Genomic DNA, 144,179 nt, shown 5'->3' on the forward strand with positions numbered 1-144,179 from the left:
GTTAATAACATGAGATGCCCACCAATGACAGCAGCAGCCATGGAGTGGAACTGCCCTGAATCAAGGAGATGTACTGGGTGGTCTGGGGGAGGGGGTTAAGCCCCGTGTAACCAAACAAATCATAAGTGAACCAGATGTCTTACTGTGATTTTTTTTTTAGACTGTTGGATGTTGGTTTTTCTTTAATTTGATTATGAGTATGCCCTGATTATTCCCTCTTGGGATAAAGTATTTAACTTAATTTGATCTGAAAGAAGTCCACCATTATGGGACCTTGAATATTTTAGAGAGGCCTTGGGTATTTTAGGGAGACTATGGATACAGAACTCTGAAAGCCAAAAGGGCCTGGACATTTCTGAGGAAACTACACAATTGAATCAAAAGGTGTGGGGAGAGGGGGGAAGAAAGCAAGCTAGTACTGATCTGGAAATACTGATCTGGAAGCTTCATTCCTACTGGATAACTTTAAGGTACTAGAAGATTTCACACAGTGCTGACAGAGAAAAGCAAGTACTAGTCTTAAACAGCTATGAATATTTTCATCTACAATAGGACTAACCTGGCAAGATATGGCACTGGTACAACAGTGGCTGTGATGGTTGAAATGGGAAATGTCCCCTTATAGGTTCGAGTGTCTGAACATTTTTTTCAGTTGATGGCTCTGTTTGGGAAGGTTATGGAATTTTCTGGAGAAAGTACCTCATTGGTGTTGTGGTAAATATTAAAACGTGGAAAACTTTTATTTCACGTTAGTGCCAGCTCCTGTGGGGCCATAGGACACTGCAGGAATCTCTAACTTGGTGGCTCTATGCCACCTCTAAGAACTCGGGCGTGGTTCACTCCACCTCCCCTGCGTATTGTTTTCACTCATATTCCTCCACTACCTGGTAGAAACATGACTCTACAATCATTAATTTATCAAACAGGTTTATATGTTAAAGTCTTAATCCACAAACCCTCCACACAATAAGCTCACAACCAATGGACAAAGATATAAACTGCCCATCTATATGAGATAAATTAGACCCATATAAACCCTTAAAAATCATAATAACCTTAGCATATCTAGAGATGCGCTGAGAGAAACATACATCTGCTTCCATCTTCTTCCTCCGTCAGTCTCCGCCTATGCCTCCTCTTTCACTTTCCTAGACCTTTCTCCACCTACCTCTCTACTCTCCAATCATGTATCTCCTTAACGTAAACCTATACATGGAGGCATCATCTACACGTAATAGTGTGATAAGGGTGTACAGGTACCATTGGGGGGTGGAGTGGGTATACCCATGTGCTGTAGCATGGATGGGAGAACAATTTATTTCTTTCCTTCCATCATGTGAGTCCTGAATATTGAACTCATGTCATCAGGCTTGGCACCTTTACTTAATGACCCATTTTACAGGTCCCAGAGAAGCTTCCATTTGATAGATTATGGTTAAGACTGAAACCTACAACTGGTCAATTTGCAGAGAATAAGAGACTGTGGAGTTCCAAGCTCTAAGTGGGATCTCCATCACACCCCTTCCCCAGTGACCCAGGGATCACAATGGAAATGGGGAAGGAAAGACTGCAAAAGCCAGAGGTAGTTGATATGAACAGTAAAATAGGATTTACTAGACAGAAGACATGTGAACTCAGATTGGTTGTGACTGCATGCACAAGTCTCATAACAGATAAAGCAAGATAAAATTTCAGCCTGGATGGGGGTAGGAAGGGCCTCATAAAGTAGCACTGACATTTGAGGAACTATTGAAAATCTATGGCTGCCAGGGGACAGAGAGTTTCCTTCAAAATGTGAACATTCCTGAGAGGCTACACATGGCCCAGTGAATAAACCTACAACCATGCACATACAGGCAGTGCTAACTGGGATCAGTGGGTAAGAGTGTTGTGAAAAAAAGCTAGGGATATGTTTGGTAGAGGCACAGTATGGTGCAGGGGAAGGGGTGCCTCTGAGGACCCATGTTGAAGCATCCCTCCCCCTGAGAAACCTGCTGTACAACAGATACCGTATGGAACAGCTTATTTAGGGTATGGGGAGGTGCTGGGGACAGCAAGCCATGACATGCATGGGACCCTGAAAAGGAGACACATCCCCAAAGGGACCTGCCATCAGAAATAAGGAACTACCCACAGCAGGCGTGGATGGTGACATCTCAGAAGCCCTCGAGCAGCTCATTTGTACAAAAAAAAAAAAAAAAAAATGTTGTTCCCATTGCTCCTAACCTTAGCTCTAGACAACAGCTGTATAGATTTCATTTGTGTGTGAGTGCTTTTCAGTTGGCTTTGGTATGCTTAACTATTCTACTATATCCGGCTTTGCTATTTCTTTCTCCTTCTGCTCTGGTGAATTCTACAAAACTAGATGTTTCTAGATGCAATGATTCTTAAACAACCAAATGTTGAGGCACAGGGGCACAGCACAGCACAGTCCTAATAGAGCAGGTGCATGCTGTGTGTTCTCATTTTGGGGACAATGTAATAAGTACACAGTGGTGGTTTCAGATTAATGTTTAACTTACAAAGAACGTTTGAAGAAATTATGTTTAGAAATAAATTAAGAAAATGAAGTAGAGCCAATATTGGGACCCTATGTAAAATTATGAAATGATTTTTGCACAATATTTGAGACTGGTTCCGGGTCTCCTTTGGATATGTATGGATATACAAGTAAAGATTGGATTCCTGGAAGTAGAATGCATGAAATTTTATACTAGTAAAACTAAGTCAAAACACTGAGATTCTGAAGAGAGTCATTGCACGCAATGTGCAGAAGCAGAAGCTAGAGGAACTATGAGTTAGGGTTTACCTGGTTCTTTCTAACCACAGCCTGGAAGCTTTGCCCAGGTCATTTATCACTAGAGCGTCACAGGAAACTGCATGCAGCTGACCTTGGAGCTCTGAGCTCTGAAGTATAATAACTCAAAAGTTAAAGTTTAAATAATGGTGTTAGCAATTATTTTGGCCACGGGCCTGGGAATAGGGAAAGCCTGAAGCATTGGGGAACAATTGTAATTTTTAATTCTTTTTGAGATGTGATTATTCTTTTTTAACTTCACACATTTGGTAATGATTATAGTGTCTTTTTTCTACCTGCTTTTTGAAGTAACAATAAAAGACTGGGATGAGTGAAAGGCAAGGAGAGAGTGATTTGTGAGTGAAAGGAGAGCTCATATATGTGAGGTATGTGTAGAGGTGTGTGCATGAGGTGTATGTGTAGTGTATATGAGGTGTGTGTGAGGTGTGTGGAACTGTTTAGGAGGGATTAGGACATATGACCTTGTTGAGGAGGTGTGTCTAGTGGTGGGCTTTGAAGTGTCAAAACATTCTTATGATTAATCATGCCCCACCCCTCTCTCCCTGCCCCCTCTGGTTGTACATGAAGATGTGAGCTGTCAGCTGTTCCTTCAGTCTTCCACCATGAACACTAGCACTCTGAAACCACAATCCAGATTAAATGCTATGTTATAACTTGCCTTGGTTGTTCTATTTTATCATAGCAGTGGAAAAGTAAGATAGGCATGCATGCAGTCAATGTTTAATTACAGACAGGTTTTCATTAGATGCCAGGTTCTGAATCACCTTCTGGGAAAGATATACATAGATAGATAGATAGATAGATAGATAGATAGATAGATAGATAGATAGATAAATAGATAGACAGACAGATTGATAGATAGATCTTTAAGAGTACTTTGCAAGGGCCCCAGGGATGAGGCAGAGAAAAACATATGACACAGAGAAAAACTATCCTCGGATTTAATTATGATGAGATTCAAGTAATATCAATTCAAAATATGATTAAAGATCAGACTATGGCACAGGAAACAGACTACTTCAGTAATTATTTTGATCTGAAAGATACTGAGAACTTTTCTTTAATTTCCCTTAAATTCTGTAGTCATTGGAGTAAGAACATCCTCCCCAGCTTCAGACGTTTGAACATGCGGTACCCAGCTGGTGGCACTGTTGGGAACGGGATTTTAGAAGTACATCCTTGTCTGAGGAAGCATGTCTCTGGAGGCTTGTTTTGGGGGTCTAAAGACTGTACCACTTCCAGTTTGCTCTTTCTGCTTTGTGCTTATAGTTGAGATGGGAGATGTACGTGTCAGCTTTCTCCTCTGCTGCCATGCCAGCAATCTGCTGCCTGCTGCTGTCATGCCCTCCCCACTATTATGGATTCTAGTCCCTCTGGAACTAGCAAATTCTTTCTTCCATAAGTTGTCTTGGTCATGGTGTTTTATAACACAGCAACAGAAAAGCAGTTAAGACAAATTCCTTAAATTTTTAAAACATTTTTGTGTGGAAGAAATACTCTCTCTCTCTCTCTCTCTCTCTCTCTCTCTCTCTCTCTCTCTCTCTCACACACACACACACACACACACACACACACACACACACACACACACACACACAAACGAAAATTGTCATTAGTAAATGTATCAGAACAAGAGCCTTTCCAAACAGAACTTTTGAACTCAGCGTTTGATAATATGCACCCTATCACTGAGCTCACACCTTGAGCCCCTGGAAAGACTTTCATCTGCACAAGGCAACCTCTAGTCAGCACACATTTCCACTCCTGTTGATTTCACCTCACTCTAGAATTGTCAAATATAAAGTATACTTCTTTCAGTAACTTAGGTGGCATATTTTTGCCTCAATTTCTTGGCTACTTCTTTGAGATTTTTTATTTGTGAGCCAGGCTCTAGTTAATCAGCCATCGTATTCACAGCAATCCTCCTACCTTAGGATCCTACAGACAGGTATCAGAAGCATACTTGACGAGCTTGAGTCTCATATTTTATTTTATTTTTGTGGAACTGCTGTTTGCACAATTCATAAATTGTTTTACCCAAAATAATATGTCTTACAGCAATTTGCTTTTAGACCTGCTAATGAAAACCTAAAAAAGAAAAATAATTCTTTCTCTTTCACAGCTTTTTATTCTTGACTTCCTTCGGTTGTATATCTCGGGCAGAGACAGCCTGGTCAAGCAGCAGCCCAAACCTCACAGAACTGGAGTGACTCTCCTAAGAATCTCTCTTGCACCCCTTGTCACACTCCACCCACTCCGAGAGAAACAGAGTAAACTTATATCAATCCTTGACACACACTAAGCAAGTGAACAGCTGCAAGTCTGTCTGCTCACACTCCTATGAAAGTCCGCTAAAGTGGTAGGAAGGATGTGGCTGAAAAGACCAACAGCTGACAGACCTCCCAGAGACCGCTATATCTAGGTCGTCCAACCCAGACGCTACTGCGCAGGTCAGACGCAGCGCCGGGGAGGCTGCTGGGTGTCGTAGTTCATGGTAGCTATGGCTGGGCACAGTTTCTGAGTGGGTAGTGGGTGAATTCTCTTCCACTGGGGCAAGACATTGTTTCCTTGTGTGTTTCTGAGACGGTCTTACTATGTACTATAGAGTACTAGAATTCTGGGCTACATATGCACTACCTGCATTTAGTAACAAACTACATTTGTTTTCTTCCGGGTCTTTGCGGCGTTTCCGGAAGTCAGGGTCAGAGGAAGTTCCGCCCCTGCAATAGGGGCGGGATTCCGGACGCGGACCTCTGAGTTCCCGCCCCGTAGTCCCCGCCCCTCACCTCTTCTGGGCGGGGCCTCCTCGGTTTTCCCCGCACGGGGCGGGGCTCCGGGGCTGGTGGGCGGCTTGTGGCCGCGCCCCTGGGCTCGTACCCGCGGCTCCCGGGCTTTCGCGCCGAGAGCACGCGGGCCTGTCAATGGACCGCGCGGCCGTGGCGCGAGTGGGCGCGGTGGCGAGCGCCAGTGTGTGCGCGGTGGTGGCGGGCGTGGTGCTGGCCCAGTACATATTCACCTTGAAGAGAAAGACGGGCCGTAAGACCAAGATCATCGAAATGGTGAGTGCGGGATCCGCGGCTCGCACGCGAGCTGCCGAGGCGGCGTGGGCCAGCCTCGGCCCTGCGAGGGCAGGCTGCACGCGAGCTGATGCTTGACAGTGTTTGTTTCAAAGAGTGGAGAAAATAGATGCTCGGAGATAACTACCTCTTGCTGCAAAACCCGTTTCTCCAGAGCTAATCTGTGGTTGGCACCCGCCTCCAAGAGGTGCAACTAATCCGATTCAGTCTTCTGTCCAGGAGGCGTTTCTTTTTTTGTTTTCTGTTGTTACTGTGGGGTTTTGTTTTGTTTTTGCATCGTCGGGACGATCTTGGGTTACATTATGAAAACAGCGTTCGGTGTTTTTAAAAATGTCAGCGAGCCAGTCGGATATTGGAATAGCTCGATTATTTGAATGTTCTTCCTTGTTTTATGTTCCAAGTTTCAGTCCTCCAAAACTCTTCCGTAAATCCTAGAAAGGTGCTTATTGACGGCGTCCTTAAAATCGTTTGTCTCAAGGATACCATTTGAGGTTTATTTTAAAGTGATAAGTTGTCCCCAGAATGGATGTTTCATTTGGGGTTTTTGGGTGGATGTTACTGTTCGATCTGACTTGAGCATGGCTGGTGTCATTTATTTACTGGAGTGCAAGTGAACATCCGGAACTTACATGTAAAGTTGAAAGGCTGTTACTATCCTAAATATTTTAGCTTAATTCATTTATTCCTGGGTTATTAGAGCATATTTTCTCTATATATCTCTGATTGCAAACATTTTTGTGGCAGAAGTTTTGCCTCTCTCCCTGCCTAGAGAACTTACATGGCTTTATTTTGTTCCATACTCAAAATTTATAATTTTCCATCAGTGGGGGGAAAAAGATGGTTTCCCTGTCTTTCTGTACCTACTTTAATGGTGGACTGATTTTCTACAAAATCTTGGTTTGCTTTCATTGTAAAAGGGAATGAGGGACCACCAAGAATGCCAACTTTTTTGCTCGTAGTGTACAAATCAGTTCTTAATCAGTGCATTGTTTTAAATTATCTGTAATATGTGCCAGGTCCCCTAATAAGCTTTTCAACAGAAGACATAAAAGACTTAGTTTTGTTTTTTTTTTTTTTTTTTTACTTTTGTAATTGTAATTGATTGTTGATTTAGATGGGAGAAGTATTTGGATGACCTGAAATATAAATTCCAGCCCCCATTCTTTCTCTTTATAATGGCCATGTTTGGGGAGTCCTTTATGTCTCCACCCTTTTCCTTCATAGAATCTGTACAAACCCAGGGATACCCACTGAACATCACTGTTCTGATCAGAGATAATATATAACTACCTAACCAAGGTAGGCCAGGGTAAAAAAAACTGGTACCAGTTGTGGTCTTGGTGATGGTGTCCCTCTTGCCTCAGCCACCTCAGTGACTACATTCCTGAGTCACCCTGCCCACCAGGACATTTTTCATTGAAAGACATCAGGGGTTTGCTAGTGAGCTATGCATGCGATAGTGAAAATGTCCATTAATCTGGCAAAGCCAGAGAAAAACGATTCAAAAGGCATGCTAGAAGTATTTGGAGGCAAGCCATTTAGTGAAGTTGGCTGGTGCTTTACGATTTAATTATCCTTGTGTGTGCCCCCTGAGTCTGTGTTAACATCCACCTGTCTGTACACACACCCTCTATACTGGTATAGGCCCCAGGGCTTTCCACGTGCCAGACAAGCATGCCTACCTCATCAGTGCCCTCCTATCCCGTCCCCTCTTGAGACAGGGTCTTTCTGGAGTGAGAAAGCTGGAGTTTTGGTTTCCTTAGAAAGCACAGAAATACTATAAAAATATGTTTTCCTTGTAATCCCAAGGGTGGGATATGGAGCTGGTTCAGATTGTCCACAACAGCTGACTGTGATTTGTCTTGGGCTCTAGTAGGGGTGGGGTATTTTTCAGTGGCAACTTGTTTCTGCGATGGAGTGACATTTGGAATTCTGGGAACATTTCAGGGGGTATGTAAATCTGAGGACCCAGAGAGGCAGGGTGGGTTGTTGGTGGGTTGTTGGCTGCTGCTGGGTGCTGTTTGTTAAGTAGTTGTGCACGAAGAAGAAACAAGAAGAAGGAATTAGATATCCTGATGGTGAAGATCAAACTTGCCCCACAGAACTTGACGCCTCTAATTATCAGGATGCGGTCTTAGGATAACTTGCTCCCTTCAGACCCCTTACTCTATTCAGGGATTTCTTTCCTTTCCTCCCTATCCTTTTTTTCTCCCTTGTCTAGTGCTAGGGAGTAAGGACAGAAGAAAAAGGATGGAGAAGGGTGGAAAAAAGTAGCCAGGCACATCGACATCTTTCTGAATTCTTTATCCATGCCTGGAATTTGCAGTCCTGCCTCTGCTAGGATTGCAGGCATGCACCATGACCAGCTTCAGATTTCTCTTTATCACACGTACAGTCTCTTAAGATTGCTGGTTAATTTGTCATAATCAAACCCTCTCTCTAAGCATTTTGCTTTAGCACGATTTAGATTGACTGCAGTGTGAACAGTTCTCATATATCACGTACCAGTTTCCCTTGTTATTAACGTCTTGTGTGGCTCATTTGTATTGACACATTATTAAATGCACCGCCACCCTTTCAGATTTCCTAAACTAAATGTCCCAGGTGTCTCTCTTGGGTATCACAGAGCACTTGGTCATCCTGGTTTTCTTATCTTACCCCACTCTGGTCCAGAGATTAAACCCAGGGCCTCTTCACATGTGTCCTACGCCCACCCTCCTTATCTTGTCCTTTCACTGGGCACTTTCTCAGCTTCACTTGTTTGCGTTCGTTCACAGTTCGAAGTTGTGGTATTTTGCAAAACAGCCTTGGTTGGGTTTATCGGGAGCTTTTGTCATGATTGTCTGGGGTGGCGAGCTTCTCGAAGGATGACTGGAGACGTGTCACCTCCATCACACAGCCAGGGTGCACACTGTCATCCTGACCTCTGACTCGTAAGCTCTACTTGAGGAATATTTGCCAGCATTGCCCACGGTCAGTTATTTTCTGTCTCCACCTCCATCCTGTGACCTTTGGAAGGAAGCTGGTGCAAGAAGTTTGCCTTTACAGTACGGAGTTACAGTTCACATGCTTGTGGGTAAAGTGACTTCAAGAACTTGGGATTATTCTGCACTGGACCCTTGGCAGTCCTCCCTTGATTATCCATGAGAATGGGCACATAGATATTTACCTTATAATTGGAGCTCTATCTGTTGCTAACATTGTCTCCGTCTGACCACTGAGAGCTCTGTCGGCTGAGTCTGTGTCTTTGTCATATTGTCATTGAGTCAATAAATGTTTTCCTGCTGAAAATAAAATCCTGGAAACCACAGGAAATGCTGTGGCAAGAGTGAGCAGGGTGAGACTCAGTGTTTGGGTTGTTTAGTTTCAAGACAGGATCTTGCTTTATTGTTTATAGGAGACTCAGCCCCCCGGACTGAACTGACCCTCCAACCCTGTCTTCTCCTTCAGCTAGGACTTAGTGTGTGCGGTATTACCTGGCCCTTAGGACAGAGGTTTTACAGATTACAGCCCATATGCCACATCCCGGCGAAAGCCTCTTTTAGAACTCTACTATTAGTGATCTAAAACGGGTTTGAGGGTTTTTGGCTTTGTTTTTTTTTTTTTTTTAAAGATTTATTTATTATATATAAGCACACTGTAGCTGTCTTCAGACACACCAGAAGAGGGCATCAGATCTCATTACAGATGGTTGTGAGCCACCATGTGGTTGCGGGGATTTGAACTCAGAACCTCTGGAAGAGCAGTCAGTGCTCTTAACCGCTGAGCCATCTCTCCAGCCTGGGTTTGAGAATTTTTTTTGATGGTGGTGGGTTGGGTTGGGTTTTTTTTGGGGGGGGGGGAGGGCAGGGGGAGTGCTTGATTTTAAGAAATTAAATGAAAGGTCAGCAAGATATATTAATGAGTAGAGGTGCTTGGTGTGAGGCCTGCCAACCTGGATTTGATATCTAGAGCACATGGGTGGGGGGGGGGGGGTAGCACCAACTTACAGGTTATCTATGGTCTCCACATGCTGGGCCCTGGTACTCTCCTCCCAAAAACAAAATAAAATAATCAATGTAATTAAAATGTTCTAACAATACGATTTTGAGGCAGTTCACAATCATATCGGTTTCACTGGTCCTTAGATTTGTTGACTTACTGAAACAGGGTCTTTCTCCTTGTGTAGCTCAGGCTGGCCAGGAACTTGAGAGTCCTCCAGCCTCAGCCTCCAGAATTACAAGATTGCTCCGTCACACCCAGATTTCCGGATTCGCTGTGAATTTCTGCATGATCAGGGTTGTTTCCTGCAACAGTATTGAGTCACTGAGATAAGGTGATTTCCTGTTGCCCCACACACAAACAACTTGGCAAAGAGTTCAGGGGCCAACACATCACATATCTCTGTGAAAAAAAAAAAAAAAAAACATTTTCAAAGCAGTTATATAAAAATATTGAGATGCGTTAACATTACAAATGAACATATATAATAAGTTTTAAATTTTTTTTAATGCTGGGGATTGAACCTATTACATGCTGGGTAACCCTTTACAAATCCATTTGCATTTTTATCTGGAGGTTGAGTTCTCATGAGTTGCCAAGTCTGGCCTTGAACTTGCAATTCTCTTGCCTTGTCTCCAGATTAGCCAGGATTACCTTAGTGTACCGCTAAGCTTGTGACAGATTTTGGTGATATGAAATGGTGAGATGGTGCAGTGGTTAAGAACACCTGTTCTTACAGAGGACCTGGGTTTGGGTTTGGCTCAGCACCACCTATAACTTAAGAGTGTCCAGTGCCTTCCTCTGACCTCTTCAGGCAACAGGCTCACAATGTGCACAGACTAGGTGATCTTGTCACCCCAAGAAAATAAGTCTTTCTTTTAAATTCAGGTATCTTCCCAGAGCTGGGCCATGCGTCTCCAGTTCAGGGTGGCCATTCCTGTGACTAGCGCTGCTCATTATCAGCTGCTAACAGAGACTCTACCCCAGCAGCGGAGAAGACTGAGTATGGCTAGCCAAAGTGTCCTGCAACCACGTGCACATTTCCCTGGTCTGCTGCTTTAGCTTTAATGATTGTTCAGAGTTATCAAACTATATGTGCCTCTGTGGTTTTTAAGATTTAAAAAAAAAAGAAGGGAAGATTAGGAGCAAAGGGATATTCTAAGTGGGTATAGAGTATCTTTTCCCTCTTTAGGCATGACAACCAGAAACCCCTGTGGAGCCCAGTAGGAGTGGGAACCCTGGGTCCAACAGCTCACAACCAAGACCCTTACTCTTTAGTTTGTAAGTGCCGTGACCTTGTATAGGTTACCTGCCCTCACTAAACCTGAGCAGACTGTAACTTGGAAAGTTCCTCTCTTTAAGCCGGGGATTGTTTTCCATGTCAGAACGGTACTGTTACAGACTGAGTGGGTCCTTTGTGGCAGTTAAGATAGAAATCCAGTACAGACCGAATAAAGTTCTGTGAAGCAAAAGCAAGGTGAAGGTTAGAAAGAGTATTACAAACAGGCTGCAATGAGGGCAAAGAAGCTTCAAATGTAGGTATAGGGGTGTGTGTGTGTGTGTGTGTGTGTGTGAGAGAGAGAGAGAGAGAGAGAGAGAGAGAGAGAGAGAGAGACTGACTATAACCATCCTTCGGGAGAGTCCCTCTTCAGACCTTCACAGCCACCTGCACCATCTTCCTCCTGGCTCAGGCTGTGCCAGTGCTTGTGTGCCTGCCTCCCCTGCTGCCCTCCCTGTGCTAATTCTGTATCAAAGATGTAATAAGGCTCTGGACTGGTTCTAGGTCAGACTCATCATTTTTGAGGTTCTTGGATTGAACCTGTCAGCCAGTGCCTTCTGTTTTATGTTGTGATTGACAGCCAGTTAAAATTCAGAACAAGCAAGAGATTGAAATGTATCATTTCAAAGAAAAAGGCTTTACTGAGGCAGGCTACAGCTCCCTTCCGGCTGGAAGTTTGCTGGCAGTGAGGTGGCGGGGCTCTGGGCTCTCCCATTTTCTTATCATCTTGCCCAAATGTTTGTCCTTGACCAGCCTTCCCTTACCGTTTTTTCCCAGGAGAAAGGAAGCCCTCTCCTACTCTCTATACCCTTGTAGCCTTCCCTCAGTGTATCTTTTCTTTTTAATTTAGTGATAAAAGATATTAGTGTGTCATGTAGTAGAGGATGGCCTTGTCTGGCATCAGTGGGAGGAGAAGAAGCCCTTGGTCCTCCTGCCAAGGCTCAGTGTTTGAGTGTAGGGGAATGAGAGGCGGAAGAGGATGGTTGGGTGGGTGACGGGAGGAGAATCCGGGAAAAGGGATAACATCTGAAATGTAAATAAAATATAACTAATACAATCAGAAAAAAATTAAATATATTAGTGTGTTTTTCTAGACTACTGTTTCATTTTTAAGATGGCTTGGGGGAGTGTGTGAGAGAGTTAGTTACATGTTTACAGGTGCCATACAGGCCAGACATCAACCTTGGGAGTTTTCCTCTGTTGTGCTCCACTCACTTATTTTTTGAGGCAGGATCTCTCACTGAACCTAGGGCTGTGGTTTTAGGTGGACTGGCTGAACATTAAGTACCCCCAAAGCCCCTTCTCCTCCTCAGCACCCTCCCTATATCTGCCATGTGCCCCTACCATCTCCTGAGTGCTGGGATTAAAGGCATATATCACAACACCTGGGCAAAAGAAACCACTTCAATAAACATTTGGTATGTTGTCACTAGGATCTTGTGGTACTAATGCATGGTTGTCCTCTACAAACATGTAATCTAATTGAGAGCTTGTTCAGCATCTCTATCCTGTGGTATGCCACGGGTATTTTCTCTCCAGTTGCCAGTAATGAGTGGAAGAGAATGCAATTCTCTTTCTCTGTTCTTGGCTTACTAGCTATTGCTTTGGACTTTTAAGTGTATGACAGAGGAAAGGGGGCAACATTGAGGGCAGTTTTTAAAGCTAGACAATTCTTATTTGACAAATGAATTGCATTGTCTTGGCTTTCAAGTTCACTAGTTAGGATTTGTTCTTATGTACGGAGAATTGAGCCCAGAGCTCACACATGGGAAGCACATACTCCATCACTCAGCTCTGACCCAGCTTCATGCAGGATATTTAAAGATGGCTGTTCCTGGGGCTACTGACTCCGTCCCCAGATGAAAGTGCCTGTCACCAAGCCTGATGGGCTCAGGTCAATCCCTGAGACTCACACAGTAGAAAGAGAGGTCCAGCCTACGCCAGTTGTCTGTCACCTCCACCATTCATGCAGAACGGTTGGTTGGTTGGTTTTGGTTTTGGGGTTTTGGTGGGATTTTTGTTTGTTTGTTGAGGTACAGAAGATTGAACCCAAGGTCTCACACATGTCTAGGCAGGTGCTGTGCTCAGAGATAGATACAGATATATAGATAAATATATACTCTTCTTCCCTGTGTCCTCTGTGTAACTCATTTTCTTGGATGGCCACTTACTCTCAGCCTTTGAGGTTTTTTAAGTGTGTGGGGAAATTGTGGGAAGGGATGTAGGGGTGAGTGTGTGTCTGTTATTGTTGCTGTTCTAAGCACTGGGGATTCAATATGCTAGGAAAGCATTCTACTTGAGCAAGCACCCTTCAAACAAACCCTCACATCCTCTTTAGTCCACATTTAGGGAGTTAGCTTTGAATTTCTGTAATGAAAATGAAGGTGGTGTGACTTTCTGACAGATGCCTGCTTATTTTCCTATTCATATTGGAGAAGATAGGATCTCGCTGTAGAACTCAGGCTGCCTCTGAACTCAAGTATTTGAGCCTCAGCTTTCACAGTGGTAGAAATACAGGCACGTGCTGATCAATCAGCTCTGGAAATCATTTGTCAGTAAATCTCAAAACAAGTGTGAAATCACTTTAGAAGCTTGTTTTAAAATATACATCCCGAATTCTCAAAGTACATGGAGTGCCTAATGAGAAGTTGACTTCTTGACATGCATCATGAATGTGAAGAATTGATAAGCCCACTGTAGCCACTATAGTAATTCAAAAGGAAAAGAACAAGGGGGTACTATTTGGTAATAGGGTGCTTGCCTAGCATGCATGAGGCTGAGTTCCATCCCTAGTACTACACATTAAAACAGATTGAAGGGGATGGGAGAGATGACTTAGCAGTTGAGAGCACTGGGTGCTCTTCCACGGGACCCAGATTCTATCCCCAGTGCCGTCACCGCAGCTCACATTGTCTTTAACTCCAGTCCCTGCAAGCTCCAGACCCTCACACAGAGCACATACATAAATGCAGGTAAACACTCGTGTTTTTTTAATCTTAGAAGAAAACAGAGAGCAGTGAAGGCATACATACATGCTTTTTCTCAGCCTGATCCAAAATGGTTAAAGGGTTATGATCCCATCTGGTGTGCATAAGCCTCTTTTTTTTTTTTTCCATTTGCTTTATCCCAGTGATTAGTTATTTCATGCCTTGATTTGTTTTTCTTTTTACCTGTCTTGACGCATTTGAATTCTTCTCTGCACAGGAATGAGTATAAAATTTATCGCCCTGTTCCATGGATGAACAGGCAAATGCTTTACAACTAACTACAAAGCAAATTGATTATTTACAGAGACATGTCTGGCTTCTAGTTCCTTGTGCTGTCCTTACAGGCCATGATTTGCTTCTATCCTGAAAAATGAACTGAGATCTAATAGCTTAGCAAAAGTACGGATGGCGGATGGCGAGGAGGACCATGTGTTGTCCTAGAAACCAAGGTTTAGAGATTAACATTTTTAATTAGACTACATCTTCCCAGTAACTTGACACCTAATGAAGGTGAAGGAGGTCCAATTGTAACTAGACACAACAAAAGATATCACCCTTGCTTTCAGGGTCTTATTTTTCCAAGTTTCTTATAAGCATGATCCTAGAAAAGAAAGGCAGGAAACCCAGTAGTAAGACAAGAGCCAAGCTGGGCTACAGGAACTCTGGCAGTAGAACAAGGGCCATGAGGGACACCCAGGACTCCCAAGAATAAATAAAGGCTCAGTCAGGAGTAGGGGGATTTGGTAGTAGAAGGGCATGCACACACACACACACACACACAAAATCCATGTCAATTTATGTAGTAGTTTAAATGAGAATGTCCCCCATAGGCTCATATGTTTGAATGCTTGGTCCCAGAAGTGTTTGGGAAGGATTGGGAGGTGTGGCCTTCTTGGAGGAAGTGTTTCACTTGGAATGAGGCCCCTCACCATTCCCTGTTAGCTCAGCTCTTTCACTTGTGATTCAGATGAAAGCTCTTCGCTACAGCACCAGGAAGCCATGCCTGCCTGCCTGATTACTGCTGTCTTGTGTTCCTCAAAGTGATGGTCATGGACTCTAACCCTTGGGGACCATTAGCCCTAAATTAAATTCTTTCTTTTTCTAAGTTGACTTGGTCATGTTGTTTTGTCACACCAACAAAAAAGTAACTAAGACGGCTTACATATCAAGTACCAAGGTTTTACGCTGTGTGTCTTTGGTATGATTTCAGATTAGGTAGAGAGACTTACTGAGATTCATATATAACTAGGCTCTTACACGAAGGAAAATAGCTTCAGGATGAGTCAGCAGGAAATAGGAGTTGGGAAAATAGTACATGCTGTAGATTTAAGTAGGAGTGGAGGGAGGAGATTGAAGAGAGGTTAAGTGTTTTAACAATAGCTACCTACAATTTAGAACAGAGGCCAAAGGTGAAACAAAGTTTGAAGCTCAAGAACTATGAACTTGTTTCCTTTTTCTTCTTACCTTAAAAGGATTTACTTTGGCAATTGAAGTTGGTTTATGCATTACACTGTTCAAGTTTGAGGAAGAGGGAAGTATTGATAAATTTAAACCCAAAGTCATAGACTGTAAGAAGAACAAGCAGATCTAATTTGTGACAAACCATGTCTTCAAGGAAATCAGAGATGGCACAGGTGGCAGTATTTGAGGAGTAACAACCATTACTAGTCAAGTTTGAAGAAAATTTATTTTAGGATAAAAGATGTAAACATATTAAACTCTAGATATTAGCCTTATCTTGATAGCCAGCTTTCTTTTTGTGGAATTGTCTGAGAATTCAAGGCAAGTACTCCACCACTGAGCTACATCCCCAGCCTCTGAAATTATCTTGAATCCCCAAATTAGCAAACATTTCAGAAATTTTTATAGCAGGCTATATGACTTTGTTCTTCTAAATGACATGTGTCATGCTTCCTTTTGCATTATCTTCATGCCACAGTCAGCCACATTTGCAACCCTGCTGACTAATAAGTTTGATCATGCATCTGGTGAGTCTAGAATTACCTCATGAACAGTAGGGTTTTTTTGGTTTTGTTTTTTTCTTGTTTTTTTTTTTTGTGTGGTCATCTGTGTGACACATGAGACCAGTTCCAACCTAGTTCCTGACATTTTAAATTTGCTCAAAAACTCTTGACATCCTTTTACTTTCTCTGTTTGTATTCACAGCATAATCATTGACTGGGGTTTGTTTTTCCTTAACAGCAGTGTTTACCATCTGGCTAAGGTGCACAAAAGCTGCTTACATACATTATGGCAACCAGAGAACATGGAGCATTAGTTTTAAATGCAGTTCTCCCACTTGCTAGTGATTTAAGGAATGTAAATTATGTAGCCTTGTCTCATACACGCAGTCTGAACCAAAAATCTGCAAATAAGAAAGGACCAGGAATCTGACGTTTCTCTTTGGTTGGTTTTCCTTTGGTTGTTGGTTTTTGAAAGGAGTCTCATAACTGTAAACTAAGCTGGGTTCAGAAGCCATTCGTTATGGCACACACTTATAACACTATCAGCACTAAGTGGCTCAGCAGGGTCAGAGGTGCAAGCTCATCACTATCTCTATGAAACACTGTCTCTGAAAATAGGATAGAGTAGGGAGAGACAGAGAAGGGGGTGGGGGACGAACAGAGGTTCAACTTGTAGAGTTGTATAAAATCTTCACAAAGGGTGTTTGGCTTGGCCTTAGTTTTCATAGTAGTTGAAATGTTTCCCATAAAATTTTGTGCAAAATCCTTTTCTTGCTTTAAAAGTAACTTAAACTTAAAAGTCATTTAGAGATAATTAGGGTACACAAAAGAACTTTTAAATTTTGGTTGTGCTGGGAATTGAATTCAGGTCCTGGTATACGCTGAAGCAAGAGCAAGAACCACAGCAATAAAACTGAAACAGAAGGAAGGGTCACAGATGACGTGGGCAACTGGAAGCTGGGCTGTGGTTCATTAGCCATTTAGCCATCTGTGATGCTTCTCAGAAAGGTGACTACTGTCCTTTCGAAGGTGGCCTGGTCCATTATGTTGAAGTTTGTGGATGTGGGCCAGCAACATATTTAAACCAGAATCAAGAAAGTAAGGCGGCTGTTTACTTTTCTGTGTCTCCTAGCTCCTAACTACACATCACGCCTCGCTCGGACTGACAGCGTCAGCATTTTCATCATCATGTGTTTAAATGCAGTGTAGATACCTTAACTGAGAGATTGTTTTGCTCACATATCAGCCATGGTCTGGCAGGTGGCACTTGGGAGGCCAAGGCAGATGGGGCTTTGTGAGTTCTAGGCCACCCAGGGTTACTTACTGAGACTCTGTCTCTAAAGTAAATAAATTTTTTAATAAGCAAACTAAAGTCATTAAATACAAAAAAAACCAAACACCCTGTAAAGGCTGGTTGTCAGCTAAACTATATCTGGAATGAACTGCAATCCAGAATTGGAGGGCTCACCTGTGATCCAGATCTTGAGGCTGGAAGATACAAGTTTCTGACCTGGATCCTGGCACGGAGACCTTGAGGCATAGTGGCCATGAAAAGCTTAGGTCCAGGAAAGCTAGTACATACTTTTAATCCCAGGACACTGAGGCAAGGAGATCTCAAAATCAGCCCGGGACAAAGAAAGTCCCAGATCCAGGCCTGGTGGTACTCACCTTTAATCTGGACCACACCTTCCGCTGGAGGCCTAGATAAGGACTTTGGAAGAAGGAAGATTCGATCTTCACCTGCTAGCACTTACTTGCCAGCACATTTGTTGGAATCTACTTCTGCTGAAGACCAGCTAAAACAACTTAGTTTTAGGGACTGAGCAACTAAGATCCCTGGACTTCCCATCCACAGCTGCCCATTGTGGGTTAGTTGGACTGCAGACTGTAAGTCATCACAATAAATTCCTTCAATATAGAGAGACGTTCCACAAGTTCTGGGACTCTAGAGAACCCTGACTAATACACACCCCCATTAGTCAGGAACATCTACATGATGCAGCCTTCCGTCAGCAGGTGGCAGGCTTCTGCCTTAGACGCAGCTTTCCAGTGTTGCTGCACTATTCATGTGTTGCTGGAGCTGAAGAATGCCTTCCAGGCAAGAGCTGGGAAGTACCTAGTCATAGGTACTTAGTTTTTTTTCTTGGTATGCATTCATTGTCTGAGCATTATGTGTGTGTTCCCCTCCCTCCCTTCCTCCCCCCCTCTTCCTCCCTCCCTCCCTCCCTCCCTCCCTCCCTCCCTCCCTCCCTCCCTCCCTCTCTCTCTCTCTCTCTCCCTCTCTCTCTCCTGTTTTTAAGATAGGATATTACCATGTAGCTTTGTACTCTCAGAAATCTGCCTGCTCTTGCCTCCTGAGTTCCGGGCCTGAAGGTATGAGCTGCCATGCCTGGCAGGTTACACACACTCATGGAAACCCTCAGAGTTACTTTAACCATTAAGCTATACACTTTAAACTAGTGTGACAATGCCCAGCTGTGGCAGACTTTAGTTGTCTTCTTGTCTTGTTTTATATGCTCCATGCCTTCTCTCCCTCTCATGGTTTTAGTCTACTAGAGTAGAAAAGATATGAAACCATCTTGCGGTTGATGAGGGATTGCTTAATCTGTGGGTAAGTTCCTTCTTGTAAGTAGGTGGAAGTAGATACAAAGGTCCTCTGTACTCATGGTGGTCTGCATCTTGTGACGTCACGTCGTCTCTTATATTGCCCCACATGCCCTTCTATTTGGGAATTTGGGTTGGAGACAGCATTAAGAATAACACCATAATCTAAGCGGTTGTGGCATGATGCTTGGAACCTAAGATACAGTCTTACTTGAGCCTGCTGAGAAAACAATAAATGTCATAGTTTTTAAAAATATCATATTTTTAAAGGCTTATTTGTGTGTATGAGTGTTCCTTATACATATGAGTATTTTGCCTGCATGTGTGTGTGTGTGCTTGTTGCCTAGAAAGGTGAGAGGGTATTAGATCCCCTGGAACGGGAGTTATAGATGTTGTGAGCTGCCATGTGGGTGTTGGGAACAGAACCTAGTTCTCTGCAACAGTAGCCAGTGCTCTTCACCACTGAGCCATTGCTCCAGCCCTCAGATCACCATATTCTTAGATGAAGCTTCTTCAGGAACAGCTATCGGCACACTAGTCAAGTCTGGCTTGTCAAACTTAGAATTCTAGAAGAACAAATGGTTCACTTATGGAGTCTTAAAGAAGCAGATAGGAACCACTTGAGAACTCCTAAGCCTTGTAACATGTTGAAATGTAATACTGAAACTCCCTGACAGTAGTTATCATGGGGGGGGGGCGTAGAATCAGGTATGATATAGTGCACATCATATTCCCAGCATTTGGGAAGCTAAGGAGAGGGGATAGTAAATTCGGGACAGGCCTGGAGCTATCTAGTGAAACCCTGTCGGGAAAAAAAGAGGGTGCAGGGGCCTGGGGCGGGACACACTACAGTGGGGATGGACTTGGGACCAAGTACATACTGCATTATTTGCCTAACTTGGAGAACACTAGCTGTAATTATTAGCACAATGTCTGCTCACTGCAGTCTGAAGCTTGGTTACTGTGTCCAGGTAATGTTAGTGACACTCCCTACAGAAAACACCTGCAATCCTCTGATCACTTATTGATGTTTGATTTGCTTGCACTGGCTGTTACAGAACACAGTGTAGTTTGTTCTGGTGCATTGTTGACTTTAGAATCTATAATGGGAATTAGTCATGGTTAGGAATCACCTCAGGGCCTCCTGCATACCACCTAAATAAAGCACATGCCTTCCCACTGAGCAGTACTGTGGCCAGTTAGTCATGCTTCTTATATGTTGTGGTTGGGAGGCCTGAAGATCTTGCTGTGTGGTGAACTGTCTCTCTTTATGGTCTTTGTTAGGATGAACCAATAGGAAAACTTTATCTTAGCGCTTTTATTTAATGGGCCCTATACAAAATAGCAATCTGTAGGAATAGTGTTTCTTCTGAGCAGAGAACAAACTGTATGTACTGCAAAGTCCAAGATCCAAAAACATCTTTATCTTGTTCTGTTTCAGGCACAGAGATTCTGCTGCAAGTTTGAGTGATACAAATCTTGATGCACCAGGTCATGGCACATTTAGCATGAAGCATGAAAGGCATTTTAACCAAGAGAAAGGATGCAGGCTGCTCAAGAAAGTGTTTAAGTTTCTCAAAAGAAGTTTGATATCTCAAGACGCTTAGTTAGCTTTGGGGAAAGGTCTTAAGGTTTATGGAAAGAGCTTCATATTCCACCGCCTGTTTCCCAAGTAGGCTGGGCTGGCTGGCCACCAGGCTCCAGGGATTACAAGCATGTGTCACCATACCCAGTTTTTTTAAACGGGAGCTCTGGGGACTAAACTCAGGCCCTTGTATTTTCTGGACCGACCCAAGTCCTATGAAACTTTTTAGTGGCAAACTCTGTAAAGTTCTGAATAGTTACCCAAACGTACAAATGGATATCACTTTCTCCGTTGATAAAGATGACCATGCTTACTAGTAAAATAAGCAGACATCTAGCAACAGTGTCAGAGTGGGAGAAAAATAACCTGGCAGGTATTTTAAATAACCTGTCCTGTGCAGTGTCCTTGGGCATTGCACTTCCTCCTCCAGTGCCTGCCATTAGGAGGGATGTGGGTGGTTTCAGCCAGGCCAGTCACAGTGCAGAGATGAAAGTCCACTCCACTGCTGAAGACCCGCCTCTGTGACTTCCAGCTTCTTCCTAGTCCTTCTCAGAAAACAATGGAAAATCTATTTGAAACAAACCTGGTTTTGTTTTGCTTGTTACGTGGTTCTAAGGTTCAAACTCAGGGCTTCATGAATTCAAAGCCACTGACTTACATCCCCAGCCCCCCTAAGTGTTTGTTTCTAACTAATGTTTTTTGTACATACAATATATTTTGATGACTTTTCTTCACCAACTCTTCCCATAACCTCTCTACTTCCCTACATACTAAGCCATGTCCTTATTCATTCTCACTCAGATTCTCCCTCTCTCCCTCTTCCCAGCTCTCTCTCCATCTAAACAAAGAAAAAAGAAAACCCTCAGAGACATCAAAACAAACAATCAGGAGACCAATAAGACCAAAAACAAAAAGTAAAAAAGGTCAAACAAAATATCATTGAGTGCGTGTGTGTCTACAAGCACGGCCATGGTGTGGAGATCAGAGGAGGACTGTGGTTGGGGGTTTTGTTTGTTTTGTTTCCTTTTATTGTGGGTCTCAGGGATGGAACATAGTTTCTCAGGCTTTTTACCTGCTGAGCCCTCTGCAGAGCCAACCATTCTTAGAGCACATTTCTCAAGCACTCTCGTGTAAGCATGTGCATGTAGTCGATTGCCTACAGTGGCACAAAATGATCTTAGACGCAGCCTTGCTGCTCTTGCACATCATTGACAGGCGGTGATAAGTGGCTTGTGTTCTCCAGATCCCATATTGCTTTACCGTGAAGAGGGAAGGCGCACTGACTTTTCTCGTGCTAACTTCATTGCATTAGAGCTTGTCAAGGGCTCTTTCGTGCTTTAGGACTGACAGTGCAAAAGCCCTCAGCAAACATTGCTCAGTCTTTGGTAAATCCCAGTCCCTCCAGGAGGAATTTTTATTTCTATGTTTTAGACAAGATTCCAGACTTTGTGGTCTGGAGCCTGCCACTCCTCTGCCTCCACTTTGAAGAACCTGGCTCCCAATCCAGGTCTTGATATGTTACTGGCCAGGATACTGTCCAGCCTTTCTGATTATGAACAACATTAATGCCACGTGCTCTTGACTGCCACAGTTAAACAGTTTCTTTTCCTACTCAGGCTATGAAAGCAGGCTGTCAGTGCGTGGATCCTAGCCTGTGTCCCATTTTCGACTCCCTGTGCTTCTTATACAAATCCAACGCTGCTTCTTAGCAGCTGTCAACTCCCTTAGAAACGTACGAACCGGGGAGTGTGATACACAGGGTGCTGGGATGAAGAGGAGCACCCACATACTTAGAATTTAATAGGACATCTTTATTTGCTCATGTCATTTAATTACTTATATCTTCTTACTTCTTTTGGCATTGAAGCAGGGCGTTGTTTATTCTTTGCAGTCCCTCTGTGTACCAAGCCACACCCACAGCAGAAGCTAGTGAAGTTTAGCCACGTCCAGTATTCTGTTTTATTGTTTCTAAGGCGGCCTCTTACTGTAGTGTCACCTGGCCTGGGACAGTGGCCCTCCTGTTCCTTCCTCCCAGGTCCTGGGATTGTAGGCTTGACCCACCCCATACTGCACCGTTCATTTCTGAGAGCTGTGTGCATCTGTATCCCATGGGTGTCAGTGACGCACCTCTCTGATAATGTTTTGTTGTGTTTGTGGTACTTGGAGTAGAGCCCAGCGCTCTGTACATGCAAAACAGACTGCCACTCAGCTTTGCCCCCACTCCCACCTGCCCTGTTTTGGAGTGTTATATTTTGTTTGTTCCTTGTTCTGCTTGTTTACTTTTGAGACAGTATCTCATTTAGCCTCGGCTGGCCTCTAACTCTTCTGACCCCCTTGCCTCTACCTTCCAGGTGCTGGATTACAGGCATTCACAGTGCCCAACTCTCTCCTATGTTAAAAATCAACTAGGTGTTGTCATTAAGGATGCCCACAGTTTCTTAGTATTTACAAGCAAATCTACAGTCTATATGTTTATAACTATATCTTTGCGTACTGTCATATATCCATGGGGTAAGTTACTAGACACCAAGTGGCATTTCAAAGGAGTGTTTATATCTACAGCTTTTAGTAATATTTCTAAATATTTCTCTAAGACAGTGTGGAAGTATAACTCCAAAACTCCTTTGTTAAAAGAGCTAATTTAGGGCAGATTAGTATATTTTGTTTGCTGTCCTTGAATTCCCATCAGTAATTAGATATAATAGGTCTACCTCTTAAAGATATGTTTTGTCAGTGAGCCTCATTAAATCTTATTATAATAAGATAGCAGTGCCTCGGGCTGGAGAGATGGCTCAGTGGATAAAGCACTCGCCACGTAAGACTGGAATTAGGATTCCTAGCACCCATGTAAATGCCAGGTAGGTGTGATGATACTACCTGTAACCCCAGTAACAAGGAAGCAGGTAACAAGGATCCCCAAGTCAAGGTGGATAGGCAAGCTGCTGGCTTAAATGAGAGACTGTCTTAATATTACAGAGGAGAGCAACTGAGACGAACTCTGTCCTACACAAGCTCCCACCACACACGTGAATATGCACACACAGCCTGCAGAGCGGGAGGTGCGGTGGTGGTGGCTGCGGTGACGGCAGCGTCATGTCTCTGAGTTTGAAGACAAACATAGCCAGTGCTGTGTGATGAGACCTTGTATTCTGTCACCACTCTCTCCTGCTCAAGGCAGCCCGAGAGCTCTTATGGTAAAGTGGACTTGTAGTTGACCGGTCCTGCTTCAGAAGGCTCTGGAAGCATGAAGATCACCTGAGTTTGAGCACAGCCTAAGCAATCTCTTGAGATCATTTCTCTGAAAAAAGGACTTGCTACTTCACAAAGTTTAATTACTAAAATATAGCCTGACGTCATTCCCCGAACACTGTGGAGAGAGCCAGTAGAAAAACTTATTTACATGTGAAAAGCTTAACCGTGTTCCTGATGATAAAGCTTCCGGAACCCCTGGTTCTACCTTATCTAGCAGGCCATGGTGCCCTATAAGCTGCTGCCCTCCAGCTGCTCAGCTCAAATGCTAAACATTGTATCTCACTGCCTACCAACAACAGCAACAGCAGAAACTTTCATATTGTGTTGCCAAGGCTGGCCCACATAGACCAAGCGATTTTCCTGCCTCAGAGTCTTAGTGGATGAGACACAAAAGGACACTGTTATACCTGCATATTCCAGTTTTATAGTAGTCTTCAATTTGGGGCATGGTTTTATTCAAACTTATCAAAAGCTGCAGGAAAATATAAAGAAACTGTAAGAGCCTTCAGTCCTGGAGTAAAATATGCAGAATACAAAAGGTACCATTTTAGTTGTGTTGGATCTAGCTTGGTGGCCCTAAATACATTATTGTACATGCACTTCCGCCACACAGCACCCTCAGAACGGTTTTCGTTTAAAAACTGGAACTCTGTCTAATTGAGCAACAAGAGCCTCCTATCTGCCTTCCCCGGCTCCAGCAACCAAACTTCACCTTTTCGCTTTGCCTTGAAGTAGAGCGTCCAGCAGAGAAGTGCACACATCACAAGTGCACACGTCGGCCACAGGAAAGGAGTGGTCGAAGAGTTAACAGAGTTCCTTCTTGGATTGCAGAGCCCTGGCTTGGCGGAGCGACCTGCGCTTAGCCTTGTTTTCCCCAGCTGCTTAAGTTCTGTAAACGGCGGCAGGCGGGCGGCGTGGTGGTATCCAGCCGAGAGCCACCAGCTCCCATAGCATAATCCAGCCCTGTTCCTCGTGCGTCACGGGACTGTTTGCATAAGGCTTAGTCAAAGCTTTGGGAGCCGCCCTCCCAGCACCTTGTGCTATATTAGTGCTTCTCAGACAGGAAGAATTTTCTTTTGCTGGTGCTGCCGTACGGGGCTCGTCCGGTTACCTTCAGAGTAAGTGCTCACTGGTCCAGAAGCCATGGGTTTCTCCTGTTTAACTTGCCGTGGTTCTGGTGTGCTTCTCTCTCTTCCTGAAACTAGCCATTTAAAAATGCAGAGTAGAAAACATAAGTAGACTAACCTAATGCACGGAAATGTAAGCTCTTTTTTTGTAGTTTGCAAAGGTGTGTAAGTGTTTAAACTTTCAGATATCTTAGCGCAAGACCTACATTTTATGTGCTCTGATTTTAGAGATATCTTATTTAGACATGTGGGTGTGAGGCAAAAGTAAAGTACTCTCAGAAGATTAACTTACCCAGTTGCTATGTGACTCAGTTTTGCAGAGCCACAAGTTTATTATTGCTGGTAATAAAGATTAATATTCATGCCTGTGAGTCTTACCCAGGATATTATAGACTGTGTTTATACTGGTATGTTTTATGAATTGATGAGAGCTAGGTTTCTAATGTAACAATTTGCATACTGAAAGTAAGATTCAGACATGTAAAGACTGGGAATATAGTTCAGTGATAGACTATTTGTCTAATATGTATAGGACCAAGGCTAGATACACAGAACCTCCAAAAACATATCCTTAAAGCACAGAACATGTGTGTTACAGTAAAATCTAGAATGCTGTGGCCATGTCAGATTTTTTTTTTTTTTTTTTTTTTTTTTTTTTTTTGAGGCAGGGTCTTACAGTGTGTGCTGACCTCTAACCTGCTCAGAGCTTCCTACAGGGTATCACCGTGCCTGGCTCTGCATCACATTTTACTAACTGAATTTTCCAAGTCACACAACAGGCTGTTGTGTAAGCAGCTTGCTTGGCTTTCCTGGACACTGTGCAGTTGCTCCAGAAGTGACAGGACAGGAAGACCTCGGAGTACATTCGGGGCCAGCCGTGCATCTGCCTTGGTCTAATGTCTTGAAAAACGCTCTTTTTCAAGAGATGGATGGAAGGCTGGAGAATTGCATTCCGAGCTCACAAAGTAATAGTTTTTCACAGTTATCCATAAAATCCAGCTGTTGTTTCCCCGTTTAAGAAGATTGGCATAAACTGCCCATCTCGAAATAGACAGCTTTTCTCCCCGTTTCCTCCCACACTCTCAGCTGTTCGCTTTCAGTTTTGTTTATTGTCTGTGTGGAGAATGTTTCACTTTCCAGTTTGTGTGTTTATATTTCTGTCTGCGGAGGTGTGTTTAAATGCAACACGGAAATTGTTCCAGTCCTCCATTAAAAGTAAATTTATAATTTTATTTCTATTTAATAATCACCCTAAGAAATTTGACACCTTAATGCAATGACCTTAAGACAAATAGTACTGGTTAGCTGAGAGAGGTAAAAATACTGCTGAGTTTACCGGGGACAGTTAACACTGTTGCCAAAGTCCTTCCCATATTAGAGTGAAATTTATCTTTTCTCCTGTAAGATACACAGCTCCCCACATAAAGTTTCATTACCTAATCAGTGTAAACTTCATGTTTCTGCCAACATCAAAATTAAAGCAGAGTCGCCACTTAAACGCTGGGTTCATCAGTTTGTTTTTTTTCTGCTTTCCTATGAATCAGAGTGGAGCAAGTCTTAAGTTTGCCCAGCTTACACTCGGATACCTTCAGGTCTGTCTTTAAGCAAGTAAACTGCATATGTAGACATTCCCATTTACTGATGTAAAAACTAGAGCCTCAGAAGAATATACAGCAACTAAAATTCCTAGAGAAAAAAGTGAAGGTCTTACCTCTTGCTTCCTTCTTTAGCCTTGTTCTACACAAGCCCGTGTAACACCGTTAGAAACCTTAATCCTGAGAGTACACAGAGTATTGTTTTCTAGTTTTCAAATTTTTCTAGTTCATCTTCCAAGATCCCAGATTTAAAGGCTTTAAAACTTGGCAGAGTTCATACTTCAAGGGTAGAGCTTTCTATTTTTTTGAATGTCTTCTGTACTTAATGTGTTTTCCCAGCAGCTCTTCTCTTGAAGCATCTGCCACAGCTGACATTGGCAGAACAAGCTAGAACTTTGTATATACACCAGGTCTAGGCTTACAAGACTGTTGGTTAAAAATACTCTGCTCTGATACTCAGTATCTTCTTTCAGATAGTCCCAGAATGCTGGCAACTGTGTGTGTGTTGTGTGTCTGTGTGTGTGCTTGTGTGTGTCTGTGTGTGCTTGTGTGTGTGCCTGTGTTTGTGTCAGTGTGTGTGTCTGTGTGTGTCAGTGTGTGTCTGTGTGTGTCTGTGTCTGTGTCTATGAGTGTGTCTGTATGTGTGCCTGTGTGTATGTCTGTGTGTCAGTGCCTGTGTGTGTGTCGGTGTTTACACTTTGGTGACAATACAGGTGTGAAAGCGGGGTTAACTTTTGATGAGTGGAATTTAAATTCAGACCCCGTGTTGAGCACTGGGAAGAAGGAAAGCTCTCGGGTTACCATAGCATAGTGTATGTGAATTACTGAAAATAAGCACCTGCCCAGTGTGGTGGTTGTTTTTCTATAATCCCAGTAATTGGAATGATAGGTAGAAGGATTGCCACTAATTTGGAGGCAAACAGCACTATATGTCATAATCCTGTCATAGAGGAGACAGTTGCAGGGAGACAGCTGGCCATTGTCTAATCTTTTATTGATCCTTCTTTTGTTTGTGATAGTTCAAGGACCAACCATCAATATTTGAAGAGGCCATAAGACCATTTTTTACTAACACTAACTTTTTTCCTTTTATTATTTTAAAGCGTGTGTATAGGTGGCCTAGGAGGGCATCAGATCACCTGGAATTAAATGTATAGTCAGTTGTGAGCTACCTGATGTGGGTGCTGGGAATGGAACTCGGCCCTGAGAATGGTCAATACACATTCTTAATGGTGGAGGCATCTCTTCAGCCCCCACTGACTTTGTTAGTCTTTGTCCTGCTGCAGATCAAGTTCAGGACTGCATTTTAGGCAAATCCTCTACCACTGATCTACATCTCCATCCCCATCAGTGGCTCTTTTAAAACTAGTTTTTGGCTGGCCCATGGTGGCTCGTGACTTTAACCCCAGCACTGGGGAGGATCTGTGAGTTTGACGACAAACTGGTCTACAAGGGGAATTCCAGAGTTTTTGATCACTAAACTTTTATATAGCTGGAGTAGAGTAAAAAGTAAAGTCATTATGGAAGAATTAGTAATTTCCTCTTAAGATTTACACTATGGAACAAAATGAGAATGATAGTTTTTTTTTTTTTTTTTAATGGATATAAAATTCATCCTGTTGCCTCCTAAAAATGCTCATTTTATTTGACTGACATGTTCTATATTGGCTTTGTACCAAACCTTATGCCAAGTACAAACGCAACACAGATTCACACACAAAGAAAGATTGTAACATAAGAAAATTTAGCATGGAGGAAGAAGGGCTCCCTCAGCCCCACCTACCTGAGAAGCTATTTACAGTTGATAGCTGCTGAAGGAGCTCACTTTTCTTCTCTTCTTTAAGTGGTTAACCACTGGTAGGTTCCCATACTCCAGTGGATGATCCCGTGCATGTGTGTGTGTGTGTGTGTGTGTGTGTGTGTGTGTGTGTGTGTGTGTGTGTGCTCACGCACAGTGGGGTGAGTAAATAAATATTTTTTGTATGCTACGTCTTTTAATTTCTATATAGATTGGGCACAGCCAACACATTTTCTCACAGGCTTCCCCCTTTGTGTAGAAGAAGTGTTGATAAAATATTCTTGCAGAACCAAGGAGACTGGCTCATGAGCACCTATAATTCCAGAACAGGAGATTGAGGCAGGTGGATCCCCTGAAGTTTAAGGCAAGCCTGACTATGTAGTGGGAACCAAATGTGTAGTCTACTTTAACCCTTTAGTCAAGTTTATTAATACTAATTTAGTTCTTAGAAGAGAGCGTCCAACTCTTCATATTTTCATCCTAAAATTCTGCATAATAGAGGAGAGCCTATGCTACAATTGCAAATACAATCCCTTGGTATTTAAATCATACCAAAATACCATCTTCCTGTGTCATTAGCATACATTAAGAACCTCAAATGTAAGTGTGTCATGTGTCCTTTTTTCCCCCCTCTCTCTTGCTGTGACATCACCTGGGGGAATCCAGAAGATTGGATAACCACGAAATGACTAATCAGGAGTCTGCTGTCCATTTGAAAATGGTGGGTATGCAAACACTGCCACTCCACCTGTGAATCTTCTCCACTCTTCCTCTTGGACTTTCTTCGTGATGCTGGGCACGCAGAGAATAAAATCTCAAGCATTTACTGAGTGACATGCAAATACAGAGATTATTTTGCTTGAAATGTAATAAACTTTATAGTTCTTTATAGTTAACTTAAAATGGTGGCAAGGCTCTGGGGAAATTGGTTTGGTTTGGTTTTGATGTCTGTATTTCAGGGTACATTTCTCACTATTCTGTATGTGTGATGCTGAGATGTTGAGGTTACAAGTATGTGCAACAATGCCACCTAGTATTACATACACCTTATTCCTTGGTTCTTTGTTTGTATGTTTGGTTTTGGTTTGGGGTCTTTGAGGCAGGGTCTCACATAGCCCAAGCTGGACAACCTCACTTTGTAGCTGATGATTCCTGAGTTACTGATTCTGATTCCATGTCCTGAGGGCATACGCTACCTCTGCCAGACTACCATTCTTTCCTGCGTTCCTTAGCACTCTTAGATTTAAGCCATTTAGAATGAAATATTATAACTCTTATTTTAAAGGGACTGGCATTCAAAAGTCCTAGAGGATTACGGCTTTTGCCACCAAACATGGTACTAGAGTTCAGTCCCTGGGACCTATGTGGTGGAAGGAAAGAACTGCCTCTTAAAACTTGTCCTCTAACCTACACATACAGACATGCACGCGCGCACACACACACACACACACACACACACACACACACACACACACACACACACACTAGATTAGAGGGAGGGAGGGAAGAAGAGAGGAAGGGAGTGGTCAGTATCAGGAAGCAGGTAGGTCAGGCAAGCAGACATAAAAAGGAATTTAAGAAAAAGAAAGGGTGCATCCAGATGGCTGGGTATGTCATTAGGGTGCTTATGTAACATGCAGGAAGCTCTCTCTCAGTTCAGTCCCCAGCACTACATAAAACCCAGATGTGGTAGGCCCTGCTTGTCATCTCAGTGCTGGGGAGGTTGTGGAAACCGGTAAATCAAGAGTTTGGAGTCATCCTTGGCTACATAATTAGTGTAAAGCCACCTGGGCTACAGGAGACTATAATGAATTTACATATGTATTAGGTAAAGAAACAGTGGAAACTACCAACTTCTTGTGTGACAAAAGCTCCCTGGAAGCAGTTACCCTCTCTATACCACAGTACTGCAGACATGGAAGGAGGATGTTTCCTCCAAAGGGAGGATTACCATAGCTTTTCATATTTCCTATAATAAAACTCCTCTAAGCCAGGCGTGGTCATATACCTGCCATCCCAGTGTTCAGAAGGCTGACAGGCCAGCCAGCTCTACACAGCAAAATTCTTCTCTTTAAAAGAATATAAAGGACTGGAGAAATGGCTCAGTGGTTAAAAGCACTAACGGCTCTTCCAAAGGTCCTGAGTTCAAATCCCAGTAACGACATGGTGGCTCACAACCATCTGTAATATGATGCCCTCTTCTGGTGTGTCTGAAGACAGCTATAGTATACTCAGATATAATAAATAAATCTTTTTTTTAAATAATATATAAAATAAATAAATGACCCTTTTATTCCTTATTTAACTAGTACATAAAACCATAAAAGTATACATTTTAATGAACTCTATAATATTTAATTCATAGACATCAGCTTAAACTGTTTGTGTGTCTCAGCTGAGGCATATGGTATATCTGTAAGTCATTTTGTGTATCTGTGTTTCCTCCTTTTTTGCTGGGATTGAACCCAAGGTTTTATAGATGCTAGGCTGGTACTGTGCCCATGAGCCACAGCCACCCTCCTGTATTTCTGACACCCGCATCATCCAGCAGTTCCCCTGTTGTAGCCAGTCTGTTCCTCCAGACCCACTAAGTGTCTGATACTTATCTACATGGAGTGACAGAGGCACAGGCAATGGCATCCCAGCCACTGATTCCCTGTGATGTGTAATAGTTATGAAAAAAACTGATCTTAGAATAGTCTGTGAAACTCCTGAATTTGAGTTCTTAATTTGCTTGTTACTGAAAATAAACAAAAGGCTAACAATTCGCATAATTGATGATTTAGAAATAGAAGATATTTTATAAGATACCAAATGTAGAATGTAGGTGAAGACCTGATTAGAATCAGGGCATTTGATGGGTGCCACCAAGTGCTCTAAGTTAATATTCTTTTTTTTTTCTTTCTTTTTTTTTTTTTTTTTTTTTTTTTTGAAGCCCTGACTGTCCTGGAATTTAGTCTGTAGACCAGGTTAACTCAGAGATCTGTCTCTTTCCCAGGTGCTGTGGGATTAAAGGTATTTTTGTTAGCTGAACCTTGGGAGTATGACTTGCTTGAGGAAAGATATTTTATTCAGTATAAAATAAAATGCTCCTTTTTTTTGGTGAAAAGATTATGGTGACATAATCCTGTTTACTTTTACTATAATGAGTTTATTTTTAATGTTTTTTTATTATTAATGATTTATGTCTGTGTGAGAGGAGTACCTACCTGTATTGATACAGAGAGGGATAAAGCTCTTGGAAGTAGGAGTTACAACAGTTGTGACCCATCCAACATGGCTGCTGGGATCCCAACACAGCCCTCTGCAAGAGCAGCAAGCATTCTTAACCAGTGAGCCATTTCACCAACTCCAATGGGTTTAGTTAGTGAATCAAGTCTGTGTCTTCCCAGATAAACCTTTTGTAAGGAGGCTATGGAAGGGGTCCTCCAGAGCAGCGGTGATCCTTAATGTCAGCGCAGAAGTATTGGTCCACATCATATCTAGTCTCTAGCAGGAGTGTGTACTGCAAAGTAGACACACAGGACTTACTATGTAAATGTAAGGGTGAATGAAGAAAACGAAATGTGCCAGTTAATTCTTGTCTTATATACCGAAAAATATTGTTAAATATTTCAGAAACCTTTAAATCCATTATGCAATTCTTAATCCATTGTATGTGCACGAATGTGGAGGCCAAAGGTCAACATTAGGTATCATCTTCTTTTGCTCCCCACTTAGCTTTTTGATCTAGGGTCTCTCTGAATCCAAAATTTACTGATTCTGCTAGGTTTACTAATGAGCAAACCCAGTGATCTCAACTCATAAAGTACAAGTACTTTATGGACTGAGCCATCTCCTCCTCCCCTTCTTGAGACTTTCTTTTTTCCTTTTTTTTAATTGTTTATTTTATTTATTGACATTTTAAATGTTATTTCCCTCCACAACCCCCTATCTCCTCCCCTCCCCCCTGCCTCTATGAGGGTGCTCACCCTCAGCGTTCTAGCATTCCCATACCCTGGGTCATCAAGCCTCCAGAAGACCAAGGGGCTCCCCTCCCAGTGATGCCCAATAAGACAGTCCTCTGCTACATATCCAGCTGGAGCCACACGCACCTCCCCCCATATGCACTCTTTGGTTGGTGGTTTAGTCCCTGGGAGTTTTGGGAGATCTTAAAGTCTGGTTAAGTTAAAAGAATCACAGTGACAAGATTTAATACATTGCAGGAAATCTTTTTCTAATTTTAAGATATGGCTCTTAAAATTAAGTGTATAAAGGCTGGAGATAATAGAACTCGTGTATTTGGGACTTGATTCCCAGCATCATTCCCCCCCCAAAAAAAGAGAAAACAAATAAATGAAGTATTTCGTGAGCAGTGTTTGAATGTTTTACCCTATCCTATATTCCTCTATTATCTTCCAGTCTTTGGGAAATGTTCTGGACATTTGGTTTTGGGGCTTTGTGTTGCCTTTTTAACTCTAGCATATATGTAGGAATAACATGGGACCTAATTGTTGCTCTTAAAATAAAAACCTGAGTGTGTTGCTTCATGGGCTAAGTCAGTATTGGTGACCACACTGTAGGGAAGGCTGGGCCTCCACTACACACACACTGTGACCACACTGTAGGGAAGGCTGGGCCTCCACTACACACACACTGTGACCACACTGTAGGGAAGGCTGGGCCTCCACTACACACACACTGTGACCACACTGTAGGGAAGGCTGGGCCTCCACCACACACTGTGTAGAATCATAACAAACATACTGCTTGCTTGCTGTTGATCGGAACAGAATCCCAGAGAATACTGACCGTTTTGGTAGAACACGTCTTTCTAAGGACCTCTGCTATTGCTGTATATCATAGTTCGAAATGACCACGATCCCCTGGACCACTTGTCCAAGACATTCCTGTGCAAGCACCATGTCTTCCTCTGTCAGTTTCCTTCCTTCAACTTGTGATAAGGTTCAAACAAAAAATGGCACCTAGTATAAAACTGTTGAGCAAACCCTAAAATTTCTGTAAACACTAGATACTTTCTACTGTTTATATTGCCTTTAAAAAAAAAATCTGTTCTTAGCCTAAGAACAATAAGTAAATTATTCGGGATGAGAAGAATCGATTATCTTAAAGTAACTTTTCAAATTTTAGAGATATTTCAGTTATCTGTATAAAGTCTTATAAGGAATAGTTATGTAGTATTTTTCTGCCTAGAAATATTTTAAAACGTAAATATGAATACAGAGGAAATCTTTGTTGTAATCCTCAATCCTTGTTTTAGCTGGGGTTACTATTGCTGTGATGAAACACCTTGACCAAGAACGGGTTTCTTTGGCCCACAGGTTCATATACCAACCAGTTCATCAAAAGCAGTGAGGGCGGAACTCACACAGGGCAGGAGCTTGGGCAGGAGCTGATGCAGAAGTCCTGTAGGGGTGATGCTTATTGGATTACTCCTTCTGACTTGCTCAGCCTCCATTTTTATAGAAGCCAGGACCACCAGCCCAGGGATGGCTCCACTCACAATGGGCTGGGCCCTCCCACATCAACTACTAATTAAGAAAATGCCCTACAGTCTTTTCTACAGCTCAACCTTATGGAGTCATTTTCTTCAGTGAGGTTCTATCCTCTCGGGTGACTTTAGCTTGTGAGGAGGGCATAAAACTATCCAAAATAATGTTTATCTCACATAGTATGGCATGCTATTTGCATGTAACCTGTTTGCATTTGTACACACTTTATTTTTAAGTCCTAATTAATGTTTAGAACTGAGACCAATCTCTGTTGTCAAGGCTGGCTTCAAACATCTGTGGTCAAGTGGTCCTCCTGCCTCCACCTACTAAAGTAGGTAGGTGTGACCTTTTCATTTTGTTTTCCAGCTAAGTCTGCCCTGAAACTGCTATGTAGACCACACCGGCCTTAAATTCCGAGATCTGCCTGCTCCCGCCTCCCAAGCCATGGGGTTAAAGGCAAGCACCACCACAGATAAATTAAATCGTGAGCAAAAGGTGCCTTAGAGGAAATAACTGTCATTAAATTCAAGTATTTTGAGTTTTGATTAGTGATAAACAGTTTTTTATGTTCTATAGACTTGGGGAAGCACCTTATCTATATATTTATATTAAAAAATTATACTTTCTAGTAAAGTGACTGCGCCATAAATGTGGGGTTTTTCTTTTGTTAGGTATGTGTTGTGTAAGAAGCCCTCTTGCTGTGTACTCTGAAGTATTCTTAAACTCAAGATCCTCCTGCCTCAGCATTCAGGGTGCATTACAGACGTGTGCTGCCATACTATGTACTTTTATGTTTATTTTCTATTTGAAACCAGTTATGTCTTTTAAAGGTTTGCATATATAAAAAATGGTAGGCTGATATGGTGATTTGTGTTTTTAGAATAATACCTCAGCATTTTTATGCTTTCTAATACAAACTTCTTGGTGTCAAAGGAATTAGGGAAAATATGTAAAACTAATTCATTTCCTATTCACCTTTTTAGATGCCAGAATTTCAGAAAAGCTCAGTTCGTATCAAGAACCCAACAAGAGTAGAAGAAATTATCTGTGGTCTCATTAAAGGAGGCGCTGCCAAACTTCAGGTGACCTTAAGCTTTTTTAAACATTGAAGCTGATCTGGCATGATGGCTGCTGGGAGACAGCCAGTGCTCACCAGTGGAGGGGTGCTGGGTCTGTCAGACACACCCCAGGGCAATCCCCCTACTCAGTTTTGGCAACACGAGACAACTCCATGGTTTGGGTTGTTTTGTTTTGTTATCTTTTTTGTTTCTTTGCTTTGTTTGTATGGAGAGAAAGAGCGAATGCATGGAGGTGGGGAGCATTAGGGAGAGCTGAGGAAGGGGATGATTATGACCAAAAGATATTGTGTTTTTAAAAAAAAAAAAAAAAAAAAAAAGGAAGCCAATTGAAAAGAAAAGTTGAGGTAGACGCGTCTGTCTGGGGTTACTGATAGGGCGCGGCAGGGTAACTGAAGCGGTGGGTCCAGCACGTGGCAACTGCAGGGAAAGCCCATTCATTGGTCTATTTTGATAAAATCTTAGTAATGGAGGGGTCTGTTTGTTTGTATTAAGTTCTAAGGTAACTAATACTATAAATGTTAAACCATTTCAGGGGTCATAGTTAAAAGAGTTGTTGTCAGATGAAAATAACTCCATGAGGGAGAGTGTGGAGTTTCCATGTCTCTCACCACTGGTCAGGGGTTTTTATGGTTTGCTTCCAACTTGCAAGTGTTGTGGTCACGGGCAGCATCATCCTAGGTTCAGGCTATTTTTTTGTAAGTAGAGTTACAGACATTAGATGGGATTAATTGAAGATGTTGTTTATTCCAACTTCACTTTTCGAACTCCATTGCTATTTGAACTGCCCCGAAGCTAATTCATTATCTACTCCAATCATATCCAGAGCAGAGTAGCAGAAACAAGCGAGACCCTGCCACACATAACAGCATGGAGTGGTCACACTGACACACACATATCTTTTGTGTTACCCTGTTTTTGTTGTTTTTGAAATAGGGTGTCTCTGTATAACAGCTCTGGCTGTCCTGGAACTCACTTTGTGGACCAAGCAGTCCTCGAACTTACAGAGAGCCGCTTGCCTCTGCCTCCCTAGTGCTGCAATTAAAGGGAGTGCTCCTCCGTTGAAAGGCTGCAGGATCAGTATTTGCTTAGCATGGTGAGCTGCTGATTGTGGTGGACTTGTTTACAATTTTGCCTTCTCCTTTTTCTTACAGATAATAACAGACTTTGATATGACTCTAAGTAGGTTTTCCTACAATGGGAAAAGATGCCCAACGTGTCATAGTAAGTGTGAAAATACTACACAAGTAAATGAGTGTCATCATTAATATTTATCAATGAAGTGACCGAGGGGTTTGGTGTACTTTTCTCTTTCTGATGTTGAAAGTGAAGAAACTTGCTTCTTCCTGTTATGTTTTGAGGAATGTTTTTTCCTCATCCTATATGAATGGTTATTTTTATATATGGTTTTGGAAGAAACGAGAATGGATGAAGACTTCTAAATATCTCTCACTTTTTATAGTCTATTTATTACCCAAGAAATGCTTGCAAGGTTTTTAATTTGGCGATAACATCCTACCCCCTCAAAAAAACAAACAAACACTTACCAAACGTTGTTCATTAGTTAGGTTTCTATTGCTGTTGTAAACACTGTGACCAGAAGCAGCCTGGGGAGAAAAGGGCTTATTTTGCTTGCAGTTGTTGTCCATCATAGAGGAAAGACAAGAGGTCAAGCAGGAACTCATGCAGAGACCATGGAGGAATGCTGCGTTCTAGCTTGCTCCTCTAAGACCTGCTCAACCTGCTTCCTGAACACAGCCTAGGGTGGAAGCCCCCACAGTGTGCCAGTCCCTTCCATATCAGTCATCAGGCAAGAAAGGGCCTACAGACTAGCCCACAGTCCAGTCTGATGGAGGCATTTTCTCAACTGTGGTTCCTTCGCCCAGTTGACCCTAACTTATGTTGGAGTTGGTAGAAAACCTATCAACCTAGCTGACACACTCCAGGTTATGGGTGAAGCTCGGTATATTTATAATGACAGCAGCTTAGAAGGCAACTAAAATTCTGTTGCATCCACATACCAGAAACCGTACAACCATTGTGAATGGTATTTATGGAGTTTTAATTATATAAAAAATACGAAGGAAAACAGGAAAAGAACTAGATTTGACTTGAGCTCATTTTACCTAGTTCGTTAATAATAAGTAAGACTTTGAGAAATATACTAAAATACTAGTAGTTATAACTTTTCCATATTTTCACATGAAGTACCATTCTTAAGAAAGTGTTATCTTTCATGGCTGGGGTACATGCAGTTCAGTTGGTTCAGGTGACCTTGCATGCATGAAGCCCTGGGTTCAGTCTCTAAGATGGCATCAACTGGGTACAGTTGGCTGGTGCCTATAACCCTCTGGTGGGACAGTGGAGGCAGAAGGATCCTAAATCTAAAATCAGCCTGGGTTACATGAGACTTTATGTCTAAGTTTGGTGTCTGTTCTTTCAAAAACAGAGATCAAAACCAACTTGGGTAAAGAACAGGTTTACTTGTCTTTCCTGTTACAGCCCATCATGTAGGGAAGCCAAGGCAGGGACTGAAGCAGAGACCATGAAGGCTTGCTGGCTTGCTCACCTTGCTTTCTTATGCTACCCAGGACCATATTCTCGGGTAGACTCAGTGGGCTGGGCCTTCTCACATCAACTGTTAATCAAACAAAATGCCGTACAGATGTGGCCATAGGCCAATCTGTTGTCTGCAGCTCCTCAGTTGAGGATCTCTGTTCCCAGGTGACGGTACTTTCTGTTACATTAATGTAAAGCACCCGACACGCCTGTCTCAAAATAGGAAGAAAAAGAAGATTATAAGCTTGGAGATGTATTTGTTGCTTCTGTTTACTAAAAAGGAAGATGAAAATGGAAATAGTACACAGTTGATTGGGGATTCTGAACTATAGCTAGGTGGCATATGCGAAGAATTGCTAAGTTTCAGATTCTGAACCCTTACCTCCTGGAGCAATGCCATTAGATGAGCCTTGAGGACAAAAGTTGCAATAACCAAGTAATTGATGTGGCTCTTAAAGACAAAAGAAGCAAGTTATCCTTATTAGTGGCAGCATCAACCAGAATGGTTTTGTTAATGCCTGTATTGTACTCTCTTTCTCTCTCTCTAGATATCATTGACAACTGTAAGCTTGTTACAGATGAATGTCGAAAAAAGGTAACTATCAGATCATTACAGATGTATAGTCAAGTCTTTCATTGCCTCAACTGATTTAGTTGTTTGTTTTTGGTTTTTTTTTTTTTCCTCAGACAGGAATGAGTGTCAGAAGCTAGGCATGATGGCATACACATATAAGCTAAGCCCATTCTAAAGCACTGAGGGGAGACAGTTTCAAATTTAGGGTCAGCATCAGCTACGTAGTCCTCCACTTACCCCACCCCCAGCTCAGAAGCAGTGAAATGAATGCACATAATAAGCATCCAATAAGCATCAGGTTTATTGTATGAATTCTATCTTCGCTTATTTTCCCCTCAAGATGGGGGTTTCATTTAGCCCAGACTGGCTTTGAACTCATTGGCTAGCTGAGTAACACCCAGGGGCTAGGATTACAGGCTGTGCAACCCATTACCAGCACAACCAGCTTTAGAAGTTGTTCTTAGAACACTCTGGATCCTTACATTAACTGGGAAGGCAAAGGCCTCATGATGATTTGCCCTCTTAAACTGACCAGGGTGTTCCTGGGGTGCCTGCCTCTGTCTTCACAGGACAACTCATGGTGCCCATCAAAGTTAATTACTTGATTCCAGGACTAAACCTGTCAGGTCTGGTGGTTCCGGCCTGTAATTCTACTACTCAGGCTGAGGCAGAAGGATCTGAATGCTCAAGGCCACCTGGGTACCATAGCAAAGAACCTGGCCCAGAATAGAAAGTAAAACTGGGCCGGGCAGGAGAGCAAAGACTGGTCCTTGAGCTCAGCTGCCTAAGGTGTGGAGTGCCTCCCATTCAGTCCCCAGTACCACAGCACAGCAGAACGGAGCCTGAAAATAACCCCACACTTTTTCTAATGACGTCCCATAAGGAGTACTTGGTCTTGTCGAATTGCTGCCTTGGGGAAGTAAGGTGGCTTCTGCAGGTTAATCTAACCATACGTAAATAAAGATCATACCGTCTCCAATTTTAAATTTTACTGAAAAGTGGCATACAGGCTGTTGTCTTTTCTTGTTTGCACTGTTTTCTGTAATAGCCAGGTAGATGACAAAAACTGAATATCCTCATAACTAAGTCACTCGTTTCTTTCCAGTTACTGCAGTTAAAGGAGCAGTACTATGCTATTGAAGTAGATCCTGTTCTCACTGTGGAAGAGAAGTTCCCGTACATGGTGGAGTGGTGAGTCTGTCTGAGCAGTGGGAGCACTCAGGTGCTAATGAGACGGTGGCCCAGTTAAAACTGGTGTCTTGTTCCCTCCTTTACTGTACACAGATAGACACACGGGTCGTGAATCCAGAAAAACTTAGTCACCGGTGGCACTGAATGAACAGTCTGCAGTGTGCCTTAAGATGACATGCAGCAAGAGTAAATAAAAAGTCTGGCACACAGGTCTTAAAAGCTACATCTTCATTTTAAAGCTGACAGGCATGATGTAAGTGCAGAGGAGAAAACTAGGACCCGTGCTGCACCTGTCCTTATGTAGAGGGCAGGGTGCTGGCTGTATTCATCACACTGCAGCGTTCTCTTCCACCACAGTCAGAGGTTTGTGGGGGACTCCAGGACAAGACAGGCCTTGACAAACCTAGACGTGCAGAGGGGTCCACCAGGAGGATACAGAAACCAGAGCCACATCCTCTGAGAATTATTCCAAGAGGTGGAAAGTGCTTTGATTTGAGCAGCAACATCTGCTTTAGAATTTTAAGAGGCCAAGCATGTTCCCCTGTAGCTGTCAGGGGGCATGGATGGTTCACCTGTGTGTATTAAATGCTGAAAAGAGATTCTTCTCTGCCCACGTGTAGAATCAGAACTGGAGCTAGCTTTGGAACACTTAAAAAGATTGATTGCTATACGGAGAAAGGACAGTTTGCAGTTACTTTTATCTGTGAATGGAATAAGCTCTGGTCACAGAGACTCTGTTTTGCATGCCTGTAAATCCTAGAAGTTGGAAAGCTGAGGCAGAGGGATTGTTTCTGGTTTGAGGCTACCCTAGCTTGCATAGTAAGTAGGCCAGATAGGGCTTCCTAATATTAAGCTGTTGCAGCAGAAAAAAGGAGAGGGGGAAACTGACGAAAAGGAAGGAGTATCACTTCAAATCCTATGGGGATATTCAGTTATTAGGGAAAGGTTCTGGTTTCTCCTGGGTGAAGGGAGCTTTCATAGCCGTAAAGAATTAGGTTCTAAAGGCCAGTTACCCTGTGCTGCATAGCGGTTATTGCATAGCAGTAAAGCAGGCCAGGCAATACGTAACACTTTCCTGCCAAGAATTTCCTTTTACACTAGGCAGCATTCCATTACTTGAAAGTTTAAGCTGCTAGAATTACTTAGCTTGTTTCTGAAAGGAGGGAGAAGCCTGGCAGCCCAGGTTAGACCGAATCCTACCTGTAGACAGAGGAAAGAGGCTTACAGCTGTGCACACGCTGCCTCACCGTGTTCATGCTACACTTGAGTGTGAGATCTGGGACACTGGGGAGACATCACACATTTTAAGCTCCTCAGTCTCAGAGTTAAGTCCACATGGTGAGGATCAGCACTCCCTGAGGAATGATTTGAAGATAGTAGCTTCAGATTTTTAACTGGCATATCTTTCCATCCCCTAACCCCCTTGATTGTAAACTCCAGGTATACCAAATCCCATGGTTTGCTTGTTGAACAAGGAATACCAAAAGCCAAACTTAAAGAGATTGTGGCCGACTCTGATGTCATGCTCAAGTAAGTCTCCTGTGTTTTGTTGTTTCTGTTGTCTACAGAATTAACTGCTGTTGTATATATGCAATTGTGTGCTTTAATTAAAAATAAGCTGTCTCATTATTCCTTAAAATAAGATATCAGCGGCACAAATGGACAGTGCCATGATAAGAAAGACATCTGAGGTTAGAGCTGTTGTGACTGGAGGTGTGTTGTGGCTGGGGGTGTGGCTTGGTTAGCACAGTGCTTGGCTAGCAATGCCCGCAGCTCTTTGCTTGATCTGAACACTAAATAAAAGTGGCATTGAAGGGGGCTGGAGAGGTGGCTCAGCAAATAGAGCTCTTGCCGCTCAGGAAGAGGACCAGGGTGTGATTCCCAGCATTTACATGTCAGCTCACTGCAATCTGTAGCTCCGGTTCCAGGGACCCAAGACTTTTCTGGCCTCTGTAAACACCAGGAATGCATATAGTACACCGAGATACATGCAGGCAAAATGAAATACACATACACGTAAAATAAAATTTAAAAACATGTTTTTAAAAACTTGGGCATGGTGGCGCCTGCCTAAAATCCCAGCATGTGATAGTGGAGTCAGGAGGATCCTGAGTGAAATAGATGTCTGAGGCCAGCTTGAGGTACATGAAACCCTATCCAAAAAGGGCTTTTTACAGTTAGATTTGCTATGGCTAGCACGTGCATTGGAAGGTTAAAGTGATTTGTATTTCTTTTCTTCATTTTTTAAAAGTTTTAAGACTAACATACACACTTATATAACCAATATGGTTTTCAAATTCCTTAGGACAACCATTTTTGAAAGATCTGAAATTTAAAGGAAATTTTATAAGCTATAAAGGTTTTAACAGCTAGACACCAGAGAATTAAACAACCCTATTAAAAAATGGGGTACAGAGCTAAACAAAACATTCTCAATTGAAGAATATTGAATGGCTGAGAAACATCTAAGGAAGTGCTCAACATCCTTAGCCATCAGGGAAATGCAAATCAAAACAACCCTGAGATTCTACCTCACACCAGTCAAATTGGCCAAGATCCAAAACTCAGATGACAGCAGATGCTGGCGAGGATGTGGAGAAAGAGGAATACTTCTCCACTGTTGATGGGGTTGTAAACTGATACAACCACTCTGGAAATCAGTCTCTCGGTTCCTCAGAAAAATGGACATAGTACTACCTGAAGATCCAGTTATTCCACTTCTGGGCATTTACCCCAGAGACGCTCCAACACACAAAGACATGCACCACAATGTTCATAGCAGCTCTATTTATAATAACCAGAAGCTGGAAAGAACCCAGATGTCTTTCAGTAGATGAATGAATACAAAAATTGTGGTACATTTACACAATGGAGTACTACTCAGCCATCAGAAACAATGACTTAATAAAATTCTTAAGAAAATGGATGCATCTAGAGAATATCAATTATCCTGAGTGAGATAACCCAGTCACAAAAGAACAGACATAATATGCAGTCACTGATAATGGGATATTAACCCCAGAAAGCTCTGAACACCCCAGAAACAACTCACAGACTGTGTGAAGCTCAACAAAAAAAAGAATATATTTTAATTAAAATAAAACTGTATCACATCTCCCTTTTCTCCCTACAGCCCTTCCTAGTCTCCTATCCCCTCAAATTAATAGCCTCTTTTCCTATATTATTGTTACATATATACATATGTGTATGTATATATACCCACAAATACTTAATTACAACCTTAAAAAATGTATCCGAAATAAATAAATAAATAAAAATAAAATAAAATAAAATAAAGGTTTTAACTAGGAATTGTTTCTAGATTTAAGTGAATCTAGTTTTGAAATTCTCATGCTTTGAGACTTTACAGGAACATATTTTAATATACAGGTAAAGTAGTTGCAAGGATTTGGCATAGTGTCAAAAACCTATGATTACAAATTCAGAGGTGGGGAAAACACAGCCAGTTGAAGGCCAACTAAGTCTACATAGCAAGTACTACACAACACAGAGAGAATATGAATAGATTTACCATATGGATTATAATTGTGCGGAAGTTAAGCTTACTTTCAATACTTTTTTTCCCACATTGCTTGGCAAATGCTTTTCCTTCCCTCTCTACTGGGGATTGAGCCTGGGGCCTCCCCCATGTTGGGCAATCACTCTGCCACAGAACTACCCACAGCCACATAATCCCACATTCCCTGGGATGATAAAATGATTATGATTAAAGAAGATTCAGTTGTCAAAAAGAAAGGACAGTAGAATTTAAGGTTTTATGAACAAGAATGAGGTTATGTCATTTTTTAGGAAAATGGGTGGGTTTAAAGATAATTATGTTAAGAAAAATAAGCAAGCCAGAGTTAGATAAGAATCAGACATTTTCTGTCATATACAGGATATGTAGCCTGAAGTGTACATGTACTTATAGATAAGCTTACATTGGATAAGAACAGAGGCACAGGGAAGAAGACATAGAAACACAGCAGAGGGGAGGAAGGAAAGGAGCAGGAGATGGGAAGGGGCTGAGGATAAACACTACAGACTTCTGTTGATCTAAATCTGACTGTACGTGTGTTGCATGAAGGCGGATGTTTGGTGAGGGATCTGGGGCAATCCAGAGAAGAAAGGATAGCGGGGATGAGTGGACAGTGGTGTATGGTGGACGATCAGATCACCCTAGTGGCTCTTCACCGTATGGTTTGACCCTTGCTTTTAAGTGGTGTGAACTGTAGGCTTTTATCCATGCTCATTGTAAGTCTAAAAACACCCAGCTTGTACTGCTACAGTTAACAGCAAGGTAAACTGTTGGCTTGGTCATTGTTTTGGAATGAGACTATGATTTGTAGAAACGGGTGGAGATGCTTTGCTTTAATACCTTCTCAGTGAAAAAGACGGAAATCTGTCTCAAACACACTGTGCCTCCAATTGCAGAGAAGGATATGAGAGCTTCTTCGGTAAGCTTCAGCAGTACGGGGTCCCAGTGTTCATCTTCTCCGCTGGTATTGGTGACGTACTTGAAGAAGTTATCCGGCAGGCTGGAGTTTATCACCCAAACGTCAAAGTAGTATCTAACTTCATGGACTTTGATGAAAATGTAAGAGTGTAAAATCATTCCTCAGAACTACTATCCAATCTGGAATATTCTAATCGTATAAATGCACATGTTCTTTATTAATAACAAGTATATGCTGGTGATAGGCTATTAATGGAACTCATGTGTTATATTTCTCCGTATTATATTTGTATTTTATGCCTTTAAAGTTTTATTAACAAGCGAGTTAATATTAAAATTCACCAGAAAGGTAATAACTTAATATTAGAACTCATAAAACAGATGGAGATGACACACATTTAATCTCAGCAATCGAGAAGGAGAGGCAGGCAAGAGTTTGCCACAGAGAAACCTTATCTCAAAAAACAAAGGAATAAAAGAAAAAAACCTATGTGAAAATAATTTAACGGCACAGCTCTGAAGAGTACATCATAAATGGGGGAAGAAGGGAATAATACTGGCTTTTTTTGAACAAGTGTATTTTAGATTTTTCTGGGCATGATAGAGAACACATATAAGCCCAGCGTTCAGCTGAGGATAGAATTATGAACTCTGGCTATATAGTCTCAAACAAAATAAAATAAGAACCCAGAACAGTAAAGACATCAATTGGCTATGGAATCCTTTGGCTATGGACAAAAAAAAAGTGAGGCTGGATTCTTGACTAGCTGCATTTGCCTTTTGATGTGGTGGGCGGGGCATATGTCATTTTGGGGTCCATCCTCCCTTTCATGTGTGTGACAGACTTCTGTATTTTGAAATCAAGTCAAAGACATGATAAATAGCAACATCTATTTAGAATCATAAAATGTAAAAAAACCTAACAAGTAGAATTTACAAAAACGTATTATTTCGAGCCAGAGAGATGGCTCATTACTTACAGGTACATCCCACCAAGCCTGACAGTTTGATTTTAATCCTCATTCCTCTTGGTGGAAGGAGAGGGCCAGCTCCTGCAAGTGGTCTTACCCTCCAAGTATTCCCTACCACAGTTACATACATTATACATACATACATATACATAACATAAATAAATAGAGTAAGGCTTTTCTTAAGCTATTATTTAAAATACTTTAACAGGGTGTGCTGAAGGGATTCAAAGGAGAGCTGATTCACGTGTTCAACAAGCATGATGGTGCCCTGAAGAATACAGACTACTTCAGCCAACTGAAAGACAACAGCAACATCATTCTGCTTGGGGACTCCCAAGGAGACTTAAGGATGGCGGATGGTGTCGCCAATGTCGAACACATCCTGAAAATTGGTTATCTGAATGACAGAGTGAGTGTGCTGTAGTTTAGTTTTCTTTCTTAAAAGTTAGGGTGAACCACTGTAACTAGCTGTGGGTAACAGTATCTTAGCCTCCTACTTCAGTATTGATTGGGGGGGAGGAAGCAGAGCCCTGTGTGGTATGTGGAGGTCACATTCTCAAAGTAGGCAGTGCTCCCTAATTAGGAGTGTCAAAGTATCTCTCTGCTTGGCCAAGTGCTCCCTGTGCAAAGTTGCCCAAAGTCAGAAGCACGGGGCTGGAAAGAAACCATTTAGTGAGAAAATCTCCATGTGGAAAAGCTCCTGTCCATGGTAAGTCTGAGAGTAAGCTAGACACGATGATCAGTGTCTGTCACCCTGATCAGGAGACTGAGGGCAGGAGGCTGGCCTCAGAGCTGAAGGCTAAGGTCATACAATAAGACCCTGTCTCAAAAAAAAAAAAAAAAATCTTAAACCCGAAACAAAATAACTCTTTAAAAACAATAAAATAATCGGAGAGTATGTTTCTATTTCAAACTAGATTTATATTCTACAAATCTAACATCATGAAGTTAATATTGAAATTATGTGTCCTCTGTATGTTAATTTTATTTTTGTTTTTCTGTTTATTAGGTAGATGAGCTTTTAGAAAAATACATGGACTCTTACGATATTGTTTTAGTAAAAGAAGAATCATTGGAGGTTGTCAACTCTATCTTACAGAAGACATTATAAACCAGCCACTGTGAGAAGACTTCTCTCGGGTGCACCTGCATCAGGCACTGTCCATCTTGAGGAAAGACTCTTATTTATAAAACAGTCTTGCTCCTGCCCCTCCCCTTCCCCAGCGCAGGATCTTGAGACATGTGGAACCTGTGAACCACAGCTCCTCCCCCGTCACTATACTCACCAGACTTTTTAAGTAATAAAAACTATCATAAGGCCAACATTAGAAAAATGGCTCCCGTTTTCCAAAGTGAATTTTGTAGTTTGGTGTTCTGCAGTTTCTGGGGCTTTCTCCCAGGTGAGTGTGGAGGCGCAGAGGGTGGGCGCCCTCTAGGTGGATAGTGTTCCTGACTTTAACCACTGCTTGATTTGTAATTGGGGTGGAGCATGATGATATCATCAACTGAAATTGTTGTTTTATTTGGTTATTTTGTCTGGAAAAAATATTTGCCAGGAAGTTCTATCTGAAAAATTGTTGGTGTCCACACCACCGGCGTTACAGATCCTCCGTGTGAAGCACTGAGAATAAACAGCAAACGGAAAGGCGTTTTACATTCTGTTGTCGGGAGCATATTCAGCCTGTCCTGGTGGCGAAAGTCTGTCATCCTAACACATGAGAGGGAAATGTAGGAGAGTCAAGAATTTAAGGTCAGCCTCAAGTCAGACCAGCCTGGGCTACATGGGACCAAGGAGCAAAAGCAAAAACCTTACAGTGCATATGTTTATATTAAAATACCATCAAAATACAGGTCCAAGCATAAAAAGATGTTGCAGGAAAAATTTAATTTGTCCTTTAAGAATACTAAGGACTATGAGAAATATTTTTTTTTAAATTGAACACAAGAAAATAGTTGCTTGTAAAAAGTCTCAGGCACAAAGTCTAGCTGCATGTATGAGTAACTTTTCTGCTGCTGTGATTAAACACAATGGCCGAGTCCAGTTTTGGAAGAGCGTGCATTTGGGCTTTTACTGCTCCAGGAAGTTAGGGTTCATGATGGTGAAGCAGAGGTTGCAGGAGCAGGAAGAAATGCAAGCTCGGAGCAGAGAGAACAATCTAGCAATGGTAGGAGTTTTTAAATGCTCTGCTCCAAACCTACCCCGAGTGCTGTTTCCACTAATGCCTCCCAGCACAACAGCAACAGCTGGGGACCAAGTATTCAGATGGCCAAGACAATGGAGACATCTCATTCAGACCAGTCACTCTGAGTCCCTTGGTGACTAAGTAATGCAAAGTTAGGGACCTTCCCCCAGGTCCCATTCCAGATCTCTTTGCTGCCTGGCTTTTGTGGCTTTAGTTTCTGCTGTGATACATTTGATCCTTACTGTAACATAAACTTCAGATCCTCCAGGCAAATAAGTGGTTTGCCTTACAGACTTACCGACACCACGTCAGATCTTACTGGTCTGACCATTCACTGTGAAGGGCAGTCTCCAGTCCAACCAGAAGGGGCAGAAAGGCAAGGTTAAATGACACAAAATTTCTTATCTTTACTCTCCATGGGTATTTTTAATAAATAACATATGAATGAGCAAAAGTAATTAACGTGAAGTTCAGGATCAAGTGACTGAGAACACACAATAGCATTAGGTTCAAAGGAAAGAAGAGCATCAGTACAGGTGGAACCATGGGGCTTTATAAACCAGAAGTTGGGGCTGGGTCCAGAGGTACATTCCTATAACCCCAGTACTCAGGACAAAGCAGCAGAATCATGAGTTCGGAGCCAGACAATTACACAGCAAGACCCTGTCTCAGAAAACAAGTCCTGCAGATCCAAAGCTGCAGGATCTTCATGACACAGGACAACAACAGGATATCCAAGAGGAGTCCCGGTGAGGATGCAGTTTTGACGCTGTCACAGAACCCAGAGACCTTGTACCAGACCAGTGACTCATTGAAATGAACATTTGCAAGTAAAGATGTGTGGACAGAGAGATACTGTGTGACACACTGTAGTTTCCATGACGAGATGTTCTCTATACTTTGTTTTTGGTTTGTTTCTTTTGGGGGAGGGGAGGTTGCAAGGGCAGAGGGCCAGTATGAAGGGACAGTGGGGTTGGGGTGCATGATCTGAAACTCACAAAGAATCAATTATAAAAAGTTAAGAAGAAGGAGAGGAAAAGGGAGGGATGGAAGAGAAAATGAACTTCAAGAGCTCCAGTCACAATGCTGTCACATGGAAAGTAGATTGCTAGGTGCATATTAACCCAAGAAAACCTGCTGGGTACAGTGAGGGCCATGGAGATAGGGTTGTGACTTGTCCACAGTAATGAAGTGTGCTGGATGAACCAGCTCTTCTAAGCTGGCCTCAGACCAAAGCAGACGACTTGGACAGCCCTTCTGCACTCTTCTTAGGCTTCCTAAGCCCTCAGCAGTCAGGGACCTTTTGCCTTCCCAGCCTCTCTCCCACTCCCTTAGGGACTGAACCACATCCTAGCCCGCTCTCCACCAGCAATTTCTCAGCCACTGACTGTGGTCTTGAGGCCCAGTCTCTTCCCTCCCTTTTAGATTCATCAGAGCCCTGCTTGCTGCCTGACTATAACCCTCCAGTTGTCCTGTTCAGGCTTGTGACACATGACCAGTCCACACTACCAGGGAGAACTTGTTTCATCCTTCTTGGCCTAGCCACCGCAGACGCCAGACGCACTGACCAGCAGAAGACCTGGGGCCAGGAATAGAGACTGTAGCACTAAATACCAATCAGGAAATCACAGTCCCAACCACCAGCCCTCCTCAACACTTCAGAGACACAAATCTCAATGAAAAATTACACACAGACACTTCACATTATCTGCAAAAATGCAAGTCCTATAATAATGACCCCTAATGAAAATCACCTGGAACTCCCAGACAGTTCAAAAGAATGGTTAGCAGCTCGAAGGCAGATAAATGAAACAGGAAGTCAGTCATATGACATAAAGTTCACATTGCTGAAGAAATTTTCTGGATGAAAGAATAAAGAACCCTGACATCCACAAATGGGCAGAAAAGCCACTGGGAGTGGAATAGAGTCACAGAAGCATTTGAAAATGGACATGTGCCTGAAACTTTCCATACAGTGTCTCTGAGTTCTGTAAAATACCAACTAGGCCAGCTCAAAGGAGCTTTTCCAGGAGACACTATAAAGTTAGCTGTTGCCTATACTGTTGCTTTCACAGCTCTTCCATCAATAATATTAATAGTAGTAGTAGTAATAATAGAAAAACTGGGTGGCTCACATTTTTGGTCTTGAAAGGGTAGGCCACAGAGTGGCAGGAATACATGACACTTTTGAGCCTTGCAAAGGTAGGCCACAGAGACAGGAATTCATGACAGCAAAATTGTGGCCAGGAAGTCAAAGCAGGGCACACCACCATTCTAGTCTCCTTGAAAGGCAAGCTCCCAAGGGCCTACAGGCTTCCCACTAAATCAGCTGTGGTGGTGCTTGGGGAGTTGGTGAGACTCATTCAATACACAGCACTGCATAAAGTTCATGACACATGGAATTATACCTGTAATTCCGCCCTCAGCTACATGAGACGTTGAAGTCCAGCCTAAGGTAAAGACTGACTTTATTTAAAAAAAAAAAAAAAAAAAAGCTAATCTGAGTGTGACACTGCTACTGTCAGACTTTTCTGGAAGCTGGAGGAGGAGGAGGATCACCTGAGTCCAAGAGTTTGATAATAAACTAGAGACATAAGACTCCAGTCTCAAAAAAAGAAAAAAAAAAGAAAAGAAAAGAAAAAAGAACTCCAAACTTTATCAGCATTTTAAATATAAACAATGTAAGCTGAGAATGATTCTGTGGCTAATTAAAATACTCGTTTAAGGATGTAGCACCCACATGGTATTAAATGCTAATTTTCATAAAAGATAAAAGTGTCATTGGCGATTGGACCTAAGCCAGCACTCTCTTTATTAAATAAAAAGACTCCCGTTCCTCAGGGAAGCCAAGGGGAGAGGACTTTAAAATAAATGGCTGGTCCTGAAAATCTAACATTGTAAGTAGTAGATGGTACAAAAGCCAGTGAGTGCTTAGGGTTATAGTCCTGCAGACAGGCCAACTAATGGACTCATCTTCCCCACCCTCCCCATCTCTCCCCTTCCCCTCCTCCCCTTCTCCTTCCCTCCCCACCTCTCTCCAGGTTAGAGGGGGTCCTGCTATGTGACCTCATTGGCCTGGTACTACCCACTCTGTGACCCAGGGTGGCTTCAAACTCCAGAGAGTTCTGCTTTACCTCCTCAGCGCCAGGATTATGAGCGCTCAGCAGCACATCCAACTGTTTTATGTGGGTTCTGGGAATCAAACCCCGGTTGTCATGCACAGGAGGGTGGAAAGAAATGTTATCGCTTTTTCTTCACTAGGCTCAAGTGCCAGCCATGCTGTGTGTAGCTAGTCACCTCAGCACACACATTCGGGCACCTCTGCTCCAGCTGACTCACCTTAAACCCCAGACCCAGGAGTGGCAAACACCTTCCAGCTATTACTAAGCAACCCTATCTTCACAGTATCTCGGCATGTTCTGCTCCCCAGCCCTGCCCACGCCTGCAAATAGCCCTTTCAATGAGCTTATCTAGTAAGTTTCCTGCCAGTATCTCACCCCTCCCCCACCCCACCCAGATGCCAAGCCTCGAACAATGCTCTGCAATAATTGCAATGCTGTCCTGACAAGGGGACTTCAACAGCACAGTACATTCTCATAAGATCCTCTGGACCTTCTAATAAAACACCGTAAAGCCAGATGATGTGATTCAACATTTTATATCAGAAAAAAAAAAGTCAGTTTTCCAGCAGTAATTCCACTGAACGAGTGCACAGCATTTGCATGAACTATCTCAGGGCAACATCAGTACAAAACAGTTTAAATTTGTAAAAATGCCATTTCAAAAGGACACCTGATTACTTCAGGGTGAGTGCCAACACCATTGGGAACAGAGGACATAAGGCAGAAATATGGCTACCACATGGTGTAGGAATGGGCTAGCCTGAATAACAGTATTGCTTTTCTACAGCGGGAGACCCCAAACTGCCCTCCAAGACACAAATGGGTAGGAAAAAATGTCACCTTCATTTGTTGGGATAACACATCGACTTTACTCAAAGTAAAATTTTCTGTTGGCTGACCACTGAGACCCAGCCCTACATGTATCTACCCAAAGGAAGACAGGGGGAGAGGGAGAGGGAGAGAGAGAGAGACAGAGACAGAGACAGAGACAGAGACAGAGACATAGAGAGAAACAGAGAGAGAGAAAAAAAACAGAGAGAGAGGAGCCCTACAGGATAGTGTACCGAAGATAAAGAAGAACCAAACAGATAATTCTACATAGCAAATGCAGGTCAAATCCTCTACTCCTGGGCTAAGACAGTTTCCTTTTGGTCTGTGTTTTTCCTGTCCAGTCCTATCCAAGAGACTCCTGTTAACCTTTAAGTGACATACACTACCAATTGGAGGGCTGCCTGTGTGAACAGGAAAGCATGAAATGGAGATCTATAGGGAAGGTGACAGGGTGGCACAGGGCCTGGTATCACCAGAGCTTGCACAGAACACTGAGAAGAACAATGGAGATGCTGTCAAGGAATCTTGCTGGAACTTGTGTGCCCTTTATCTTTCTGCCCATAGTGAACGGTTTTTTTAAGACACCAGCAAGATTTAAAAACAAATGGTTTCTTTAGGTAGACACCTGGGTACTTCTGTTCCTTCCATGACAGCTTCATCTTCTATGAAATAATTTTCCTTTAGGAACACAACCTCCCACAAGACTCACAAATACAATTGGTGCTGCAGGCTTTCCTATGCCAATGTGCTCTGTACAGATTCTCTTTACTGTCACTGGAAATCCACCCAAATTCCCACCGTGGACATCAGCCTACCCCACTGTATGCACCAGGTACTACATGGCCCACTTACTACTGGCTACTCTCAATCAAACCTTCCTAGAAATCCTCACACCTTGACAGCATGCTCTGCCATGACAGGTCACTCGGTGTCATGAACTCCTTGGCACAAACTGGTCCGTGTCAGGCTTACAGTTCGTCGTGTTTGGCTTCCTGATCCTTGAGTTTGAATTCCTCAGCCGTGACCTTCCCATCTCCGTTCCGGTCCTGGTTGGTGAACATATTCTTCACGATCATTTCAGCATTGAAACCGGGAGCCAGCTTCCCTTTGCCCGTCGCCACTTGGGCATGAATGTACTCTGAGAACTGGAGAGGGGACGGGACAAACGTGAGAACAGAGGCGCTGAGCGTGCAGAACCAAGCCTGAAATACCACAGCATGAAAAGTGAGAGGACTGAGAAGGAAGAGTCCGCACTCTCAAACCAAGTTCTTCTTGAGAACACCATCACCCGGGTTCCTGAGATGCAGATGAAAATTTCTCAGACTACAGACTGGAGGGATGGATTACCAGCTAAGAGCACTTAGTTCCCAGGACTCATGTTGGGTTCTTCATAACCACGTGTGCCCCCAGCCAAGGGGATCCGATGCTCTCCTCTGGATTCCTCGGGTACCCGTCATGTGCATGCATGGACTCCCACACATATACGCATACTTTTAAAACTAAGATGTGATTTAAATGTTTTTTTAAATCCCTTGACCTGAGGACTTCAAGAGTCCTTGAGATTGAGGTATCTAAGATGCTTCAGCCACCAGAACAGCTTTAGCTTCCACCTGAGGCTAACCCTTCCAAAAATAGTGATTCATTGATTCACTCACAATCACAGCCTAACAGCATCCACCATGTGCCAAGCTGCATTCTAAAGTCATGGGATACAGCATAAACAAAACTGCTCTTGTGATATTGACATTCTACGTGAATATAATTAAACTTTATACAATAGAATGTTCCACCAAGAGACAAGGAGGGGAGAAAAAACAAATTAAAGTTAACTAGGGAGGGGAGTCGAAACAATAAATGTGGTGGTCAGAGTAGAGCCTCTGAGATCAGGGTGACTTTGTGCAAAGACTTGAAGGAAGTCGGGGGATGGATCAGAGAACTAAGAAACAGTTGGTTCGGAGGGTGGAAGCTGCCTCGTGGGTTCTCAGAGCAGACAGCACAGGCAGAGAGGAGCTGGTGAGGAGGTGGCACCAGGCACGTGGAGAGAGCCCTGACAGCCACAGGAGGCTCTGGAGATGGCCTCTGCAGGTTGTGAGAAGCAAGGAGCTATGACTGGCTCATGGAGACGCCCAGGGTGGGACGGCCTTTGGGTGGGGCTAGGACAGGGATCGAGGTTCAATCGATGAAGAGAAATAAAGCAGGTGATTAGAACACAAGGTGTGGGAAGCCTGGTGCAGGTGTGTATGCAAGCAAAGCATCCATGCACATGAGAACGGAGAGAGAGCTGGTCACACTGGAAAGCTGGAGTCACAGCTACTTAGAAGGAAGATCGTTTCAACTCAAATATTCAGGGCTAGCCTGGGCCAGAGAAGAAGAACCTATCTCACAAAAGCAAAGTATAGTCAAGCACAATGGTGCCTACCTGTATTTCCAGCAGGGAGGCTGAGGCAAGAAGACCATGAGTTCAAGACCAGACTCGGCTACAGAGCAAAACCTCATCTCAAAACAAAAGAACAAATAAAAACAAGAATGCATTTTAAAAACACACAACATCAGGAGCAGAAGAGTTAAGTAGGACAAGTCTCCTGAGGTTTTGCTAAAAAAGGAGCATAGAAATGGAAACACATATTAAGATGACATGAAATCGTTGTCCTGGGCATCATGATGTGTTCCTATCACCGAACATGTGGGGGATGTGGGGCTGAAACAAGAGGATCACAAGTTCAAGGGCAGCCTTGTCAACACACTGGACTAGGTCTCAAACACCAAGGGGGAATAGAGAAAAACAAACCAAAACCATGTGTGATACTCAAAGGAATGTTCCAGGTCTAGGGAAAGCTGATGGTATGGGAAGACAGGGGTGAGACTGGAGACATGCTTGAGTAAGCAGAAGGGAGTGACTCTGAGCTCTAAGACCACACACGGTGACAGCACAAAAGGCAGCTACTGCTCAGCTAGCTGTGGCCCCTGCTCAAACACTGGGAAGCTGGGGCCTTGGGTAATTACTCTCTGCAGGTTCCTCTACAAACTACCAGTGCTGTTCACACGGCTGTTGTGAAGGTGGAGCTGGAAAACTTGGAAAAGCAGCAAGCACCCAGTGCCTGGAAACTGAGTCCAGATCTGTGTATTCCAGATTCCCCCTACACCTCTCGGGAGCTCTGTTATTTTCACCCAGATCTGTGTATTCCAGATACCCCCTACACCTCTCAGGAGCTCTGTTATTTTCACGGGGTATGTGTAAAACACATGTGCTAGTTACCACCATTACAAGAGATCTGCATGGCCAGCCTTGTCCTTGGCACAGTGAATGGACCCCTGCCCCCAGAAGGCCCCTGGGCAATGAAAGGACCCTCCTACAAAGGCCATTTACCTCCGCCAGGAGGACTTCCCCATTGCCGTCCTTGTCAATTTCTTCAAAGAGGTTGGGAGACACTTCACCATTCCATATGAACATGTACCCCTCCGGAAGGCCAGACACAAGCTCCAGCAGTTCAATGTCAAACACTAGGACGGCACTGCCAGGGACCTCTCCATCTATGGGACAGGGAAGAAGGAACACAGTGTTAATCGCAGGCCGGGGGTTGGGACTGTCCACTGGCACTGTCCTCCCCAGCCTTCAGCCGCCATACCCAAGGAAGCTACAAGTTCCCAGCTGGAGTAGTACTAATGCCCGGGTGAAGTCATGAAGAATTATTATATATTAGTATATAATTAGTTCAAATTATTGATATGTCTTTCCAGCGTTTTCATGTCTCTGCTCCTTAAAAGGGAATAAATACGTTTTTCTCCTTTTAATGGAAAAAATAAACTAGATCCCTCAATATTCCACTCATCCGCAAGGATGAATGTTGTTTCATGAAACCTGGGTCTTGATTTACATGTACCTTAGATGTAGAGGCTGCGGAGAGGACCTGAGTTTACCTCCCATTGCCCGTGCCAGGCATGGGCAGGCAAAATGGCTTGACCACAAAAGGTCTTTCCCACTAAACTTGAGGGACTGAGGAAGATCTCCAGGAGGACCCACGTGGTAGAAGAAAACTTAATCCAAAATGTGGCCTCTGACTTGCATACATACACCACAGCATGTAGCATGTGCACACAGTCCCCACACACACACACACACACACACACATACACACACACACACACACACACACACACATACACACACACACATAAGCGAACAAATAAATGCAAGTTAAATAATACATGTAAGCCAGGCATTGTAGTATGCCCTCCTAATCCCAGCATTGGAAAAGAGGCAGAGACAGGCAGATCCCTGGGTGGGGCTAACCAGCCGGTCTAGCTTGAGTAAGCCAACATGAGGCCCTGCTTCAAACAGTAAGGTGGGTGTCTCCTAAGGAAAGACACTCAGAAGTGCCTCTGCCCTGGAAAAATGCCCAGATTTGCACTCACAAATACACATGGCCCACACAAGCATGCACACATACATAAATGAATCAGGTCTACGTTTATGTGGAATTCAAAAGGAAAGACAAAATGCAATTGCTAGGCCCCCGAATGTTGGCCCATGCCTATAATCCTGGAACTTGGAAGGTTGAGGCAAGAAGATTGAAAGTTTGAGGCTAGCCTAGGCTACATAGTAAAATGTTGCTCCAGAAAAACAAAAGTAACAAGAACAGGAAAAAGGTATTCTTTACTGGGTTTTGTTTTGGTAAAAGAATAAAACATTCAAAAGCCACCGGTAGAGACAATAGTTGTAGAACCATTTTTGAGGTGTGGGGGATCAAGCCAGGGCCTCACACATGTTCAGCAAGCACCCTATCACTGAGATGTTGCTCAGCCCCAATTATAAAACTTTAGGGTAAATTTAATGGCAGAACTTTAACGAGAATAATCGATGCCTGGAAATTATCTCCAATTCAAGGTCATATGCAATGACTCAAAAGAAGCAGTATAAGTATACGAATATATACATTATGTGTTGTTAATTATAAATTATATTTTGAAATTTATTTTTTTATTTTTTAGTGTTAGAGATTAACCCAGGGCCTCAAACATGCCAAGCACATGCTTTTCCAATAAATTGTATTTTATATGTATTATATGATTTAATTATATGCCCTAAGAAAAGTCTTAAGGAATACATACATATTGTTTGAGACATTTTTTTCTGGGATAAATGAGAGGAGAGACAGTAAGTGATATATTTTTTAAAGTTTTTCCTTAAAAAAAAAAAATGAAATCACCCTAATATGCCAATCACTGTTACAAACTGGTGCCCTACGGCCAGCTCTGAGCAGTGTGAAAACACCACGAAGGAATATTCTGGAATCACGACACATTAAAGTAAAATGTCACCACTGCAGTGGTACAGAGGCTGACTTCCCCAGTACTCAAAAGCACCCTCTGCCTTACAGCATCTTCTTGGCTGACTTACAGGCTCCAGAGCAGCGCCCTACCTGGCCCAGGAAACAGTTCTAAAGAAGCAGGCAGTCGAACCCCGAACCACCCAAAACCCTCCCCTGGGGCCTGGCCAGACAAAGCTGCAGACCAGCGGTGTGTTTTCTTGGAGCTAGCTCTTACTCAAGAAGTCAGGGACAGTGTAATGGGTATTTGAACAAAATTTACATGTCTTCAACTAAAAAGGGCTCAAGTGAAAACAACAACAACAAAAGCAGAGCCCACAAACCCTTCTGTTCCACAGGCATACCAGGCTCTACTTCTGACCCTTGCCTTCAGAGGGTGGATTTCCCAGCACTCCCGACCCCCATCGCTCACCCACACCAGCTTCTCCGTAGCCCAGGTGGGGCGGGATGATCACTGTCCTCTTCTCTCCCACGCACATCTCTCTGAGGCCCATGTCCATCCCCAGCACGACTTGTCCAGATCCCAACACAATGTTATAAGTTTTGCCTAACGCCCACCTGGAAAAGAGGAAATGAGTAACTATCAGTAGAGGCAGAGGGTGTTCTATGAAAGATGCACAGCTCTGAAGAAATGGCTGACAGACACACACACGGCAGGATAGACTCTGCAAAACAACCAGCCTGCCTGCTTCAAAACTGGCAAAGACAAAAAAAAAAGAAGAAGAAGAAGAAGACAAAAGAATCATTCCACAATACAGGAGCATGCTGGTGTGGGCCCTACTGCCATAAGGAATCCTATGGAAGTTCTGGAAAATATAAAGTGTTAACACTGAGCTACATGGACATATTCCTGGTGACAACTGACTCTACCGTGTCTCCAAGGAGTAAATTCTTTCTATATAGACAGGTATTTTATGAGGGTATAGTATATATAATGTAGTTAGGAGCCTGAATTTTATTTTAGATATTACTGATTTATTTTGAAACACTATGTAGCCCAGGATGGTCTTGAAATAACTTTATAGTCCAGGATGACCTCATACTCCTGATCCTCCACCCTCAGACTCCAAAGTGCTAAGACAACGGGCAAGCACCAGGCTCAGGAGTTTAGATTAAAGGCCTGAGTTCGAGTCCTGGTTCTGGAAAAAGAGAGGTGGCCCAGCCACGAAGGGCACTTAAAGCATCCTGGTTCTGCTGCTTCATTTGACCTGGGAAACGTAACCTTGGTTTCATTGTCTAGAATGCAGAGATAATAATAGCCAATGATAAGTATGTTTGACACACAGGAAAGCAAAGAAAGAGTGGGAGGTGCTGATCCTGCTGAGAATTTCATTAAGCACAAAGTTCAAGGAGACAGAGGGAAAGAAGGTGGCCCCGTAGCCTCAGTCATGACTAAAAATCTACCACTTCCCAAAATGGCAAAATGACAGCTATTGTGTTCTTCACTCCCAAAGAAGAAAGATCCTGCCATCCCTGGTGCCCATCACGGGTGTTAACAAGAAGCAGATGTCTCCTTAGGGTTACAGTCCCCAGGGACCTCCCAGCCTCCGTAGGCCAGGAACTCCACTTCCCTCCCTCCTTCCCAACACCCTCTGATGTTCAAGACTCAGCAAGCCCAAGGTGACACAGAGACAACACCAGCACAGGATGTCCTCGGGAGAGGCCTGTGGAGGAGCCACCTCTGATCTACTGGCTGTCAAGCCTCTCAACAACCATGAGCCTCCACACTGCCTCTCCAGGCCCCGCCCAGCTGAAGTAGTTCAGGTCTCTGCCTGTGCCATAACAAACACTCAGTTGAAATACACAGACATTAATAAAATCCTTTAAGCAAACAACCCCACTGCTACTTTTCTCTGGGGGGGGGGGTATTTTTGTCTACTTATTTTGTGAGATTTTTTTCAAATACCATCCGCATGCCTTATGCTCTCCTAACCCTGACCCCGGGTTTCCTGCTTCCTGGCTCTTTATCCAGTGGCACTCGGAAATGTCCACATCTCGAAGCAGTCTTGTGCTGGCAAGTTTTATGTCAACCTGACACAAGCTACAGTCACTGGAGAAAAGGGAGCCTCAATTTAGAAAGTGTCTCAATACGATCCAGCTGCAGACAAGCCTGTAAGGCATTTTCCTATTTAGGGATAAGCCTAGCCCGTTGAGGGTCATACCATCTTGGACAGGTGGTCCTAGATTCTGTAAGAAAGCAGACTGAGCAAGCTATGGGGGACCAAGAAAGTAAGCAGCATCCCTTCACCATGGCTGTTGGAACCATGAACATCCTTGCACCCACAGATCTCCAGAAAAACCAGGAACATTAAGCATCCAGACTATTCTTTCAAAAGGAAGGATATAACCTGTTTTTCTAGAAAGCTGGGACCTGGAAGTGATTAATAGTCTGGTGAGCTGTGTTATTTGCTGGGCCAGGCCATATCAAACTCCTACAACCAAAACCAGAGGTGGCTAATTATCTAAATGGCCTTTACAGCCAGAGGCTCCCCAAAGCTGCCACAACCATAACCAGAGGTGGCGAACAGCCCAAATGACCTCTACATTATCTGTATGTCCAAGAGCAGACTACAGACTTCCCCAGGCCCTTATGCTAGTCCAGGGAGCATACCTCTAAAACCCATCTTGGAAGAAATGACAAGTTTCTGAATCAAGTTTCGATGTGATTACACTTCCTTGTGCATCAGGGATCATATGACACCAAGAAACTTTTCTCCAAATTATATTGTGTTCAAATTTGTTGTGAATAAACCACCTGATATTAGACTCCCTGATTCGGGCTGATGAAGTCAATCTGAACCAAGTTTTCATTGTCTTCTCTTCCTGGTTCACTTCCCTGCCTGAACAACGGCAGGGTCATTCTCAAATGACCTTCACATCATCTTCTGCCTCCAGGTTCCTGCCCTGTTTGAGTTCCCATCCTGACGTCCTTTGATGATGAACTGTGATGTGGAAGTGTAAGCCAAATAAACCCTTTCCTCCCCAACTTGCTTTGGTCATGGTGTCTCATCACAGACATCACAACAGAAACCCCAACTAAGAGAAGCAGCTAACCCTTGCCATTATAACAAGCATCCACACCAGTGAATTGGTTGTGTTGACTGTACCCATGTAGGGTTTGAGGTGGCAACCAGGAACACAATAGCCTGCCATCCATCCCCTAATCCCTTTATTTAGAATCTTACACACGAAGACCAGCAAGGATGTGTGGCCACTGCTCTTGCCTGTAGATTTACAGGTAACACAAATGACTCTAGAGGCACTTTTATCTTATATTTTTATTCTTAAAAAGAAGGTTCCCTGCATCCTGTGGCCCCTGCTCTATAAGAATACGGTGATTCCATCAAGGAAGTCTGATCTCTACCCCTCAGATGAATATCCTACACAGACAAGAAGGAATTTCTTTGTCTCCCGGCCCCACTTCCCCTTTTGCGGTCTGAGCAGCAAAGCAGAGACAGGAGCACTGACTGCTGGGCCATTTTCACATGTGTGATCTCTCTGCTTCTTCCCACTGCCTCTGAATACTTTCAAAGCCAGTGGCTGGGATTGCTCCAGAGCTCTGTGTATGAGGGCCACTGAGGTTAAGGAAATATTTGTCAACTCTAGAATGTGCTATTTTTCCCTCCACATTTTAACATCTCTGTGATTATGACTGATTGACAACACTTCTGTGTTTTCAGAGCTGCATAAAATAGTATTTCTGGGGCTGGAGAGATGGCTCAGTGGTTAAGAGGACCAACTGCTCTTCCAGAGGTCCAGTGTTCAATTCCCAGCAACCACATGGTGGCTCACAACCATCTGTAATGGGATCTGATGCCCTCTTCTGGTGTGTCTGAAAACAACAGTCTACTCACATAGATAAAATAATCTTAAAAGCAAAAACAAAAAAATACTATTTCTAATAAAAAGAGTTTTAGATTTGATGAAATAACACTGAATGTGCCACAGCTTGCAGGACCTCATATTCTAAAGACAGACTCTCAGAGTTAGAAGGTTAAGTGACAGCTAGAAGGGAGGCACCTCCACACACCTAACAAACAGCTCCCCAACTCTGGACTCAGAGATCTAAATCAGGCTCAGCATAAAAGTGGATGTTCTTATACAAAAATATAAAGTCTGGAAATTATTCCTTCCCAGAGAAGACTGATTCCATTTCCAGACATACTTGAGATTCGGAGTCACGGGGGACAAACTTGTCTTTACATTATTTTATGACTTTCAGGTTTATTTCTATCAACTAATATTTATAAACAATGATCCTTTAGTGCTACAGATACCCTGGGCAAACAAAAGAAAAATGACAAATAAGAAATCAGGTGTCCCTAAAGTATTCAAATTGTAACAGACACAAAAAATAACATAAGGTTGGGAGATTAAAAATATAGAAAGTGTTGGGAGACTGAAGAAGCAGGAGAAGTGTTCCTCCCAGAAATTCAGGGACTTTTTTAAAACAGGAAGGACTCAGAAGTGGGGGCAAAAGCAGAGAGGCCCAGCAGACTACAGCCTGCGCCACTGTGCAAGGTGGGACGCAGTGCTGAAACAGTCTGGGACAAAGAAAGTCTTGTGTAGCAGACTCCGACACAGGCTCTTACTTACGGTGCTCACTCTGCATTCACATTTGCCTCTAACTTTCTGTCTCCCTTTGCAGCTTCCTAAGCACTGGGATCATGAGTGTGTGTCCCTGCATCTGACTCCAAGGGTTTAGTGATTAAATATAGATCTGACTGAGAAAGAGAGTTTTGTCAGGTAAGGAACAGTCTAGAACAGGGAAGATCTGAGGCAGGAAACTCTACAATAATGCACTGAGCACTGAGAAGGCTTGAGCCATACAAAAAGGAGGGTTGGACCAAACAACTCCCACCCAGCATCGGATGAAGAGAGACAGTGGGAAGTACTACCAAAGGTCCCCTCCACATCTGGTTCCCAGCTACCCTTACGTGGAGTCCAGCAGAGTCCCGTCCAGAAGTGAGGCATTGTAGTGGTACTTGAGGTAATCCCCCTTCTTACTCAGCACCGTGCAGTCTGGAGGCTTGTAGTTCGAAGTGATGCTGATGGAATCCGAAGGGTTGTGGAAGTCAATCACGTGGATGTCAAACACCAGCACAGCCGAGCCAGGAATGCTCCCTAAAAGCAAGACCCAGGGAATCAATGAACAAGCCCAGCACAGCACAGCACAGTCCTCTCCCGAGGACCAGCGTCCTGGTAAGGAATACAGGGACCCAGGTCCTTCTCAAGCTCAGAGGATCCTGAATGTTAGTACACACAAGAATTACTTATAGCTTACAGGAGGTTGAGGGGCAGCAGGCCAGGTCTCTGCATTTTTACCTGAATGTAAACAAGACTAAGATCACTGTTAAAGTCTCAGAATGAGGGTCAGACATTTTAGTTTTAATTTTTGAAGCCAGAACTCAGGAGGCAGAGGCAGGTGGATCTCTGTAACTTCTAGGTCAGCCTGGTCTACAGAGTGACTTCAGTCCAGTTAGGGACACACAGTGACACACTGTCTCAAAAAACAAGAGAAGGAAAGACTGTGTTAATGGCATGTGATTAGCTTAACCTTTCTCAGACATAGATGCACAAGTAGGCAGATACTAAACTTGATTGATGTAAAGAAAATGGCCCCTTAATGGTGCGACCGGAAACAGGGCCTGCTACTGGAGAAAACAGAATAGCTTCCTTACCAGCACATTCCCAGGATCTGCCACCAGTGAACCAAGCACTCTGCTGATGACTAAGTCAACCTCTTTGACACAAACATCCTGGTGAGCTGAGAAACAGATTCACACCCACTCAGTAAGTGCCATATTAACGCCAGGCTTGCTTGTAAGCTTCTAGGAAGTTAATGTGGGTCAGTCTCCCAGGTGCTTGGTTAACTCTGAGACAAACATGTTAGTGTGGACATCCGTGAGGATGCAGGCTCTGCGTGGGTGATTATTGTTCATCCTGTTCTCCAATAGGTTCCCAGCACCTGAGCAGAATGAGATTACTCAATGCATCTTTGATGGGCCAGTACTTCAGGGGTAACCATGAAGTGAACCACGAAGTGCTACGTAACCCTCCCCAAAGTCACTGCCTGCTGATCCAGAGCACCTGGGTCTTACACTTCCAGGCGCCCTCCCCTACTGCAACGTGAGATTCAGGATGGAGCAGCCTCTTTAGATATTTCCCAAAGCACCACTGAATTCTGTGGCCAAGCTCAGTCTCATGCTTGGATAGACAGCCAAAAGGAAAAGAATACTTTAAACAAATGGTTTTCTCCACTGTATTCTTTTTTTAAGACAGGAAGGATTTTTCTTCAAGTCATAATGTAGTATGAATTCTCAGAAACTGTCCACTCTCTGTGTATGGTTGACCAGAACTAAAACCTGGCAGAGGACACAAAGCAAGGCCTATCTTACGTATTTATGCATTTATTTATTCATTCATTTATTCACTAAAATGTTCATCCATCCATCCATCCATCCATCCATTCATTCATTTATTTCATTACTAAAGATTGAAGCCAGGGCCTCATTTATGCTCTGTAAGCATTTTACCACTGAGTAAATCCCTCATCTATGTTTTCTTTTTTCCTTCCTCTTCTTCTTTTTTTCCTCTCTCCTTCTACATTGGTTTCTCTCTCTTTTTTGGGACATAGTCTCATGTAGCCCAGGTTGGCATCAAAGTCACTATTTAGTTAAGTTTAATGGTTTAAATACTTGGTCCCCAGTGGATCAAACTGTGTGGGATGGGTTAAGAGGTGTGGCCTTGTTGGAGGAGGTATGCCACAGGGGGCAGGCCTTGAGGTTTCCAAGTTCCCCGCCATTCCTTGTTAGCCCTCTGTGCCTCCTACTTACAGATCTGAGCTCTGAGCTGCCTGTGGCATCATGCCTCTGCACTGCAGTCATAGATAACAATCCTCGGAAACTGTAAGCCCCAAATAAACTCTCCTACAAGTTGCCTTGGTCATAGTGTCTTGTCAAGGCAATAGAATGTAACGAAGACAAGGAAGACGGCCTTGAACTCCAAAGCCTCCTACCCCTGCCTCGAGCTCTGCCTCCAGAGTACTAAGATTACAGCCTGCATTACCACCACACCTGGCTCCAGCTCACAGTCCTTAAACCATGGTCTTTTATGATCCAGAGAATCAGAAGTTTAAATCAGAGAGGGAAAAATCAAAAAGCTTCTCAGTTGTACCCTCTAGTTTCTAGTCAGCTTGATATGTCTTGGATCCTCTGTGAGGAAACCTCTGGGGGAAAAAAATTCCCAAGATCCACATTATATGTGAATAGAAATCAGAAAAGGGTTAACAAAGGGAGCATATTCAGCCAATGAGGTCAGTCAGAAAGTCCAGCTGCAAAAAGAATATAAAACTGTGACAACAACTGTTACCAACTCTTCCTGAGGAAATCTAAGCAAGCCAGCAAGCAAGAATTCAAGAGAAAAAAGAATAATGAAAAAAAGTTTGAAGTATTAAATACTATGTAGCTATTAAAATATATCCATTGATGATGGGCTTGGCTATGAAAAGCTAGGCAAACAAGCAAAGTATATGTGTGACATGTAAAACTGTTCACAACAAACCGGGTGAAGAGAAGAAGTCCAACACAATATGACAAGGTGACCTCTTTTTCAGAATTAGAGAGGTAGGTATTTCTTGATTTTTTCCTGTCTTTGAGAAAGGGCCTACCCATGTAGCCCAGGCTAGACTTTAACTTTCAAGTCCCCTGCCTTCACCTCCCTAGAGACATAGATACAGGTATGTACCACAGACTTAGTACATACATTTCTTTTAACTTACACACAACCCCTACTCACATATCCAAAAGTACAGAAATATCTACCACTGGTAGAAAAATTTATTACAAAATTGGGGGCTTGAAACCACAAAAAAACTAGACTGGGGATGAAGGCCCGGCAGAGAAGCACTTGCCTAGAATACACGGGGCCCTCAGTTCTGTGTGCAGCACAGTAATACGGGGGCAGGGGTGGGGGTAAGGGAGAGAGGAGAAGGGAAGAAAGAAGAGGGGGAGAGGAGGGAAGGGAGGGGGAAGATACAGGAGAGATGAGAGGAAACAGGACAAGTTGGGAAGAGGACAAGCAAACAGAAATAGTTCTGGAAGCCAGCAATCTAATTTAAAGACACTGGCAGGGTGTGCTCCTTTTGGAGGCTTCAGGAGACAGAGGTCCCTTTTCCCCCTGACCAAAGGCAATCTGCAGCACGGCTATGGCCCCTTCCTCAGTCTAAATGAAGCTCATTGCCTTCTCCCCGAGTTGACATCCTGACTCCCCTCAAAGACCCTCAAATCGTCTCAGGGACATCTGAATAATCCAGAATGCTATTACTGCTTCAAGGTCTTTAATCACACCAGGAAATACCCTTTTAATGAGGAAATATTCACATTTTCATGCACATTTTTTGATGTAATATGCCTATCTCATCAGCATTAACTTTTTGTGGTGTGATTTGGGGGGATTTAGAGATATTATCTATCTTTCTAGTTTTTTTTTCACTCCTAAAGCTAATATACATTTGCATCTGTTTTGTCTGTTTTTTGTTTGTTTGTTTTGATTTGTTTAGTTTGATTTTGAAACAAGGTCCCATTTAGCTCAGGTTCACCTCAAATTCCTTACGTAGCCAATGACCTTGAATTCCTGACTCTCCTGCCTCCACCTCCACAGTGTCAGGACTGTAGACCTATGTTACCACACTTAGCTATTTCTACAACCTTTTAATGATAGTTTGTCACTCTTAAGGTGGCAAAAGTGTTCAGAGAATTAAGGTGATTACTACAAAACTCCTTAAATGTACTGATGTTGCTCATCAGTTAAGAGCACTGGCTGCTCCTCCAGAGGAACCAACATTCGGTTCCCAGCACCCACAACAGCAGCTCACAGCTGTCTGTGACACCAGTTCCAAGAGTTCCGGTGTCCTCACCTCAGACACTGCACACACATAGTACCCTTGCATATGTGCAGGTAAAATATTCATACATTAAAATAAAAATATATAATATATATCAGTGTTAGCATTTGATGAAACAAAGTAAAATTCGCTCTGTAACTCCTTCATTGGTGTTGCAGATTTTACATCTGTCTGAAAGATGTAAAGAACGTGGGGATGGGAAATTGCTGCAAACAAACAGCTCTAGACATGAAAACCGTCAGTGGGGCTGAGTCTTTGGCTGGATTCAGTTTCCTTGTTTTGTCTCTAGAAGTTTCGACATGAGCAATGTGGAAGCGGCCAGTTAGTAAGGAGGGTGAGTGACACACACCTCTTCCTTCTTCTCCGTAGCCCAGGTGAGGAGGGACCACAATCCTTCGCCTCTCTCCCACGCAGACACCGAGGAGGCCTTCATCCATCCCAGGAATCACATAGCCCTGCCCAATGTACGTGTCAAAGGTGTGGTTCCGTGAATAGCTAAGGAAGAAGGAAAAGATGAGGTCATTGGTAAGGGGCACACACAGCAGCTGGGGGAATTACTCCACACCCCAGAACAGCTAAACCACAGAATCTGAGGACACAGCCCCTGGAATGGGGAACATGTGACCAGGAGCAGCACATTGTGCTATCTGTATGGTTACATTGCAAAAGGAGTGTGGGTGTGAGAAGCAGCCATACAGTGGAGCTGATGGGAGTTGCCTCACCTCCTTCCCAGTTCCGTCTGCCCCAGGTATTCCCGTGTTTGCATTTCCTTCCTCACAGCTCCTCACCACCCCAATACTGACTTCTCCCTTCCCGCTCACACCCACAGCTCGAGTGTACAAAGTACTATCCACATTTCCTACTTCCTAAGATAACTAATGTTTAAACGATTGTGTTTGGTTCATTGTGCACTTTCATAGTGAGCCTTCCCTCTGACAATAATTGTTTGGGAGACTGGGGCAGGAGGACCACTTTGAGTTCAGGGGTTCAAAACCAGTCTGAGCTACACAGGAATATCTGATCTCAAAAAAAAAAAAAAAAAAAAAAAAAAAAATTTAAAGGCTTAAGTTGTAGCTCAATGTGAGATCCTGGGGTTCAATCCCTAACTATAAACTTTTAAAGGGAGGAAGTATGGAAGAGAATGAGGAGAAGGAGGAAAGGAAAGGGAAAAGGGGAGAAAAATAGGGGAGGAAAAGGAGGAGTAAGAGAGAAACTTAAAAATGGTTCACCTGAGGCTAGAGAGATGACTCAGGAGTTAAAGAATACTTGTTGCTCTCGCAGAGGACCCAAGTTCAGTTCTCAGCACCCACAGGGTGACTCACAACCAAACATGACTCTAGTTCCAAGAGATCCAGTATAGTCTGACCTCTGTGAGCATCAAGTACATGAGGCGCACATATATAAATGCAGACAAAACACTCATATACATAAAATAAATGAATCTTAATTCATTCATTCATTCATTAAAATAAGCAGCTAACTCTAACGAATAAATCAAGTAAGGCAGACAGGTATATTGAATATCTTAATTTTCTACTTAGTTTTACTTTGATCCATGGGACCAGTGTTTCTCGTAAGGAAAATTAATTAAAAATGTAGAAGAGATCTTAAGAAGAAGAAGAATGTGTTATTCCAATTTAAAAAGTAGCATAAAAAAAAATTCCCTCTTTGCTGCTTTGGATGGTTAAACAAATGAGAAGTCTATTACCTCAGAGACATGGAAGCTCTATCACTACCTGTTTATAGGAAGCTAAAGAAGTGATTTCCAAACTAACATGCCACCTGAATAAACCAGACAGGCCTTAGCTTGCCACACGCACTGTGCACTGAAGGCAGCTGTGTAATTGCTGACAAAGAGGCCGAGTAATTCGCCTCTGGAGCATCCATCCAGTCACAGGGGAGCTGAATGCATCCAACTAGTTGCCCTCAACTTTTACACAGCATTTTCAACAGCTTAACCATCATAGAGAAGGTGTTGAAACAAGGAATAAACTGAAGCTGATATCTGAAGAGCTCCAGTGCTATCCAGCAACAGGAAGCTAGGGCAACAGAGACAGGCGCTTTGTCCACTCTGAATCCTAGAGTCTACAGTGGGCTTCAGAGTGGGAAAGAGAACAGTGGGTGTCCAGGAATGTAAGTCCCTCCTGTTTCCTAAACCATCTAAACCAGGAGACCCTAGTAACCACCTTGGAACAAACTCAGAGTCTGAAACTTGGAACAAACTCAAGAGACCTGTGACTAAAACGAATCAGGACTGATGGTATACTTTGACCATGGCCAACCACAGTTGGCTAGACATCACTTAGCCAGATGTTCTCGTGAGTGGGAGTAGCTTCCTTACCTGGAGTCAAAGAGAGTGCCGTCCAGAAGTGTGCCATTGTAATGATACCTGAGGAAGTCCCCACTCTGACTTCTCCGCTCACAGTTCTCAGGGACGACCTTGTTCTCAACGGAAATGGTATCCTTGGGGTTATGGAGGTCCAACAACGCAACATCAAAGACCAGGGACGCCTGCCCAGGGATGTCTTTTCCTGGAGTGAGATGGAGGAACAATTCATTCCAGACACAAAATTTAGGAAGTGCTTTAACAACCACACATGCCATCTGTGTTGACGTTCCTCATTCCTTATGTGTTCAAACCAAGGAAACAAACGCTCTGTTCTCCATGTTGGGTAACTGCAGGGTCTCACCCTGGTGTCTAACCACGGGCATCATAGGATGCCAGACTGGCTCAGGAGGATCAACCTGCCGGAGCCACATCACACGCCAGGACCACACTTCAAATGCTCAGGCCCCAATGAGAATCTGTGTGGAATCCAAGTCCATACCTCCTCTGGGTGCTGTCTGGCACAAATGCATTGTAAACATTCAAATGGGCAAACTCTAAACTTGTGACCTCACTCTGGAAGATATTATACAGTCACGTTCTTTAAAACCGAGAGCCACTTTTCAATGTAAAAGTTCTTTATCCAAAATGAGCTATTAATAAACAGAAATTAGATAACAAATAAAAAATAATACACATAATCCATAAATAGTTTTTACATCTTTTCTATCTCATTTCTGCATGGTGCTGCTTCTTTTGGATGTTTCTAAGATGGCGCATACTGGATACAGCCTACCCTCTGTATTTGTGAGTTCTACATCTTTGGATTCAAACGATCTCAGAGCAAAAATATTGAAAATAAGTTACATATGTAAAACCAGACACGGTGGTACACATGTGTAATCCTAGCACTAGGGAGGTGAAAGGTGATGAGAATCCAAGGTCCCCCTCAGCTACATGCCCAGCCAGCACTAAAACAATTAAATAAGTTAATAAAAATAAAAATTTTACCTGTACTGAACACACTTCTACTTCTTTCATTACTCTGTAAATAATCCAGAATGACATTTTTTTCTGGTTATTTGAGACAGGGTTTCTCTATGTAGCCTTGGCTGTCCTGTAACTTATTCTGTAGACTAGGCTAGCCTCAGAGATTCGCCTGTCTCTGCCTCCAGAGCACTGTGATTAAAGGTGTGCACCACCACTGCCCGGCGACTATTATTTATGTATGTTGTATAGCAGCGCTCCCCCTGAAATTGAAACATTCCCTTTAGACATGGGAAGATTCACATATTTAGTGCTTCGGGATGAGGAGGATAAAAGTGAGTTTCTTTAGCATCTTCTAGACACATCAGGACTGAAAGACAAATGAACTCATAGACTGACAATATACACAAGACCTGCACAGTCCAAACGAGACAAAATCCTAGCGCTGACTAGGGCGAGTGAGTACCAAGTCCCACCCCTAATCAAGAAGCTATGTGCAATTGTCTCTGCTAAGAAAGGGAATGTACTGTTAGTGATAATATCAACAACACTCAGGGGCCCATCCCACGCCCAGGGGTAGCTGGCCCAGACGAAATGCACTGCGTGTTTTTTGTTCACTGCTTGTTTGGGTTTGGCATTTTTTTTGTCTTATTGGTTTTCCTTCTTTTTTTTTTTTTTTTTAGTTTGTTTTGATTTTTCTTTTTTGAGAGAGAAGGAACATGAAGTTGAATGAGTAGGAAGATGGAGAGGAGTTGGGAGGAGCTGGGGAAGAAAAAAAAAACATATGAACATAAGTTATATAAAAAATGTTTTTAGAAAGGAAGTTTCTTCCCTTTATTTCTCTTTAATTGTTAACGATCAGATTCAATCCTGGAGCTCCAAAGTGAGTGACCCACTACTGCCCCAGTCCCAAACAAAGTCTCAAAATCAATCATTACGTTCAAATTTCCTTAGCGTTAACATATACTCGCTGAATATTTCTGCAGCTTTCCTGAGATATAATTTATATACCACATAATTCAAATATCTAAAATATATCCTTCGATAGCTGAGAACAGTGAAACAGTACAGAAATACACAGTATTTTAAGACTGCTATTTTAAACACGTGCACACTAATCATCTACTTTAAAGAAATAAATGATTCTTTGTAGTAGGCTGGGGATCTTATTTTATTACTTAGATGATATCCAAAATATTTTGCCGGCACTTGGGAAGCTGAGTCAGGAGGATCAGCAGTTCAATGCCAGCTTTGGCCACAAGACTTAGGAGCTGAAATGAATGCACTCCTCTTGGCCAAGAATGAGACAATCAACAGGAATAATTTATGGCTAGAAAAAGAATTGAGGGACCCAAAAAGGACAGGGAGTCCACAGGAAGACCAACAGAGTCAACCAACTGGGACTAAGACTGAACCACCAACCAAAAATTATACAAGGGCTGGACCCAGCTGCCCCCCAAGCCCCTGCATGTATATAGCAAATGTGCAGCTTGATCTGCATGCAGGACCCCAGGAACTGGAGTGGGGGCTTACCCTGATTCTATTGCCTGGCTGGATCCTCCTCTCCTACCTGGTCTGCCTTGTGTGATCTCAGTAGAAGAGGATGTACCCAGTCCTAGAATGACTTGACGCGCCAGGTTGAATGTGTGAAATTTGATATGAATAACTAATAAACCTTATTTATCAGTCAGTTCTCCACTGCTCTTCATAGGACAGTAATTATTTTATTTTGCGTTCTAGACGGGGTCTCATGTGTCCCGGCTGGGCTCCAACTTACTGTGTAGTTAAAGATGACCTTGAACTCCTGATCTTCCTGCTCTCACCTCCCAGATACTGAAATTAGGAGTGTGCATCCCCATGTGCTGGGGACCAAACCTGGGGCTTCGTGAAAGCCAGGAAGGAGCGCTACCAACTCCACAACAGTCACAGCCAATGGTGTACTTTGAGTATGTCCAAGTAGAACACACACAAACTCATAAAGCAAACAAAAGGGAAACGCTGGGGAAATATATCAATTTAGACATCAGTGACTAAACCTTGACTTCGATGTTTACAGCTTCTTAAACTGTCTAGATCAAGTCTTGCTTACAGATAAGGAAGTGAGAGAAGTCAGTGCCCGGGGCTGCAGCAGGCAAGGCAGGGAGGGACACAGTGCTTACCATGAACACTGATATCCATGAGCAATCGTAAGTTCTAGATCGTCCTGACTAGCATTGTCCGACAGACCTCTCTGCAATGATGGAAACAAAAGGTCTTTGTGGAGTAACGCAAGGCCCTTAGCAATGTGAGGCTCTCACGTACCAGAGATATGAGGCTGTGACCAGAACTGAATTTTAAGATTAATTCATTTTTGCTTCAATGGAAATAACCGCATGTGGTACCTAGTGGCTACCATGGTTGTAGCGTTGGCCTAGACAGGGTATATTTCAGTGGACACGGAAGAACTGATCACTCATTGTCACTCATTGTCCAGACAAAAGTAAGGACAATGAGGCTAGAGGTGGCTCAGAGATGGCCCAGGAGTTAAGAGCACTGGCTGCTCTGGCAGAAGACTCAGGATGAGTTCCCAGCACCCACATACAGTAGCTCTCAACACTGGACTCTCCAGCTCGAGGAGCTGTGAACCCCTCTCCTGGCACTCATGCGGAACATATAGAGAGAAGCAGGCACACACAATACTCATCCATGAAAATAAACATAAAGATGAACGAAGCTCGGACGAAGAGAAGGACTTACCATCTCCCTCCTCGCCATAGGCCAGAAAAGGGGGGATGGTGATAACACGCTTCTCCCCGACACACATGCCCAGCAGCCCTTTGTCCATCCCAGGAATCAGCCATCCAATCCCCACGTACGTGTCATAGGTTTTCATGCGATTATGGCTGAAAAACATCAGAGAGGAAGGAAGCAAGCTCCATGCCATTCCTAACTCATCCCTTGGGACTGTTGTTTCCCAAATCCCAGATAAACCCAAAGCCCACAGTCATCCCTAGGAACAGGCATCTAGCCCATTTCTGTTCCCTTCATGATGAAGAGATAAGACACTTCTATGGACAGCAGTAGTCAGGAGCTCTCCTCCTCACTGAGCACTCTGCCACTGCACAAAATCTCAGGTTTCCTAGTTTTTATCCTAGCCCCAGGCCTCTCTATGGTTCTCCCCTTCCATATAAATGACTCAAACACCATGAGCTTCCTTGGAAACATGTCCCTTCATGTAAATGGAGATCTCCAACTATGGCTTAATCATTTAATCATTTATATGCAATTTTTAATTTCTTCTAGGGTGTTATAGTTTGACCCTGGCACTGCCGGGTATCAAACGCTAATCAAAATTATATGGGGAGGGATTTGGTACTAAGCATAGTTTGGTAGAATTCATTTTCTGGTTTCCTAATAAGCACATAAAGAAGACATGACAGGAGGAACCAAGGGCATTTCACACAACTGCCACCAACGGTGGCACTTACCTGGAATCAAACAGTGTCCCATCCAAGAATGTTCCGTTGTAGTGGTACCTCACAAAGTCAGATACTTGGATAGTCCGAGGGCAACTGGGGGGCTTGAAATACGTCTGAATCTGAACCTGGTCTTCAGAATTCCAAATATCGACCAAGAGTACATCAAAATGAAGAACTGAGTTTGGAGGGATCACACCAGCTGGAAATTAAAGTGCATTCACACTGAAAGACTGCCATCTTCTGGCGACTCCGAGATTCCCTAGGAAGCAGCTGTCTCCTTGTTGAACCCCCCCCCTCCCCCGCCAGGAGGGAGGAAGTGGGTACAGCCGACTTGAGAAGTTGAGGGGTGGGGGTGATTTACTAGGTTTCTCCCCAAAGTTGTAAAAGTGTAAACAGAGGCTAAGGAGAGGAACTGTGCCCTAAGGATCTGCCTCCAAGTTGTACGGGGAGCTCCGGAGACGCAGCTTTTATCTGGCATGACCAGTAAGTAGTACTGCAGTGGAGCTTTTCAGTCACCCAGCTGCTGACCGGAAGTGACCCAGCTGCTGCCCGGAAGTAACCCCTCAGCCAAGCTCCTGTAAGTTACTCCAATGAACTCCCTAGCTCACAGGGCTGGATTTGGGGGGAATCTTTGGTCTACTATTAGTGACCAAAGTGGGGTAAGTAAACATTTGCTGACATCCCACAAATAAGTCCATTGACTGCTGCCAAGAGAACAGAAGCAAAAAGAATTCAGACCCATCACAGATGTACGATTCCAAAGCGCTGATTCTTCCTCCAAATAAGATTAGAGAGAGGAATACTCTTCTCAAGAGTTCCTTGGATTCTCCTGTATCGGCACTTTCTTCCTCTCTAAGAGATAAACTTATACTGGAAATGAGAGCTATGACTGTTGGGCCTTTCTTTTTCTCCTGTTAAAGATCCCAAACTCTCCAGCCAGGCTGGCTGGTGGGCCTGCAAATGTGTCTATAAGTAACGGAATAGACTTACAAACTCCTTCACTTCCGTAGGCAAGGTTTGGGGGAATCGTCACAAAACGCCTCTCGTTTACACACATCCCAACAAGAGCTTGGTCCATTCCCGCGATCAGCTGGCCTTTTCCCACAAACACATTGAAGGTAGAGTCTCTGTCATAGCTGACGATCGAGAAGGAAGAGAGAAGCAGACCCACAGTTATTGCCATAGCAAAAACAGTTTCATGGAGGTCACAGCAGCAAAGAAAACAGGCCTGGCAAGGAGTTACTGACCCAGGGTTTGTCATCACAGGACAGTATTTGCAGGGTTGAAGGTTTTATGTTCATGTGAATAGTGCCAACAAATCCACTTTAAATTGCTTGCCACTGGGCTGATCAGCTCAGGCCCAGATCCAGGGCTTTGAATTAGCTCTCCCCAACATCTCCCCCCAATGGATGAACTGCTGGAGAACATAAAGGGGTGGGTCCTACAGATCCAAAACTATAGGATCTCCATGACACAGGGTGACTACAGGATATCCATATCCAGTAGCAGATGGAGTAGCAGAAGCCAGAGGCCTCATACCAGACCAATGAGTCACTGCAAAGAGCATTTGCAAGCAAAGAAGTACTGACAAAAGGGTAGACTGTGGGACACACTGATACATCACAGCTTCCACCGCGAGGTTTTTTTTTTTTTTTTCCCTCTGTTGGGGATAAGGTTCCAAGGGATGGAGAGAGTATATAGGGGTGGTGAGTAAAATTGGGGTGAATGATGCAAAATTAACAAAGAACCAATAAAAAGTTTTTTTTTGTTTTTTTTTTTCAAATGCTTGCCACACAAGCCTGATACCCTGAGTCCGGTCCCCTTGAGCTCTGAGTCTGATCCCCCTGAACCCACAGTGGACACAGAAAGTCCAGAAATCGTCTTGATTTCCTAAGCACACTGAGGCACATGCAATAGATGGGGGCACACACGACTAAATGCTGACATGTCAGGCCATAAATAACAAACTATGGCTGGACTTACAACCTTGTTCTTCAACATTAAATCCAGCAACAAAGTTTTATCTTCCAGGAGATGCATTGGTTAAGTGCTTTGAGAGATATATAAACAGAGACAAGGACTCTGTTGATAACTACTTTATAAACTTGCAGAGAAGCCCATAGTTGCAAACACTGAGTGTGGAAAAATGACCTCACAGCTAGGCCTGTTAGCCCAAGTGACTTTGCATCAGCTACAAAGGAAGTTGAGGAGATAGGATCACACGTTCAAAGGGAGCCTGGGTAACCGTGCTTCAGACTTGGGCTTGCAAGAGGACAAAATGGAAACGACTGAAGGGGATGGCCTCTGGCATCTTTTTAGTCAGATGTACAACAGATTTTTCTGTGGCCATCTTATGGATTCCCATCTACATTGAAAGCTGCTCTCAGTGAGTGAGGGGTAGGCCATTGGGATGGCTCAGCATGGCCCCTGCTGCCAAGCCTGACAACCTGGGTCCCCGGGGTTCCTATGGTGGACAGAGAGAACCAACTACCACAGGACATCCTGTGACCTCTTTATGTGTGCTGTAGCAAGCATGCATGCCTCGAGCACACACACACACATGATCTGGCAGACACAGACACACAAATACTACAGGTAACACAACTACAGTGTCAAATAATACCATTTTCCATTTACACATCCACATCTACTATGGAAGAATCCATTTTTAAAAACCTGAGAGAGGGAGAAAGGGTGGGAAAGAGGGAGAAAGAGTTAATAACCACTAGCATTTATAACTTTGTGAAACCCTTTGTTTTGAAATATCTGCCTTTTCCTCATTTTCCCCCTAAGGAACAATTTGGCCAAGCAATGGAGCCAGCTTCCTCAGACCTGCCCCCTGCCCCAGCTCCTCCTAGACCTACCCCATTTTAATTCAAGGTCAGTGAACAGAACAGAATTCCCAGCCTATGCCACACTAGAGCACAAAGAAGCATGTACACATAACCCTTGAACCTCCTGGTTTTTCCTTGAGCATGGCCATATCACAGAACCATCTTCAGAGCCATCCTTGAGATTGTGATAATGAAACTATAAGCAAAGCTTTCAAGATTCCAAAGGACCAGCATTTGTGGGTCAGCAACAGTACCCAGACAGGAAGCACCTTTAGATATGCATTCCTCACCTGAAGAATGTGAATATAGTTCCCAAGCTCAATACAGTTTTCTAAGTGTACACACATCCTGTTTTTGCTGAGAACAGCATACCATGACAGGGACTGCCAGCAGTAGGTCGGGATGGAGACATCTCAGAAACTCGTGGCAGCTCCTTGTTAAAAAAAAAAAAAAAAAAAAAAAAAGATGGGATCTGGGACCCCAAGAAGCAGGAGACACATCCCTCCAGAGGACCCGCCATCTGGAATAAGGAATTGCTTGCAGTGGCCAGGATGAAGACATCTCAGTAGCCGGAGGCAGGAGGCAGCTCTTTGTAAACAAAAAAAAAAAAAAAAAAAAAAAAAAAAAAAAAAAAAAAAATTTCTCCTAACTTTAGCCCTGGACAATGTCTGTATAGATTTCATTTGTGCATGACTGATTTTCAGTTGGCCTGGTATAGATAATGATTCTATTATATCTGACTTTCCTGCTTCTTTCTTCTTCTGCTCTGGTGAATTCTGTGAAACTACATTTTCTTTAATGCAATGATTCTTAAACAATTCAAAGTTCAGGCACAGGGGCACAGCACAGCACAGTCCTAATGGCACAGGTGCACTGTGTGTTCTCAGGTTGGAAACAATATAACCATTGCATAATGGTAGTTCCAGATTAGTGCTTGACTTGCAAAAAAACATTTGAAGGAATTATTTGAAAATTAATTAGAGCCAACCCCAAGAAAGGAAAAAGTTGTTGAAGTTATGAAATAATTTTTGCACATTTGAGAGTGGTTCCTGGATAAGAAAGTATAGAATGCATAAAATTATATACTAGTAAAACTAAGTGAAAATACTGGGGATTCTTAGGAATTGTTATGTACAATGTACAGAAGCAGAAAGCTAGAGAAACTATGAGTTAAGGGTTAACTTGATTTTTTTCTGGCCACTGCCTGGCAGATTTGACCTGTCAGACCTGTCATTTATCATTAGAGCTTTGCAAAAAAATAAAAAATAAAAATAAATAAATAAAAATACATGTAGCTGACCTTGGAGCTCTGAGCTCTGAAGTATAAGAAGTTAAAAGTTAAAGTTTAAATAATTTTAATTCTCTGTGGGATGTGGTTATTCTCTTGAATTTAATTTGGCAATGACCATGCAATGTCTTTTTGTCTACCTGCTTTTGGAGTATCAGTAAAAGACTGGGGCAAGACAAAGGCTAGAGAGCACGTGAAAGTGTGTGTGTGTGTGTGTGTGTGTGTGTGTGTGTGTAAGAGAGAGAGAGAGAGCATGTGAGAGCATGTGTGAGCATGTGTGTGTGTGTGTGTGTGTGTGTGTGTGTGTGTGTGTGTAAGAGAAAGAGGGAGGGAGGGAGCATGAGAAGAGCATGTGAAGAGTGAGTGAAGAGAAAATGTGAGGTGTGTATGGAGAGTGTGAGGGAGAGGGAGAGAGGGAAGAGGGAGAGAGAGGGAAGAGGGGAGAAGGAGAGGGGAGCGGAAGGGGAGAGGGAGAAAGAGTAACTTTAAGCCTTGAAAATTGCCTGTCAGTTTGGACCTGAAAAGTACTCTGTGTTTATGTATTAGGCGCCTTCCAGACATTCCTGCTTCCAGTTGAAAACTCCAAACCTGTGTCAAGGCTGGATCCCGACATGTTTTAATACTACCAATTCATTTTCTAAGAAGTTTACATAGATTCCTATTAAAAAGTCCATTAAACTGAAATTAAGTATTCAAAGGCAATAGAGGACTATTATAGGCACAGCTAACAGATCACAAGTCATTCCTCTTACAATGACAGTAAGCATACAGAAATTGCAAATTCAATTGAAAGTGTCTCTAGGCTTTTACTTTATTTACTTTTTTCAACTTATTTGACATGTGTGAGTGCTTTTCCTGCATGTATGTCTATACACCACACTCATGCCTGGCGCCTGCCTCAGTTCACCTGGAACTGGAGTTAAGGGCAGTTGTAAATCACTGAGAATCAAACCTAGGTCATCCTGAAGAGCAGCTGTCTGGTCCCACTCTATTTTGAGGACTTCATTACAGAAGCACTGTATCTACATCTCTCCTACCCCTTCCCTCCCCCCTGAAGCCCCTCCCATGCCCCCATCTCCCAGATCCACACTCCCTTATTTAATCATCACTGCTGGGTGTTAGACATATTGAGGGAGAGCCAGAGGAACTAAGGCTGATATGGAAATGGCATGAGACACTTTAATGAGGGCTGCTTCTTGCTCCAAGGAGTTTGGAGGCCAGAGAAGGAAACCTACTCAGGTGAGGAACCCAGCCAGACCAGCAGGGAGAAGGAGAGGGGGTGAGAAGGGAGAGGGCTAGGGAGTCTATAAAAAGGGCAACTCAGAGTTCCTGAGTGGCCTCTCACCTCTAGGGCCCCTTTAGACCACCTTGATGAAAGCTGTTGGTTCTCTTGTTCTTTCTGTAGCTCACGATTCTGTCTCTGCAAATGCAGCACTGAGAAGTAACCGCCTACCACTTTTATCTTCTGGGATCAAGCCAAGTTCTTCACCGCTGGGACCCTCTGCCTCCTAACTGTCATCTTCTTGGCATCTGCTTCTTGGGGTTCAGTCTTCTACCTTTCCCAGTGGTTCAATTTTCTGTCTGTCCCTAGATGACTGTGCCTCACCCTAATACTTCTGTACAAGTGTGTGTGTGTGTGTGTGTGTGTGTGTGTGTGTGTGTGTGTGTTTATGTTTATACATTTAGCATATCTTATGTAAACATGTTTCCAGGGCTGACCACTTAGGATTGGACAGCCTATGTGGGAGCTCACCCATGGAAGAAACTGAATCTCTTAACAGGCATTGACGGTGTTTAGCTCCTTCATCTAGGGGTGAAAGCATGTGACATTTACCCCCCCACCCACACTGGCATGTCAGCTGGTATTGTCGTCATGCTCCATTTGATCTGACAACCACACTGCTGATACCTCACAGGCGTGTCTTCCCTAAAAGACATTAGACTCTGCACTGTGGCTAGTTGTGGATCTATATAATAATCTCCATCTGCTGGGTGGGGAGTGTTTTTGATAAGGTGTGAGAGCTACAGTTGTCTGTGAGTATAAAGGTAATTGTTTAGAATACACTTAGAAATTATATTGGTTTAGGAAAATGCAGGTAATAGGTTCTACTCTCATGTCTATGATTTCTCCAGCCCTGAGTAAATTGGCTAGCTTCACATTACCAGGCAAGATTCCCTCCTGTTGAGCAGGCCTGAAGGCCAACTCGACAGCTGTTGGTCACCCGTAAGATAAAAGTGTCAGTACTGCACCACTAGAGATATCTTGTCAGGCTGGTCATTATTGTTGATTGCAAGCTTTACAACAGTTGGCACTACTGGCTCCTTCCTCCCTTGGCAGATAGCACAGCACCTTCCTGCTAGGTCAATTCCTGCTCTCCTCCACTGTGTCCTGATGTAGGCAGTGTCTTCCCCAATCAAGTCCTACCTTCAAATTCTGGAAGGAAACCAAGAAAAATGGCAGTCGCCCATATTGTTTTAGGAGTACCGTGTCTTCCTTTGACCTACAACTTGGAGGTTTCCCATTCTGGCACTGGGATTCGTGTTCAGTGAATGCATGACTCTTGAAGAAAGTATACACACACACACACACACACACACACGTACATATATATTATATACTTTTAAGGAAACTCATATAGTAACATGTTGCCCTATGGCTCTTTCAAACCCCCTTGGTGTTTTTTATCTCTCCCTCTTCACTCTCCCCCACCTTCCTTCTCTGTCCACACATTTTCCCATTTACCCTTTCTATCACTCCCCTCCTGCCACACCCCTTTCTACTATTTACCAAGCATTTCTTATATGTTAGGCCCAGTAGCAAAGTGAGCTCTTCACAAAGAGCTTGGATTCTTCTAATCCTTGAATCCTCATAATTCTTACACAATTGTGTTATGTAATGCTTAGACATTCAGGCTGCCTGGAAGTTCCCCCCCCCCAAGCTCAAAACATTACCCAAGTGGGAAAAAACAAAAATGTTAGAATCCATGACTATCTTAAGTCTCAGCTCCAGGCACAGGCTCAGGAAGCTCCGTAGCCTCCCAGTGTTGTTAATTCCTTGGAAGAGCAGCCTCGTAATGTTAATTCCTTCCTTTGATGATAGCCTGTCACTGTGAACAACGATGCAGAAATGTTAAACGCACTCAGGCACATCGGCTCTAACAGCACAAGGCCAGTGCTGTCCGCTGCCTAAAGGGCTGACCATTTGGAAAAACTGAAGCTGTCCTAGGTAGATTTACGCTGACCGTGGCAACTGGCACAAACTCGTGTGAAGCATCAGGCCCAGAACTGGTCATGAAAATCACTTTTGCAAATGCTGGAATAGAACTTACGCAGCCTGCCCCATGGTCCAGCCCATTCACACCTTTTATAGATGTTCCAGTTGGGGTCCTACAGGAAACAGATGGCTCACCAACCAGGCAGTTCCAGGAAGGCTTGATGAAGGAGCTGTGCACAGCTGACATTACACTCAATGGTGAAAAACCTGATGCTTTCTCCTGTTCCCTAAATAAACTAACGATGCCTTCTTTCCTTCTCCTCAGCAAAGTCCTAGAAAAACTGTCAAGGCAAATTCAGCAAGACAAAGAAGGAGAAGCATCCACACTAGGAAGATTAAAGGTAAGTGTTCCTATGCTGACACAAGAAACTGCAGAAACCCCTGAAGAGCTTGCTCGTTCACTTGCTCTCTCTGAATGAATAAATGACCATGGCAGTGTTACATGATGCCCCAAAAGAATTACACATTGAAAACAAGAGAGATATTGCTGAAAGAAGTGTAAGTGGTCTGGCAAGGTGGCTTACCTGGTAAGAACAGTTAAAACCAAGACTGAGGACCTGAGTTTGATCCCCAGAACCTATAGGGTAGAAGGAGAGAGCCAACTCTTACAGGTTATCCTCTGACATCATACATGCGTGTGTGCTCTGGACACTCAAGCACATATACACACATAATTTTAAAAAAGAATTTTAAGCAAAAATTCATTAAAAAGGACAAAAGATAAAGACACCCTTCCTGTGTTCATAGATTTGAAGACTTAATCTCATTCGAACACTTGCTGCACCCAAGCGACCTACAGAGCCAAGGCAATTCCTACCACATTCCCGCTGGCATCTTGCAGGAGAGAAAGATCCTAAATTTTATCTGGAAATGTCATCGATTCAAACAGCCACAATAATCTGGAGAACAAAGGGCAGGGAGCCTCTCGTCCCTGACCTTTAACTGTAGAAGAAAGACTACAGTAATGAGGACAGTGTGCCCCAGACTTAAACTATAGAGACTACTGAAACTGAACAGAGTGTGTGCAGTAAACTCTTCCATACATGATCAAGGGATCGTGGATAAGATCACAAGGCGGTGAGATTCTAACCTCCAAAAAGTTATGTCAGAAACTGCAGTTATCTAAATACAAAGGAACAGAGTTGGAACTTTGCCATTAAATGCAGATCATATTAAAGACGTAAATAAACTTAAGATCCAAAGCTACAAAACCCCTAGAAAAAAACCATGGTACCAGGCATGGTAGTTCACACCCAATATCCTAGCAATGGGGTGGTGAAGCAGGGAGATCAAGGAACTAGAGGCCAGCTTAGGTTTAGTTCCAAACACCCACACTGCGCAGCTCACAACTGCCTATAACTCCTGTCCCAGAGGATCCAACACCCTCTTTTGACCTCCATAAGCATCTGCACATACTTGTTCACACACAGATACACACAGAGATACATAGTTATTTTAAACAGAATAAACTCAATGTATCTTTAAAAACAATAGTAGCACTACTACCTCAGGTCAAGCAGAGAGGCTACTAAAAAAACACAGAAAATAAACACTGTAAATAAACATATGGAGAGAGGAAACCATTGTGCACCTTGGAATGGAAAACAATCCAACTACTCTAGGAAAGAGAACTTTATTAAAAAACTTTAACTCAAAAGTACACAAAGCCCCAAGATTTATCCCAAAAAATTACAGAGGTTGGTACAGATATCTTCATAAACATGCTCACTATAGCATGATCCCTAACAGCCAAAAAATCAGAAGCAAACTAAATGTCCATCACGTGACAAATGAGAAAAATACACAAAATGAAGGAAATGAAGTAAAATAATAATAACATGCTATGTATCCTGAGGATACTTCTTTAAGTGAAATGAACTAGCCAAGAAAGATAAACATTGTGTATGGTTCCACAAAGTACAAGAGATAGACGTGGGGGCAAATGACTTTATAATCCCCGTACCTGACTGGCTCAGGCAGGAAGACGCCAAGTCTGAACTCCAGTGCTGCCTGAGCTATATTGCAAGACCATGTCTCAGATAAAACATAAAAAACAATTTAAACTCACAGGAACAAAAGTGTGATTATCAAGAAACTGGGGTACAAGGGAAAATGTGGAGGAACCGTCAGTCCACCTAGGGTAAGAGTTTTTAAGAAACAAGAAACCATAGTGATACACCGCATACCAGCATGCACGGAATTCACACTACTATTACATAAATGCTTAAATGGTTACAATGGTAAGTTTTGTTTTTGAAAGAACAATAGCAAAGGGGCTATGTGCACAGATGTGTGTGGATGCAGAACAGCACAGGGGCTATGTGCACAGATGTATGCAGAAGCAGAATAACCCAGGGGCTATGTGCACAGATGTGTGTGGATGCAGAACAGCACAGGGCCTATGTGCACAGATATGTGCAGAAGCAGAATAGCCCAGGGGCTATGTACACAGATGTGTGTGGATGAAGAACAGCACAGGGGCTATGTGCACAGATGTGTGTGGATGCAGAATAGCCCAGGGGCTATGTGCACAGATGTGTGTGGATGCAGAACATCACAGGGGACACTGTAGCAGCAGAGCTAAGAAGGGAGTGCCTTTATTATGCTGCAAAATGAAGTTAGCACTTAAGAAAGTGAGGGCTGGGTGGTCTACCTAGAGCTGGGGATGTAACTCAACAGTGGACTGCTTGCCTAGATAAAGGAAGCCCTGGACTCCATTCCCAACATCATAAGAATCACTCGATTGTTCATACCTGTGATCCCAATATTCAGGAAGTGGAGACACAAGTATCAGAAGTCAAAGTCAGCAAATTTGAGACCTTGACTGAAAAAAGAAAACAAACAAACAACAACAAAAATGTAGATCCAGCCATGACACTATTGCTGAAGATAAGTAAAACCCATCATATTCAACTCAGGAAATTGTCTACACAGAAGTGTTCATTACCTTCCAACATATTAACATAAATAAGCTCTTGGTATCTCTGTTCTTACAGTGTCAGTAACAGGCTGCACCTCTGACTAGGAGGCAAGGTTCTAGCAACAAAGAACATTTGCTGGAACAAATGGCAAACCTGGTGGGCTGGAGCATGCCTGAACCCAAGCAGAGGAAAAACTGAAGTGAGAAGACTGAAGCCAAGCCATCCTGGGCTACAGAGCAAGACCATACCTCTAAAAAAATATACTAAAAATGAATAAACGAGGGACAGAGAGATGGCTTGGTGGTTAAGAGCTCATACTGCTGTTGCAAAGAACCCACTTCAGTGGCTCACAGTCATCTGTGATTTCAGTTCCAGGGAATCCGACACCTGGCCTCCTTGTGTACCTACAAGTGCAAGCCCAGACCCAAACTGCATACATGTAATCTAAAAGGAAACAAATATATCTTTATAAATAAGTAAACAAAGAACAAGTAATAAGGAGAAGCCATGAAGTCACACATGCCTCCCCTACTAAAGGATTGAAGGGACAGTAAAGTTGTACAGAACTGCCCATGGAGGGTAATAAAACGAGGGGAAATTGAAAGCAAATCGAAGAACAGAGTGGATCTCACTGAAAAGTCACAGATCCAAGAGTCTATAAGCATCAGGCTGGCCTCCTAGAACCTGGAAAGGCTGCAGTCCACTGTCCAAGTGTCCCTTCTCGGATCTTAGAAGATGGGCAGATAGAATTTTAAGTTATAAGATTACCTAACCAAGATATATAGATAAATCAATAGATAAACAGATAGATAGACATTGATAGATATCGATATATACATATATATCATTATTATTTATTCATTATACTTGGAATTAAATCCATGGCTTCATATTCTTTTTAAATGTTTTTAATATGTGTCTTAGTCAGGGTTTCTATTCCTGCATAAACATCATGACCAAGAAGCAAATTAGGGAGGAAAGGGTTTATTCAGCTTACACTTCCACATTGCTGTTCATCACCAGAGGAAGTCAGGACTGGAACTCAAGCAGGTCAGGAAGCAGGAGCTGATGCAGAGGCCACGGAGGATTGCTACTTACTGGCTTGCTTCCCCTGGCTTGCTCAGCTTGCTTTTTTATAGAACCCAGGTCTACCAGCCCAGAGATGGCACCACCCACAATGGACTGAGCACTCCCCACTTGATCACTAATCAAGAAAATGCCTTACAGCTGGATCTCATGGAGGCATTTCCTCAAGGGAAGCTCCTATCTCTGTGATACCTCCAGCTTGTGTCAAGTTGACACAAAACCAGCCAGTACAATATGTATGAGTGTTCTGCCTGCATGTATATCCGTGTGCCACATGTGTGCCTGGTGTCCGTGAATGCCAGAAGGGACATCAGATTCCATGGAATTACAGAGCACTGTAAGGCAGCATGTGGGCTCTGGAAATAAAACCTGGGTCCTCTGGAAGAGCAGCAGTGCCCTTAACCACTGAGCCATTTCTTTAGCCCGAATGCTTCACATCTCTATCATTGGGCTACACCTCCAGCCTACATTACATACTGTATTAATTTTTTAAAATAAGTTCATGGAGCTGGGGAGAAGAAGGCTTGGTGGTTAAGAACATTTGCTACTCTAGCAGAGCAGAGGCCTTGGTTTTGGTTCCCACTATCCACATGATACCTTGTAACTCTAGTTCCGGGGTACCCAATGCCCTCTGCTGACCTCTACAAGTTCCTGAACACACACGATGCACTAACTCTCAGGCACATTCAAATATGCATAAAATTAAAAAGAAAAAATGTTTAAACTAAAATTAAATAGTATGTGTTTATACCATTCTTTGCTGAAGTCATTCTTATTTCAGATCCAGAGACAAAAGAGAAATGGCCATCCCAGAGGACATAGACAACTAGGAATTGCTATATACATATAAATTGTTATATTATATATTATATATATAGTTATTATACACATCAACTAGAAGAAAAAAGTTTGTTTGCTTTAAATTCTTTAATCTAGAATTAAGATTCTTTCTGGACCATTAAAAGCTAAAGACAGGGATGGGAGTGGACGGGGGTAAAGGGATAACATCTCAAATGTAAATACAGAGTATCTAATTTAAAAAAAGAGAAAAAAAAGAAATAATGAACAAAAAAAAAGCTAAAAACAATGTTTTTGGATACTATAAAGAATACAGCAGCCCCACACGCTCCAGTGGCTGAGGCAGGAAGATCTCTTGAATCCGTGAACTTGCAAACATAGGCAACACTGGGAGATCCCTGTCTCAAAGTAAAACAGTCCAAGCTTGGAAACCATACTGGCTGGTTTTGTGTCATCTTGACACAAGCTGGAATTAACCACAGAGAAAGGAGCCACAGTTGAGGAAATGCCTCCATGAGATCCAGCTGTAAGGCATTTTCTCAACTAGTGATCAAGCGGGGAGGGCCCAGCCCATTGTGGGTGGTGCCATCCCCGGGCTGGTAGACCTGGGTTCTATAGGAAAGCAGGCTGAGCAAGCCAGGGGAAGCAAGCCAGTAACTAACATCCCTCCATAGTTTCTGCATCAGCTCCTGCTTCCTGACCTGCTTGAGTTCCAGTCCTGACTTCCTCTGATGATGAACAGCGATATGGAAGTATAAGCTGAATAAACCCTTTCCTCCCCAACTTGCTTCTTGGTCATGATGTTTTGTGCAGGAATAGAAACCCTGACTAAGACAGAGACAAACGTTTGCAATCCCCATACTTTAGAGACTAGGGCAGGAAGATGTCAGGTTTAATTAAGTCCAGCTGGGATGGCACAGGGAATCCTCCCAATCCTATCCCAAAACAACACAAAACAAAGAATATCCACGTCTGCCTCACATGGGATCTGTTTCACATAGCAACTGTGGTCCTGATATAGCTGCCCCTAGTGAACTAAAACCCTCCTTGCAGGATGACTCTCCCCATCCCCTGGAGACATCCCTCCACTGCAGACCGAAGGACAGGCAAGGTCTGACTTCCCTGCCTACCACGATCTGCACATACACTCCCAGAGGTGGCTCGGCCTCCAGACACGTTAAGAGCATTAGTCCCAAATAGCCACGTCAACCAGCAGCGAATGGGACCTGGCAGTATAAGACACCAGTAAATGATCTGGCAAGCTACCTGTCTACTGCCCAGATGGAAAAATGAAAGAAGGTCACGATGAAGGAAGAGAAGGCCAGAAGAGCAGGCAGGACATGGGATGACCTTCGGCACATTAAAATACTAAGGAAACGCTTCAAAGCACAGTCAAGCTGTCCCGTTCTGTTAAAGGGTATTACTCTAAGGCAACTAACTGCACAAATTAAAAAGTTACGTTCCCATAGGTAACTCATAACAAGGGTTGGGTCAGAAAAACACACCCAAAGTCAAGCCATTCATATGAAAGCAGGGTAACCTGCAATGCCCCCACAGAATCAAAGTCCTGCCAACATATCTTCCCAGGGTGGGAAGCTTGACAGCCTGCCAGTGGCCTCCAGGGACCTTCCTAGGAAGAGTACTTTCTCCTAATTCAGAAGCAGCCCCAAGGCTCATACCTCACCAGCAGCACCCTAGCATCATCTCCTCTGCCAAATACACTCACGCTTTAAATACTGCCTGCCTACGTGAGCGTGCCCTGACTAGCTGGTAATCATTTCTCCCAGTCCACCCAGGTGCTATTCAGCCCAGTGTGGCTCTTCTCAGAGAACGAGGCCTACTGAAGCAATGAGCCAACTTAAGCAGATTTATAGCTGAATGCCTATACGGGAGGCACCTCACCCACATGCAACCAACCAAATCCTCTCCCAGGAATCTGATTTTGAGATAGAGGCTGGTTGGTCATGGGTACAGTGTGGAAAAGCTGGCTTTCGTTTGAGGAAACCTCCCATGCAGTCCCTTGGGGATCTGGAGACAGCCTTCTCAGCTCATGTTTCTGGAATTTTCTTACAGCATCAAAGATGAGTTCAATAAATTCCCTCTGCACTTTGTTCTAGGCAGCTGGAACTGGTTTGTGTTCTCTTCTCAGCCATAACAAGGACATGGCTTTCCTCTGTGCCTATTCTGTTATATCCCAACATTAGAAACTTAATTGAATAACTATGCAAAATAATTTTGCAACGAGACTCATCACTGGGGTTCCTTGTTCATAATCTATCCACTGAAGGCCTCCTGGATACTATTCCTCTACACAAATACCTCTAATAGCTAACAGGCCTTCTATGGAATGGCTCCTCCACACCTCCTGATCTAATTATCAAGGACTTCTTCCTTCTTCTGTTCTTTGAGCACGATACTGTTCATGCCTAAGCTTTACGCACACCTTTCTTTCTTAAGCATACTCTCTACAGTGAAGAAATAAAATCCCATCAATACTCGGGACCTATCTGAAGCATCAGGTTCTCCCCCAAAGCCTTCCCCAGCAGACAGAACCCCCCCCCCCTATTGGAACTGGCAGAGGCACAGATACCTGCCCTTCACTTGGCAGTCTCGGTATGCCACTGACTTATATGAGACACAGAGTGTCCTCTACCTCGGAGTCTAGAAGTTATTTATTATCCAGATGGCCAATGTAATCACACCTGTCTAAGACTCGTGCTTCATCCCCCACTTCAGCCTCCCTCTGCTCTCTCCATCTCTACAGCTCAGAACAACTTCTATGTCGCTGTGTAACTTAGAGCATATGTGTTCTTCCAGTAGAAATGTAAGCTTCATAAGGTCAGGGGTTCTGTTTTAATCACTACCCCATCTCTAGAACCTGGAAGAGTAGTCACTCAATAAGTATCTGCTTAACGAATAAACGAGTTCGTAACTGACTGGAAACGTGGTGAACTGAGCTCCATCAAATCTATAATTCTTGGAGAGCAAAGGTTCCCAAAGTCCTATCTTCTGGACAGCTGAGGCAGTAGGGAACTTGTCTCAAATGCAAATGCTTCTTGGACCCAAACCTCCAGAGCTAGCAAGACAGAAACTGTAACAATCGCTGTAGGTGATTTGGATGCATTTAGTTTGAAAGCTCAGAGCAGCACAAGCTGACCTACCTACCAACACAGTGGGTATGGATCAAATGCCTGCATCCTGGAGGTCTGCAGACAGGCTGGAAGGCTGCAAATGAACCAGAGAGAGGACTTCTTGCCAGGATAATGAAAATGGTTTAGTCCCAGGAGGAAATCAAGAGTACCCACAAGTGTTGTTTCCCTTACTCTCACACCTAGAAATTGGATGAAGCTGGAAAGGCTGGCCAGGAGCTTCACAGCGCCAGCAGGTGGAAGCTGCATCTGCTTGCCTCTGCAACAGTGGACACGGGGGCACATTAACAAGCCCATGGGGGCTAAACAAAGCCACGTCCAAAGCAGTGGCCAGGAGCGGACATCTTTGTAACTGTGAATGTCCATAGGCAGAAAAGGCCCATTGTCTTCAAGTGTCTGACAAAGACACAGCAAAAGAACACAAAACAACACAACAACAGCAAGAAAACTGTGGTACAGGGTTCTCCTGCTGTTTCTAACTCTACTCAGAGCACCAGTCCTCACTTTCTTTTCCTTGTTATCAGTTACTTATTGGAGGTGGGGGCACGTACATCACCAGGAGAGGCGGCACCTCTACCCACTGAGCCATCTCATCAGCCTGACAGTTGCCAGTTTCTTCTGGCAAAACCACCAAGGCAGCTAACGTCCAAACTTCTAGATTTCTTTCCTCTCTACACACACTTTGTACAAGGCCACCAACGTTTCAGGCTGGAGAGAAGATGGTCCAGTGGAAATTTTCATATTGCTATTTAAGCAGTCATGGGTCTTGTTCCCAGTGCTAACCTCAGGCAGCACATAACTGCCTGTAACTCCAGCTCCTGAGGATCCCACACCTCTGACCTCTGAGCAAATACTGGATATGCATATGCTCATATCCACACACAAACACATAAGTAAAAAAAATAATTTAAAAAAAATTTTTAATTACAAAAAGACTTTCACCCTCATATCCTAACATTCCACAAATCCCAAAGCAATAGAGACCAGAGAGAGAGCCATTCCTTCGCAGTCCATCTCCCTTGGCAGCCACTTCTGAGAGGGAAATATGATCCCTGAGCCCCAGGACCCAAAGTCTTCATGGACTTCCTACTCTCCTTAGACAAGGTCCAAACCTCAATAGCCAGAAACCAAAATCTCACCAAAGCTGGCTGGCTCCTGGCTGTTACATTATGTGTTTCCTATAAATATGTGCAATTCTATGTCGATTAACAGTTTTTAAAGCCAATCTAATGTTTTTAAATCTTTCCCTCCAGCTTCCTCTTACTTTCCCCACTTGTCACTGCCCCACTCTCACTGAAACCACACCAACCAGGCCTCGCTTTGGTGACACCATGCACCCCCTCCAAACGGTACTATCAGCCATACCACCTCCCCCCACCAAATTCTCCTCCTAAGCTCCTCCCTAGTTCATTTTGCTCTTCCTTAGGTCTTAACTGGCAATCTAGGAACTCCATCCTGACCACCCCCATCTCTTGCACACACATAACATATAGTTAAGCCTTCTGTGTGAGTCCATTGCTTCTTGCTTTTCTTCCACTATTTTCATGGCAGATTACAGAACATAGATTACAGTCATAAACTGCCTGCATTAAGATTCCCGCATGACCACCCAATTCTCAGGGGTCTTGGGCAAGTCATTTGGATATTCTCAGCCTTCCTTTCTTATTCTGTAATGAGGTATCTTCCTGGCTGTCTTCTGAGGGTAGGTGAATTCTGTGAAGGCACAGGGTGAATCTAGGTATGGCCTCTTGTGAGAGCAAGCAAGCTCTGCTATTCTTCTTCTTCCAGTCTCGACATTTTGTAATGACTTACCTGCACTAAATGACAGTCTCAGAGAGAAGTGTGTAAGACTAGAACTCTTAAGGGTAGATAGCGCGTAAATGCTATTGTTGTGCCATTGCTCTCCCTACTGTCCTATCAGTCATCCCTAGAGGGAAGAACTTGTTCTAATGGGAATTATTAGTTCAATTACTTTATAATGAAAGGAACAGATCAAAGCTATACAACCGACAAGCACAGGAACAGATGCTCAACCTCTTTACTGAAATGAAGATCGAAACCTTGATGATGGGTCAGCAATACGGCTCAGCCAGGAACAGAGATTGCCAACAAGCCCAGCACGCTGAGTTCAATCCCCAGAATGCACGTAGTACAAGGAGAGAATTAACACCCCCAAGCTGAGCTCTGACCTCCACCTTTGCTTGCACTGTGGCATGCATATGCGTGTATAGGTGTAGATTCATACACACACAAACATACACACATGCACACATATGCACACCCCCACACAATAAATAAATAAATAAATAAATAAATAAATAAATAAATAAATAAATAAATGTGTGTCTGTATATAAATGATTTTTGTTGTTGGTTTTTGTTTGTTTCTTTCTTGTTTATTTTTCCATTGTTGTTGTTGTTTGGTTTTGTAAGACAGAGTCTTGCTATGTGGCTCTGGCTATCCTGAAACACAGGTATACCAGGCTGGCTTCAAACATGTAGACCTGCCTGCCTCTGCCTCTCAAATGCTGGGATTAAAGGTGTGTACCACCACATCCAGGAAATATAATTTTTAAAAAGACAACTAAAATGTTCAAAAAGAACATGAAGAACTAGGAACAATGACGGAGGGAGGAAATTATAGAAAACAACTGTTAGATACTTTTGAGATTCTGGGCCTCAAAAACCTAGATATCTGCTCCATTTGATTCAACAATTCCACTCCTGGGTATATATCCAAAAGAAATGAAATGTATGTTCAAAAAAAAAACTTATAAGCATATAATCTATGTTTTTAGGGTTTTGTTTTTACACATTATTAATTTATATGGGGTGTGCCATGACATTCTCGTGGAGGTCAGAGGATAACTTATGGGAGTCGATTTTTTCCTTCCACTATGAGCATCCCAGGGGCTGAACTTAGGCCATCAGGCTTGTCAACGAGTACCTTAACCACTGAGTCATCTATCTCATGAGCCCTGTGCATTCTAGGAGAACGGCATAGCATAGGAATACCTCAATAAAGCTAGGTTGGTATAAAAGCTACAACTGAAACAACGGTATCCAGGTCTGGGGATATAACTCCGCAGTAGAGCTTGGCTAGAATGTGCAGCCCTGGGTTCAATCTCCCAGTGTATACCCCAAAATAATTAACACTAAGGATGACCATATCTAAGCATCTGCTTTGTGCCACATAGTACCAACAAACTAAAATGCTTTTCCCTGGAATTTCATAAAAGAGAAGTGTGCCTGCTTGTATTTATACAGGAACCCATTCAAGCACATATCAAAGGCTCAACAGTTCCCTGCCTAATGGACTTACGAGGGCACAGCCCAGGGTTAGTAACAGCAGCCCGAAAAAGTCTGAAGTGAGCTGAGGTTATGTGGGCAAGCCCACAGGGCTGCTCCAGGCCACCTTTCCCGCAGTTTTTTGTAAAGCCGGAAGGGGAGGGACGGGAGGTACACACAGGCACAGCATTTGAATTCCCATAGCCTGAATTCAATGTTTGCACAGACCTTGTTGGTCTTGGTTACTTGGTTGGTTTAAAAAAAAAAAAAAAAAAAAATGAACACAAGGTTCTTCTTGTAACTCCCCAAAGATTTAAATGAGCTCATGCATATTTATATATAAACGAAACAGACCGATGCCTAACATCTCAATAGTTCAGTACAGTGGCTGAGATTATGGGACACCTACCTCCTCCTCCCAGTCGTCAGAGCTAAGGCTGGGTTCACTAGACAATCCAGGGATGAAACCTAGGGACCAATCAAGAGGGACCATCAAGGAGGCGGGCGGGCATCACCCACTCTTGGAGGTCTAGTTGAGTGGCCATTTTACATGTCTGAAAAGCGTGTGCCGCTGTGCGGGGCAAGAGGAAAGGAGGAACTGTCCTGTCCGCAATCTCAAGGTCCCACCTACCGCTGTGGTCGCGGACGGAAGGTTCAGTCCACTTTCAGGGGACTGGGGAGGGCTGCGGAGGGGTCAGGGGCGGGCTGATGGAGGTCCTTGGGGAGTGAGGGGTCACGGGGTACCTGGAGTCGAACTTCTGACCGTCGAGGAAAGTCCCCACATAGTGGTAGCGCACGAAGTCGCCGCTGCGCACCGTGCGCGGACATTCATCAGGCACGAAGCTCCGCTGGATCTGAAGCTCCGAGCTCACAGCCAGGCCCAACACCGGAGCCGCCTGTCCGGTCACCCAGAGCAGCAGCAGGAGCAGGGACCGGCGCCGCCAGTCCCGGGCCCCGAATGCCATCGCGCGGCCTGAACAGGGGAAGACGAGGGGCAAGACTGGGCGCGCCGCGGCGGTGCAAACGTGGAAAGGTCTCCCGGCTCGCCCCGGGCCGCAGCGCCCGCCCCCAGCCCCACGTCCGCCCCCTGCCCGGCCGAGGGGAGGAGCTACGCCCAGTCCGAGGGGCGGAGCCGCGCCCAGCCGGAGGGGCGTCGACCGGCCCAGACAACGGAGCTTGGGAATTCCTCTGCCCTCCCCATCCTCCAGAAGCCGGGAGAGGACCGCTCCTTCTGCCAGGACCCGCGCCAGAGCACTGCGGGTCCCAAGAGACTCCTACGTGGCAGCAGATCCAGTTACCCCGGCTGCTCTGTGAAAGGAAGGAAGCTTAAAAGTTTTTTTTTTTTTTTTTTAGACTTAGTTACTGGAGTGTACACAATAAACAGGCTGGAACTATCCCTCGGGATGTTTTTGAGTTGCCTTGAGCTAATGTGGTCAGCGACAGTGAGTTCCTGAACATGTGAGAAGTTGACCAGAGTTACCGCTAGTTAAATGCATCCTCGATTTATTAAAACTTTGGAATGCTAATAGTAAATCAACCGAGCTTTCTCAATTCGTTTCTGAAAAGCTGCCAAATAAGCCAGATGCCAAAACCTAGTCAAGACACCAACGAACGAAAAAAATAAACAACGGGCACCAAATGAGGGTTTTTTTTTTTAATGCAAAGGCGCTAAATAAAACGTAAGCAAATGGAGTACAACAGTCACCTGAGTGAGCCGAGTTAACAATGTTTCAGAGACATCTGCAAAGTGAAGAAAAAACAAGACACTTTAAAAATTAGTATAAAGCTTATTATTAGAATCCAGCGATCTAATAAGAAGCTACAATGAAAAAAATGTTATCAGTTTTCCTAGTGGTGTGCCCTAAGTTACAGAGCAAAGGATAGAGGAAAAGAGAAATCCATACTAACTTAGCTTCAAGCTAAATCAACAAAAAGAAAAGACAAGGAAAGAAAATGCATTCATTCCACATTGCTTCCCTGGACCCTGAAGATCAAGACCACAATCTACTTTAGAATCAAGCAACCTGAGAATCAATCAAAACCTCTCTTTACTCCGAGCCTGTGCTCTTAATCGCTGAGCCACCTTTTCAGGGCTCCCTTCCAGCTTTTTCCCAGTAGTTTCATGGCTTATATTTAAGATCTCGATCCATTTGGAATTGAACTTTGTATACAGCAAGAGATACGATTCCAGTTTATCCAGCATGGAAGCATATTCAGTTTCCTAGCACCATTCACAAAAGAGAAGGTCCTTTTTCCAGAGGGTATTCTTGCTGCCTTATTGAAAATCAGATGGCTGTATATACGTGTGCATGCTAGGGATTGAACTCTTGTCTCACGAATCCTTGGTAATGGATACTAGGCAAAGGAAAGGCTTCTCAGAGTCATGCATAGGTAGGTGGACCTGGATTCAATACCCAGCACCCACGTGACAGCTCACAACTGACCTTAACTCCAGTTCCAGGGGATCTTAGGCCTTCTCCTGGCTGCTGTGGGCATTGCAGATCTGATGCAGAGATACACAGGCAAGCAAAACACTCATACACCTGAAGTAAATATAAATAAAGATTTATCTTTAAAAAAGAAAACCTAAACACTTCAGGACATTGGTCTCAATAATGATTTTTATAAGACTCCAAAAGCATGGCAGGCAAAAGTGAAAGACACATAGGATTCTATTAAATCTAAAGTTGGTATTAAAAAGAAAAAAACAAAAAGCATGTTCAAGGAAAGAAAACAACAGACACAGCCTCCAGATGGAAAGATAAACTTTGTGTCCTGTTCATCCCACAAGGGATTCATTTTTAAAATATAAGAATCGCGATTCATCACCTCCCCCTCCAAAATCAACAGTAAATATTCCAATTAGAAAACATTCAAGGGGCCTGGAAAGTGGTTTAGTCTGTGACAACATCCACCTGCCTTACCTATGTGCAAGGTCCTGGGTTCAAACCCTAGCTCCACAATAAATAAGCAAACGCATAAATAAATGAGAAAACAAACACGTTTCTCGAGGACAAATGAATTTGTGCATGTGTGTATTTTTTTGTCAAGGTTTTTATTTATGTTCAACAACACTAATCAAAGAAAGGCACATCAAAACCATAATGAAAGGGCAGAAGACATGGCTCAGTGATTAATAGCAGTTGCTGATCTTCCAGAGGACTCTGGTTCAGTTCCCACCACCTACATGGCAGCTCGAAACAATCAGCAACATTCATTCCAGAGGGTCTGATACCTTCCTATGGCCTCTTCAGGCTTTATGCACACATGTGGTTCACCAACATACATGTAGACCAAACACTCCTACACATAACTTTTTAAATAAATAAAAATGTAAAGATGTATAATAAGGTATCACTTCAACTCAAATGGCTGTCATCGAAAAGAACAAAAGCATGCTGTGAGGATGTGGGGAGAGAAACTTCTACATTCTTAATGAAACTATAAATTATTATTGCTGTTTGGGGAAATAGGAGGTTACTCAACATCTAGAAGTGATACTACCGTCTGAGGTGGACCTGGGAGCACAAGCCCATGAAGGAGCTACCTGGAGCCTGAAGCAGTAAGAATGGAAGTCCCAGGCCTGCTTGTGCTACGGAATGAATTCTGATCAAGGAACTTAGCAAGATGCCGTCTCTTAACAAAGAATGAGGACGAGGCTGGGAATGTGTCAGTGGTAAGGCACTTGATCCAATATCCAGGACTACAGAAAAAACAGGAAATGCTGGGACTATCACATGATCCAGTTATTCCATACTAAGTGTATACCCCGAGGAATTGAAATCCCAGTCTCAATGAGACACCTGCACTAGCACGATTGTTGCAACATGCTTTAGAAGAATGAAATGACATCATTTGCAGAAACAAGGATGGGTCTTAGAAGCATTATGTTAAAAAAGCAAGTCAAACAGAGAAGAATAGATACCACACATGTTAACGTGTAGAAATTGAACAGTTCATTTCAAAAAAGAAAATATATATACATATATCGGTCATGCCTAACCTGCCCAAACTGATCCAATGCCCAGCAGAAAGAGAAGTGAAAGGAGAAGGAAAATAGGAGGAAGGAGGAAGAGGAGGAGAGTAGGAAGTCACCAGAACATGGGAAGGGTATAGAAAAGGGGAGGAGTGGGAAAGGGATATTCATGTGTTGGGAGATGTTTTTGTGCACTGTGTAGTCAGATGCTGATTTCAGTCCAGAGAACTGCATGGTCAGCTATCTCCAGTCTCTAGGACTCTATGTTATGTAAAAGTTGATTGGTTAATGAAAGAGCTATTCAGCCTATTAGCTGAGCAGAAGAGAATAGGATGGGACTTCTGATCCCAGCCAAGGTGTCCCAGAGAGATGAGAGGGAAGGACCATGGGGAGAAAAGGTATGAATATATCACGAGGAAGGATTAGGAAGAGTTGCCATGAGAACACACACAGAGCAGAGTGAGCCAGGACAAGACTCAGATTTAAGGTAAAGGACCATGTGGCTGGGAAATAGGCAGCCTTAGACGGTGAGAGTAACTCAGAACCTTCCCAGCCTAGCCTTGCATCTTATTAATAAAAGTACCAGGTCTCACTCTTGGGCATATACCCAAAAGATGCCCCACCATACCACAGGGACACGCCTCAATGATGTGCATAGTGGCCTTTTTGTCATAGCCAGAAGCTGGAAACCACCCCCATATCCCTCAAATGAAGAACAGATACAGAAAATGTGATTCATTTGCACAATGGAATGCTATTCAGCTATTAAGTATAAGGACATCATGAGTTTTGCAGGCGAATGGATGGAACTAGAAGTCATCATTCTGAGTGAGGTAGCCCAAACCCAAAAGAACATATGCATTATGAACTCACTACTAAGTGTGTATTAGCCCAAAAGTGCAGAAAACCTAGGATACAACCCACAGAATTTAAGTTTAACAAGCAAAAAGGCCAAGTGAGGATGTTTCAATCCTACTTAGAAGGGGAAAGAAAATAATCACAGGAGGCAGAGGGAGGGAGGGGTCAGGGTAGGAGAGGGGAATGGAGAGGAAAGGGGGAACAGAATCAAGTTGGGGGGGACAGGAGATAAGCTCAGATGAACAGCAGAATGAATGGAAAGATGCAACTGCAAAAGGTGGAGGGCAGGGATACCCTCTAGAAAGTACCTGAGACTTGGGATGTAGGAGACTCTCAGGACTCAATGGGAGTGACCTTAGCCAAAATGTCCATCAGTAGAGAGAGGGAACAAGAAGTCCACCTCCAGTAAGCAGACAGGTCCTCAAGAGAAGGGATGGTATTACCAACCCACAGTGAAAATTTCTGACCCAGAAGTGTTCCTGTCTAAAAGAACTGCAGAGACAGAAATGGAGAAGAGACAGAGAGAAAGGAGATCTAGTGACCAGCTCAACTAAAGAGACAGCTCACGGAGAGTCTCCAAGTCCTGACACTACTACTGATGCTGTACTGTACTTCCAGACAGGAGCCAACCATGGCTGTCCTCTAAGAAGTCCAACCAGCAGCTGACTGAGACAAACTCAGATACTCACAGCCAACCATTGGACCAAAGTCAAGACCCCTGTGGTTAGAGTAGGGGAAGAATGAAAGAAGCAGAAGAGGAGAGTGACCCCATAGGAACACCAGTCATCTCAACTAATCTGGGACCCTGAGACCCCCCCCCCAGAACACTGAGACACACAGGCAGCATGCACGAGCTTGTCCAAGTCCCCCCACCTACACACACACACAGGGAAGAGGGACAGGGAGGAGGGACAATGACTAGATTGTAAATAGATAGATAGATAGATAGATAGATAGATAGATAGATAGATAGATAGATAGATAGTTAATAGGGAAAAAAAGTACCAGGTCTTTGTGTCTTTATTTGGGAGCTAAAATGTACTAGAACTGGTACAGAAACAATTAACAGTTATTTAGATATATGAGAACAAGGGAGGGTGTAGAACTCCCTTCCCAAGAATTACATTTATATTAATGGGCCAGTAGCAGTTAGAAAGACACATAATAATTTCTGATGTTTTATACCAGAAATTCTTAAGCTTTTTCTACACACGATCTCTTTCACTATGGCACATAAATATATAAAGTAGGCACATAAATCAAACATTTACTGATGACAAATCATAAGGAGTTTTATTTTAAAACAATGATATGCATTTTGTTTACCATTTATTAGAAAATAAACCAAGTTTGTGAAATAATAAAATGTATATATTTGTTTATTTTTACACACAAAAATTACTCCTGGCTGAATAGTGGATATTGTAGGACATAAAGATAATGGATTTTTCAAAGATAATTGGCATTTCAATGTTTAAGTCTTCAATGCTAAGACTACCATTTTGAATGAACACATACATACTACATCATGGTAGAAGCCTGCCTAGGGTCATGTAGAAAATTGTTGGTGGGTTTGTAAGCTGGTACAACCACTCTGGAAATCAGTCTGGCGGTTCCTCACAAAATTGGACATAGTTCTACCTGAAGACCCAGTTATTCCACTTCTGGGCATATACCCCAATGATGCTCCAATATACAATAAAGACACATGCACCACCATGTTCATTACAGCTCTATTTATAATAGCCAGAAGCTGGAAAGTCCTTCAGTAGATGAATGGATACAAAATTAGTGGTATATTTACACAATGGATTACTACTCAGCTATTAAAAATGACTTTATGAAATTCCTAGGAAAATGGATGTATCTAGAGAATATCATCCTGAGTGAGGTAACCCAGTCACAAAAAAACAGACATAATATGCAGTCACTGATAATTGGATACTAACCCCAGAAAGCTCTGAACACCCCAGAAACAACTCACAGGCCATATGAAGCTCAAGAAAAACAAAGGCCAAAAAGTGAAAGCCTCAGTACTTCTTAGGAAAAAAAAAATAAGTGTATAGCACCCTCTCAGAATGTGGTACACCTAGACCTTAAATCATTAATAATCCAAGATCTAGGAATATAGCCTTGTGGCAATTTTTGGTATTCAAAAATCTACTCACACCAAGAAAACTCTGACTGTTTCCATGTTATGTTCTGTTCTACATGTACGTTTTGCTTATGGTAACTAGTAGGATTTCAATGCATACTATCAAACCTCTAAAAGAATTAAGTACTACAAAAATATGTTTATATAGTATTATGCCAAAATGTTTTTTAAAATCTGTACATGTATCTCTCTTTTTTAAACAAAGTTGTAAGAAAAAAAGAAAATTCTGTTCCAATGAAAAGCCAAAATTCTTTAATGAACTTTTCATATAAAACTCAAAATTTATCAACAACAATGTTTTTGTTTGTTGTTTGTTTGTTTGTTTGTTTGTTTGTGGCACAAGGTGATGTAGCCTACACTGGATTTGAATTACTGACCTTCTGACTCCACCTTCCCAGAGCTGAGATTACAGACAAGCATCACCATGCCTGCCTCAAAAGTTATGCCTTAAAATCAAACATTCCTTTTTTAAAATTCTGTGATCATTTAAATATATGCTTATAATGTGCTTGGATCAACCCCTCCCATCATCCTCTCTGATCCCAATCCCCTCACCCAAATCTCTTTGGCTGAATGTGTGTGTGTGTGTGTGTCTTAGTGTGTGTGTGTGTACACGTACTTCACTAAATTTAATTAGGGTCTTTTCTATGAGTATGAGTAACCTTCCAGTGGCTACAACACTGAGAAATGTGATACCCCCTTTCCCAGCCATGAACTGCCTGTAGCTCCTTAGGGAAGAGTAGAGAGCCTCAAGAGCGCCTCTCTGATCCATGATAGAATGTTGATGACACAGACTTTGCAGGTAACATTCCATGCTAGAAGCTCAAGACTCCACATAGTCAAACATTCTGACACATATCATCCAAGAAAATACTAAATTATCACATGCTAAAAAAATCATGGTAAAAAAAAAACAGTGAAAGTCTTTGTTTTCTATAATGAAACCATTGTGCTTCTATAAGAGTAAGAAGCTTCAAACAACCCCAGTGAAGGAGCTGGAGAAAGGACTGAAGGAGCTGAAAGGGTCTGCAACTCCATGGGAAGAACAACAATATCAATCAACCAAATCCCCCACAGCTCCCAGGGACTCCAACCAATGAGTTCACATGGAGAGACCCAAGGCTCCAGGCGCATATGCAGCAGAGGATGGCGATGGCATTGTCTGGCATCAGTGGGAAGAGAGGCCTTTGGACCAGTGAAGGTTTATTTTCCGAGTGTAGGGAAATGCCAAGTTGCTGAGATGGAGAAGGTGGTTGGGAGAGGGAGCACCTTCATGGAAGCTATGGGAGGGGGATGGGGAATGAGAGTGGGGGAAAGGGGATAACATTTGAAATGTAAATACAAAGAATATCCAATTTTTTTAAGGAAAAAAAAGAAGCTTCAGACAGTGAAAACACTGGAATTTCTGTCAGACAGTGGTATCCAGTCTGTGACAGAAGGCATTTGTTGGCCCTTTGGAGAGCACACAGAGCACCTTCAGAACCTCAGCTGCATTGACGTTTGGTGGTGACCACAGATGCTGCCAGAAACACCTCAGCTTCACTCTGTATTGAAGTTTGAGTTCATTTTGGGGATGTTCACATTCAGAAAGCATTTACTGTTGCCAGTTTTAAATGTGTCCTGTGCCAGCTAGTTTATGCCAACTTGACATAGGCTATAGTGACCTGAGAGGAAAGAAACACAATTGGAAAAATGCTTTCATAAAATCTGGTTGTAAACAAGTTGAAGGGCATTTTCTTAATTAGTGATTAATGAGAGAGAGTGCTGCCCATTGCGGATGTGGCTATCCCTAGGTGGGTGGTCCTGAGTTCTATAAAGTATCAGGCTGTGCCATGAAGATTAAGCCAAGTAAACAGCACTGCTCCACGGCTTCAGCATCAGCTCTTGACCCCAGGCTCTTGCCCTGACTTTCTTAAATAATGAACAGTGCTTATAAGGAAGCATCAACAAAAGAAACCCTTCCACCCTGTCTTAGTATTACCATCACTATGATGAAACACATTGACCAAGAGCAACTTGGGAAGGAAAGGGTTGTTTAGCTTACACTTCCACATTATACTTCATCATCAAAGGAATTAAGGACAGAAACTCAAACAGAAAAGAAACCTAGAGGTGGGAGTTGATGTGGAGGTTGTAGACACCTGTTTCTTGGCTTGTTCCTCATAGTTTGCTCAGCCTGCTTTCTTAAAAAATTCAGGACCTGACTGGAGAGATGGCTCAGCAGTTGAGAGCACAGATTGTTCTTCCAGAGGTCCTGAGTTCAATTCCCAGCAACCACATGGTGGTTCACAACCATCTATTTCGGGATCCAGTGCCCTCTTCTGGTGTGTCTGAGACAGCTACAGAGTACTCATATACACAAAATAAATAAGTAAGTAAATAAGCAAATCCAGGACCTCTTTCCTGGGGTGACCCCACCACAATTGGCTGGGCCCTTTCCTGTCAATCACTAACTAAGAAAATGTCCTACAGGCTTGCCTCCTCTGGTGGAATTTTCTCAACTGAGGGTTGCCTCATCTTAGATGCCTATAGCTTACATCAAGTTCACATAAAACTAGTCAGCACAATGGACAACTTCTTGTCAACTAAACTGACTACTGCATCACTGCATCTTTCTTTCCCTGGCCATCCCCAAGATCACACATTAACCTCAATATCACAATATAAAGCATTTCACAGACTTAAAAATTTTTACATTCTTTACAAATTTAAATAATTTAAAATTTAGTCTAAAATCTTTTAAAATCCACAACTCTTTTTACTTGAAAGTCTCTCAACTGTTGGAGCATAAAGGTCCTGCCACTCACAGATAGCTCCAGGAAAACTAGGAATGTTAAACACATAGAGTTGTCTTTTCAAAGAAAAACATGTAGAACCTGCTTTTCCACCTAGAAGGCCAGGAATGGAGGTGATTAATAACCTGATGATTTGTGTTATCTGTAGGGCCGGTCCATGTCAAGTTTCCACCAGCAGGACCGGAAGTGGTTAATAGTCTAGGTGACCTTTGCAATATCTGTGTGGCCAGGGGCTCACCTGAGCTCCAACAACCAAGAGCAGAGGTGGATAATAGCCCAGATGACCACTATACTATCTGCATGAGAAAGAACACACCAGAACCTCCCATGGTCCTTAAGATAACACATGCAGCCTATCTTTAGAGTTCATCTTCATAGATGATGTGACATGTACGTTGAGAAGAGTTTCAAAGTAATTATGCCTCCCTGTGTTCAGAGGATTGTATTATACCAGAAAACTCTTTTCCAAATTGTACCATACAATAAATTGTATGCCTACAATAAATCTCCCAGTGTTACACTTTAGAAGTTTGAACCAGGACCAGCTAAGTAAGTTGCGTTGAACTGGATTATCTTCCTGCCTCTTGTAATTGTTCCTCCTTGAGCCATAGCATTTGCAGACATTACCATATTCAACAAATCCTATAGAATCAAAAATAAGTCAAATACTTTCATTAATTTCAAGGTTCATTTTTACATATTTTGGATATTAGCCCTGTACTTGCTGGTCCTCTGTCAACTTGACACAAACTAGAGTCATCAGAAAGCATCTCAGTTGAGGAAATGCCTCCATGAAACCCATCCGTAAGGCATTTTTCCCAATTAGTCATCAATGTGGAAGGGCCCAGGCCATCTGGGTTCTAAAAGAAAGCAGGCTGAGCAAACCAGCGGATGGAAGCCAGTAAGCACGGTCTCTGTATCAGCTCCCGCCTCCAAGTTCCTGCTCCCCTTGAGTTCTGGCCCTGACCCCTTTTGGTGGTGAACTATAATGTATAAATGTAAGCTAAATAAACCCTGTTCTCCCCAAGTTGCTTTCGGTCATGGAGTTTTGTCATAGCAATAGCTAAGCTAACCAAGACACAGTGCAAGCCAGAAACGGGTACCATATAGTGAGGTTTCTTGATGAACACTTCACCATGTTGTTTGGAGAAGAATTATAGAAGAACTTTGGGCTAGAAAAGCCATTGAATGTTTAAAGTTTGATCAGTTTTTCTGTGGGAGCTTGAGTGTTTAAAACTTCTGTGGGGGCTTGAATGACAAGTGTTGCAAAAATGCAAATGATGGAAGCTTAGCTTGGGAAGGTCTAGAGGGAAGTATGAGAGTCGCTTAGAGACTCTGTTGGGATTGTTCAATATTTTGGGTTAAGAATCGGTGGCTCTTGTAAGGTGAAGCTTAGCAATCAACTGTGATCATCAAGTTACCAGAACCTGCAGCTTCAGATGTTTATCATGATGGTGGGAAGAATGGTGGCACATAGGCAGAAATGATGCTGGAGAAGTAGCTGAGAATTCTACATTCAGCTCCACAAGCAGCAGAAAGAGAGAGACACTGGGTGTGGCTTGAGCCCTTGAGACCACAAAGCCCACCGGCAGTGACACACTTCCTCCAACAAGGACCTCCTGCTCATTTTCTGATTTGTGCTTGTGGCTGAGGATGTTTTCTCTGCTTCCTTCTCTGGCCACCATGTCTGTCCCCTGCTTTGCCATGATGGACCCTTGTCCCTCTGGACTTTGTATATTGTTGAGGCCTCATGGGCTTTTCTCGGTCGAAGGTGGCATGTTTCCTGGTGTCACCCTTCTCCAGTTCACATTCGAGCAGTCATACTGGTTAGACTCTATGGGTTTAGCTTCTGATGTTACTAAAGACACAATGTCACAGCAAACTCCCTGATCCTCTGGCTTTTACAAACATTCTTTCCTGTCTTCCGCAATGTCCCCTGAGCCTTGGATATGGGAGTGTTTCATATATGTATTCATTGGGACTCAGCTCTACGATTCTACATTTTGATTGGTTATAGTTTTATATACTGGTCTCTGTATGTTGCAAAGAGAACCTTCCTTGATGGGGAGTGAAGACTACAATTATCCATGGGCATAAAGACAAATGTTTGTAGGTTGTTGTTAAGAATTATGCCAGTTTAATAAGTTAGTGGTTATAGGGTTTCCTTCAATAATCATTACACTGACACTGATTAATTAGCTATGTCTCTTAGTTAGTGTGATGGTTTTCATATGCTCGGGCCAGGGAGCGGCACTATTAGAAGGTGTGGCCCTTGTTGGAGGAAGTGTGTCACTCTAGGGGTAGGCTTGGAAACACTCCTCCTAACTGCCTGAAGATGCTTAGTCTGTGCCTGGTTTCCTTTAGATGAAGATGTAGAACTCTCAGCTCCTCCTGCACCATGCCTCCCTGGATGCTGCCATGCGCTCACCTTGATGATAATGGTCTGAACGTCTGAACATGTAAGCCAGCCCCAATTAAATGTTGTCCTTATAAGACTTGTCATGGTGTCTGTTCAGAGCAATAAAACCCTAAGACAGTTAGGGTTTCTACTGTTGCAAAGAGACACCTTGACCACAGAAACCCTTATAACTCAAACATTTAATTGGGGCTTACAATTCAGAGGTTTAGTTCATTATCATCATGGCAGGATGCATAGTGGCATGCAGGCAGACATGGCTCTGGAGAGACAGCTGAGAGTTCTACATCTGGACCAGCAGTCAGCAGGGAGAAGAGAGTGACAATGGGCCTGGCTTAAGTTCTGAAACCTCAAAGTCCACCTCCAGTGACACACTTCCTCCAACAAGGTCACACATACTCCAACAAGGCCATACCTCTTAATAGTGCCTATGGGTCAGTGGGGGACACTTTTATTTAAACCACCAGATTTCACTTCCTGGCCCACACAGACTTGTAGCTGTATTACAGTACAACTTCAAAAGTTCCATATTCTATCACAGTATCAGCTCTGTTTAAAAGTCCAGAGTTCAGAATCTCTTCTAAAACTCATATCATCCCCTATAAAATCCTGTAGTAATCCTATAGTACCTGAGGGAGAGGATGATGAGCCAGAAGCACATGGTCCTAGGAGCTACAAGTAATTGGAGATTTCACAGACAGGTGATGGAGTAATGTAGGGCACACATCAAAACCAGAAAGCTGGTGTCCCCTATAGGGGAAAACTGTAATCCCCTATAAAATCGAAATGAAAAAGCAGATTACATACTTCCAACATATAATGGCACAGGATATGCATAACTGTTCCAAAAAGGAGGAAAGAGAATGTAATAAAGGGAATACTGGGCCAAAGAAATGCTGAAAATAGCAGGGCAAACTCCAAACTCTGCTTCTCCCTGTCTGATATCAAAACACTCTTCAGATCTCCAACCCCTTTCAGCTTTGTTGACTGCAAAACACCTCTCTTTTAGGTTATTTCCACTCCCTATTAGCAGCTCTCCTCTACCAGTATTCCAAAGCTCTGGCATCTCCAACATATTGAGGTCTCCGAGGCAATCAAAGCTTCGCCTTCACAGCTTCACACAGTGATCTCTGTAGACCTCCACGCAAAGACACCATTGACACATGCTGGTCTCTATGGCTTTCCTTAGCCATGGAGAGAGATTCTGTAGCCCCCTTTTAATCCTTGACTCTAGGGCCAGAACCACATTGCCAAAGCCGCCAAGTTCTATCGCTTGCTGGGGCAGAACATGGTGCCCTTGTTCAATCACATTACTCCATCACCTGTCTGTGAAATCTCCAATTACTTGTAGCTCCTAGGACCATGTGCTTCTGGCTCATCATCCTCTCCCTCAGGTACTATCTTGTCCCAACCATCTCTGTCTCTCTCCATCTCTTCCCCTTCTCTAAAACTTTCAGCGTCACCTTCTTTTTCCACTGCCCAATCCCAGGCTCTAGCCTTATCTGGTTAATAAGATCTCACCTGCATGCATACAGGCACAGGGTACAGGGCGGAAAAGACAGACAGCAATCTACAATATTCCTGGAACTCATTTTCTCCTCAAAGTGGTACACTGTGTATTTTTCCTTGCTCAGCTTGCTCCCTTCCATTGTAAATTGGCCTAAGCATGGCCATTAATAAACACACAACACAGGCTAGAGAGATGGCTCTGCAGTTAAGAGCACTGACTGCTCTTCCAGAGGTCCTGAGTTCAATTCCCAGCAACCACATGGTGGTTCACAACCATCTGTAATGGGATCCAATGCCCTTTCTTGTCTGGCTGAAGAGAGCAACTGTGTACTCACATATATAAAATAAATATAAAAAGTGAAATACACAACACAGTTAATACTAGGCTGTCTAGAAATTTCCTCTTCCAAAGCTGTTAATCCATAACTCTTCAGTTTATTATCAAGCAGATTTTTGGAGGTGTGGGGCAGAAAGCAATTATATTCTTTGTCAAGCTATCACAAGAATGGTCTCTTGGCCACATATTCTTCTCCTCTGAAACCTCTTGATACAGGCCTCCACAGTTCAAATCATTCTAAGCACAATTGTCTGCCATGTATACAATTTGGCCAGTTAAGGCCCACTTAAATTAAAGCATTCAGCTGCCTTTCTAATCCAAAGTCCCAAAGTTTACATTTCTCAAACAAAAGCACAGTCAGGCCTACTACAGCAATACCCCAGTCCCTTGTATCAATGTCTGTCTTAGGTAGGGTTTCTATTGCTGTGAAGATACCATGACAACAGCAACTCTTATAAAAAAAATGTTCAATTGGGGTTGGCTTACATTCAGTGATTTAGTCCATTATTGTCATTGTGGTAAGCATGGCAGCATGCAGGCAGCTGGAGAGGTGGCAGTTCTACATCTGAATCCACAGGCAGTAGGAAGAAGAGTGACACTGGGCCTAGCTTGAGCATCTCTAACCTCAAAGCCCACCCCCAGTGACATACTTCTTCCAGTGAGGCCACACCTTCTAAAAGTGCCACTCCCTACAGGCCTATTAGAGCCATTCTTATTCAGACCACAACAGCCACTAATGCACCTGTAGAGTTATTGTGTCATGAAAGTAACTGACGTGGTTCGTAGGCATCATTGACAGGTAAGACTGTTCCCTCCTTTGGAAGTTTACATGGTGCCTTCTGGTACCATGAATGCTAGTCTCAAGGAGTGGCGTCCAGGTCATTTCTAGTTCAGGGGATTCTTGGCCCTGTCTCTAAAGTATGTGATGTCTTTGGAAAAAGAGACTTGCCTTCCACCTAAGCAGGGTAACCAAGGACAACAGCAATAGGTTGCATATTTTGAGTCATTATGTAGGAACTGTATTTACTAAAACCTATGATTTGTTTTCTTCTCTTTCTTTCTCTCTTTCTTCCTTTCTCTCTTTCTTTCTTTTTCTATTTTTCAAGACATGGTTTCTTGATATAGCCCCACTCTCCTAGAACTTGCTTTGGAATTAAAGACAAGTGCCATCACTGCCACACAAGATTTTTTGCTTAATTAAATTGTTCAAAGAGGAAAGATGTCTCTTTCATCCAGATCTTTTGAGGCAGGAAGATCCACCTCTAACCTGGACCACACCTCCTGCTGGAAGTCCGTATAAAGGATACAGAAGAAGGACGCTTTTGCTCTTTCCTGCTTGCTCTCCCTTTGCCAGCAAGTCTATTTCTCCACTGGCATTAGAGCCAACTTCAGGATCCCATTACTGAAGACCAGCCGAGTTATCCAGCCCAATGGACTGAAGAACTACTGGATTTTTGGACCTTCTGTTGGTAGACAGACAACACTGACCACAGCCTATAAGTCATTCTAGGAAATTCCTTCTATATACAGAGAGAGATTCATTCTTTAAGTTCTGTTTCTTAGACAGCCCTGGCCAACAATTCAAAAAAGGGCTTCCCATGTCTGGTGTTTGGGTTTTTGGTTCTTGGAGGGAGTACTATCAGGATAACAAATGTAAATATAAGTACAAATGAAGAATAAATATGTTTATACACTGAATTACATGTATTATAGTCTTTTTTAAGGTAAATAGTTAATGGTATAAATCCTTGTAGCTTTTGCGGACATCTTTATTGTTGTTTTACCCACCTCTCTTTTTTTCCTATATTTCCTTCCCTCCCCCTTCCCGAAGGAGCCCTGTGCAAAAGTGTTAGAAACAAGGAACAGCTGTAGGACAGATAGAAGGCAAGAGAGATCTGAGAGCTGAAGCTTCACAAACTCAGAAGACTTTGGAGAGCTGGAGAAGAGAAACTACACAGGCCCTGGTTGCTGGGTGAGGTCCAGGGGACTAGCTGCCAAGTCTTATGTTTCATGGGTTTCACATATGCCACATCTGAGAGCTATAATGTGTGTTGCTGTGGGGCTGATGGAAAGCCATCATGTTAGTAAGTATAATTTACTCATCTGCTATTGCTAAGCCATGCTGTCTAGTATGCAAAATACAGGACACTATGAACAAGCCTCCTTACCAGTGGTCAACCAGAGCAATAAACATTCAACCTGAGTGCCTCAACCCTATGTTTTTAGATTCTAAAGCATAGAACAAACATCCCTGGCCCTTAAAGTTTGGAGCTATAAGTCTCTGGGTCTGCCAGTCAAGCACTTAAGCCTTCCACACTAAGGGGCTCCTGGTTTTCAGCTTTCAAAGGGCCCACTGTCTGATTATAAATCTTATCTGGTATGTATAAGCACCCAAGCAAACATACCAGTAACAACACTGAAAAAGACATACGTGGAAACATACCCTGTGTGTGGGGGTGGAGAAATCTTAATATTGTTAAGATTTTAATACTGTAAGGTGGTTTGTTCTTTTTTTCTCTCAAAAGCAGCTTGCATTCCAAGGGCCAGTATTCCATAAACTTCCCCCATTGTTAACCTCCATCTCCTTGTAGCACTTTTGCACAAAGGCCCCATTACATTCCTGAAACATGTGGCCTGGAAGACCCACCCATAATTCTCTTCATACACTCAAAAACAACACAGGAGACACATATTGACTACTACCAAGAGATACAGACTTGGCCAGCTCTGGACCACGGTTTCAGCATCTTGACCCTGAGGAGACACTCCCAAAAGACATCACATCAAAAATGCCAATCTCAGGGCTGGTGAGATAGTTCAGCAGTTCCAGAGGTCTTGAGTTCAATTCCCAGCAACCACATGGTAGTTCACAACCATCTGTAATGAGATCTCATGCGTTTTCTGGTGTGTCTGAAGAAAGTGACAGTGTATCACATAAATAAATAAATCTTTTTTTTAAAATGCCAATCTCTTCGTAGTCACCACTAATTTCAGAGTCCAGAGGGTGAATTTCCTGCCTCTGACTATTTCCTAGAGTTCCAGTTTCTCTATTGGAACTCCCACCTTCTACTTCCTGCCTGTTTCTAATAGGCTATCAGCTTTTTATTGACAGGAGATGCTCCCACCCAGTGCACAAGAGATTATCCCTACAGCTACAACTAAGCAGCATCAATTTCCCAGTAAAGCAAGGTTTTCACACTTTAGTGGTACTAGTCTCTTGTTAATCACAGCTGATTCCACAGTCCCAACTGATCATAACCACAGATCTTAATACAGAAATTATAAACAAATAGCCCGGACAGTCTTTGCTTCCCTTCTGAAGCTTCCTTCCAAATGGCTTTCATTGTCTGTATCACTCTTAGCATTATCTTCCAAGTTTACATAGCAGCTCATTAAGCGTATCCAGCTTACAGGTTCAAGCACTTTCAGAGTCCTCCCAAGACAATGTAGTCATGATCGTTATAGCAGCACCTCCACAAACCAATACCACCTTTTGTCTTAGTTTCTTCACATTGCTGTGATACAACAGCATGACCCAAAGCTGCTGAGGGGTGTGGGGGTCCTTATTTGGCTTGGAGATTAGAGTTGATCATCAACGGAAAGCCAAGGCAAGAACTCAAGACAGAAACTTAGAGCTGAGAACTGGAGCAAAGAAAATAGAGGGATGCTGCTCACTGGCTTGTTCGCTTGGATCACTCAGTCTGATTGGTTAATACCATTTCGGACCACCTGCCCAGGGGTACTACCCATTATATTTAGCTCTCTCACATCAGCCATCAATCAAGAAAATACCCTATAGACTTGCCTATATGATGGAGATGTTTTTCAGGTGAGGTTCCTCTTCCCAGTGACTCTAGCTTTGTCAAGTGGACAGAAACAAACAAACAAACTATGCAAGTTGCCAAGCTACTTTTACTTTGTATCTTCCTTTGTTTCTTACAATTTGGAGGCTCATCCAGGAAGCCCAACTTCAAGAGTCTTGTAATCACCCCCTTTGGTGATTCAAATGAAAATGGCCCCCAAAGGCCCAGAGAGAGTAGCACTATTAGGAGGTGTGGTCCTGTTGAAGTAAATTATAGCCATGTTGAAAGACATATATTAATTGGAGCAGGCTTTGAGGTTTCAAAAGCTCAAGCCAGGCCCATTGAGTTATGGTCTCTTCCTGCTACCTATAGTTCCAAATGTAAAACTCTCAACTTCTCTCCAGGACTATGTCTACCTGCCTGACAATATGCTTTCCCCCATGATGACAATGGACTAAATCTCTGAACCTGTAAGCCAGTCCCAGTTTTAAATGTTTTTCTTTATAAGAGTTGCCTTGGTCATAATGTCTCTTCATGACAATAAAACCCTAACACACACACACACGGGGGGGGGGGGGGAAGGAGACCAGTGGAGACATGTTCCACACTCCCATTACACTGACTTTCAGGGCCTTGGAAAAATTAACACTCTTTTGAATTTACCAATCCCAGGTTGGTGACTCACATGCTGGGTCTACTTCCCTGGAGAAAGTGTCTATTACCTTTGCTTCTGCAGTACATGAATACACCTCTTCATCATCCTGGACTACTCTGTGGATTAATGATAGAACTGTTCTGCGATTGTTTTTCCTTGTATTGTTTCTCTTTCCAGTCTGCATCAAACAGATCTGGTGCACAGTAAACTCACTCACAGTAGGTGTACGAACTCACAAATGAAAACAAAAAGGGGGAGATGCTGGGTCTAACATGGCTATGTAAGGAGTGGTGTGACACAGTTCTTGCCCCTGGAGTATCAATAGACCATTGATCCCTACATGTGCTGATGAATGTTAGCCTGGAACTGACCTGCTGCCTCATCTATATGTTTTACTTTAAATCTCTCTTTCTGGAAATATACCTCCCCCATTACCCAGACCTAATTAAGCTATAATAAATGAAACAGATGTGGTTCTCGGGAATGAGGAAGGAAGATGGTTAAGAGGCTATAGAGGACAAGGAACGGGACTTCCACTTGTACCTAAGAGCCATGGGAAAGAATCTAGATGATATAACCACAGAGGTCATTAAACCCTACATGGTACTTTGTAGAAATTGCTCATTGTGAGACTTTGTCTTGAACTTGGAATTGTGAGGTGATACATGCACCCTTTGGTCCACTTAGCCAGGGTGAGCTTGGACACATCAAGGATAGAGAGTTAAAGTGGTCTCAAGAAGAAAAGGCATGAATAGGAAAAAAAGGAATGATCTATAAAAAAAATAAGCAGTGATAGATGGGTTTAACTTATAGAAGGAAGGTTTGCATATGATCTAGAAATAAATAGTATTAGAAGGAGACTACATGGGACTATGAAATTGTGAGGATAAGGAAACAAAGATTAGAGGAATAAAAGATAATATACAGGCACAGGAATAACAGAGAAGCTGGGGACAGGATCCTTTCATTCTCCATCTGTGCACCAGACCCAAGGCTGTGCCACAGCCCTCCTTAACCTAATCTCACCCAGAGAGAGTTGGTCCTCCAGGAGTGCTGGCACTCCTAAGCTCACATGGGAAGCCACCACTTTTTCTCCAATAACTACAAAGAGAGACCCTCCACAAGCACACAGGGCACAGAAACCAGAGAGCAGCTCAGGATGAGATTTTTCCAGTCTCCATCTGTGCCTCAGAGGCGAGGCTGCTCTCTATACCCAAATCCCACCCAGAAAGAACTGCTAGAATTCTAAAAAGTTTTTAAAATTTATCTCCTCTCAACAAACTCAAAAGAAGATAGCTACACAAACATAATACCACCTCTAACAAAAAAATAACAGAAAGCAACAATCACTTTTCCTTAGTATCTCTTTATATCAATGGACTCAATTTCCCAATAAAAAGACATAGACTAATGAACTGGATATTTAAACAGGACCAAGCATTTTGCAACTTACAGAAAACACACCTCAGTGACAAAGATAGACATTACCTCAGAGTAAAATGCTGGAAATTTTTTTCTAAGAAAATAATCTCAAGAAATAAGGTGGAGGGCTGGAGACATGGCTCAGCAGTTAAGAGTACTGCTTGTCCAGAGGTCCTGAGTTCAATTTCCCGCGACCAAATGGTAGCTCAAACCATCTGTAATGTGATCTGATGCCTTCTTCTGGTGTCAGAAGACAGTTACAGTGTACTTATAATTAATTAATTAAAAAAGAAACAAGTAGCCATTTTAGTATCGAATGAAATCTACTTTTAACCAAAGTTATGAAAAAGGATAAGAAGGATACTTTATACTCATCAAAACAATCTCCCAAGATATAATATTAATTCAGAACATTTGTGCCTCAAAAGTTTTGTTTGGTTTTTTTAAATTTTTTATTATATACTCTTGCATTTGCATTTGAGATGTTATCCCTATACCCCACAGCTCCCATTCCCCACTACCTGTCCATTTGTCTTCACAAAAGTACACTCCCTCCTGATCACCCTCTTCACCCCATTGCCTTGGCATTCCCCTAAATTGGGAAAACATGTCCTCCCTGGGCCAAAAGCCTCGTCTCACATTGATGCCAGACATTGCTATCTTCAGCTACATATGTAATATGTCTGGATCAATATGTCTCTTAAAGTGGTACAAACATTTGAAAAAGAAACTTTACTAGGGCTCAAAGCACACATTGCACCTCAAACAATAGTAGGAAACTTCCATGAACAGATCATGAAAACAGAAACTAAACTGAGACACAGTGAAAGTAACAGAAGTTATAAACCAAATGGAGTTAACAGATAACTATAGAAAATTTCATCCTAAAACAAAAGAATATACCTTCTTCTCAGCACCTCATAGTACCTCCAAAAACTGACCATATAATCAGTCACAAAACAGGCCTCCACAGATGCAAGAAGATTGAAATAATTCCATGCATTCTACCAGATCACCATGGATTAAGGCTAGTCTTCAGTAACAACAACAGCAACAAAAAGCCCATATACACATGGAAGTTAAATAATGCTCTACTCAGTGATACATTGATCAAACAAGAAATAAGGAAGTCAAAGACATTTTAGAATTTAACAAAAATGAAGGCAAACTTATAGGATGCAATGAAAGGACTGCTAAGAGGAAAATTCATAACACTGAGTGCCTCCAAATAGAAACTGGAGAGAGCACACACTAACAACTTGACAGCACACCTGAAAGCTCTAGAATAAAAAGAAGCAGATACACCCAAGAGGAGTAAATGGCAGGAAATAATCAAACTCAGAGTTGAAATCAACCAGATAGAAACAAAAAAAAAAAAAAAAAAAAAAAAAACTATACAAAGAATCACAAAACCAAGAGCAACAAAAACTGAGGAAATTCAGGAAATCATCAGATCCTACTATAAAAGCCTATACTCAACAAAACTAGAAAATCTAGTGGAAATGGAAAATTTTCTAGGCAGATACTGGGTACAAAAGTTAAATCAGGATCAGATAAAGCATCTAAACAGCCCCATAACCCCTAAAGAAATAGAAGCAGTCATCAAAAACCTCCCAAATAAAAAAAGCCCAGGACCTGAAGGGTTTAGTGGAGAATTCTATCAGACCTTCAAAGAAGACATAATACCAATACTATTCCACAAAATAGAAACTGAGGGAATACTACTCAACTCATTCTTTGAAGACAAAATTACACTCATTCCCAAACCACACAAACACCTTACAAAGAAAGAGAACTTTAGACCAATTTCCCTCATGAACATTGATGCAAAAATACTCAATAAAATTCTTGCAAAACAAATCCAAGAACACATCAAAATGATCATTCATCATGATCAAGTAGGTTTCATTCCAGGGATGCAACGATGGTTCAATATATGGAAATCCATCAATGTCATCTACTATATAAACAAACTCAAAGGGAAAAAAATCACATGATCGTTTCTCTAGATGCTGAGAAAACATTTGACAAAATTCAACATCCCTTCATGTTAAAAGTCTTGGAAAGGTCAGAAATTCAAGGTTCATACTTAAACATAGTAAAAGCAATATGCAGCAAACCGGTAGGCATCACCAAACTAAATGGTGAGAAACTTGAAGCAATCCCATTAAAATCAGGTGGCCCACTCTCTCCTTACCTATTTAATATAGTACTAGAAGTACTATCCAGGGCAATAAGACAACAGAAAATTTGTATTCAAAGGAATATAAATTAGAAAGGAAGAAGTCAAAATATCACTATTTACAAATGATATGATAGTATACTTAAGTGACCCCAAAAATTCCACCAGAGAACTTTAACAGCTGGTAAACAACTTCAGCAAAGTGGCTGGATATAAAATTAACTCAAACAAATCAGTAGCCTTCCTCTACTCAAAGGACAAACAGGCTGAGAAAGAAATTAGAGAATCGACACCCTTGACAATAGTCACAAAGAATATAATATACCTTGGTGTGACCCTAGCCAAGCAAGTGAAGGACCTGTATGACAAGAACAAGTCTCTGAAGATGAAAACCGAAGAAGATCTCAGAAGACAGAAAGATCTCCCATGCTCATGGATTGGAAGGATTACCATAGTAAAAATGGCCATCTTGCCTAAGCCAATCTACAAATTCAATGCAATCCCCATCAAAATTCCAACTCGATTCTTTATAGAGTTAGAAAAAGCAATTTACAAATTCATTTTGAATAATAAAAAACCCAGGACAGCAAAAACCATTCTCAACAAGAAAAAAACTTTGGGGAGAATCACCATCCCTGACTTCAAGCTGTATTACAGACCAATTGTGATAAAAAACTGCCTGGTATTGGTACAGAGATAGGCATGTAGATCAATGAAACAGAATAGAAGACCCAAAAATGAACATATGGTCACTTGATCTTTGACAAGGAGCTGAAAACATTCAATGGAAAAAGGACAGCCTCTTCATCAAATGGTGTTGGTTCAACTGGCAGTGAGCATGCAGAAGAATGCAAATCGATCCCTTCTTATCTCTTTGTACAAAGCTGAAGTCCAAATGGATCAAAACCTCCACATAAAACCAGGTACACTGAAACTAATAGAACAGAAAGTGGGAAAGAGCTTAGAACACATAGGCACCAGTTACTCAAGAAAACCAACCATGTGAATACCTACACAGAGAACTCCACAAGACCCACTGGACAGTGTATAAGCAGAGACCAAAAGCAATACATTATTGCTCTGCACCTCTTCAGGACAGCTGGAGACATCATAGAGATGCCACCTTAGTGTGCTAGAGATCCTGACCCTCTATCTGTAGTCTACCATTAGATACTGGACCCAATCCTCACCTAAGATCACACAGGTGAGCAGTCCTAAGGAGCTAGGCATAGGACTATAGTTAGGAACTTGGAGTATCAACATTGTATGATGGCCCTCAGGAAAATAAAATATAACTTTGTCATATCAACTAAATGCACCTACCTTCCTGCTGGGGATACCATTCCAAGAAGGATGGATCAGAGAATGGTAAGGAAATACTGAACCAAAGCAAGACCAAAACCCAGCAAGGCTAACTCCAAATCCTGTAGCTCCATGTCTTATGTCTTATGCCAAATGGTGTAGAGGGTCTCTACTTTCCAGCCTTGCTGCCTGTGACACACTTTTCTTACTTGGGCTGGTTCCACTCCCTGTGTGCATTCCTCTTTAGCAGACACCCCAAGGCTCTGACACCTCTCACATCTTGGAATCTCCGTGGCAACCCAGGTTTTATTTTCACAACCTCACACAATGGTATCTCAGGCCCTTCAAGCAGGGACTCTCCTGCCAACATGCCTGGCCCCGTGGTTCTTCTTAATTATGGAAGGATATTCTACAACCCCTTAAATTATGTATCCTTCATGAGTCTAAAACCAGAGCCACTTGGCAGAGCAACACTGCCAAGGCTGCCTGCTTGATATGTAGCCCAGCCCCATTGAATCACCCTTGGCAGCTTTCATTTGTTGTTGCTTTCAAGGAACAGAAGATCCCTTAGGCTTTTGTTTTGCATAGGTCTGAAGCTTAGCTCTTTTTATCCTAATGCAGATCTGCTTTTGCCTTTTGGTATAGACCATGGATCCCACATTTCATCCCCTGATTCTCTCTTTCTCTTCACACTGCGTTTTATATTCAGTTTATCCTGCTTGCTCTTTTTCATTATAGACATTCATAATAGTGATTTCTAATAAGCATGTGACAGAGTCAATATTAGGCTGTCTTGTAATCTTCTGCACCAAAGAATTAGTCAATTACTTTGACATTAAGCTGCAAGCACCTTCTTAGAAAACAGGTAAAAAGTGAGCCACATTCTTCAACAAAATGAAAGGGTGTTGGATCTCCCTTCATGGTTAAAGAATACTGCTGAGGCCAGGCATGAGGCAGGGGAGTCACTACATGGAGGTCACAAGAGGCCACTGTGCAAAGCTCTGAAAATAAAGCCTGGGTTGTAGTGACAAGATGTAAGAGGTGACAACATGTCTCCAGCTCAGTTACTAATATTGTTTCTCTCTGAAACTGCTTGAGGTGGAAAGCCACAATCTACATAGTTCTCAGCTCAACTGTCATCCAGGCTCCTACTGGAACGATCCATTAAAGTCTGTTTATAATGTTTACTTGCTTTTCTAACCCAAAGTCTCAAAGTCTCTCACATTCCTCAAAACAATAGTTCCATCCAGCCTGTCACAGCATCAGACCAACTTCTGTCTTAGTTACTGCTGTGATAAGACACTGTGACCAAGCCCACTTATAAAATAAAAGGTTTAATTGGGCTTATGGTTCTAAAGGGTTAGAATCCATGGAAGCAGAGCAAAGGCATGGTGGCAGGAAAGGCAGAGAGCTCACTCTGAATGGCAAAAGGCCTTTGAAATCTCAAATCCCACCCCAGTGACACCCCTTCCAACAAGGCCACACCTCCTAATCCACCACCAACTGGATACTGAATGAAAGAAACCAAAATACCTTCTCTGTGGGTCAAAAGGGAAAAGTTTGCTCCAAACTAAAAAGGTTGTCTCCTAGGAAAACAAGAAGAAGCTGACAGGAGAAAGATTTTCAAGGTTAAATGGGACCTGGAGAAAAGGGGCTTCTGAGCTGGCGTGAGGTTTTTAAGCCCAAACTGGGTGAGCATAGATTGTAGCATTTACTTGGACAAATTAATGGGTCACACAATCATAAGTTAATGAAAGGACCACAAGCATCTCTTGCCAGAGATAAGGAGAATGGCTCCTTTTCCAGCAAGTAAGAACTTTCTTCAAGTCCCTGAGGGAACAGGAGCTTTGGTCTAAATGCCAGACTTGGGAAAAGACTTTCTTGGGGGACCAGAGAGGGACCAAGTGTTTAAACATATGAGCCTATGTGTGTGGTAATGGGGGGGGGAGGATTCACAAGGAAGGGAAATCAATCTCATTCAGACCACCACAGAACACTATAATATTCACAAGTTTAATTGACTTTTTAAATAATAACAGTGCAGTGGCCTACATCTTGAAGGCACTGAAATAAACCCATTCCATAACTCAAACTCAAGGATTCTGTGCTCATTGCCTCCATTTCAGTCCCCCAATCAAGAACATCCCTATGACTTTAAACAGGCTTGTCTAACCTATGGTCCATGGGTACATGTGGCCAAGATATGATTGAGGCTCAACACAAAAAATCATAAACTTGCTTAAAATGTTAGGAGGTTGGTTTTTTGTTATTGTAGTGGGTTAGCCCAATGCTGCTAGTACTCTAATGCTAATCTGGGGTCCCCAGGACTGGTGCCCCAGAGACAAAAGTCCACATGTAAAACACTGAGTGACCCTGCCCCCAGGTAATTGTGATTGGTGAATAAAGATCCCAACAGCCAATAGCTGGGCATAGCAGATGTAGGTAGGGGTTGAGGTGTCATGGGCTTAGAGAGAGAGGACCACAAGGATGAAGGAGAAAGCAGTGGCCATGGAAGAAGAAGAATGCACAGGAGGGAGAAGGAGAGCTGCCATGGGCTAAAGGCCAAGAGAATGTGGCCATGTGGGCTGGCTAATTGGAGCAGCCCAGCTAGAACATAGTAAATAGTAAGTGATAATCTGGGATATTGATAGCAAAATGGATTCTAACAGCATGGAGGGTAGGCGGCTATTTATTGTGCTGCCTAAGGCATACTAAATATGAAGGCTGTGTGTGTCTTTCACCCGGGTCAGAGGTAGGGATTTGGAATTATTTCACCTACATTTGTATCTCAGCTTTGTGGTGCTCAAGCATTACTTCACAAGGTCACAAGGTTAGACATGCCTGAAAGGGAGTCTACCCTAAAGACCAGTGTGTCCTTCCATCACCATCATCCTAAGCCCGTAAAAGATAAGCCTCCCCCTGCCACAGCCCTCCCCATGCCACTCCACCCTATCCAGGGACTCTTTACACCCAGGAGTGCTGCCCCTGTGCTAGTGACAGCTTCCTCTATCATGGCAAAGCCAGTGCTGGGAGAACTGGCTGACTAGCCTCAACCTGTGGCACTGGCTCTGTCCTGCTCAGTGGGTTGAGTCCTACCTCTTCTTCTTCACTGCCACTGCCACCATCTTTGCTGAGGAATGGCAGCCTCAAACTGCTCCACTTCTCCCTCCTGGATAGTTCTTCATCAATGTGCCCTGGCTTCCTCCCACCCTTCCAGGGAACATAACATGGCCTCTTCAGCTTGACTGTGTGGAGGTAAGCAGGCCGTCATAGATTTTTCTGAGCTCAGAGTCTCCATCTGTTGAACCTGAAGCTGATGACACTCGGGGAGAATAGCTGGTTGCGTCATGTAAGAGATAAAAAGAACAGAGTCACATGAACATGGGGCAGAGGAGGTCTGAGGAGGAGTAAGATTCACAGAGCAGTTATCCTCCAAGCTTGCATAATGGCGAAGGTAAAATGGGGTATGGTGGGGACTCATCATTCAGAGGCTATTGGTTAGGAAAGGTGGGTGGGTAGAAGAGCTACAGAAACTGGGGACAGATAAGCAGGCAGTTTGGAAGGAAAGAAAAGGGGGTCAAAATTATTGTTCCCTTGTATAGGATAAAAAGACATAGACTAAGAGTTAATGGCAGGTGTGTGTGTGTGTGTGTGTGTGTGTGTGTCCGTGTCCTAGTGCAAGTCATATATGTCTTGCATCTGGCTTGTGGAAAAAGTTAAGTAAACTCTTAATGTTATTCATGCAAGGAAATGGAGACTGGAATTTTTCTGTGCCACCAAATTAAGGATTTGAAAACAAATGGGGGAAAAAACCCAAATTCTGGAAATGGAATTGCTCATTGTCTGAGTGATGGTTGCTATTTTCGAATGTGAGGATACACTAATTGTAAAGAAATGTTTAGTTTTAATAATCTCACTTGGGGTATTTTGATTTTATTTTTTCCTGGAATCAGGGAAAGGAAAACACATTACCCCGGGCTACCAGCCTGCCATTTCAGCCAGCATCCTTTATGGTTGGTTGTAGCAGTCTTAAGCCATAATTCAGCATCAGGCGGCCTATGACTTTGTTAACCTTGATCTTATTCAAGTTGTGTGTAGATCAGGGTGGTACCTAGTGCATCGGTAGCCACAGATACAGAAAACATTCCTGGAACTGGTCTGTCCGTAGTGATTTTGCCCAGCTCTGATTACTGTAAAGGCAGACCATCCCTGCATATTTCTCTGAACAGTATGCTGGTTTTAGACTCAGGACATATGTGGGTTGTGATCTCTCCCTAGTGTTGAAACAGTGAAAATGCATCAGCTACAAACATCACAGATCAGAGTGGAGAGACACCTTTGAATGCTGACAGTTCATAGGAAGTTAGTAGCCTGACTAGCATTTCTGAGAAGATCTGTACAATCTTTAGATGTTTGTTCAAATCAGTCACCTGACTGAACAAACACCTAACCCCTCAATGCTGAGAAGACAGAATAAACCAGCAAGCATCTGGAACTTACCTAAAGAACCAGAAAATGACCAGAGAGCAACTAATGGAGAGCTCCCAGGTAGAAAATATTCAACAGCAGTTTAAAATCCTTGAAGGTCAGCCTAGTGAGCTCCATCTATGGCCCTATCTCATTCAGAGCTGAGCACTCGGTATCTTATTGTCAACACTGTGGCCAGTTTGCATCTTTGTATTGGCTGGTGCTCACTGCAAAAAGAAGCTTTTCTGACCAAGGTAGCAGCAGCCCAGGCCTGTGTATGGTACAAGCACAGATATGTAGAAGGCACGTTGACAACATGACTATTTAGCAACATACCAATAGTGGATTTGACCCTATGAGCCTATGGAGAACGTTATTATTCAAACCACCACAGAGTCTTACTAACTCGTGGGTTTTCTTAAGACTTTTGTATACACTCATAATTTTGACTGACCTACCCACTACACTCTCCTCCCTTCCATCCTCGCACCTCTACCCCTGCTTATTCCTCTAACCCTTGGTATCTCCTCCTCTTCTTTTCTTTCACATGGTGCCTACTCTCCTTTATACTGATTTTTAAACTAGATTGTGAGACTTCTGTAAGGCTTTTTATACACCCTTCATTTGGGTCAACCCTTCCCTCCACCCCATTGGTCTCCCCGTCCGTCCTGCTTACAGCCTTCCAACCCCAAAATTTCACCTCTCCTTTTATTTTACTGACAATATTCAATATGCCCTCCCTTAGCATGTCCCCAAAGGCACTTCTCTCTAGTTTCCTGGATTCCATTGTGATCCAAGTTAAACTCACAAAAGATTTGAAGCTAGGATCTACATGTGTGCTGGTCAGTTTTTGCCAACTTCACACAAACTGAGTCGCCTGTAAAGAGGACACTACAATTGAGGAGTCACCTCTGTGAAAGCGCCCTGTGGGTGTGGGGGTATTTTCTTAGTTAATGATTGATGTGGAACCTAGTGCAGGGAGAGGGTGCTCCTGGGATGATCAAGTCAGTGAGCAGTGTCAATGACATCCCTCCGACTCTGGATGAGTCCCATTCTGACTTCTCTCAGTGATTGGCTATAATTGAGACATGTAAGACAATAAACCCCCGTAAATTGCTTTTGGTCATAGTCTTTATCACAGTAGTAAAAAATAAACTAGGATGGCACATATTGGCAAACATGGTATTTGTCTTGCTAGATCTGAGTAACCTTACTTCAGTACCTTCTTCCAGTTCCTTTCATTTACTTCCAATTTTCATGTCCTCATTTTTCCTTAGAGGTGAATAATTTGTGTTAATATATATCCCATATTTCTTATCCATTCTTCAGTTGATTCTGTTTCCTGGGTATTGTGAATAGAACACAATGAACACAGAAGTATAAATATGGAGATCAGAAGACAATTTGTCTGTTCTCTCTTTTCCACCATGTGAGTTGCAGGAATAAAGCTCAGGTCTACAGGCTTGGCAACAAATGACTTTACCCACTGAGCTATCTACCTGACTGGTTTTTTGTTGTTGTTGTTTTGTTTTGTTTTGGTGAACAGGGTCACACTTGATTGTCTAGGCTGGGATTTTTGTGGGATCAAGTAATCTTTTATTCCAGCTTTCACAAAGCTGAGACTACAGTGTGTTGCTGTATTATCTGTTTTACTAAGCTCTAGACAGACAGTATTGAATAAAAGTCTCTCTCTCTCTCTCTCTGTCTCTCTCTCTCTCTCTCTCTCTCTCTCTCTCTCTCTCTCTCTCTCTGTGTGTGTGTGTGTGTGTGTGTGTAGAGCTTTGTGCATGTCAACCACTGACTGACATGTCCAGCCCTTTGGTTTGGGGGACACAGTCTTGCTATTTACCTCAAGCTGGTTTCAAATATTCAGTCCTCTTGCCTTAACCCTCCAAAAGCTTAGACTCTAGGAATGCCCATGCCAAGACTAATTTTTAAATTGTACTTATATATTGACTTTCAAATTGTGTTTTAAGATAAGAATAAGCTTCAATACATTATTAATCATAATACTCTGTGGTGGCATGCTTTTTTAGCTATTTTATTGAATTCTGATACCTCTACCTTTCTTCCAGCCCTGATTCCATGCTAATCCCTTCCAACCTCTCCCCCAAACACTAGATAGGAGAGAAAGGTTAGATGTAAAGGGGGATGTAGACTCTGTCGGCTACTTCCTCCTGATTAGAGACATCGAGTGCCTGGGGCTAAGGCAAATCTTCATTGTCAGAATATCCAGAATTCTAGCAAGCCAGCAACCCAACAACAGCAAATGCAGCAGGGACCAGCAGTACCCGTTTCCTTCTCCTTCTGCGTCTCCATCTTGCGTTTCCATCCTCTGTCTTTGTCTTCATCTCCTTTTCTCTCCTCTTCCTCCTTTTTCCATCTCTGTCTCTGTCTCCCTCCTCTTCCTCCCCCCCTCCCCCCCTTCATAACACCTCCAGCCCCTCTCAGGGCTCTGGCATTCATTCCCTCAGCAGAATTCCCAGAATTAACCTATCCGCAGCTGACAGAAACAACAACCAAACCTCGCTCTTCCTAGAGCACCAGGCTACAATAGTTAGTGGCTGTGGACAAACTAAAGCAGCCCCATATCTCACACGTGGGATTAAAACAAAACAAAAATTTCACATAATGTTAACTGTTTTCTTTCCAATAATTTATTTTTGTATTCACTTTACATCCCAGTCACAGCTCCTCTCCTCCCAGTCCTACTCTTACAAATCCCATTCCCCAGTCCCCTGTCCCCTTCTTCTCAGAGAAAGGGAGTCTCCCTAGGGTACTACCTCACCTCAGAATATCTAGTCACCACAGGACTAGGCCTGTCCTCTCCTGCTGAGGACCCATCAGGCAGTCCAAGTAGGGGGAAGGGGATCCAATGACAGGGAACAGAGACTGAGATCCTACCCATTCCACTTCTTAGGGAACCCACATGAAGACCAAGTTGTACGTGTGCCACAAATGTGTGTGGGGTTTAGGTCCAGCCCCTGAATGGTTCCTAGCTGGTGCCCTAGGCTCTATAAGACCCTATGGTTCCAGGTTAGTTGACTCCATGGGTTTTCTTTTGGTGTCCTTAACCCCTCTGGCTTGCTCACTTCTATCTCTTATTCTTCCACAAGATTCCCCGAGCTTCTCCTGATGTTTGGCTGGAGGTCTCTGTATCTGCCTCCATGCCCTACTGAATGAAGCCTGTCAGGACACAGGTATGCTAGGTTCCTGTCTGCAAGCATAGAAAAATATCATTAATAGTGTCGGGTTGGTTCTCTCACATGGGATGAATCAAGAACTGGGGCCGTCATTAGTTGACTGTTCCCTCAGTCTCTGCTCCATCATTATCTCTGCACATCAACGCAAGACAGATTTGGGGTTGAGGTTTGGCATGTGAACTGATGTGCTCATTCCTTCTCTGGAAGTCCTGCCTGGCTAGAGGGGGTGACCACTTCAGTCTCTATACCCCCCTCTGGTAGGATTCTCAGTCACCCCCTTATCCTCCCTGCTATCCCAGGCCTCCAGGTAGTCACCAGAGATGCCCCCTGCTGATTTGCATTCTCACTCTCTGCCTCTCCTAACTCCCCTTCCCTCCCCCTCCCCACACCTAATCACCATCCCCATTCTCCTCTTCTCCCCCCTCCCCCCCCAGTCCTACCCAGGTCCCTCTTTCCATCCACCTCAGGTGACTATTCAGTTTCACCTTCTGAGGAAGATGCATGTATCCTCCTTTAGGACCTTCCTACTACCCAGTTTCCTTGTGTCTGTGGATTGTAGCATGATTATTCTGTGCTTTATGGCTAATATCTACTTATAAGTAAGTACATACTATATGTGTTTTTCTGGCTCTGGGTTACCTCATTCGGGATGATCTGATCAAGTTCTATCCATTTGCCTTCAAAATTCATGATGTCTTGGTTTTTAATAGCTGAGTAGTATTCCACTGTGTAGATATACCACATTTTCTTTGTCAATTCTTCAGTTGAGAGATATTTAGAGATATTTAGAGATATTTCTGGCTTTTATGAATAAAGCTGCTATGAATGTAGTTGAGCAAGTGTCCTGTGGTATAGTGAAGCATCTTTTGGATCTTCAGATAGAACTATCTCCAGTTTTCTTAAAAAAAAAAAAAAAATCAAATTGATTTCCAAAGTGGTTGTACAAGTTTGCAACCCACCAGTAATGGAGGAGTGTTTCCCTTGCTCTACATCCTCGCCAACTTCTGCTGTCACTTGAGTGTTTGATCTTAGCCATTCTGGTGGGTGTAAGATGAAATCTCAGGGTTGTTTTGATTTGCATTTCCCTAATGGTTAAGGATGTTGAACATTTTAAGTGCTTCTTGGCCATTCGAGATTACTCTATTGAGAAGTGTATGTCTAGCTCTGTACACCATTTTTAAAAACTGGATTATTGGTTTGTTGGTATCTAATTTCTTGAGTTCTTTATATTATATAATATATAATATATGGTATACAGTATATGGTACACAGTATGCCATATGCCATATATAGTATACAGTATATAGTATATAGCATATAGTATATAGTAGTCCTCTTTGGGTATAGGGTTAATGAAGATCCTTTTCCAATGTGTAGATTGCCATTTTGTCTTCTTGACAGCTTCTGTTGCCTTGCAGAAGCTTTTCAGTTTCATGAGGTCACACTTATCAACTGTTGATCTTAGAGCCTGAGCAGAGCTCCACCACAGTCTCTGCCTCAGTTTCTACAGGTTGCTATGTTGAGTTTGTGCCCTAATTTTCTGTGATGATGAACTATATACTGTAAGCTGAAGTATATGTACCTTTTCCTTCCCAGGTAATTTTTGGTCATGGTGTTTATCACAGCAATAACAAGATAACTAAAATATACCTCAAAATGTCTGACACGCGAAGTGTTTGGAAGTTTTATTGTTTTGTTTGTTGTTTGTTTGTTTTTAGATTTTAGAATATATATATATAATGTTTTTAGTGGGACCCAAATACAGATTTGAAATTCACTTGTGATTTTAAAATATCTTATATAAGTAACTTGAACCTATTCAACTATCAATACTTTTTAGACAAGCTCTCTCTCTCAGCATGCTTTCTGGACTGGGCACCGGCTGTTGAGAGCTGAGATTATGGGCATGTGCTAAAATACAGCTGGAAGTACTATTATCTGTAGTCTGTTCAGTACATCTTATCCTGATTGCCTCTCTCACGTGAAGTCAACTGGACAATCTTTCTGCTTGTGGTATCATTCCTAGGCTCAACAAGTTTTGGATTTTGGAGCATTTGCATTTAGATTTTTATTAGAGATGCTTAACTTATACTACACTAGCCCTATCTTATAGCTGAAGAAATAGGCAGATATCCTGCAAATTCCCAAAGCTAATATGTATGGGAACAAATGCTTTCAACTAGATCTTCACAAATATGTGCCTGAGGCCAGAAAAAAACATTAGTTTTGAGGTTGTAGGTTAAACATAATCCACCAATGGTAGGAAGATGTAGTAATACTTATTAGCTGAATATATAGACAAGTGTTAATTTATATATTAGTGCCAACCATTAGTAAAATTAACAAAATTTGATCTTGTCTTCAAAGTTCATTAATACATTAGTTATCTATCACTGACTAACAAACTATAACCAATTTCTTGCTGGAGATGTGCGTAGAATTTAAAACAAACACTTAATATATTCATTTATTGATTTATTCATTCATTGGTTGTTTCTTTTTTTTTTTTTTTTTTTCTCAAGAGAGTCTCACTGTGTAGCTCTGGCTATCCTGAAACTCAGAGAGATCCACTTGCCTCTGCCTCTCCAAAGCTGAGATTAAAGACGTACACCACCAATGCCCAGCCTCATGAAACATTTTCTAGGGGGTCGAGATGAAGGGACATATGGCCAGGGTGACTCTAGCTCTGAGTCTCCTGTACATCTGTTTTCATGTCAGCTTCAGTCTCCATTCACTTGTATTTCTGGCCTCCAGTTATTACTCGCTGTTGACCAGATGCTTTTGTTTCTAACCAGATGGACCTCTCCAAAGACTGTGTGGGTGTCCTCCTCACGCCATGGTGGCTAGTTTCCTCAAGCACCAGTGATGGAGGGGTGTAGCAAAGAGAGGAAAGAGAGAGAAGAACAGAGATAGAGTGTTCTCCAGGTGGAAGGGTACCAGCCCTTCTACCCTACGCATGGTGCCGTGATGGAACATGTGCCTTTATTTATGTGTCAAGCACCCTGCCACACAGCTACTCACACCTCCTGAGTCTGACAGCATGCTTCTTTTCTGTATGTTGTTCAATGAATCGTGCACTGTCAGACAAGAAGTGAGATATCTATCATAAAACATAAATCATTACACAATCTAACTGGAACATCAGCTGTGGTTAGACAGTGATCTGCTATTTAGATAGTGTTTCGCCCATTTACCTATTTGCATGGGTTGTACAGGCCCCATGGCTCCTTTCCCTTTCTTGTCGGTTGATGCTAGGGACTGATCGAGGCCACCATGTGTACAGACCACACGTGCTCCCGCTGTATTACACCCACCGTCTGCCATCCCTTCCAGAACCCTGGAACAGACATCTGTTTGGATTCCTGAGTTCAAGATTCTGGTTTCCCTGAAGTCTGTCTTTACCAGAGTCCTTCATTGTTAAGTCAACGTTTCCCTTTCTTTCAAAACAAATCTCTACTACTTTATATGTGTGGGTGCTTTGCCTACATGTATGCTGTATGCTATATATGTTCAGTGCTCGTAGAAGGATGTCAGAAGAGGCTGTCAGATTCCCTGAAACTGGAGTTATAGATGGTTACGAGTTGCTACCTAGGTCCTAGGAATCAAATCTGGATCCTCTAGAAGAGCAGCTAGTGCTCTTGACTGCAGACTCACCTCGGCAGTCCCTAAACTTTCCTTAATCTCTGCAGTGGGTGCTTTGCAAATCATTACTCCCTTGAACACTGAATTAAAGTTGTGTTTTCAAGAGTTTAATCATAGATTTCGACTGAGTTTGGATATTATAAGAGAATGTTTAGTCTTTTTACTTTCCTTTTCTTTCTCTTTCTTCTAATTCTTTTCTTTTCTTCCGTGTTTGCTTCTTTCCTTTTTGACCTTCTGGTGCTGGAGTTGGAACCCAGGGCCTCGTGAATGCCAGGCAAGTGATGTGCACTGAGCTATACCCCTAGCTGGAAAGCATTTGTATCACAAACAATTTAAAGTGAGTCTTAGAGGAAAATGAAACCAGAGTCTTAGCCAAAATCTTTCATGACCTCTATCATACTTCTTAATGAAGTTCTTTGTCAATGGTCCCCCTGCTCACTGCTGAAGTCTCATGAGCCACACTTCCATGATCTGTATTTCTCTCACCATTCCTGTCTTCTAAGTTCCTACTAGAATGCCACACTATGCTCTGTGTACAGCAGGAGCTTGTCTGGCGTGAAGTATCAAAGATGTCCTCATTTGCCCCACAAACCAGAGGCCTAAGAACACACATTCAGATTTATCACAGTAACAGCCCTACTCCTGGTACCAATGTTCTTTCTTGGTCACTTTTTTCCTGTTACTATGACATAATATCCTGACAAAAACAGCAGTTAAGGAAGAAAGTGTTTATTTTGGCCCAGAAGTCAAGGGTGAAGTACATCATGGGAAGGGGGTCCTGGTAGCTGAGCTTGATTGAGCTGGTCACTCTGCATTCAGTCCAGATGCAGAGAATGATGCTGGCACTTAGTTTCCTTTCTCCTTTCTGTGCTTTTCAGGACCTAAGCCCAGGGGATGGTGATGCCCACTTTTTTAAAAAGACCTATTTATTTTATTTTATTTTATTTTATTTTATTTTATTTTATTTTATTTTATTTTATTTTATTTTATTTTATATGTATGGGTGTTTTGTCTACATGGCTAGAGTTACTCCCTAGCTACTTGCTAGCAAAGGTTAATCAAAGATTAGTCTGATTGTTTCAGTTGTACTTTCAGACCCTTTGTAATTGTTCACAGTGTTGCTTCAGAGCGCCACCTGTTGGCTTAGTCATTCTATTAGATGTCTGTGAGGAGACACCATGACCACAGCAACTCCTATAAAGGAAACATTTCATTGGAGCTGGCTTACAGAAGTGTAGTCTGTTATCATCATGGAAGAGAACAGTGGCACACAGCTGACTTGGTGCTGGAGAGTAGCCAAGAGTTCTACGTTGCAACTGGCAAGAGGTAAGAGGGGCACAGGAGAGAGGAAAGTGAGAGTCCAAATCTTGGGACTGGCCTCCATCTTAAAGAAAAAAAAAGTCTATAAACTTGACCTATAGCAAAACCCAAGCCACATCCTCATACCAGGAAGGACCCCACAGCTTGTCCTTGGCTAGAGGACTAGCTACTTCCTAACAACAATAGTCTGATATTTTCAGAAGTACTTTCAGACCGTTTGTGATTATATAAGGTCTAGATTCAGAGCACCCAACTGCCAGCTGACAATAGTCATTCTATTAAAAGCTTACCGGACTAGACACTCCCTCCCTTATACCCTCCCCTGTTCCTGTTTTCCTATAAAACCCTGTCCTGCTGAAGGTTTGAGGCTACTCTGCCTTCACTTCCTGTCCTGGTGTGTTAGGAGTGGGTTGGAAGAGCCCAAGCCTGAGCCTGTAGTAAAGAGACCCTAATATATGTTTTTAAAAGCCTCTGTTGAAATGGTGTGTGTGTACGCCAAGTGTATGTGAGTGTGCAGATTCATGTGCATGCAGAATGGGACACCAGGTATCTTCATTTCCTCCTCTGTTACTGTCTTAGCGCCTCAAGACAGTCTCTCACTGAGCCAGTGGTTCAGTGTTTTTTGCTACACTGGCTGGACAGCAAGCTCTCAGGACCCACCTGTTTCTGTGTCTCAGTGCTGGAGATACAGCAATGTGCATATCTTTTCACATGGATTTGAGGATTCAAACTCAGGTCCTCTTCTTTGAAGAGCCAGTATTCTTATCCATTCATCTATCTCACCAACCCCCACAAGTGGTCTTTTCTGAGCTACTTTTGATATTTACTGTTAGGTCATCCTGAACTGGTAATATGAAGAGAGGATAGGCAGAAATGGAAGTGAAATAGGAGTAGCCAAGAAGGCAAAGTGGCAGGAGTGTGGCAGTGTTCTAGAAGCAAGCTGCAGAGAGCAACAGAATGGGGGAACAGAGGCTGCAGAGGCTGTGAAGAGCGAAAGACAAGAGCCTTCCAATCCTTAAACACCAAGAGTCCCTACAACCCAGGTAGAGAGCTGTAATATAAGGACCAAAGTGTCCCAACACCTAAGGCTTGTCTAGATGCTAAAACATTAGAATGCATATCTGGTTTTGTCAGCCATTGCCGAAAGCCTAGGATCACTGCTTAGTGCTGAGGAAGCAAGCAATTAAAGCCCAGAGAATAAGCCTTCAACGTGCATCCTTAATCCCTAAGTCTCTAGCTCCTTGATCCTAGAGCAAAAGACCCTTGGTTCTCATCACTCCTGGTGCAAGCTTCTGGGTCACCTCAATCCCTAGATCTTGGGCATCCAAGACCCCAGACTGTCAATCCCAGAAAAGCCTCTCCTGTCATAATTGTGGTTTTTATACATCTAGAGCAAAAGAATCCCAGCAGCGGATGCTAACTGAACTGTTGGATCACATGGTAACTCTGACTATGGAGGAACAAAGAAAACATTGGGGAGGCCCTTGGTCCTGTGGAGGTTTGATGCCCCAGTTTAGGAGGATTCTGGAGCAGTGGGGTGCAAGTGGGTAGGTGGGTGAGGGAGCACCCTCATAGAGGCAAAGGGGAGAGTGGATGTGGGAGGGAGTGTGGAGGAGTAACTGGGAAGGGGATATAATTTGAGATGTAAATGAGTGGAATGATTAATAAAAATAAGTTAATTAATTAATTTAATTTTTAAAAAAGCATTTACTACATGATAAGCACTGTTTGCATTATGTAATAATACAACTGTTTTTATGTTGTTATATAGTGTTCTTATATAATCATAAAGTATAGATTTTTAAATCATTTCATGATCTAAATCTATCCTGTTTTGAAATGTTGTCATTCTCATAATAGACAAAGACCTTATCTACTCAATAAATATTTACTAACATCTAGATCAGTGGTTAACCTTCCTAATGCTGTGACCCTTTAATATAATTCCTCATGTTGTGGTGACTGCCAGCCATAAAATTCTTTTCATTACTACTGCATAACTGCAATTTTGCTATTCTTATGAATTATATTGTAAAAATCTGTACTTCCTGGTGGTTTTAGGTGACACCCCCCCCAAATGGCCACAACCCACATGTCAAGAACCCACTGATCTAGACAGTACTATACAAGACTGTAAAATCAACCCCACAATGGTGGTTTCTGCTCTGATTGAATTTATATTACAAAATCATGGTAGAGACAATAAAAGGGTATCAAATGCCAATGAAAACAAGCAAGAACAAAGATGCCAGACTCACACCAGTATTACATTGTAGTGGCTATTCCTGGTTGTCAACTTGACTATATCTGGAATGAACCACAATCCAGAATTGGAAGGTTCACCTGTGATCCTGATCTTGAGGCTGGGAGATTCACGTTTCTGACTTGGATCTTGGCATGGGGATCTTGAAGCATAGTGGCTATGAATCCCAGGAGACTAAGGCAAGATCTCTGAGTTCAAAGTCATCTGGGACAAAGCAAGTCCCAGATCCAGAAGTGGTGATACACACCTTTAATCTAGGACACACCTTCTGTTGGAGATCTACATAAGGACACTGGAAGAAGGAAGGCTCTGGCTCATTCTCTCTCTCTCTCTCTCTCTCTCTCTTTCTCTCTCTCTCTCTCTCTCTCTCTCTCTCTCTCTCTCTCTCTCTCTCTCTCTCTCTCTCTCCCCCCCTCTGCCTGTTTGCCTTATGGGACTGAGCATCTGCTAGATCCTTGGACTACCATTCACAGCTACTGCTGACTGTTAAGTCACCAACAAATTCCCTTCCTATATAGAGACTACCCATAAGTTCTGTGACTCTAGAGAGCCCTGACTAATATTCAACTCAAAGGACATGTCATTTCTTCCAAGAAGATGGCTTTTAGAGAGAAGCTACCTGTATTAGCTTAAGGGCCTAGGATCTGATGTGGTATCTGACCAAGACAGAAAAGAGATGGATCTCCCCTAAGGGTGGCTTCTAGTAACTAGGTGTTAAATAAAGGTCTAGGAATGGAGAGTCTGAAATAATTATTCTGGGGTATTTGGTTGAGGCCTACCTCTATAGATAGCAAAAAGTCACCACAGTGTTAACAATATCCACTCTCAAGTTTTGGCATAGGATGCAAGTATTTTATTTCCTCCATTGAGGAAAAAAACCTATATGTTTATTTAACATTCCTGGTTTCCTTCGTGCTTATTTGTGAATATAAGGACTTCCGTGGCCCCCAATTATGTAGATGCTATGAATTAACCCAAGTCCTCTGGAAATCAGTGGCCTTAACTAAGGAGCCATCTAGCCCCACATTTTGGAGAATATTTTTTAACCTTGACATTACAGAAAAAGTATTAAAAACATGAGCCCATGATGGCTCAGTAGGCAAAGAAGCCTGCTACGAAAGCCTGGAGACCTTGAGTGCCATCCCTGGAAGCCACGAGGTGGAAGGAAAGAACTGGCTCTGCAAAGCAATCCTCTGAGCTCCACACAAGTGCTGTGGCAAGAGCAAAGACCGCTCAAGAATCTCAATCTCCCTCTCTCTCCCTCCCCCCTTACACACACACACACACACACACACACACACACACACACACACACGTGCGCGCACAGCATAAAAAGTTACAAAATTAGAAAGTTCTCTGAAAACCTCTCATAGAACTTCCCATCTTAGATAACTATAGTATAATATCAAAACTATGACACTGGTATTGGTAAAAGCAATTAACTGAACTACAAACCTTATTTGGGCTCTTCTATATAAACTCCATTTCCTCTTTTTTTTGGGGGGGGGTGGCATTATGTATTCCTGACTGGCTTACAAGTAGCTCGATATTTAGACCAGGCTCTCCTTGAATTTACATAAATCTGCCTACTGGCATGCTCAGATTACAAACCTATACCACTATGCCCAGATTAAACTTTGAAAAATTTATCATTATAGGCTTGTGACCTATGACTCACATACAGACATAATCAAGATGTGGAGCTGTCCCATAACTACAAAGAAGTTCCTTGGGCTCTGTGCTAGGTGTTCACAATGACCTTGGTCAACTAGATTTTGTGTTATCACACAGGGAAGCAAAAATGGAATGGATAGCTACACTGTATATGAGCACATTCAGTTAGCTTTTCTTTGTATCCTTACAAGGAAGCAAAGTAAATACATTGTATATAAGCTCCACAGTGCATTCTGAGGGCCTGTTAAGCCCCTCTACCAAACAAGTACTTTTAATTAGTCTCATGTTGTTCATGCTCCTGTTAAACTTTGAACTCACTATTTAACCAAGGACAGTATAGAATTCCTGATATCTTTTCTCCAGCCTTCTGCCAGCTGGGGTTAGAGGCATCTCTCTGATGCTTTTTATCTTGTAGTCATCCCTATTCTCCAGACTGGACTTGTTCTAACAGTGGACGTTATGAAGTAGGCAATTCTGAACATTTTTTGCCGTTTTGAGTACATGTATCTTCAAGCAAATGTATAATTTTTCTGCTTACTAAGTCACGGTAAGTTATAAAACGGGCGCAGACCACAAGCACGTGCTGCTTCAAGGCTTTGCTTTGAAATTTGGGGCACGGAGGGTGTCCACTGCATTGCAGTAAAAACTGGCTGGAGGCGTCACTGGTAGAGACTGTCCTCTGCAGCCATTCGCTTCCATACTGCGGGTTATCTCCGTGGTGCCAATACTTCAGAGACCTTAACAAACTGAACGTCCGAAGGCGTTGGAGGCTGAGACCAAGGAAACAGAGCCCATTCAGCAAACGGTCTAAAGTCCCCCTCCCCTAACTTCAACTTCCCGGGGTGGCCCCCAGTCTGGCGAAGCCTGATAATGTCTGTATCTCCGGTAGACACCTCAAAGAGGAACAACTGCAGCTGCACAGAAGTCCAAGCGCCGCAGACTAGAAAGCTGAGAACTACTTTTTCCACGGCCACGCCTGAGGCTGGGTGGCCTCGCGACCCCGCTCGGCGCACGCGCCCTAGCCTCCAGGCCGCAGCCCGGGAAGCCCCGACGCGGACGCCAGCGTCACCTCGCGCCGCCTCCGCCCTTCCTGCCTTCCGTTTCCTTCCCGCGCCTGCGCGGCCCCGATTGTTTTGGCTTTCCGGTGGGGCAAAGGAAAAGGGCGCGGTGAGGCAGATGAAGGCGGGGTCCAGCCTCCGGCACCTGAGATCCGGCCTAGCCGCTGCTGGAGCGAGCCGGGGCGCGGGCGGCAGGCCGTGACCGCCCGGCCCGGGAGAGGCGAGGAAGCGGAAACGGGGGCGGAAGCCAGCGGCCCGGATCCCCGCAGCGCCACGCCCCCGCCGTGCGTGCGGCCGCGTGAGTGCTGCCCGGCGGAGCAGCGCGGTGAGCTGGGCGGCCGGGGCCTAGGTGAGCCTGGTCGGGCGCGAGGTGGGCGGCCTTTGTGGGCCGGGGCGGCGACGGCTTTTCAAACTCCGGCGCTTCCGCCGAGCGCGCGGTGTTTCCGGCGCGGCCTTGCGCGGGCCGCGGGGCTCGGGGCGGCGTCCTTCCGAGGTAGAGCTGTTTTTGCCCGGCTCGTGTCGCGGCAGCCGAAGACGGGCGACCGCGTCCCTGCCTTTTTTTTAATTAAAAAAAAAATTCCCTTAAAATTTTTTTTTTTTTTGTTGTTGTTTTTGGAACATCGGCAGTAACCAAGAGTCAGCCAGGTTAGCCGGGGTTCTGTTGTCCTCGGCCTGCTTGTGCTTTACTGCGGGGAAGGGGAAGCTGCCCTTTGGAACCTGTTTGCTTTAGACGGAAATGATGGGTTTGAACTGGACTCCCGTCTTCTCCCGCTCACTCGGAAGACGGTGGGGTAGACTGTGGGCTGTTGTAGTGCAGTTGTTTTGAGTTAACGTGGGCTCTCCCCCGCTTCCCGCCCCACCAAGCTCCTGGCCTACTAGTTTTAAGATTCCTTTTTATAGCTCCTTAAAGGAAAAGAGTACGTATTCTCCGGGCTGCAGATCTGTAGAATTTCCTTGGTCGCCCCTCATAAGTTAAGCAAGAAATTAAGAGAGTAAACCTGAAAGATTTCGCTTTGTGAAAAGCTATATCGGCTTTGTAAAAAAAGAAAAAAGAAAAAAAAAAAAAAAACGGGGGAAAAAGTGTTGGTCACGTGTTGTTTATACATGAATCTGTAAGTCTGGCTCACTTCGGAACAGCCCTATCAGCAGTGTGCTCTGACTGAGATGATCTTTTCTTCCTGTGAGTTAATACGTTTTTTTTTTTTCTTCATTTCTCTTGAGTTGTGGATTCTTCCCCAAATTTGAGCAATATAGACCAGGTCTTTTGCAGTTGAGAATACCTTCGTTTAGTCGGCCTTTGTGTAGAGCTCTTATTTGTAATCTAAGGTCGATCTGAAAAGCCAAGTCAGTTGTTTTTCCCAGTCTCTGATGTGAAGTGTTGCTGTCCTTTTCGTCGGATAACTTTATGCCTTTCTGCTTTGCTCTTTTGTTTAGTTTAGCGCTTTTTCGGGTTCTTTTAGATCAGGGCCAGAAATCTTAACGAGGGTATATATAATTCTTGGCAACTGTGGCTTTTCCGTTGAGCATGCTTTGTATGTGGCCTGTGTGTTTCCACGCTGTTATTTCCTCTATTGAGATAAGTACTGTAATTATTCTCCTTTTTCTTTCCATAAGCACAGTATCGTAAAATATGTTAGCGTTATTTACAAATATTGTAAAGAGATCACAGAAATAAAAGGAGTCATAGTAATTAATTAGTGAGGCCACTGTATTTTATTTTATTATATTTTTAGCTAGCAGAAATAAAGAGCATTTCTTAGTTTCTGGCTTTGAATATTGAATGTGTTTTAGATGTGTGTTAAATTCCTAGAAACCTGAGTTGTTAATAGTGTGACCCAGGCTTGCCTTAAATCCCTGCTTCAACCTGGGGTTGCAGACTAGTATTAGCGTACCATGCCCTATTGAATGCAGTCTTGAAAGCCAAAAGATACCCGGTTTTCCACAGATTTGCATGCTGTTTAGAAAATAGTTTGCAACCACCACCACCCCCTTCCCAGCCACATTCCTAAGACAGTTGGGGCTGAGAAAATGACGGGTTTTGCGGTCCTGAAACATGTCTTATACACAACCTTGCCCTGTTTTGCAGTTTGAATAAAACAGATACTTATGTAACTTGAGTTAAGAGTGTCGGGTTGGTTTCCAGGGTGTATGAAGGGTGTCCTTGATGCTTTTGCAGGATTGGAGTTCTTAGATCCTTCTATGGGAAGGAGAGATTATGTGGGATATTGAAGACAGTGTCATGGTACCTACCATCTTTCTTTACGCCACTCATAAAAGACAGTAGTGACTTGTAGTGCCTTTCTTTGCAAGCAGGGACTTCCAAGAACTTCACCTTTGTGGTTTACTTGTTTTTGTAACACTGGGGAAGCAAGCACCTCACTTTAATTACTGAGCGAAAGCCCCAGCCCTTGGTTTGTTTTGTAAGTGGCAGGATCTTGCTGGGTAGCCTAATGTTGGCCTGAGCTACCAGGATTCGTTTCCTCCCTTGCCTGCTGATGAGAGGGGGGCACACTCAGCATCAAGTCTTTAGTTTTGTGTTTCTGTAAGGAAACACATTTTAGTAGTCATAATCAATGTTAAGGGACTCTACCCCTTACATTCCTATATAAGAATGTTTGAGTATCCAAAATGACACTTATATAACTTGGGTGTCGGGAATGACCAGTTGATTTAAACAGTGCTGGGTGTCTGAAAACACTTCTTGGTTCTCTTGTCTGTAGTTTTCTGTTGTGGTTGGAGGAAGAAAACAATGTTAATAGAAATCTTTGGGTCAGTTTTATTTCAGCCAGGCCCCTCCCGATTCTTGAGGCTGAGTAAAATGGAGGGGTAAAGGAGCCATAATCCAAAATGGCATCCTGAGCTCAGTTATTCTGTCATAGGCTCTTGCTGACGTACTGATGATGCTGTCATGTAGGAGCTTGTCCTTATGCTTCAGTTTACATAAGTACAGATCATTAACCTGATTGAGCAGTGAGCCCATCAGCTTGGGAATAAACCTGAATCTGAAGAACATTTGGGAACAGACCTGAGCCCCAAGATTTATTAGAGTAGGGAAATTACTGAAATTTATTAGATTTGACAAACTTTTGTTTTTATAAACAAGCAAACCCCAGCCATTCTCAAAACCCTCCCAGAACTCATTTGTTTAGCACTTGTCATTTAAAGATCACAATAGTGAGCAGGGTGTAATGGTGCACTTCTTCAGTCTCAGCACTTGGGAGGCAGTGACAGGCAGATAGATCTCTTAGTTCTGGGATCTCTAGGCCTCTTCCTAGCATGGAGAGTTGGCCTTTGGGAAGGAATACAACGTTTCACCAGTGATTGGACTAATAAACGTTGTTGTACAATGTGTCCAGTGCTCTGTTTAAGGCATTGTTCAAGGATGACCCTGAAATTTTTCCAAAGCTGTGGAAGAATTCTATATATATGAGCAAACTTAAAGCTGCAGGAGTGGGCTTTTCCTTCCCTACTGACACTTGCAGTGCTGGAAGATGGTAGTAAGAGATGATGCTTCCTACAGTTGAATACTTGGAACCTGATTCCTAGAGGAAGACCTTGATTTTTCTTTCTTTCTCTCTTTTTTGAGAAAATTTTGGATGGTATCTTAGTATGTATGTAGCTCAGGCACAGAATGTTTAAAATCTACCTTTAGCAGTGTTTTATTTTTGCTGGTTGAGACAGGGTCTTGCTGTATAATCTAGTATATTGGTTCCTCTTGCTGTGATAAAATGCCCTGACCAAAGGCACTTGAGGGTAAAGGCTTTGTTTTGAAGTTCCAGCTCTAAGTCCATTGTGGCTGAGGACTGCAGGAGCAGGACTTGAGGTCAGCTAGTTACACTGCATCCACATTCCAGAGAACTGCTGTTCCCACCCTTTCCTCTGTTGTGTCCAAGGACCCTCTGTCAGAAACTGGTCTCACTGCAGTGGACATGGCTTTTAATGGGTCACAAGAAATAAAGTAATCCAGATAGTTCTCACTCAGCAGGCACGTCCAAAGGTCCATCTCCCCAATGATCATTACTACAAAAATGCCACACAGTGTAATAAAGTCTAATGAACTTTTTTCCTGTCTAAAATTTTGTAATGTAGCAACTTTAGCCTTGTTCATATTCTCTTAGCTGAAGCTGGCATGGAAGTAGCCATGTAGCCCAAGTGTTCTCAGACTTGTAGTCCTTTTGCCTCAGCCTCCCATGTTGAGGGATTTCTGGTAGTTGTCACCACGCCTGTTCTTCCTGCCTTTGACACTTCATTTTTCACCCACAACTCAGTTAACTGTTGATAGGTCTCACTTTTCACGTTCAGTTGTGCTTATCTGAACTTTATCCTCTCTGGCCTGGTGAGCATCTGAAAGTTTGCTTTACTCTTGTTTATATTTCTGTAGTTACAGGTTTTCTCTCAAACCTGTAGGAATGAAAACTAAATTTTACAGTACAGTTAGGTGGTGTTCCCACCGCTTATCATATTTCATACCTTTCTTTAATTTACATTGATTCTCTAATATCAGTATTTTCAACCTATAGAACAAATTCATTGTTGTTACTATTTTATGAGTGTCTGTAATAATTCACTTAGATAAATCGGCAGGTATCTTTCAGGCATCTGAAGACTCACACATTTGGAGAATGGGTGCTTACACGTGCTAGACAATCACTTTGCCACTGAACTGGTCCCCCAACACTTTTATACTCTTAGAGCAAAATGAAATGGACAGTTCTGGCAACACGTGTATATATCTGGGGAGGGATGTCTTTTCCTTCACTTTTGGGCTTGATTTTTTTGGAGCTTTAATGAAGGGTCTCATAAGGATACTAAGAAGTGTTAGATGAAATATAGGTGTGATGGCTCATGTCAGAGATTTACTATGAGTTTTATTCTGGACTCAGTTCCAGACAAAATATTCTAACAAAAACTACAGGTATATATTTTAGTCAGTAGCTATTTATCCTAAAAAATTGTAAGGATATGCATAGCACCCCAGGAAGCTGAGACATGGGTACCCTTGGGCTAACCTGAACTACATATGAGATCCAGCTTTCCTCACCCTACCCCCAGCTCTAATGCTAGAGTGCTTGCCTAGAATACATGAAGCCCTGGATCTCCATATACTGTATATGGAACATTGCTGTAATCCCAGCACTGTGGCGATAGAGACAGGAAGAACAGAAGTCCAGCCTGATAATAACTGTCTTACTCTACACAAGTAGACTAAAGTAAAAGTATGGTCAATTTTTTTGTGAATTGAGTTGTATTTTTAAAAATAAAAATCCATTCAGTTGCATGCTGCCATTGAGATGGTGATGTGAAGGGCTGAGCCAAAATACATTGACCTTGAGTTGGAATAATACATGTTTTGAAAGAGCACTTTAAAGTTAGGTAACTGAATTTTGTATGTTGACAAAGCCCAGAATATTTAATTAGATACTAAATATTTTTTTTCCTTCTCATTGGGAGTAGCTCTCAGTGGTAAACAAGTGCTTGCTGGGTCTGCCCATTTTACTTGTTCGGCAGTATGTCTTAAGGAAAAGAGTAAAGTACCCCGTGCCTCTGCCAATAATTTGTAGTTTGAGTGGGCCATAGTTGTATAGGCTTGAAGTCCCAGTGCTAGGGAGGTTCAACTTATTGACCAGCCTTGTCTGTATGTTGAGATCTCTCAAGAAATCAACTCAAAACAAAACCAAATAACACAAAACTCAGTGCCCAAGTTTGAAGCTTAAGTTGACCCTATCTTGAAATAAAACAACCTTGGGCTGGAAGAGAACTTGGTAGAAGAAGGCCTTAGGTTTATCCCCATCACCCCTTAGAAAAGCTCAACAGTTGAAGGAACGCTGTATTTCAGGGGAAATGTTTCTGATATCAGCATCTTTCTTACAGTTACCCATTCATTCTTTAGTCTGCCCCGGTATCTCTCACTGGTTTTTAAGAGACATTTAAAAAGTTATTTGTAGGGCTGGAGAGATGGCTCAGTGGTTAAGAGCATTGACTGCTCTTCCAGAGGTCCTGAGTTCAAATCCCAGCAAGCACACGGTGGCTCACAACCATATGTAATGAGATCTGATGCCCTCTTCTGGTGTGTCTGAGACAGCTACAGTATATTTGTATATAATAAATAAACAAATGAACAAACAAAAATCACTTTTAGTTAACAGTAAATGTATGTGTTTGAGTGCTCGTGGTTGGTTACTCAGTACCTCAAGTGTAAATACTAAATACTCAATAGACAATGGTTGAATTCATTTGAAGTAGTATTAATTTATCTTATAAAAGCTAAACAGTTTCTTCAGTACTATGCAACAAAGGATGTCAACTTCTATTGATAAGGCATATGTGATTTATTACTTATTATGCCACTTTCTGATTTTGGAGCTCAGGATTAATTATCTAATTTAAAATTGAAGTGTTTTGGGGGGTTAATTTATGGGTAGCCATCTATTTGAATTTCCCTCTTCATTTTCTGGCTTATATTTCTTTTGACATCACATGTTACAAATTCTGAGTTCCAGATACATGTGTGTGTGTGTGTGTGTGTGTGTGTGTGTGTGTATGCTATTTGTCAAGTTTTTAATTAATTTGCCAATTTAGTGATTATTATTGTTTTTGTCTTCAGTTTGCCAAGATCAAATTTTTTACAACTTTATTTAAAAATAAAGATACAGATACAGATTATTTTTTAGCATAAATATATATGAATATATTTTTCACAGTACTTGACTTTTTTTAAGGTTTGATAGAAATCTCACTATTTGCAAAGATCATATGTAAAACAAAATGTAACATGGAAATAGTCGAAGTTTTTGGTATGTAAAGATTAAACATAATGATTTTTAACTACCAAAAATTGCCACAAGGCTATCATCTTCTTAGCTCTTGAGGTCTAGGTGTACCCCATTTTGAGAGGGTGCCACACACTTATTATCATTGTTATTATTATTTCTAAGAAAGACTGAGGCTTCCACTTTTTGGCTTTCTCTCTCTCTCTCTCTCTCTCTTATTTATTTATTTATTTATTTATTTTTGAGCTTTGTATAATCTGTGAGTTGTTTTCTTGGGTATTCAGAGCTTTCCGTGGTTAGTATCCAACTATCAGTGACTGCACATTGTGTCTGTTCTTTTGTGTCCAGATATTTTTTTAAAAGATTTATTTATTATATATAAGTACATTGTAGCCGTCTTCAGACACACTGGAAGAGGTTCTCAGATCTCATTGCAGATGGTTGTGAGCCACCATGTGGTTGCTGGGATTTGGACTCAGGACCTCTGGAAGAGCAGTCAGTGCTCTTAACCACTGAGCAATCACTCCAGCCCGTGTCCAGATAGTTTTAAAATTAAACTTTAATTCATTTGAATTTGTTTTAAGATTTTTGATAATTTCTTGTTTTACATGGGTTGGATGTTTTTCCTGCATGTGTGTTGAGCCATGTATATGCAGTGCAGAAATGGCCAGAAAAGGGCTCTTAATTCTTTGGAACTGGAGTTACAGAAAGTTGTGCGCAGTGGGTGCTAAGAAGGAACCCTGGTCCTGGAAGAGCAGCCAGTGCTCTTAACCACTGAGCCACCACCCTAGCTCCAGTTTTTTTGATCTTTTATTAAGTGAATATTATATAGTAGAATATAGCTGTGGATTTTTTCCCCATTGAGTGGTGTTATTTCTTGTTATAGCAAAATAAAGTATAAGCAGCCAAAAAAAGGGTTTGTTTTTGCTTACAGTTTTGAGAGTATAGTCAAGCAAGGGATGAGGCAGCTGACATACCACCCTACAGTCAGGAAGCAGCAAATCTGAATGCTGCTTTCCACTGTTTCTCCTTTCTATTCAGCCTGGGAACTACATTTATAGTAGGCCTTTTCACATTAATCTAACCTAGAAACTCCTTCACAAACCTGCCCAGAGATTTGTTTTCACGGTGATTCTAAGTCTTGTGAGGTGATAGTCAACATTCACCAGCTAGCTGTTCCAATTTTATTTTTGAAATAAGCTAGTCTTCTTGGTTTCAAGTCCCATATGAGCATGTGTAATTTCTTATGGGTACTTGGGTTTATTGGTGATTTACAATAATGCATTTTAATGAGAGAGAATCTCGAGGGGAACTTGTTCTTTCAAATGTTCTGACAACTTAAGTTCACATATCAGCTTGAAAAACAATTTGTATGGTAAGGGTGTTTCTATGTAACATGTTATTCTCATGAACATTTCTAAGAGGGAAAACACTACAAAGAGATAAATTATACATACTTGTGTATAATTTAGAGAAGAGATGTGACTCAGTGGGAAAGTGCTTGCTAGGTATATTGCAAGATTCTGAACCCTTATCTCCATCTCTTCAACAAAATACCTGTTTGATACCTACATATATAGATGTCTACACAGTAGAATTTCTTCAAATTTAGAAATATTTGAATCCAGTTTGCTGTGTAGTCTTTATGAACATATGAATATGTTCAAATAGTGACAACCACCAAAGGGGGCTTCTGTTTGAGTTTTGGTTTTCCCTTAAATTGCAGTAGGGTGTTGCTTGTTAAATAACTAAAAGATCTGGCTTTTGCAATTTAAATTCTTTAAAGACCTTGAAATTGCCTGCTTATTTATTTGCTTACTTTGTAGGATGCTTATATTTTGTATGGAAGGCAAAAAGTTTAAAGTACAACTGTTAATTTTCTGCAGCCTAGTTATTTTAAATGTGATAGACTTGAACAGTTCATTTTTCTTGTTTCATTTTTGTACTAATACCTAAAGTTAATTGGAAGTTTACATACATATAACTGCAATATTAAAGGTTGTTGTTTTAAATATTGTGTTATAAAAGCTCGATCTACATATTCTAACTGAGCTTTTTTCTTTTTAGTTCTGCAGAAAACCTACTGAACATAAGATGTTGCAACAAAATCTACCTCCTTTATTTTTCCCCTTTGTTCGTGAGCTTCACAATTGCAAATTTGATCAGGATGTTTGGAGAATCTGTTGAAAAAGTGTAGTGCAGGATGACCTAGCAAAGGTTGTGAGCCTGTAGCAAGATACTCAGAGCTGTGGCAGCGCTGTTCTGAATGCTGCCGATAACAGCAAGTGAACCCCCCCTTACTTCTGAAGTATTCATTTGACCTTCCATCAAGACGGGCATTTCTCATCTGTTCTTGGAGATATTAATGGAATACAATCATGTCCACTCAAGAGGAAAGGCAGATCAATACCGACTATGCTGTGTCCTTGTTGGAGCAGTTGAAACTGTTTTATGAACAGCAGTTATTTACTGACATAGTGTTAATTGTTGAGGGCACTGAATTCCCTTGTCATAAGATGGTTCTTGCAACATGCAGCTCCTATTTCAGGTAAGTAGTTTATCTTGTTTAGTTTGTAATAAAAGTGTTGTTTAAATGTCTTTATTACTCTGTGAGTGTACACTCAGCTGTGCCAGAACAAGCAGGAACCCACTGAGCATCTCTGGAGATGCTGCAATGATGCTTCTTCAGTATGGATTCTTTAAATGTTAAAGCGTTTGCTTTTGGGGGGTTGTTTGGGTTTTTGTTAGACAGAATTTTACTATGTAGCCCTGGCCATCCTAGAACTCATTATGGGGACCAGACTGGCCTCGACCTTATAGAGATCTGTCTGCGGCTGCCTCCCAAGTGCTGGGATTAAAGGCATATGCAACTGCTCCCAGCTAAAATGTTAAAGTTTTTAAAATTCCCATCTCTGTGTTTTACTTACATTCTTTCAGAAGATGCAGTATTTGTCAGAGCATTTACTAATGTGGTTAAAAGATCAGGTGACATTTTCACAAAAGTATTAAATGCACAAAAATTGTTGAAATTGACTAAAGTTTTACTACGGGATAGCATAAAAATTAAAAAAAATACTGTTTCTTGGAAATAAAAATAAGGATAGTTTATTCTTTTAGAAACTCAGTCATTATAAGCTGAAGACTTATAAAGTAGACTCAAATACTTTTGGGGGATAGTTGTTGCTGTTTAGATACTAGCTTTAACAACAAGAGTAGGTGCCACTCTTACTAACGTGGTTACTATTCTGCTTGTGGACCTCCAGCCTTACCAGACTCCATACAGTGTTAGTGCAGTATTGGGACTCTCTGTGTCTTAGAACTTGGAAGTTTATTTAGTTATGCTTGTTAGAAATAACAGAACTGTTTTCTTCTTTAGAGGAGAAAGGTTGATTTTAGTTCACAATTCCAAGTTACAGTTCATCTGGGACAAATAATAAAACTAAACTTTAAAGATGATTTTCACTTTTAAGGTTCTTGAATAGAACCAAGGGAAAGAAATTGCTTTTTCTTTCTTTAAAGTGAGTTTTATTCAGTATTTTAAAGAGACAGGATGGATAAGAGAAAATAAATGTATACTAAGTGTATTTCTGTTATAAAAAATTGCTTCTGTTGCCTGTTTGTGGCAGCTGTAAGTAAGCAAGACAGGCTACATGATTTTAAAAGTCGATTTATAAAAATGTGGAGATGGCACGGTCCTCAGTGCGTCAACAAGCCAGGGCCCATCACACCAGTTCCCTGTGCAGTGCCTTTCGCTATGCTTTTGGTTTATGTTGTGGATTTTCACGCAGTTTCAGACACGGACTCGGGATTATATGTTCAGTGAATGGATACCTGAGTTCATAAGCTCTCTCTTCCTAATGACTTAATTGTAAATCATAAGCCATGATTAGAAAGATCTTGTAAGCTGCATAGACATGGAGTTGGTTTTCCCCAGGTTGATCTTTATTTTGTGACCTTGTGCAATTCTCCTACTTCAGCATTGTTAATAGACTAGAAAAGTTAGTTATCTGTAGATGGTCCTGCAACCGTTCGTATTTCCACTTCCCCAAGAAGTGCTGCTGCCTAGTCACTACTCTGGACTTCATTAGAACCTTTCCATTTTCATTAGTGAAATAAAGGCAAGAGCAGGTGATTGGGCGGGGTGAGGGAGTGGAGAGAGAATCAGGGGTCAGAGGACTGGGAGGAGGAGGAGTGAGCTCCAAGATGGATGTCAGGAAGGCTCAATTAGATCCAGATGGGCTTAATTGGTGTTAGCTATAAACATTTTAAGGATTTTATAGTCTTTTATCTCATATAGAAGGGCAGTTTGTATCTTTGTCCATTTGATATAATCTTTCTTGCAGAGGGTTTGTGGATTGAGAATTGAATATATAAACCTGTACGAAAAGCTATACTCAAAGTGACTGAGTTACTACTTGAGAATTACTCAGCAGTTTTATGATACTTGTTATGTCATTATGTGATTCGTTTGGTTTGTTTTTTGTTAGTTTGTTTTTAAGATTTATCTTCAGACACGCCAGAACAGGGCTTTGAATCCCATTACAGATGGTTGTGAGCCACCTTGTGGTTTTTGGGAATTGAACTCAGGGCCTATGGCTCTTAATCCCTGAGCCGTGTCTCCAACCCCTATTTTTGTTTGTGTGTTTATTTTTTGTTTCTAAGCCAGTGTAGGACTTTGACAAAGGGTGAGCAATGTGTCTCAGTGGGTTAGTGTTTGCCACTGAGCCTAACCCTGAGTATGTTTTCCAGAACCCACATGGTGGAAGGAGAAAACTAGTTCCCACAGGTTGTCCTCTGACCTGCACATATTCCCCATGGCGTACATAGACACACATACAATCAGTCAGTCGGTCAGTAAATGTACATTTATCTATGGTCACATTGGTTAGGCTTCTGCTATTTTTTATTCAGGAAGCAGTCACTTTACTGAAGTCAGGTGTTCTTGTGACAGTATTAGATAACCATCCTCACTGTCATCCTTGCTTTATGCCCCTTCTCTACTGAGGTGAATGGAAAACCACTTGTCTTGTGTTTTCAAGGTTTTGTGCAGTTCTTTTTCGGTTGAGGGTTTTGGGTGCATGTGATTCATATTCTCTTTCTCTAGGCTGATGAAACTGGTAGCAGTAGATGTTCTGGCTGTCTTTTCTAAGAACAGTCTCCTGACTCAGTCATAATAATTTGTGTTCATCCTTTAGCCTCAGGTGGGACTCGGGAGCCATGCTGATCGATATTGGTGCCTCTGTTCCCTTATTGCTGCCTGGATTTGACTGTCTATCCATATTGCTGATTTTGTGTTGTATTAGAATTACCTGTAACTCTGTTACTTCTGCAGTGTTTAATCTTGGTGTGTGTGTGTTGGGGGTGGGTACTGTTTCAGCTCTAGGCTACAGCCAAGGCGAAGGACCTGAGACAGAAGCTGAAACAGGCCACGCTCGATAGCACAACTGTTGCTGGTTCTTAGGACTGATGTAGGCCAGTTTTGAACCCACAGTGATCCTCTTGCTTTAACTTCCCAAGAGTTGGGTTTAAGGTGCAAGCCATTGTGTCGGGCAGCAGGTATATTTATTGTTGTTGTATTTTATAATTACTGGAGATTAACCCCAGTGTATCATATGGGCGAGGCAAGAATTTTCTGATTGAAATAAACTAGCCCTGTTAAATTTTTGAAAATTTAAAAATTTCTTGAATTTGGGGGGGCATGGAGACGTAGGAAGAATCTTCCTTATCCTGCATTAATGCCTAACCTCCAGTTTTCCTCTACTATTGCATTCTTTACTGGTAATGATACTATTTTCTTTTGACTCAACTGTTCTTCGAATATGCACAGCCTGACTTGCCTTGTTCCAATGATGAACTTTCCTTCTTGGCCTTACAACTTGTTAATGGTTAACATTTTTCAGGTATTTTTTTGAAAGTAAATAAGTAGCTTTGACTTTGCTTTCCGAGTATCCTGTTCTGTGTTGAGAAAGTAGCTAGTTTTTATCAGCCCTTTGTACTCACTCCTGACACACTTCGTCTCCAACTGGATGCTTGCTCTAGTTTCATAGCCACTTTTCTAGTTTTCAGCTTTTGGTTCTTGAGCTCTGTTTGTATATAGAGTATTCATCTTAGGGAAGAGTTCATCATGTTTGCAAGCTCAAAACCTTGTCTGCCTTACTGTTTATAAGATTACTCAGAGGCAGCAGGGGAGACTGGAATTGAGCCCAAGGC

At 42.7% G+C, this 144,179-nt stretch overlaps 3 protein-coding genes across 6 annotated transcripts in view; 2 read left to right on the forward strand and 1 right to left on the reverse strand.

Annotated features, from left to right (window-relative positions):
* The first annotated feature begins 5,648 nt into the window (after nucleotides 1-5,648).
* NT5C3A (5'-nucleotidase, cytosolic IIIA) lies at nucleotides 5,649-46,013 on the forward strand. 3 transcript variants are annotated; one of them, XM_080931911.1, is made up of 10 exons: nucleotides 5,754-5,877; nucleotides 28,734-28,788; nucleotides 34,543-34,641; nucleotides 35,790-35,859; nucleotides 37,743-37,789; nucleotides 38,874-38,959; nucleotides 40,400-40,489; nucleotides 43,394-43,556; nucleotides 44,595-44,795; nucleotides 45,396-46,013. In XM_080931911.1, exons 2-10 carry the CDS (start codon nucleotides 28,753-28,755, stop codon nucleotides 45,495-45,497), a joined length of 894 nt encoding a protein of 297 aa, XP_080788037.1. In that variant the 5' UTR covers nucleotides 5,754-5,877; nucleotides 28,734-28,752; the 3' UTR covers nucleotides 45,498-46,013. The 3 variants fall into 3 exon arrangements, with proteins under 3 accessions (XP_080788035.1, XP_080788037.1, XP_080788036.1); XM_080931910.1 differs by lacking the exon at nucleotides 5,754-5,877 and adding an exon at nucleotides 20,361-24,665; XM_080931909.1 differs by lacking the exon at nucleotides 28,734-28,788 and having other exon boundaries at nucleotides 5,649-5,877.
* Nucleotides 46,014-50,217: 4,204 nt separating this feature from the next.
* FKBP9 (FKBP prolyl isomerase 9) lies at nucleotides 50,218-91,229 on the reverse strand. The gene is made up of 10 exons (XM_080932091.1): nucleotides 90,907-91,229; nucleotides 72,516-72,661; nucleotides 71,535-71,724; nucleotides 70,804-70,949; nucleotides 67,096-67,285; nucleotides 65,104-65,249; nucleotides 60,787-60,973; nucleotides 56,262-56,407; nucleotides 53,890-54,053; nucleotides 50,218-51,667 (listed from the first exon to the last, which is right to left on the reverse strand). Exons 1-10 carry the CDS (start codon nucleotides 91,125-91,127, stop codon nucleotides 51,491-51,493), a joined length of 1,713 nt encoding a protein of 570 aa, XP_080788217.1. The 5' UTR covers nucleotides 91,128-91,229; the 3' UTR covers nucleotides 50,218-51,490.
* Nucleotides 91,230-131,308: 40,079 nt separating this feature from the next.
* KBTBD2 (kelch repeat and BTB domain containing 2) overlaps nucleotides 131,309-144,179 on the forward strand; it is an 18,467-nt gene continuing 5,596 nt past the window's right edge. Inside the window, exons 1-2 of one of the 2 annotated variants that reach the window (XM_080931850.1) lie at nucleotides 131,309-131,548; nucleotides 140,037-140,517. In XM_080931850.1, coding sequence (XP_080787976.1) covers nucleotides 140,348-140,517 — 170 coding nt within the window. In that variant the 5' untranslated portion in view covers nucleotides 131,309-131,548; nucleotides 140,037-140,347. The remainder of the gene's footprint in view (nucleotides 131,549-140,036; nucleotides 140,518-144,179) is intronic. The other variant, XM_080931851.1, reaches the window with a different exon arrangement.

This window comes from Micromys minutus, assembly GCF_963924665.1.
Source record: "Micromys minutus genome assembly, chromosome: 18".
NCBI classification, from domain to species: Eukaryota; Metazoa; Chordata; class Mammalia; order Rodentia; family Muridae; genus Micromys; species Micromys minutus.

Excerpts from the sequence above, each read along its gene's own strand:
- FKBP9 (XM_080932091.1), bottom strand. The coding sequence starts at position 91,127 with ATGGCATTCGGGGCCCGGGACTGGCGGCGCCGGTCCCTGCTCCTGCTG. Across the intron at positions 67,286-70,803 it reads CTATGGCGAGGAGGGAGATG|GAAAAGACATCCCTGGGCAG; the intron begins GTAAGTCCTTCT and ends ATCTCACTCCAG. Across the intron at positions 51,668-53,889 it reads GGGAAGTCCTCCTGGCGGAG|TTCTCAGAGTACATTCATGC; the intron begins GTAAATGGCCTT and ends TCCCCTCTCCAG.
- NT5C3A (XM_080931909.1), top strand. The coding sequence starts at position 5,740 with ATGGACCGCGCGGCCGTGGCGCGAGTGGGCGCGGTGGCGAGCGCCAGT. Across the intron at positions 35,860-37,742 it reads AAGATGCCCAACGTGTCATA|ATATCATTGACAACTGTAAG; the intron begins GTAAGTGTGAAA and ends CTCTCTCTCTAG. Across the intron at positions 44,796-45,395 it reads TTGGTTATCTGAATGACAGA|GTAGATGAGCTTTTAGAAAA; the intron begins GTGAGTGTGCTG and ends TCTGTTTATTAG.